Source organism: Antechinus flavipes, chromosome 2 (genome assembly GCF_016432865.1).
Source record: "Antechinus flavipes isolate AdamAnt ecotype Samford, QLD, Australia chromosome 2, AdamAnt_v2, whole genome shotgun sequence".
In the NCBI taxonomy this organism is placed as follows: Eukaryota; Metazoa; Chordata; class Mammalia; order Dasyuromorphia; family Dasyuridae; genus Antechinus; species Antechinus flavipes.
In genome coordinates this window covers 437210456-437324380 of record NC_067399.1, presented here as the reverse complement: position 1 = coordinate 437324380, position 113925 = coordinate 437210456, and the positions used below count along the sequence as shown (strand labels likewise).

The following is a 113925-nucleotide window of genomic DNA, read 5'->3' as shown; positions in this document are numbered from 1 at the left end:
GAGTTAAAATTAGTTATGCATTCTTCTCATTTGGCCAGTTTTGCAGGTCTAATCCTATCCACAACTTAGTAGAAGGAACCAATCATGAGTTCCCTTGGAGCTTTTATTTTAAATAGTTAATCTTAGGTAAATTTCCTGTCTTTTGAATGTAACAACTCTCTCCTCTCAATATTGTTGTAAGGGTAAAAATGAGAAAGAACTGATTACTTATAGATACATCATGCCAGTCTGAAAACTATTGATCAAATTCAGATCAATCCTCTGTTTTTGAGAAAATCAGTGATTTAGTAATTGTAAAAGTCTTATACTGCTTCTTGGTTTATTGCTGAATTAGTGCAGAGCTCCATTTCCTTTAAAAAATTTTTTTAAATTTGCTTTAATCAGTCAAGATTTACATTCTCACCCTTGGTACTGCCCTCTAAATTGAGAACATAAGAAAAATAAACCTATTATGAACATTAGTTATTGAAAACAAATTTTCACATTGGCTGTGTTCTCCCCCCCTCAGTCCCTAATTTATCTAATTCTTCATTTTGATTTTCACTTCTCTTTTATGAGATGGATAACATGTTTCCTAATTAGTCCCCTGAAATACACGTTGATCACTTGCTGATAAGAGTTCAGCACAATAGTATTCTACCACATTTATATGCAATAACTTGTTTATTCCCCAATTTATGGGCATCCCTTTAGATTTTCATTCTTTGCCACCTCAAAAAAGCTGCTATTTTGTAGATTTTCAGAGTTTGTTCTACTGCCCTTTTGTAATCTTATTTTCCTGTTTGAGTGAAATGTATTTCTGTACCGAGAGTGTGTTTGTGTGTATCTGTCTGTGTATTTATGTGTCCTTGCTACCAAAATAGGTCTTTATGGTGGGATTCTTTTTTTAATTATTCATTCTTCCAGTCTGCTTCCTGACTTTGGACTTGATGTTAGAGCTGGACTTTGCCACATTTCTGTATAGAAGATTGGTTTCTGCTCATTTGAATTATTGAGTACTGTATTGTTTCTCCAGAATTTCAGCGACAGCTGGGGATCAAAAGCTTTCATTACTTCCAAAGTAGTCTGATCTAGTACAAAGTCTGTTTACTGCCCCGCAATCTGAGCTCTGTAAATTTCTCACCTGGGTTTGGGTCTATGCAAGACTAGACTGACTGATTCTGCCTCCAGTAGCTAGCTGAAAAAGTCTTTTGGTTCAGTGGCAATTTTAGACTTCCTTTGATCTGGATGTCACTCGATGTTTATTCTTCTATAGATTATTAGATACTGGAAGTAAGACTGCTTCCAGCATGGGGTCTGAGGCCCACCACAACTGTTGCAGGATCTGTACTTTTTTCCATATGGAGTCTCCGGCCTTTCAACCTAGAAACATTACTCCTCTGATGCACTTCCCTGAGGAATTCTCTAAGGGAGAGATAACAAACAAATACATACAAACAAGCTGTATACAGTTTTTTTGAATATCTTGTGTAAAAGGTAAATAGGACAAAATTAAGAGAAGGCACTGGAGTTAGGAGGAGTGGGAAAAGGTTTTCTGTGGAAGATGGGATGTTGGTTGGAACTTAAAGCAGAAAGGAGAGCATTTCAAGCTTGGGGGACAATCAGAAAAAATGCCTGGAACCAAGAGATGAAGTGTCTCATTTGTGAAAGAGTATGTGGCAGAGGAATAAGAAGAATAATTTTAGTTTTAGTTGTGTTCTTTTTGTTATTACTATGTTATTATAGAATGACCTTTCTTTGTCAGTTCTTTATAGCATCTTTCATATAAATCAGTGTTGTAATTTGCAAAGAGTTTTTTCTGCATCTGTTTTATAACCATATTTTCTGGGCACTTGAAAACCATCCCTTTAATGATATATTTTTGCCTGAAATTGAAATTGAACTCACTATCTTATATTTTGAAAATTTACTTTTTCCTCTACTCTTTGAAAATTAGGGTACTATTTTCCCACTTCAAATTTTATAACATTTTCCCCTCCATGATTTTCCAAAGACCAAAGGCTCAACAATCATATATGTCAATTCTCTCAGTATCCTGGGATATAGGTTCTTGGGACCTTGGTATCATTGAGGACAGATAGGTAGAAGATAGTTCTACCTTCACCAAATCTCTACTATAATTCTTCTGTAGTTCCCAACATGAAAATCGGTCTTCTTGATAGAGAAAACAAGCAAGTGGAACTTTTGTCCATTCATCCAAATAATGGTCTTAGTTCTTTGTTCTTCTAGCCTCTAATGTAACTTGGGGGGGGGGGGAGGAGTTTAATTTAAAATCATAAGTGTGCTGGCCTTAAAAGGTGAAAAAACAGGATTCATCTTTGATTTTAAATTTTTAATGTTATCTGATTAGAGAGTTAAAGGGTGAGCTAATAAATTCTTCATTTATGCTTTAGTCAGAAATTATTTCCTTGGATTTCTTTCTTTCATCCTAAAAGAGAGAAAGCAGTTATACCACAACAAAAATCTGTGTAAAGATTTCTTTGCCTTCAGTAAACTCAGGTCCCTTACTGAGTAGTAGGCCTAGTTCAGTCCTTTATCATCTTTTGCTTGGACTACTGCAAGCCTTCTAAGTGAAACCCTTGCCCTCTTTTCTTCCGTGTCCAATCCATTTTCTATTGTGATATTCCTGAGTCACACATCTGACTATGTTACTCCCCTGCCAAGTAAGTTCCAGGAGCCATAGATCAAATACAAAGACTTCTGTATGGAATTTAAAACTTTACACAAACTCATCAACTTTCCAGGTTTACACATTTCATTCTATATTACCCCTCTGTCCATATCTTTGGAGAGGTTTACCTCTCCATGCCTGGAATGCATTCCTACTTAGCCCCACTTTTTATAATTTCTAACTTCCTTCAAGACTTAATTCAAGTGACACCTCCTCCATGAAGCCTCTCCTGGTTTCTTTCCTTCCCTTCCTGGAAGATGCCAATACTCCTCACTAAGAAAGTTGCTTTGTATTTAATTTGTATATTTTTTAAAATAAACTGATGTGTACGTACTGTTTCTCTCCTCTACTTTTTCCTGTAAGATGGTGCAAGTTGGGCACTTAATAAATGTTTTGTTAACTGATTAAGTCTCTTAAAGTTTATTTTTGATATGTAGAATTTTGCCAAGATTAAATATTCTCTTCCCAATCTGGGGCAGATAGTTTTTCACAAATCAAAATAATTATGTATTTTTAAAAAATATAAATTATTATATGAAATCTGAATGTTGCCCCTATATGTACATGTTGAACAGGAAGAGAGGTAGCAGAAGGTAACACAGGTAACAGTGTGGTGCAGAACTTCTAACTGTCTCAGTTCCTTCCTTTTTGTTTCCTTTGCTGAGGAATCATCAAGTGGCCCCTTCTGGCCCTGGCAATATCATAATCTATTTATAGTAATGTTATACAAAAAAATCATATCACTATAGTTAGTTTCCTCATTATTGAGTTCTGCTAACAAATAAGTTGTAGGTGGTCAACTAATTTGGGTACAGAATGAGTGCTTAGAGAGATACCTGCTTCCTGAGGCCTTCCTCCACCCTCCTTGTTTAGTTTGCTAAAAACCTTTTCATATATTTCTTAGATTTAGTGCTTTCTGAAAAATTCTTAAGATTTAAGGGGAAAAGTAGCCTTACATTGATACCATTGAAAGAGTACTATAGGTCCCAAGCCAGGCCCCAATTAATCATTTTTGGGGACCCAGTTGATTCAGAATAAATGTAAATATCAGTTATTTCTGTTTTGGCCCAAAACTGAGGGTTTTTCCTCCCAGACTGATTATTTTTTAAAAGTAGGTAAAAGAAGCCAATCTTTGCCTTGATTCTTGCTTAATCACCAAATGGGCCTTAACCCAGTCAAACTGTTAAAGACCTTAGCTTAAAAAGGCCAAGTTTTCCCATATCTATATTACCGCTGGATGCAAATGACTAAAGGAGAAGATAAGACTGGTGATCTTGCATAGTTCTCCTTCACTTAAATCCAACTCACTTGCATGTCATGGTCCACTTTGAGATCAAAGGAGAAAACAACAGAAAGAGTACTGTGCTGAGCAGTTAAAAGTACTTTCTTTTATAAATTATGTGATCAGCAGTTTGTCTTTCTGCCCTTCTCCCTCTTTCTCTCATCTTTCCATTCACTTTATTTGGATGGCCCAAGGTCTCTCTTGGGCAGTTTCTATCTTTCTTGCTTTCATTCCTAGCTCTATGCAGATAACTCTCAAACCTGTCTCATTCACAGTGACCTGTCACTAAATTTAAAAGTTGAAAAGAACCTCAAAGGCTACATTTCCAAACCCAGTTCACAAACATTAATTATTATAATAAGTATGAATAAACATTACCTATTGTGTGCCAGTCACTTGGGACATATAAAAGTGGAATAGTCTCTTTTCTCAGAAGAGGAATACGTTGTGTTCACCAATAAGAACAATATGAAATTTTTAAAAGTCAAAAGGAAAAGGGACTTTTTGAAGGAGACAGCATTTGCACTAGTCTTTGAAGAGAGTTAGGAATTCATCAAGTATCAGAAGTGAGGACTAGGAACACTCTATACCTGCGGTCATCTGTGTCAGGATTCTGAACCCTTTTGTGTCCTAGACCCCTTTGAGAGTCTGGGAACCACTATGAACTGATAATGTGGTTTGTTTTTTTTTTAATTTTTTTTTAATTTAATGATTACTTTATAATGACAACATTATTCCTTGCACTCGTTTCTTTTCCGATTTTTTTTCCCCCTCCCTCCCTCCACCCCCTCCCCTAGATGGCAAGCAGTCCTTTATATGTTGGATATGTTGCAGTATATCCTAGATACAATATATGTTTGCAGAACCGAACAGTTCTCTTGTTGCATAGGGAGAATTGGATTCAGAAGGTATAAATAACCCGGGAAGAAAAACTAAAATGCAGATAGTTCACATTTGTTTCCCAGTGTTCGTTCTTTGGGTGTAGCTGCTTATGTCCGTCATTTATCAATTGAAACTTAGGTCTCTTTGTCAAAGAAATCCACTTCCATCAAAATATGTCCTCATACAATATCGTTGTCGAAGTGTATAATGATCTCCTGGTTCTGCTCATTTCATTTAGCATCAGTTCATGTAAGTCTCGCCAGTCCTCTCTGTATTCATCCTGCTCGTCATTTCTTACAGAACAATAATATTCCATAACATTCATATACCACAATTTACCCAGCCATTCTCCAATTGATGGGCATCCATTCATTTTCCAGTTTCTAGCCACTACAAATAGGGCTGCTACAAACATTTTGGCACATGCAGGTCCCTTTCCCTTCTTTAGTGTTTCTTTGGGGTATAAGCCCAATAGAAACACTGCTGGATCAAAGGGTATGCACAATTTGATAATTTTTTGGGCATAATTCCAGATTGCTCTCCAGAATGGTTGGATTCGTTCACAACTCCACCAACAATGCATTAGTGTCCCAGTTTTCCCGCATCCCCTCCAACATTCATCATTATTTTTTCCTGTCATCTTAGCCAATCTGACAGGTGTGTAGTGGTATCTCAGAGTTGTCTTAATTTGCATTTCTCTGATCAATAATGATTTGGAACACTCTTTCATATGAGTGGTAATAGTTTCAATTTCATCCTCTGAAAATTGTCTGTTCATATCCTTTGACCATTCTGATAATGTGTTTTTAAACAGCATAAAATGACATGGATAGGATTACAAAGAAAATTCATTATACTGTTATCAGAATAGTAAGAAATGAAGAGCAAATTCCAGGACCCCAGGTTAAAGAACCCTGAACAAAAGCACAGTGATGGGACAGAGGATGTAGCATGAGAATTATGACAGGCAGATCAATTTGCCTTTATGTAGAACATTTAAGAAGAAATAAATGTATAATCAGCTTAATAGAACAGGCCAGAGCCAAACTATAATAATCTTAAGTGCTAGAGAAGTCTGTATTTTCTATAGGAATTGAGTTGCCACTGGAGCTAGCACAGTCAGATCTATGCTTTAGGAATATCAGTTTTTCAGGTATATAGAGAAATGGAGAAATTAGATGCAGGGAGAACATTCAGACAGATAGTTTGGTCTCTACTTGAAAACTTATAGTGGGAGGATATCTTCTAACCCAGGGTTAAATTGGGATAGAGTTGAGAGAATGGGAAATAATTACATCTTTATTTTCAGCCTTGAAATGAAATTAATTATTAATGCCTTGCTAAGCCCCAACCCTAGATTATTCCTCCTTTCTACTTTTGAACAGGCAGCTTGACTGCCTGGCCACAGATTTATGTGATCTAACTTCAGATGAGCTCTAACAATTGCTTCTCCCCAAATGATTTTCTTTCCCCTTCTCTGGAGATTATTGATACAAGCCTTCTCCTCTCTCAAGCTTCTCACACCACTCTCTTTCTTCCTTGTTATCTCATCTGAGGACCTTCCCTCATATTTTACTGGAAAAAAGTTAACATTTGATGATCTTCCTTTTTTCTATCTTTTCTACTCCTTAGAACCCTTTCCTCGAATCTCTCATGAAGTGGTAATTCCCTTTGTCAGGTCCAGCCCCTCTTATATGCATCCTTAGTCACACTTTCTCCCTGTTCCCTAGCAGATTGTTTCCACAGTCATTCACTACTCCTTCCTCTCTAATCTTCTGTTTCTTTGTAGCTGCTTCTTCCTTTCTAACAAACATGACCAAGTTTCCTCATCTGCATCTGTTAAAAAAAAATAACCAACAAGCCTCTCACTTGACCCTGTCTCCATTTAGACTAGTTTCTTTCACTCCAAGATGCCTTTAAAAAGGGGGAGGGGGGGCCTTATACACTTTGCCTTAGTCATTTCTTAGCTTTTTTGCTGATTCACATTCCCTCCGCTAACTGTGAATGTACCTTAAAGTTTTATCCTAAACTATCTCTTGTTTCTCTATACTCTCATTGTGTAATCTCATAAGTTTCTGTGGGCTTGATTATCATCTTTTATCTAGTCCCATTTTTTTCTCTAATATTCAGTTTTACATCTGCTTGTCAGAAATTTAAAATTAGTTATCTTTGTATAAAAGGATGCTGCTTTGCAGCAGTGAAGGGCCAGTTGAGGTTATGTAACATAAATTTGTAATGGCATCGTGTGAGTAACAAGATGATGAATTAGACATTTTTTTGAATTCTTCACAATCTTTCAGACTTCAAAACAGAAATTATGTGCCAAAGATAAACAACTTAGCTGATTTAGTGATCTGGGATACCAGAATGCAAAAGAAAGTTAAAACAAGAAACAAAAAAAAATCTTAACACACTGACTGTGAGCTCATTCAGCACCCCTCTTTTAACTTCCATGTTACTTCAATGAGACTTCACTAGCAGGACTTGACACAGACTTACATCAGAATGTTCTCTGGTCTTCCCTCCCTCTTTGTAATTCCTTAGAACACTAGAGTCCATAGTCCAGGGGTCCTCAAGTCATGGCTGTGGGCCAGATGCGACAGCTGAGGACAAGTATCCCCCTCACCCAGGGCTATGAAGTTTCTTTATTTAAAGGCCCACAAAACAACGTTTTTGTTTTTACTATAGTCCGGCCCTCCAACAATCTGAGGGACAGTGACCTGGCCCCCTATTTAAAACGTTTGAGGACCCCTGGTCCACACTGTAGAAGTTTGCTTGGGAGAACTGCTGATGCCCTGCCAAAGAACTAAGAAACAGAAGGAATGGGACAAATCACCAGAACACGACACTGAATATGTGTGATTATGCGGCACTCCACTAAGACTGAGGGAACGATCATGGCATCCCCCTGGAGATGTTCTGACTACTCAAAAGTCAATTGGAGCAGACACTAAGGCCAATGAACTGTAAAATATCCAGGGTGGAAGAAGACAAGATTCTTTGAGATCCAGCTCTCCAGGAAACCACAGTCAGAGGGGAAAGAGTCAGGAAGTGAGTGATAAGGAATCTAAGGAGGAAAAAAGACTAAAAGTACCAAAGATTTCAGGAAAAAGAAAACATACTTTGAACAGATGAGTCAACAGGGAAGATAGCAAAAATAGAAGAAAATAACACCTCCAGAGTTAGTAAACAAGGTATAAATGAATAAATGCTGCAAAATAAAGGAAAATGCTTGATGAGACAGAAAAGTCTGGAATTTGAGGAGAACATGGAACCACAGCACATTATTCCGGGGTGGTTTTAAATAGAACTTATGTCCTATACAGCAAGATAATACCTCATTAAAGAAACAAAAGAGAAAACGATAGATTGGAAATACAAATAGAGAAAAATGTAGGACATTCTAGAAGAAGAGAATAAAAAAAATAACATTAAAAGAAAATGTGGTCACTATGCAAGCAAAACATAATGAACTTCAAGGCAAGACATGCAGAAACACCTGAAGGAAACTAGTACTCTCAGAAGAACACAAAACTGTAATACTATAATGAAGGATATAACAGAAGAAAACTGCCTGGAACTTCAAAACTTATAAAATGAAATCCCAGTAGAAAAAAACTCACACATCATCTCCAGGGGGAGAAAAAAACTCAGGGCAGCAAGTTCCAAAACACAGTGGTTAAATTTAATGATTCCTTTCAGAAATAAGTTTTGCTAAACCATCAGGAGAAAGACCTTTTAATACAAAGGAAAAGAAATCCAAATAGTACAGGACTAGAAAAGGAGAGAATGAAATGTGTTCCAAAGAGCAGTGGGGTGTTCAATATATAATCTAATGTGACCTGTCCTGCAAATCTGAGATTAACCATGTAGGGGGGAAAATGGATATTCACTAATAAAGAAGAATTTGAAGCCATTTTAGAAAGAAAATCAGAACTGAAGGGATTATTTGCCTCTCAGACAATGGAAAAATATAAGAGACATGAATGAATGAATGCAGCAAGCAGATACAGTAATAGCAACAGTAACAACAGAGAGACTAGTAAGAGACTTCTTTCTAAATGTATATAAGTAGACAGGGGTGAAATTGGAAATCTTTCCACTGCAGAGATAGCAGTGGGTATTATGAACAGAACCTATCAACATCCAGCTTGTTTTTGTGGGACTATATTACAGCATATCAATAAAGTCAAGGAGGAGAGCAAGAGTTTAGAGAGGAGTGAGTGACATGCCAACGTTAAATCAAGGACTAGCAGTGAGAGGAAATTGTTCTCTGTGGTCAAAAAGAAAAGAGCCTACAAGAAGGTGGGTAAGAAGGATGGAGGAAAGATTGAAAAAGAAAGGGAAAGGAAAAAGGACTTAGAGGTAGGAAGAAGTTCCACTAATGAATGGTCTTTTAGGTAAAAAAGATAGTCATTGAAGGGAGATATAAAGAACTTTACAGTGGATTAGGCTTGAGGGATTTGGTGCTTGGAAAATCCCCTTTCAGGAAGGGGAGATGGGAAGGAAAGGAGAAGAGTTGAGATTCCTGTAGGCAACTGGCACCTGGAGGAGTGGGAGAACAGTCATAGAGAGGAGATTTCCAGGAAAATGTAGGAAGGGGGCAGGGAGAAAGTTAGTACAACAGGATATAGTTGTAAGTTGCATAATCAGAAACATTGAGGGGAGGCCATACTATAGGTATAAGTGACATTGTTCTAGAAGTGAAACATGATAGAAAAGGAGGGAATCAAAGGACAAGACCTACACAGCAGTGGGAGAAAGCACCTAGAATGAAGACCTTGGAAGTTTTGACTGCATGAAGAAAACAGAGAAAAGAAGTGAGACCAGATAATTATAAGGATCATCAATCAGAGAGTGAAGGTCTAGAGTAAACAAAAAGAAGATGGATAATGAAGAATGAAAGAAAACCTTTTTGAAAAGAGCCACAAAAAAATTAAATTTGAAAAACTAAGAAATAGATAGAACTATCTGAAATAGAGGAAAGGAAGGAGATTATTAAATGAAAAAAGGGGCTCAGGGATGAGGGGAAAAGGACATTTTTTAAAAAGAAAAAAGATTAAAGTAACTGAAGGAATATAATACGCTGTTTACCCCCAGAAAAGGGAACTTGAAACTGAAAAGTGTCTGTGCAGATGACATTAATATATCTGGGATAAGAATGGAAGTAGTTGAATGAGGAAAAGACTCTTTATCAGATTTCTCTGATAAAGGTTTAGTTTCAAAGACATATAAACAATAAATGCATATGAAAATGATAGCTATTCTTTAATAGTCAAAGGATATTAACAATTCTTCTATTATTATCATTCCCCATTTTATTTTTTAATAGCAATACCTTTTTATTTTTCAAAATACGTGAATAGATAGTTTTCAGCATTCACCCTTGTAAAGCCTTGTTGACCAAACAGTTCTCAAAAGAAGAACTGCAAAGTATACATAACCACTTGGGAAAAAATATTCCAAAACACCACTAATAAGAGAAATGCAAATCAAAACAATTCTGAGGTTTTGCTTCATATCTTGCAAATCAACAAAAATGGTACCAGTCAGTGTTGAAAAGCCATTGATAAGAAAAAAGTCCTCCTGTATTCCAAAGTACTTAAAGTAGCACTTTTTGTGATAACTAAGAATTAGAAACAAAATATATTCATTACTTGAGCAATGGCTGAACAAATCTTAGTATATAAATATAGTCGATTATTATGCTGTCAGAAATTGTGTGTATGGTGAATACAGAAAAGCATAGAAAGAATTATGCGAATTAATGAGAAGAGTAAAATAAGCAGAATCAAGAAAACAATATGAATAGTAAATACAACAATGTAAATGAAAAGAATGACATACCAAAATATCAGTATTAAATGTAACAAAATTATAAAGATCTCGTAGGATTAAAATGAAGAAATATGAAAAGACACTTCCAACTCACCTCTATGAAAGTAGGAGGCTATAAGTATAACACATTATACATGTTTTTGGACTTTTATGTATTGATCAGTTGTGCTTACTTTTTTTTTCCTCTACAAAAAAAAATTTGATGTATGAGATGACTCTGCAAGGAGGAGGGATACATGAGATACATGTTATAAGAAACAAAAAAGATATAAAAACTTATTTAAAAATTTTTTTAATATTCTCTCATAGATAATTCAAACTCAATAGAATTCATACCCAAAGAGAGTCTCAGGACTATTCCTCTTCCAATTTTCCTTATTTCTCCTGATACCCACCACCCTTCTTCCAGGCTTCCAGATTCATAGCCTAAAATAAACGTTGTTCAGGATTCTTTCTCACCCCATATATCCATTCACTTGCTACACATTATTAATACATCTACAACATTTTTTAAGTACATTTTTTTTATTAAAGTTTTTTATTTTCAAAATATGTATGAATTTCAACATTCACTCTTGTAAAACCTTATGTTCCAAATCTTTTCCCTCCCTTTCCTCTACCTCCTCTCCTAAATGGCAAGTAATTCAATATATGTTAAACATGTGCAATTCTTCTATGCATGTTTCCACATTTACGCTGCACAAGAAAAATCAGATCAAAAAGGAAAAAAAGTGAGAAAGAAAACAAAATGCAATCAAACAATAAAAAGAGTGAAAATACTATGTTGCAATCCACACTCAGTTCCCACAGTCCTCTCTCTGGGTACACATGGCTCTCTTCATCATAAAACCATTGGAACTGGCCTGCATCACCTCATTGTTGAAAAAAGCCATGTCCATCAGAGTTGATTATCATATAATCTTGCTGTTGCCTCTACAATATCTCTTATATTCAGCCCTTTCTATTTATTTGTAACCACCTTTTAGGTGTAGACTCTGATCACCTCTTATCTTGTGTATTATAGTAATTGATGCTTCACTATTTAAGTGTCTCCCCTTTCTATTCTATCCTCTATAGAAGTATAGCTTCCAAAGTGATTTTCCTAAAACACACATCTGACCATTTTTACTTCCCAATTCATAGATTATTATAACTTCTTTTTGTTCTAAAATATAAATTCAGTTTTCATTCAAAGCCTTTCCCCAAAGTCCAATCCCAGCCCATCTTTGCAGTCTTAAAATATTTTCTTTCCCTTCCCACATGCTACAATCCTGCCAAAATTGTCTTCTTGCTCTTTCTCATACACAGTTTTGCATTGGTTATTCCCTATGTCAGTAATGTACTACCAACTTAATTCTGCCATTAGAAATTTCCTTTTAAAAAAAAAAAGAAAGAAAAAAGAAATTTCCTTCAAGACTTCGCTCATGCATCATGACATGAAAGTGTCTTTCGATACTCTCCTTGTCTTGAGCCTCCTCCACTTCTAGTTCCATACTTCCCAAAATTACCTTGAAGTTTTCATATGTATATACACACATACATATATACATACCCTGTATTCTTATTTGTGTACATGTTGTCTCCTCTGATAAACTCCCTGATAATCAAGACTGTTTGATTCTTTGCATCCCTAGGACCTTTAGAATGCTTGGCATTTAGTAGTCATTTAAATGTTTACTGATCTGTTTCAGTTCTACTATTAGACTAAACACTCATAAGGCAAACCAAATTGTAAGGTGTTTGAATGCCAAAAAAGTTTGATTCTAGAGACAATGGGGAACCACTACAGTTTTTTTTCAGCAGGAAAGTGACATAATTAAACCTATGTTGTAGGAATAGGAATATCACTTAAGCTACTCTAAAGATGCATTGTAGAGGGAAGAAACAGAAAGCTGGAAGACCAATTAGGAGATTATGTGGTAGCCCAAGTAAAAAATGATAGATGGCCTGATATGGCATTAAGATCTTGTGAATAGAAAGAAAGGGAAGAATGAAGGAGATGATGTGAAATTAGAAACCACAGGACCCAGCCACTGACTGGATAATGGGGTCTGTGGGTTGAGGGAGAGTGAAAAATTAAGGCTATCTGGAAGGTGTAGACCAGGCTGCCTGAGGGAATGGTGATTGGTTAAGAAAAGGAGTGAGTTTGACAAGAAAAATAATGAGTTCTGTTTTAGACATGTTTGAGATGCACAGTTTTTACTACACATTAAAGTCTTTATAAATGCTGAATGCTTTATTTAGCTGCTTGTATATCAACTGAATATTCAATAAGAAATGTAGAGTAGGAGTATTGTTGAAGTAAGTCAGGAGAAAAACTAGAACTGGATAAATAGCGCTAGGATTTTTCTGTGAAAAGATAATTGAACACATGAGAGTTGATGAGATCACTGAAAGAGATGTAGAAAGAAAGAATTCAGGACAGTTCCTTGTACCTTAGAATACACCCATAAGAAAGAAGACTGATCAAAGGAAATTAAGGATTTTCCAGATAGGTAGAAGGTAACTGAGGAGAGAGCAGTTTAAGGAATTGCCCATAAAGAAGAATGTAATCAGGAAGATGGTAATGTTTTCATTACCCATTTAATAGGGCTATTAGGAAGAAAGTGTTCTATAAAGTGCTATATATATGTAATTGACTTATTTCCTTTTACAAATTAAAGGAAATAGAAAGTGCGGGTTGACAATAAAAGAACACAGATAAGAAAGCTAAAATGGATTGATATTGATAAATCCATTCTCAAAGGAAGGTTAATTGGTCTTAGTGTCTCTGTAGTTATCAAACTGAATGATAATTTATTTGGAACATCCTTTAGCAGTGGAAACCAGAACTTTGCCATTGTAATAAGGCAATTATTAAACATTCCTTTCATCCCGTAAAATTTTAGATTCTTCAAAATATCTAAATAATAGATCTGAATGGCCATTAATGATACCATTGATGTCAGAAATAAATGAGCATCTTCTTTTTTTTTTTTACTTACAAAACATATGCATGGGTAATTTTTCAACATTGACCCTTACAAAACTTTCTGTTCCAATTTTTTCCCTCCTTCTTCCCAACCCCTCCCCTAAATGACAGGTAATGCAATGCATGTTAAATATGTTCAAATATATGTTAAATCTAATAGCTGTATACATAATAAATTTCATTGATTCACTGTTTTATTGAGCTTTGTAGACATCTTTCCTACCTTCTTTTAATCTTTTGTGCCATTCACAAACATTTGGTCTTCTTATTTCATCTCCTTAAACTTCTTTTGCCTTATAAATGTTCTCACACAGGTTATATCACACAACATTTGATATCCTTTGCTCTGAAGATCTAATATTTATACCTTTATAAAATGGACTCTGATGTTCACTTAGTATTAGGCCTGAAAATACTGTTGCCACAAGTTCAGACATGTCTGTTTTTATTACTCTACCTTTGTTCTATTTACACAAAAAAGTCAGTTTCACTTTGTAGTTGTGTGTGGTGGTGATAATTTGACTCTGATTTTTACTTTTAACAACTTTGTTTTACTTTTTAACTGTTTTTTAGATATGTAATAAAATCAGAAAAATGTAATAATGGGGTACTTTACAAGGTTAGTGTTGTCAATGCCTCTCAAAGACAACACATCATCCCATTCTAAAGGAATTCAAATTTATTCGTTGTTGTCAGTTCAAACTTTTATTTAAGTGCCTCAATTATAAGGGGCACTGTGCTAGGCCAAAACTAAAATAGTCCTTTGCCTGGAGGGAAGGGGGTGTGAGCTAAGGAGTATACCATATATACTCAGACGAAAAATAAAAGGTAATTTGAGAAGGAATAGAGTGTTGATCCCAGCAAAAGGCTTCATGGAGAAAGTGATATCTGAGCTGAGCATTGAAAGAAGTGGTGGTGATGCAAGAAAAGGAAGACATCTAGTTTCAGACTTGTAGGATGGCTGTTATAAATGTTGGAGGTGGAAGGTGGAATGCTAAGTTTGGGGTACATAGCCAGTGATCTTGTCCAGTTAAAAAGTAGAATATTCCAAGGAGACTAATGTGAGATAAACTTGGAAAGTAGATTTGAGCCAGATTGTAAAGGACCTTAAATTCCAGCCTTAGGGGAGTTTGTGTTTTGTCAAGTAGTGACAAGTCAGTGAAGGCTTTTGAGCAGATGGAGTGACATCGTCAGACTTTGTGCCTATGAAAGATTACTTGATAGAATATGAATTGAAAGAGGAAGACTGAACACAAGGAGATCAGTATTTTTTAAATAATCCAGGGAAAATCCATTGACGGCCTAACAGTGTGCTAGCTATGTAAAGTACAGAGAAAGGAACATATGTGAGATGTTGTTGAGCTAACAAGACTTGACAATTAAATGTGGTGAGAAAGGGAAAGGTTAAGAGTCAAGGGTGATATTAAAAGGTTGTAAACTGGGGTGTCTTGTATGAGGAAAGTACCTGAAACAAAAACAAAAAATAGCGAAGTTTAGAGGAAGGGACAGGTTTAGGGTAGCGAATCCAGTTTTGAACATACTGAGTTTGTTATACCAATGAAATCTGAAGATGGAAATGTATAGAAGCAGTTGACACTGTGGGAATTAATTCAGAAGAGAAAAGATGTATATATATTTGGGAGTCATCTGTGCAAATGATCATTTAATCTATATGCTTCCACTGCTAATGAAATCACCAGCCAAAGAATGTAAAGACCCAAGATGGTACTTTACAGAGAGGTGCATACCTAAGGAATGAAAAATAGATTAGGTACCAACAAGAGTCTGAAAGAAAGTGGTCAGATAGGGAAGAGAACCAGGACATCTTATCCAAGAGAATGGAATGAAAGCAGCAATATTAAAAACTGCTGAAGAAAAGGGAATTGGATGGAACAAGCATTTAATAATTGCCTACTATATATTAGTTATCTCATTTACTGACACATCAAGGAAAATGAAAAATGAAAAAAAAATTTGGATTTCACAATTAAGATCATGGATAACCTTAAGAGACAACAATGTGTCAATAGTGGTAGTAAATTATTAAGAAAAGGACATATAAAATAAAAGCCACTTTTTCTGGGCTCTTGGCAATGAAAGTAAAGAGAACTTTACAGAGGAACACTAATTTTAAAGAATACTGGGGTCAGGTGAAGTTTGTTTGCTTGTTTGTTTAGTAAAAGATGAGGAAGACTATCTAGGCATGTTTGTAGACCAAAAAAATAAAATAAAATAACAACCTATAGAAAGGACCAGAAAACCTTTGGCACTTAAACCATGAAATTTATTTTGCTTTATATAGGGAATTTTAAACTAATGGGTCCATCAACTCGATTTTTAAAATATTTTGATATTTTTAAATAAAATTAATTTCATTAAATAAAATAAAATAAAATTCATAATCCTATGCATTTTACACATTTCAAAATAATGCTCTGAGAAAAAGTTAATAAATTTTACTACACTTACCAAAGGGGTCTATGACAACAAAAAGGGTTAAGAAATTCCTCCATTAAAGCAATAAACTGGGGGTGAAGGGTGGGGGATGATAAAGGGTTCTGATAAAGGCCTCATTTCTGAAATATATAGAGAATTGACTCAAATTTATAAGAATTCAAACCATTCTCCAATTGATAAATGGTCAAAGGATATGAACAGACAATTTTCAGATGAAGAAATTGAAACTATTTCTAGTCATATGAAGAGATGCTCCAAATCACTATTGATCAGAGAAATGCAAATTAAGACAACTCTGAGGTACCACTATATAACTCCAATTGGCTAAGATGACAGGAAAAGATAATGTCTGTTGGAGAGAATGTGGAAAAACTGGTACACTAATACGTTGTTGGTGGAGTTGTGAATTTGTGATCCAACCATTCTGGAGAGCAATATAGAATTATACCCAAAGGGCTATCAAACTATGTGTATCCTTTGATCCAGCAATCTCATTAATGGGTCTGAATCCCCAAGAGACCATAAAGGAGAGAAAGGATCCCATATGTGCAAAGATGTTTATAACAGCCCTTTTTGTAGTGGCAAGAAACTGGAAACTGAATTGGATGCCCACCAGTTGGGGAATGGCTGAATAAGTTATGGCATATGAATGGTATCGAATATTGTTGTTCTATAAGAAATGATCAGTAGGATGATTTCAGAGAAGCCTGGAGAGACTTACATGATCAGATGCTAAGTAAAATGAGCAGAACCAGGCGATCTTCTTGTGAGCAACAAGATTATCAATTCTGATGGACGTGGCTCTCTTTAACAATGAGATGATTCAGACCAATTCCAATGATCTTGTGATGAAGAGAGCCATCTACACCCAGAGAGAACTGTGGGAAATGAGTTTGGATCACTACATAACATTTTCAATCTTTTTGTTGTTTGCTTGCATTTTGTTTTCTTTCTCATTTTTTTTCCTTTTTGATCTGATTTTTCTTGTGCAGCATAATTGTATAAATATGTATACATAAATTGGATTTAATTATATATATATTTTAAATGTTTTACATATTTTGGATTACTTGCCATCTAGGGCAGAGGATGAGGAGAAAGGAGGGAAAATTTTGGAACACAAGGTTTTGCAAAGATAAATGTTGAAAAATTATCCATGCATATGTTTGGAAAATAAAAAAATGTAATTTTATAAATATAGTATTAAATAGTATAGCCTGTTTTCTTTATTCCTAAAGTGCCAAAGAAATGAATATATGATAATACTTCACTTATCTGACTACCTCCTTGAAGCCTTGCTGAGAGCTAGGAAGGCACTGAAATAGGACTCTTAGCTGACAAGTTTGGTGACATATAGTTCACATAATTAAATCTCATGTACTTTATTTCTAGGAGAGAGTCCAAATACATCACTAAGAGTTTAACACATAGCTGTCACATAATTGGTTATCCAACTTCTCATCCCATAGTCAATACCCACTTAGAAGAAGGCTACTACGAGCAGGCACTGAGCCGCAATGAGAAATAATAACTCATGGTAGAAAACAAATGTGACAGAGGTTCAGCTATATCTAGTATTCTTTAAGTGTATAGGGTAAAGTGCAAGGGATAATGTTGTAAAAAAAAAAAAAATTACCCAGGCATGGGCTCTGTCAATAAAAAGTTATAATAAAAATAAAGAGTGTACAGGGTAATATGTAATGTTTTAAAAAGAATTACATCCACAATGGTTAAAATAAAACAAGTTTTTGGCACTTGAGTAGGTTTGTTATTTGGGGAAATGAGCTATATAGAACCCTTCTTTCCTTCCTCAGTGAATACCAGGTACCAGTGAATAAACAGCTTTTAACAAATAATGTTCAATTCAAAATTAATTTTCTGATCAACGTGTCCAGATTTTATTCCATTAGTGGCTATTTTAGGAAGTATCTTACAAATTAGTGATATTTAATGATGAGTGGATGTGGATTTCACATGTTTCTTTTAACTTCACACTTGAGAATAAATTTGGAACATTTCTCAATCCTCTGTGGAGAGACCAAAGACTGAACTATATAACTTCTTCAGAAGAACACTTTTCCCTTTCAAGGGTAGCTGAGGGAGAAGGTGGTCTCTTCTAGCTGGAACTGACCTAAGTGCATTTTTCTCATTTTGGTTGAATCCAAAAGCCAGCCTATTTCACCAGATTCTTAACCATTCATAATTACAGATTTCTGTCTCTGGGGATCATTTATATTATGTATGATTGCTTCTAAGATTCCACATTCAGCACAGGAAAAAATGCAAATAATCCATTTGTCCATTGTGTGAGAATTTTTGTATTCTTAGTAATTATAATGAGCTCTTTTGAATTTGGTAAACCCCAAAATTCCTTTTTAAAATTTTCTGACAGACCAAAAAAATAGCTTGTCTTCTCACATCTTATAACTATTCAGGAAATGATTTTAGCTTAGAAAAAACTAGCTATCTATCTTGGAACAGAACTTTAAAAACCACATATAACACTTTAACATATTTTACATGTATTGGTCAACCTGACATCTGGCAGAGGGGGTGGGGGAAGGGATGGGAAAAGTTGGAACAAAAGGTTTTGTAATTGTCAATGCTAAAAATTTACCCATGCATATATTTTGTAAGTAAAAAGCAATAATTAAAAAAAAAGTACATATAACATTAATGGATTCTTGAAGACTTGTGACTTTATTTGGGGTTTTGTTGTTTTTAATCTTTGTTCTTCCGGTAATGCTTGACCTATTCAGACTTCATATCTCATTTGCTTTTCTTTTGCCAGCTACCATCTGGACATTTCCTTTTGGATGTTCTGCTTTTGCCTCAAATACAAGTTGTGCAAAACAGCTCTCCCTTTCACTGTGTCTCTGGCAGTGCTTTCACTATCATCCAGTTTCAAAACCCTGTAATCATCTTTTATTCCCTCATGGAGTCTCTCTCCTAGTTAGAAGGGACTTTAGAGGCCATTAAGTACCAATCCAGACTTTAATAAATATCTGTTCTGCAACATTTCTGAACTCAGGGAAATCTTTGGTTTTTACATCACCTATATTATCTCTGTATCCCTCTTCACTTTCTTAGAGAAACATCCCTTATAATTAAGAATTTTAAAAGAAAGAAAATTAATTCAGCACAACAAACACCACATCAAATCAGTCTGATATTATATGCAGTGTTCCATAACCATAGCCTCCATCTCTACAAAGAAGTGGCAAAAGTATTTTCTTATACTTGTTTTCTGGAGCCAAGCTTGGTTACTATAATTTTATAGGATTCCATTTCAGCTGTTTTATTATTTCCATTTATATTACTGCAGTCATTTTGTATATTGTTTTCCTGGTTATACTTGCTACTGCTGGCTTTCTACCAGTTGATATATCTTCCCATGGTACCATATCATTATATGTATAGCCAATGAATAGGTACACCATAGCCTTTTTCTATAAATTTATTGTTTATTAGCATACATTTTTAAATTTTGAGTTCTAAAACTCCTACCCATTCCAGCTCCTACCCATTGAGAAGGCAAGCAATATGATACAAATTATACATGTGAAACATACAAAACATTTCCATGTTAATCATAATCATGTTATACTTCCATCTGCTTTCAGAATCCATTATTTCTCTCTCTGTACAATGGATAACATATTTCATCAAGGATCCTTTGGAATTGTCTTGGATCATTATATTGATAAAATAGCCAAGTTTTTAACAAATTTATTGTTGTTACAAAATTGCTGTTACTTTGCATAAAAATTTCCTGCTTCTGTTCAGTTCACTTTGCACCAGTTCATGTGTCTTCCCAAGTTTGCATTTTTCCCCCTGTTGTTTTAGAATGGTCTATTTTAGGCTTGTCTTCTCAATTAGACTATGAACTTTTTTGAAAGCAAAGCCATTATTTTTGTTTTTATTTTCTTCTGTCTGCCTCCTCACATTTGTCAGTCATATTAGATAATTGATTTTAAAAAAAATTTGGGGAATAGCATTAGACTATGGAGGAATTGGCTTTTTTTTAAAACAAAAATTGTTTCTCACCTTTCCCATGACACTCTTCCTCCCAAATGAGGACAAAAAAAAAAAAAAACAAAACCCATTATAAATATGTAGAATCTGTCAAAACGATTTTCTACATTGACCATGTCCAAAAAAAAGTTGAAAGCATTTTTTTCCTGCTAGTAATTTATTAATTAATTGTGCAAAAAAAAAAGTGCATGTGACCTATTAGAAATCTGAGCAAGTTTTTCTTTTGCATTTGGGGAGGAGTAGTGATTATATAATGGACTATGTTTTTAGATAATCCTTCCCCCTAATGAGTTTAAAATCTGACACAGGATACTAATTTACAGTTGTGTTGTCCTGAAAGTTTATTTGGAACTTAAAATGTGTTGTCCATTAAAACAGTATTTTTAATATTTCCGGACAACTCTTAAAATCTGTTCTAAATCCTAATTCTATTGGCAATATTTTCTTAAGAAAATTGTTTAAAATTTCAATTTGCAACACAGGGACACTGCTTTTTTTTTTTTTTTCCCTCTTTCCACATGTGTGGGCATTTTAAAAATTCCTTACACTTCTTAGGTAACAATTCCAGTGATCTGCAGAAATGATGAGATGGCAATAAAGAGAGATAGACAGAGGGAATTGTGGCATAGGGTGGCAGAATGGATAGAGTTAATAAATTTAGAGTAAAGAGAACTGGGATCAAATCCTATCTCAGATATCTCACCTCAGAAATATCCTTTCAGTGTGATCATGAATAAGACAAACTCTTAGAATCTCAGTTTTCATATCTGTAAAATAGGGATAATATTTGCACTGCCTTTAGCATCAAAGGATTGTGACTAAGAAAGCTTTCTGCAAATCTTAAAGTGATATATAAATGTGAGTAGTTGTTTTGGAGGGAGATGAGGAGCAAGATTCAAGACTCTGAGAACAGAAGCTGATGGTGAGAAGTGAGAAGTCATGGGAGGTTTTCTGTTTAGCTATTACCTCTGGCAAATATTGCCCATCTATTGCAAATGGATAGAGAATTCGGGATGAGATAAGATTGACTTGGGCCATGCTTGGGACTACATCAATCTAGAATTAGAAGAGCTATTATGTTATTTATGTAAAGGCCACGTAATAAGTATTCCTAATAGTTGGCGATATTTTCATAGAAAATCATTCAATATATAGGAAGGCACAGAAATGGATGTCATTGTTTGAATGGTAGAAATTTTTTTAAAAGTAGAAGTTCAAAGTCAAATCATTCAAAATATAGGTAGCTACTTTAGGCAGCAAATAGCTTATATACCCATACTATCCAGTGCCTTCCTTATTTGTGCACAGTGTATTAATCTCCTCTTGTCATAACTTTAGTCTTTTGTGTATTGTGACATTGGAGGTCTTGGCACCCTTCATCCCCACCCCCAGTTCTATGCTACCTTCTCTTATGGCAAGGCTGATATTCTCCTAAACTACCTTGTCTATAACAAATACTCCATAAGCATTTGCAATTTGAAAGTTAGTACTTAAGGTTCAGTCATATCCATTTAATTTGACATTTCTGTGAATGCTGAGAAAATCGTTTGGAGATCGTGGGGCAGTGGATGAGCCATTCCTATTAGGAAGTAGTTGTTGCTTTGGAACTTTCCAAAGCCTATCTAAATCTGTTTGCTTGTGGTTATTGAGGGAGTGGTGTCTTATAATGGTTAGAGAAAAGGAGGATCCTGTTTCTAATCTGGGTCTAGCAGCTGACTCATTATGTTACTTCAGGCAAGTTCCTTATGTTTCAGTCATCTCTTGGAAAATGGAATACACAACTGCCAACTTGATGACAATAAGCAAGGTTTATTAAGCCAGGTTCTCTTAGGCAAATGTTTTACCAAAAAGAGGAGGGGAAGAGAAGGAACTTCAAAATAAGAAAGGTTTCGAAATAAGAAGATATGTTCTTGTATTTCCTTATAACCAATCAAATTGGTAAAGTTTTGCCTGTCCTTAGAATTCTAAGACAATGAGTTGAAAAAAGAAACTCCTAGTTTTGGAGCCCTTGGAAGGTGACTCTATTCAGAAAACTAGTCGTTCTGTCTCCTCCCCACTAGGTGGCAGTAGCTAACAAAAGAACCCAAGTTTGAAATAAGGCATTAAAATGAGGTATTCTGGAATTTTTACCAGAATTGTCTGACCTATAGTTGAAGAAAAATCAGCTCTGTAACACACCTGACTTCACTCACCCGGCCTTTGCTAAAAGATCTTTAGTGAGAAGCTAGTTCTACTTTTGGATAGCTCTAATTGTGTGACCCTGGGCAAGTTGCTTTACCCTTTCTGCCTCAGTTTCCTCATCTGTCAAGTGACTTAGAGAGGAAGGAAGTAACAAATCAAGAAAGTCCTAAGTGAGGTTACAAAGAGTCAGGCACAACTGAACAACAAATAGTTCTAATTACTAGGAAGTCTTTATTTAGCTCAAACATAACCTTTCCTCTTTGTGATTTCTATGCATTGGATAGGAGGCAAGTAATGGAACAAATCCTACTCCTCTTCCAAGATGCAGTTCTTCTGCTTTGTTCAGCTGATGGATTCTCATGTCGTGATCTCAGACAACTTATCATTGTGGTTCCATGAGCAGACTCTCCGCGTGGACATTTCTCTCTGGCTATTCCTTAAAGTCCCAGCTAAAATTCCACCCTCTGTAGGAAGCTTTCCCCAACCATTCTTTATTCTAGTGCTTTCCCTCTTCTAATCACTTCCTATTTATCCTATAGATAGTTTACTTTGTATGTTGTCTCCCCCAGTGCCTGGCACATTGTTGTGGTTTAATCATGTCCATGACTCTTTGGGACCCCATGGATCCTAACGAACCAGTGCTATCCAAGGGATTTTCTTGGCAAAGAGACTGGAGTGCGTTGCCATTTCCTTCTCTAGTGAATTAAGGCTAACAATAACATTAGATAACTTGGATCTTTGTGACTCCAGACCCCACCCTCTTATCACTGGGCCACCTAGCTACCCATCAGATACATAATAGATGCTTAATAAATGCATATTAAATGAATAAATGAATGGTTGCCCTGTTTAGGACATTTCCTGTATCACAGTGTTAAACACAGTACTCATAATATGATCTGATCCCAGAGTAGTTTGAGGCTTTCATTCTCTGATTTAGGCATACATACATCATATCTCTCAATTGGACTTAAGATTACCTTAGGTAGGGGCAGCTAATTGGTACAATGGATAGAGCATCATCCCTGAAGTCAGGAGGACCTGAGTTCAAATCTAGCCTCAGGCACTTAACACATCCTTGCTGTGTGACCCTGGGCAAGTCACTTAACCCTAATTGCCTCAGCAAAAAGAAAAGATTACCTTATGTATTTTTGACAGCTAGATCACACTGTTGATTCATGTTGAGCTTTTAGTTAAGTATGAATTCATCTGAAACAAACATATCTTTTTAAGTTGAATTACACTCAAGCCATGCTTCCCTTTGTCTTGAAATTGATTTTTTTTTAACTTACAGATTTTTTTTTAATGTAGGGTAATAAATCCAGTAGATATTAAGTGTTCATTATGCAATATATGGACTAGAGATACAAAGAATGGTAAAAGAGAGTCCCTGTCCTTCAGGAGCTTACAGTCTAATGAGGGAGATAACATACAAGCACCTATGTGCAACAAAGCGATATATAAATTTGAAATAATCAACAGATTGCAGGTACCAGAATTAAGGTAAATCAAGAAAGACTTCCTCTAGAGGGTGGAATTTTAGCTAAGATTTGAAAGCCAGGAGGTAGAGATAGTAGAGAGAGAGAAACCCTGTGGAATTTCAGAGTTCATAAACATGGAAGTGTGGTATCTGTGTGAGTGATAGAGGAGTAGGCCATGGGAAATGAGTTAACTATGGTATTAAGATGTTAAAGGAATATCAGCATCTTGAAGTCCAATAGTATGAGGACAGGAGTTGTGGAAGAGGTAAGCCAGTCAAGCATTGAATTCATTGAGCAGAGAAGGGAAGTGTCCTGGAGGTCAGTAAACAATAGTTAACAGAATTTTGAGGCATCTAATTTGAAGGTAGACTGTATAGAAGAGAATATGAAATAAAAAGGCAAACAGAAACACAAGTGTGAACTTTACTTAGTATTTTATTTCTTAGTTCAGATATGTGATTTCCTAAGGCTAGGAAAATCCTTCTAGCGATGCAGATTAGTTGTTCTTTTGTAACAAAAGCTCTTTAAAGTAAGGAAATTAGCTTTTGAAATTGGGGGAACCTGCAGTTGTTTCTTAATTATATCTTTTTATTTAATTCTTTATTATTCAATAGTTTTTTATTTATTCCAACTCTTCATGACCCTATTTGGCAGAGATACTGGAGTGGTTTGTGGATTTCTTCTCTAGTTCATTTGACAGATGAGGAAACTGAGGTAAATAGGGTTAAGTGACTTACCCAGGATCACATAGTTAGTATCAAATTTCAATTCAGGGAGATGAGTCATCCTGACTCCAGATCCAGCATTCTATCCACTGTGCCACCCAGCTGCCCCCAGAGTGATATTGTTACAGTTTGTTATGTCATTTCAGTCTTGTCCAAGTCTTCATGACCCTGTTTTCTTGGCAGAGATACTAAAGTAGTTTGGCCATTTGACAGATGAGAAAACAGGCTTTCCTGGGTCTGAGGCCATATTTGAATCCAGGTCTTCCTAACACCCAGCCTGGCACCCTATAAAAAAAAGATTATATTCAGTTTTGTTGAAAATGATGCTTGGTTGTTGTATTCCAAGCCCTCCAATGCTTTAATGTAGAAATCTTGTGTATTCCTAGTTCATATTTCAATGGTTTCTTTCTGGCTGCTTGCAATATTTTCTCCTTGAACTAGAAGCTGTGGAATTTGGCTATACTATTCCTAGGAGTTTTCATTTTGAGATATCTTTCAGGAGGTGATTGGTGCATTCTTACCATTTATAGTTTTTCCTCTGGTTCTAGAAAATAAAGCTAGTATTCTTTGATAATTTAATGAAATATGATTTCTAGGCTTTTTTTTTTTTTTTTTAAATCATGGCTTTCGGTATTTTCAAAAGTATTTTGCTTTTTTGTTACTTGTTTTCTCAATGAGATATTTTGCATTTTTTTAATATTTTCTTTTATTCTTTTGATTTTGTTTTTTGATGTCTCGTGGTTTCATTAGCTTTTACTTGTCCAATTTTGATTTTTAAGGAATTATTATTTTCTTCAGTGAATTTTTATACTTCTTTTTACCATTTGGCCTATTTTGTTTTTTAAGACATTGTTTTCTTCAGTATTTTTTTGGCTTCTTTTACCAAACTGTTGACTCTCTTTTCTTGCGCCACTCATTTCTTTTCCCATTTTTACCTCTGCCTCTCATTTTATTTTTAAAATCCTTTTTGTGTTTTTTTAGGAATTCTTTTGGTGGGAAGTAAGGAAAACCTGAGACCAATTTACATCTTTTCTTTGAAGCTTTGCATGTAACTATTTTGAATTTGTTATCTTTTGAGCTTCCCTGTCATCATAGTAACTTTCTAGTGTCAGGTTCCTTTTTTTGTTGTTTGCTCATTTTTGGAGTCTATTTCTTGATTTCTAAATTTTTTTTTAATGTTGACTGCTTTTTATTTTTCCAAATACTTGCAAAGACAGTTTTCAATATTCACCTTTCTAAAACCTTATTCCAAATTTTTCTTCCTCCCTTCCCCCCCTTCCTGTACAATAAACCAATATAGGTTAAAAATGTGCAAATAATTCTAAACATTTCCATATTTGTCATGCAGCACAAATCAGAAGAGAAAAGAGAAAGATTGTAGTTTATATCACGAGGTACCATAATATCTCACATTTTAATAGGGTTTTCATTAGCGTTATACACTTATATCCTATAGTACTTTTTTAAGATCTTTTGTATCTGTTCTTTTAATCTTTACAGCAACCTTGTAAATAAAGGTGGATTATTATTAAGACAAAGATTATTATTTCCACTTTTTTTTTTCTCCTATTTCTTTTCCTGAGTTCTAAAACACATGTTGTTCAGGTCAGTAAATGCCTTTCCCTGTGGAAATCAACTTCAAAGTTGAGCTGATATTCTACCTTTCATGAAACCTTCCCATGTCACTCCAATCTACATAGATCTCTTACTCCTCAGGTTTCTTTCCTAGTTAGTACATAGTTTACACTGTACTCACTTATGTGGCATTTAGCCTAAATTTGTTATTTGAACCCCATAGCTTCATAAGGCATAGCTGAGTCAGGAGGTGTGAACGGCAGATTAACTGACACATGACCATGTAGGTACTTCATCACAGAGGAAGAAACATATCTATCCCACTTCCATAAAAGGCTGAAGCTTTAAGAGATTATTTGAGTCAGACAAATATTTAAACCATATTTGTTATGTCTTGCCTCTTGATCTGACAGTCACTTCACCATTGAATTTCTATTTCTAGGCTGTCCATTGATCTATACTCACTTGAACCCACCTTCAGACCTCTTTCCTTGAGTGGGAATTAACCCAATTTGGATGGGATAGCTCTCCCTCTACTTAGGTGGAGCTCCATAAATAATTATTGTGAATTTTGTAGAGAACAACTAATTGGGGAAGCAACACATTTATTCAGGAAGCAGTTGAGTTATTACAACAGAACAATATGACTAAGTGTTAAGTTTATGGGGCAGACGTGGTATTTCAAAGGAAAGAAAGATTCTAATGGATCAGGAGAGTGATGGAGTGGGGTGAATGACTTAAAGAAGATACATGATTTGAACTAGGTTATAAAAGATAAGACTAGAATTTGAACAAGAGAAGAAACAAGTATGGAATGGGGGAAAGGAGATAATGAACATATTAACCTAATGGAGTACAAGGAAAGGGAAGGACTGGGATTAGGGTAATACAAAAATACCAATTTTGTTGGTTTGAAACTTAGGATCAGCACCTAGCAAGATTGTCATTAATATGCTGATGTTCATTGATGGGGAAAAAAATGTTGCCACTCCGCTGGATTACTAATAAAAGGAGGAGGGACTTAGCACTAGATATTAAATATGTAACTCAGTTATTTAAAATCTCTTTCAGCAACTCCATGAATCGGTGAAGCGGAATCGGGATAGTGCTGGCTCCCCTCAGAATGGAGAACAACAGAATGGGTATGGAGAAATGTTTTCTGTGCACAAGAAACCTCGCCATGATGATACTCTTGGGGTTAGTGTCTCTTCCAATGGGATACCTCCGTTGTCCCCACTGCCTCATCTTGACAAGTCATCTGGAGGAGATGCCTTACAGCCCAATGGAAAACATTCACTGGGTCTAGATTCCATCAATAAAAAATGTCTTCCAGATTCTAGCCTACATTCAAATGGCAGCAGTAATGCAAATGATTCATTTCAAATAAGTTTGAATAAAGAAATGAAACAAGAGCCTGTAGATGACCTCCCTTGTATGATCTCTGGAACAGGCGGCTCTATGTCTCAAAACAATTTAATGCCTGACCTAAACCTTAATGAGCAGGAGTGGAAGGAGCTCATTGATGAACTTAATAGATCAGTACCTGATGAAGATATGAAGGATCTATTTAATGAAGATTTTGAGGAGAAAAAGGATACAGAGACTTCAAGTTCAGCTACACAAACCCCATTACCACAAGACATCAATATTAAGACTGAATTTTCACCAGCAACCTTTGAGCAGGAGCAGTTAGGGTCTCCGCAAGTAAGATCCACATCTTCAGGGCAGACCTTTATTGGGTCCTCCTCTGTAGCTGTGAGTACAGCCTCCCCAGTTATAGGGACCTCTCAGACTGGGTTCCAAGCTTCTAGTCAGCCAGGGGCTGAAAATCCCAATCAGACCATGATGCAGGCAGCAAGCCAGTCTCAGAATGTACAGAGGCCTCTAGCCAATGTATTATTACCTGGTCAGGGCTCTGGAGGGAGCAAAGAAATGTCCTCTGCCCATCAGCTCCAGCAGATAGCTGCCAAACAGAAGAGAGATCAAATGCTTCAAAACCAACAGCAGACTCAGCAAGTTCACCAACCTGGACAAATGGCCAACTGGCCACCATCTGGTCCTTCTCATAGTCCATTAGCCGTCCCCTACTCTGTGGAGAACCCAACTAGCCCTTCAGTTTACCAGCAAGATTTCAATAACCAGAAACTCATGATGTCCACCATGACCAATAAGAGTTCTCCTAGAACTGGAGGTACTTACCTCCAACCAAGCCATGTAGGCCTGCTGACTCATCAGCCAAACACCTTGAACCAAAATTCTGTGGCTGGCCAAGGGTCTATGCTTGACTATGGCAACACCAAACCTCTTTCCCATTACAAAGCGGATTGTGGACAAGTATCTGGACAAAATAAGGCACCCATGTTAACTTATCTGCCACAGCAGCTGCCTCATATGAATGAAGAACAAAACGCATTGTATATGTTGAAACCGAAGCCTGGAAATATTCCCTACAGACCACTGGTTCCCCATAGCCAGGTAAACAGATTTGGATTTGTGTTCCTCTGTAATAGGATCAACTATTGAAGTTAATAGTGGGAAAATGTAGGCTTCTAGGGAAGCTGTGGGAATAAAAGGAAATTAGTAACTACTATTAGTTTATTACATACTGAAGGCATATGTAGTTAAAGGAAATCCAATATATAAAAATCCCAACTTGGGAAACAGATAAATTGGGGAATAATACCCTAACTTTTAAAAATGCAACTTCTTTAAATAGGAACCTTCTTCATTTATTTAAAATATGATTCAAATTGGCCATAATCATTTCAAAAATACAACTATTGTGTCACATCATTGGTGTTTCACATGTTGTGTGGTTTCCATTTCAGTAGTTGTGGCTGTGGCTCTTTATAGAAACTGGTAAATGCTAACTTGCCTTCTTCATTGCTTCAGTTTATCCTAGAGTTTCTTCATCTCTAGACATATGGTCCCTGATTTTTTAGTAAACACAAACAATTTCAATTTTTCATTATTTGAGAAGCCTTTCCTCTGGCACTCATGAATTGTGTGTGTGTTTGTATCATCCCTACCTTTCCTGTGACCTAGGGAAGAGAGAAACAAGCATCATGTGAACACTCGTAATTGAGCATTTTTATGACAGTAAGATTAATATATTAATTAAATTAATAGCCAAGACTCAATTGGACAATTGAGGCACATTAAAGAGAGTCTAGGCCTGGAAGAAGACCTGAATTCAGATCTAGCCTGAGAAACTACTCTGAGCAAGTCAATTGGCCACTCTTTGCTTCAAGTTCCTTAAAAAAAAGAAATCTAATAACAGCATCTTCCTAGCAGTGTTGTTGTAAGGATTGAGGATCAAATGAGATAATATTTGTAAAAAGCATAGTGCCAAGCACAAAGTAGGAACTGTGTGAGTGCTTGTTTTTTTCCCTGGACAGTTGAAAAACCTTTGAAAGCAAACTGACTAGGATATTTCACATTTTAAAAGTTGAACTTCCCCATCAGGCCTCACCTGCCACATTGTTTTACATCTATCCAGTAAATTTCTCACTAATTGATAAGGCATAATTAATTAAAATCATTAACAAGTTAATGAATGAAGGGACTTTTATCTTACCTACACTTTATTTCTCTGCAGTGTTTTGTACAAAGTGGGCCTTTAAGACTTAAAGATGTCCTTTGATTAAAGGCCTTTTAAAGTTTGTTCTAGTTATTTGTAGGACTCAGTTCATCTTGAATCAAGAATTTGGGTTTTTTTGGGAGGGAGTGGAACCATTGCTTGTATTGTTAACAGAAAATTGCCATTAAACAATATTCGATGCAAATCCACTACAAAGTGGCACTTTTATTGGCTTATTTATGGTCAACTTAATGAAAACTTACCATACATAAAAGTATCAGATATACAGCTGAATGCTTAATAACTTTGTTTTTAAAAAACAGCTTTTAAAATCAGTCTTTCTCTAAGTTGGGAACTAAGTCTTCCTTCATAATACCAAAGGTGCTTGTGTTTGATTAAAGGTTATCTGTTTTGAACAGAATTTCTAGATTCTGCAGTATCCCTGACTAACTTCTAAGCGCCATCTGTTTGGCAGGACCAGAACCCTTCTAATGTTCCTCGTGCCCCAGTCTCTGTGCCAGCATCAAGTGTTGGCACCCAGCCACCAGCTGTATCCATGGCAAATACCCATGGCACTGCTGCCTATCTCAACACCCAACAACAAGCAGCAGCAGCAGCAGCAGCAGCAATGAAGCAGCACCAGCTGTTGCTCGACCAGCAAAAGCAGCGGGAACAGCAGCAGAAGCAGTTGCAGCAGCAGCAACAGCAGCATTTCCTGATAGGACAGAGACAGCAGCAGCTTCTGGCTGAGCAGGTAAGTAAGAGGGACTGTGCTTTGACTCCCCGATATAGGTTCCCCAGCTTCACTTTCAAAACCAGGGCTAACTATCACTTAGGCAGTTTTATATTTCTGAGATAATGGTGTTTTGAATATAAGCTGCTATGGTCAAATCTGTTATTTCCTTAAATGAACTTCCTGCCCTTATTCACCAAGCCCATCACGTGGAATCTATGGAAGTGTTGGCTTGTGTCATACCACATACAATCAATCATTTTGTCCAGTGGTTTCTTTAGGCCTTTTACACTTTTGTAAGTCCCAGACATTCTGAATGATCTAAAAATAGGCCATTTGAACCTGAGGGTTAGTGTCCTCCCAACCCCACTATCTTGATAATCCTTGTGGTCATCTCCTATTCTCAGGCTATGTAAATGGGCATTTTTCAAAGTATTATATGTCACTAAGTGAACTAAATGTACTTGTTTTAGAAGAGTTCAACTTTTGTAATTATTCATTCAATTAGAATGATTTATTATTAGCACTGTGCTAGAGGAGAAAAGTACGAAGAATGAAACAATCCTGAGGTGGGGGGTGCACAGTGTAAATATATAAATATAATATGAAATGAATAAATACAAATATATAAAAGGAATTAAATTCAAAGTAGTTTGAGAGGGAGGACTCTAGCAGTTGGGCAGAATCAGGAAAGGTTTTTTGCAGAAAGAAAAAGAGGAGGAATGAGTATGAGGGGGAGCTGTTACAAAGGCAGAGAAACAAGAGACAGAGGTTTGAGTGTAAGGAACAGAGAGAAGGTCAGTTGGGCTAACAAAGAGTCCTGGCTGGGTGGCTGGTGACATCTGATGAGACAAAGTTAGGTTGGCATCAGGTTGTAGAGAACTTTAAAAAATAAACAAAGGAATTTATGTTTTAACTCAGAAGTGATAGGTAATCTATGGGAGTGATTTAGCAACCTATACTTACTGCAACAGTTCCAGATTTGGTTTTTCCAAGGTTTTAACTAGTGTATACACTGATATGATTTACCTTTATTGTTACAGTTCTGACTGCCTAACCTGTAGCTCACTGTTCCCCAAATATAACTTCCCTTCTAGAGCCAACATAAAAGTGAAAGGAATAAACTTTTGTCACATCAGCCAAAATGGCCCAGAGCTTCTAGTCTGGAAGAAGCCAGAGGATATTCACTTTTTGCTTTTTCCCCTGCCCAATTCTGTTTATTGTCATTTTTCTTTGTTCTTAGGAGAAGCAGCGTCAGGAACAGCAGTTTCAAAGACACCTGACCCGGCCACCCCCTCAGTACCAAGAGCAGAACCAGACCACTTACCAGCAGGTTGGACAGTTTACAGGTAAAAAGAGACTTACTGTTGTTAACAAAAACAAGTTCTGTGTTGTGTTTAGTAGAAACTGGAATTCTCTGGATATGTTTTTTTCCTCATAGTATCATAAATTCAGAGCTGGCTAAAACCTCAAGAGGCTTTATTTAGTCTATTTAGAAATTAGGAAATTGAGGTCCTTGGATGGTAGATGACTTGACCAAAATCGCAGTGATAGTAAGCATCAGAAGAGATTCCAGATGGGGTCATGGTCCAGTGGAAAGAGCACTGATTCTTAGATCCAAATCTTACCACTGATGTTTACTGCTCGTGTGACCTGTGATCCTCAGTTTCTCCATCTGTAAAATGAGGCAGATTAGATGCTCTCTGACATAGCTTCTGGCTCTAAAACTATAATCTTGGGGTCCTCTGACTTCTGAGCCAGCCCTTTTTCTTCTGTTGAGACCGTTTATAAATTTCCTAGGACACTACTGATCATTTCACTTGCCATAAAAACTTCCAGTGGCTCTCCACTGCTGATTAAATAAAGTATTGACTTCCTGGCATTTGAGCCTATCCACTGTCTGACTCTAGCCTACCTTTCTAAACTTGTTTTATACTATTCCTTTATAATTATTCAATAATAGAACAACATCTTGCATTCTCTTCCTGCTCTCTCTCCCTTTGCAGATGCTTATAAAGTGACGTCCATCCCCCTCAAGCCCTCCTTTTCCATCTTCCAAAAGCCTTCCCTTTCCTCAAGGCTCTCTTCATACCTCATTTCTGTAAAGCTTTCCTTGATAAGCATACTTCGTGAAAGCCATGGGCTCATCTCATATTCTTCATTCTACTTTTCTTGCCTTCTCTGTTCTATTTATCTCACTTTTCCCTATCCCTAGGACAACATTATAATCTCATTTGAGGAAGAATCTTTGCTATGTCTTTGTAAATCTTAGAATCTTGCACATAGTAGTTGCTTATTAATACATAGTAATTATTATGGAATGTCTAATCTCTAATAATATTTCCTGTATAAAGCTTATAATTCCAGAATTATAATATAATTCTGTCAATATAATTAACATTTTGAAGAGGCTATTATAATAAAAATGGGAGGAGATAGATATCTACATACACATAGAATTTTTAACAAATTTCTGGTACTTTCCTCAGAGTTCTTTCTTGCTAGAGTCTAGTGCCTTCCTGGTAACCAAAAGAAGCTGGAGCCTAAGGAAGTTGCTTTGCTTCTACAGCCACCTATTTCTGTTGCCGAGATAAGGAGAAACTTAAGAAAGTGTATTCCCCAATACATTTTGCTTATATCCTTTCTCTTAATTTAGGCAGGTAATTGTTGCTGTTCCTCACACACCCTTCCTTCTTCCTTCTGCCTCATAGAATAGTTTCCTTCAAAGTTCAACCCACACTTGATCTCTTATTAGCCTTTCCTCATCTTCTCCAGCTGCTATGCCACTCCTTGAAAATTATATTGAATTTATTTTATATATACCTATATGTATTTGTGTAGAACATGTCTCGCCTACGGAAATAAGCTCCCTGAAGGCAGGGATGTATTCCCTAGTATCCAGAAGTGTCTGGCACCTAGCAGAATTGGTAAATATTTGTTAATGATTTGATAGCCTCTCATCTCGACCAAGGTGTGACTTACATTGCCAATATTGAACTTATTAAACTTTACAATATGGGTGGCAGTTTATATTGATAGTTGTAGTATTTTTCCTACCTCTTTATATATGCTTTTTTTTGATAACTTCTTTGATCCACTAATCTATTTCTTTCATTGAATATCCATCATTGTAAAATGTCCCAGAGAAATTGGCTTTCTCTACTGACTTAATATAGAGCACCACTGGAGGAATTTGTGTGCTCAGCTCTTAATAATTGATACTAGTGGTTAAAGATGAATTCATAAACTGTAGCTACTTATGAAGCCTCAATTGAGGCTATATTTTCTTTTTAAAAGTTTATTAAAACTTTTCTCATAGGTGCCAAACAACAAAGTCAGTCAGTTTAGTTTTAGCTCCCCTCTGTCAACCAGTCAGGAAAGTTTTATTAAGTTCATTCTGTGTGCCAGGTATTACGCTAAGTTCTGAGAAGCCAAATCCAAATACTATGATTCCTTCCCTCACGGAACTTACAGTCACAATCTCTCTCTCTCTCTCTCTCTCTCTCTCTCTCTCTCTCTCTCTCTCACTCTCTCTCTCTCACACGCATACAGAATTATCTTTCTGTTCATCTGTCTATTTGTGTCATCTAGACACAAAAAGAAGCTGAAAATGGGAGAGAGGGAAAGAATCCCATGTGGTGGTGAAGTTCAGAAGAATCCAAACACATTGTGGCTTCTGAGAGATAGTAAAAAGATGGGCTGAGACTTCTTATAGAGGCCCCAGAGTGGCTGGCTTTGCTGTCAGGCAGATTCAGTCTTTTTTTTTTTTTTTTTCCAATTTCATGTAAAAACAGTTTTTAAGATTCTTTTTTTGTGATTCCGTTCTCTTTTCTCTTCCTCTCTTTCCCCCTCCCTGATTCAGCAAGCAGTTTGATATATGTGCAGTCATGCAAAACATATTTCCGTACTAGTCCAGTCTTGCAGGATAATGAAGATTTCTTAATGGTGAATTTTCTGGAGAAGGAATACATATTGGGAAGGTCCAGAGAGGTCCAGAAGCAGCATAGCTGGTGGGAAATTTTGGAAATTTGGTCTGTAGGAGAGAGGAGATAGAATCACAAATGATTTATATAATCAGTCCCCAAAGAATCATGGCATTATTTCCATCATCTGGAATGGTTCTCTGTGTCTTGGCTGCTCCCCCCCAGCACAGGAACCATTCTCTTCCTGCTTTAAGTGCGTAGGAGTCCATGGCCTCTGCACAAACCTGCTGTCTTGGGTTATTTTCTCTTTTCCCAACTAAATAAAGAGTAAGCTCCTGAAGTGCAGAGACCACGTATTAGACACTCAGTAAAGGATTGATCATTGATCGGAAGAATTAATTAAGAAAACCATGCATTTTGTCTTTCAGGGTCGTCAGCTGCCATGGCCGGAGTGAGTAGCTTGGGTCCATCCAACTCCGGTAGTCCCCGGATGTTTCCGCAGATGCAGATTGGACCCGGACACGGTTCTGTTTCCTCCATTCCTTCGAATCCCAGCCAACAGGATCGCAGTGTGGCTCAGTACAGTGGCACCCAGAACCTTCAGAGAGGAAACCTGTACAGCGTGGCCCCCGGCATGGCTCCAATGGTCCCCCAGCACGCACCCCAAGCCTCCAACGGGCACGCCCACATGCCACGGCAGCCCAGCGTTGGCCAGAGCAACGCCGTGTCTGCTAGCTACGGCCAGAACGCCCTGGGCAACGCCGGGCTTCCTCCACAGCATAGTAAAGGGGCCCTGAATCCCACTCTATCGAAGCCCTCGTTACCCAGAGTGCCGGCTGCTGTGGGACCCCAAAATCCATCCTGGCAGCACCAAGGCGTGCCCAGCATGAACAGCCAGCCACAGGCGGGCAGTGGGGGGGGCCCTTTTCCTGCCACCTCCACTTTTCACATGCAGCAGCCCCATCTTAAGATGCCCAGCCAGCAGTTCCCTCAGGGAGGGCCTCAGGTAAACCTGGGTACCAACCGGCCAATGACATCCATCAACTCTTCTGTGTCGGGACCCATGATGTCCTCCATGAGCACCCAGCAGAGGACAAATACATCTGCCCAGCCGCAGGTGCCCGCTCAGCAAGTCCTGCCTGGGATGAACTCAGCCGTCCCAGACCTGACTGCATTCAGCCAGAATCCGAGCCAGCAGCTGGCAAACCGAGCCAGCATGCATTGTGGCCAGGGCTACCAGGTGAGGACAGCAAATCAGGAGCTCCCTTTTACCTACAGCGCTCCCCCGAGCAACAGCGGCTTACAGAACATAACCGGCGACACTGATCTCATAGATTCTCTGCTGAAAAATAGGACTTCAGAAGAGTGGATAAATGACTTGGATGAATTGTTAGGAACACATTAACCTAGGGTTCAGGATATCCTGGTTCTGCTACAACCTACATATTGGTTCTTAACATCAAGAACCACTGGACCAAAAACCTGTGGCATTGAAGAGCTTTGAAAATATATTGGAAATAGCCAGGAAATGGACCCCTGCTGCTTCCCACTGAGCTTGATAGCCCTGTTCTGATGGCACCTGCAATCTGCATCTCATGGGATACATGTGGGATGAGGTTGTTCATCTAGACAGGTGGGGCCCATTGCAGTGATATCACAAGGTAGAGAGAAAACAGAAGGCTTTTAAATGTACATTTATATTGAAAAGACCAAAAATGTAGTATCAAATTGAAGGAAAAAATCAGTGCCATTTTGTTGACTAAACCCAATTTCCCCCTCCATTTTCCATATTTTAGATGCTTGGGTTTTTTTAATTGTTTTGTAGCCAGACTTTATGCAATTTGTTTCATAAGTTTGGTAAAAGATATTTTGTCAAATGTTAGGTTAAGTCACTTGTGGTTTTTACAAATCTGGAGACTTGTCATCCTATCATTAATGGCAAACCTTTATTTTCATTTTTAGAAAGGAGTGGGATGAGATGCATATGAGAGAAAATCATCATTTTAGTCCACCAACATCCCCAAATCCACCTCTTTTCTGGCTAAGAATGGTGCATTTGAGTGTCGGATGGTAGGAGGTTTCTGCTCATTGTTGAGATGAAAAGGAAGATTTAGCATCAACTCACTGGTGGGTTGCCCTTAGACTTCCTTGTGGCTACTGACTTAAGTAGCCAGATGTTGTTGCCAGTAATCACTCTTGAAGGACACCGAGTCCTTCAGGTCTCACTTGTTTAAAGAGAGACTTTATTTTGTTACTGCCATTGTTTTTTAAGACTTGTTCCACCGCCCTCCTAAAAGGGAGCTCCTGTGCTTCAGGTGTAGATAATGTGGTGAGATCCCGTTCTTGGGGCCGAACCCAGAAGAAGCTTCCCTTGCTATAACAAAAGCAAAGCAAAGTCCAAATAACAGCTGCCTGTGCTACGGAAATACATTTGGGGTTTGTTTTTTGGCTCTTCTCTTATCTTTAAAAGTCTCCCTTTAAACATTTCTTGGCTGGCGTGACTGAGGACTTAACTGTCCCCAAGAAAATGTAAATTCCTTTGCAACAAATGCTGCCAGTGTAGTAGCATAAGCATAGCAGAAATCATCAGTGTGATCAGTGAGGGTTTAGTTCATTTGGGGTAAAAGAAACAGTGATAGTATTGGGTGTTGAGGATTCCTAAGTTCTCTTGTGTTATCAAAACCTCCCTCCTTTAATCCTCTTGAAAATATTTCTCATTAAACATATAATCATTTTAGATTTCTCAAGACCTGTAAACTTCCAGCTCCAAAAGCAGAAAAATCTTTTAGTTAAATATTCAAATTGGAATAAAAACTCCTGAAGATGCTCCTGGCCCAGCTACACAACTCTGAATAGAGGAAGGCTGCCTCCCAGAGATGTGGGACCAGAGGAAAATACAAAGAAAGGCTGATTTGGGAGCTGTGTGGGGAAGGAATGGCACAGATTGATGATATAATTATATTTTATTGCTGTATCTACAGTTCCTTTTATCAGACAAGTTGCACTTTAAAAAAAAAACTGCTTTTTAACACTACTATTTTCTTTAACCCTTTCTAGATATGCATATGAATTTTTCTTTTAAGTCCCACAAACATGCATCAGATAGATCTCTATGACTTCAGATCCTTTTGACAAATTTTTGGTTGTTGCCTGATGGGGCTATACTTGTAAAATGAAGGTGAACGCTCACCTCCCACCACATCCAGTTGTTGACAGACCTTACAGACTGTTCTGTGTGCCCCCATTCATTTTCTTAGAAACCAGCAATGGAGTGCTGGTTATAGAATTAGGAGCCAAAGAAGGCATTTATAAAGGTCATCCGACATTAAGCCTAATCTTTGTTTCTCTGGGCTCTCTTAGTATTATTGTTTCTTTTTTTGTTTTTGTGGTTGAAGGTCACATTCAAAGGAAAACCTTAATATAAAAAATCTCCGTCTCTTTCCAGGACAGGGTTTAGAAGAAAAGATTGTAGCATGTAAATGTGGTGGAAATGGTTTCACACCAGCAGTGCCTTTGTCATTAGGGATGCTTGGGACCTCAGAAATTCAGCAATAGCCATGACCCTTCTATAGGGTGATATTCACCATATTCCCTTTTGAAATGCCCTAAGTGGGGAAGGAGTCGGAAGGTCCAGGTCCTTCTGGCTTTTCAGTTCCTCCTGAATTCTTCAGAAAGTATATTTGGCTCTCAAAATGCCAAGTCAGCCAGAACAGCCAAGCAGCTGCCCCCCAGTTTATTTCCATAAACTGAAAGGCTAGATGGGCTGCTTTGGCCCCCTTACTACCAAAAATAGAGCAGTCTGTGTCTGTACCTGGCACTGAGCAGAGTTGAGCAGCTTGTGCCCTCTCTCCTTCTGCCAAAGGGCCCCTGTCTGGGGCGCGGCGCTGCTGACCGGCCGGCTCGCTGCCCTCGGTTCTTAGACATGTGGCTGTCAAATATGCAGTCGGGCTTCCCGTTTGCTTTAGCTTCATAGCAATAAGATGCAACTCCTGGAACCCCCAGGGAACTACCCATGGCTTTATTTATGAACTCTCGTCAGGAGGTAGGAAGAGGTAACATCCTCACCTGCCAGAAACCAAGACTCGAATAAAACGGTGCTTAGACTTTTGTTATACACATTTCCTTTGTGTAAATAAATGTTTACAGTTTTATATTGAAGATGGAACAAGAGTTAGATCTTTTGACTGTATATTTTTTACTTTTTATAGATTTTAAAACTGTATAATTCTTTATATATGGGGGGGAGGTGGGAGTATGGTAAGTTTTATGCCTGTAAATGGAGAACAGTTGAAATTGATGCTAACCTTTATGCCCTGTTTTTTGTATAAAGATCCTATTAATCCCCGATTCTTCCACTTCACTTAACTCTGGCACACACCAAAAAGAGAACCTTCACTTTTCCTGTTTTATCATTATATGAAATAATAAAAGTATTTTACTAGTATGAAAACTGGCTGTGCTGTTGCCTGAACGTACCCCCCTCCCCCCCCCCCTCCCCCCCCCCCCCCCCCCCCCCCCCAAGGCTTTGGCCATGGCCTGGCCCGCAGGGCTGTGAGCCGAGCCGAGTTTTCTCTTGTGATCTAACATCGGGTTCCGAGTCAGAGTTAGGGGCCTAGAATTGGATCTGCAGGGCGCTTGCTGGCCATCTCAGAAGCGCCCCCAGCCAAGTTCATGGTTGAGGCAGATCTTACAGAAAACAAGGCAAACTAATAGACAAATGGAGACTGAGTCAGAAGCGACGATAAAGTAGATGGGGATGGGGGCTTTCAGCACTGGAAAGGCCTCTAGGTCAAAGAGAATTAGACGCGGTCCATTGGGCCCCAGGGAGCCCTGGGGTAGTCGGAGGGGCCAAGGCTCCACGCTAGGAAAAGCTCCCCAAACAAGCCATTTGCAAAGGGAGAGGCAGTGTCTCGGGATGTGGCAAGCTCCCCCTGCTGAGGATCTCCCAGCAGAGCCTGAATGGCCACGGAGCTAGAGGAGGGCTTCCCCAGGCTCAGGGCAGACCAAGAAGGCAGCTGCCCCGGCCCCCAGCTGGCACGCGAATCCCCGTGGCAACTTCTGCTTCGGGATCTGCAGCGAAAGACAAGAAAACCTTCCCTATAAAGCTGTCCCCAGTTACGGCTTGTTTGGTGCTCTGGGGACAAGCAGGACAGTTAGGTTCTTCAGGCAGCCTCAAGGAGACGACATGTAGGGCAGCCCTGCAGCTCCACTATGACGTCCTTCCTGAGTACGCCCGGTCTCTCCGCACAGGGAGAGAACACAAAGGGGATTGTCTGCCCCTTTTAATGCCTCCCTTAATGCACCAAAAATCCCTTTAGTTTTTTGTACAGTCACATCATGCTCTTGACAGCTAACAGTTCAATAGGACCTCCCAGATAATCTTTTATGTGAATTGATACAAGTTAGATCCATTCCCTCCTCCCCAATATATATTTTACTAATTTTTTTTTTTTTTTTTTGCACTCAAATGTAGGAATTTAGGCAGTGTGGTAAAATGAAAGGAACTCAGGACTTGAGTCAGATCAGACCTGGACAGTCCTTCCTCCATTGCTTACTTTGTTGTTCAGTCTTGTCCAATTCTTCATGACTCCATTTGAGGTTTTCCTGACAGAGATATTAGAGTAGTTTACTATTTCCTTTGCCAGGTAATTTTGCAGTTGGGGAAACTGAGGCAAACGGGGTTAATTGACTTGCCCAGGATCACAGCTAGCAAATGCCTGAGGTCAGATTTTAACTAAGGACTATGAGTCTTCCTGACTTCAGGCTTGACTCTGTACCCCAGGAGCCATTTAGCTGTTCCATGGTCACTTAATCCCTCTGGACTAGTTTACTTTCATCTGCAAAATAGAATAATATCTGTAGTAATCAAACTGAGAGAACTTTTAGGAGAAACAAATGAGAGAGTTTGCTTTAAAAAAAAAAAAAAAAAAGCCACTATCTGCACTAGAGAAATGTCAGCTATTATCTTCACTATTCAGTCTGTTAGTCCTTTTTGGAGCGTGATTTGGATAGCTGGTTCCAGCTTCAAGTTACCCACAGATCTGGAACATCTACCTTCTATTCAAAATAGTTATAAAATGCGGAAATGGGCACGTTGAGAAGAGATTCATTTTCTGAGACTAAATGAAAACTCCCTCCAGATTGACAATTGTTATTAATCATCCTTCTGTCAGGTGTTTGGAGCAGCTCTGGATCCACTCAATTGTACTATTATCCAACCCACATTTCATCCATCATATCCACAAAGCTGTAAGAGACTGCTGAGGTCAGCAGCTTTTAAAGAGTTCAAAATTTTGTGTTATTTTCAAATCCTGCCACTGTCCCCTTTTTTGAAAATTGGAATAAATATTTCTGCATTCAGTCTTCCATCATCTCTCCTTTCCACAATGTTAAGGGACAGATCAATTCTCTGAAAGCCTTCACAGCTGTGGATCATAACATCTGAAGGAGTTGCAGGGCAGCCTTTGCTGATACAGGTGTTGCGGACTGGGAATGAGATAAATTGGAGGCAGAGGGAAGAGGAGAGAGGTCAGAGAACAGCAACGGTCTCCTTGTGTTATCCTCTCACATTGGATCTCCAGCAGCCACTGTCAGGTGGCTCCCGTGTATTCCAACATCACAATTCCTCAGTTAACTGTTCAGTCACTTCGGACCTTTCTGGATTCTGGGATGAGATTATTCTGGCTCTAGAGATATAAATTAATTTAAAAGATTTTTGACTGCCTCCACACCTACTTTCATCATAAACTTCCTATGCTTATTCTCGCCTTTCCAATCTGAAAACCATGTTCCCTGGCACAAAGCCACCAAGCTTGTGACCTGCCAGACACTGCTACATACAGTCCCTGTCCTCAGTTCACAATACATCTAACAGAGACATGGAAGCAGCTATATACCCAAAAAACATGTACAGGACAAATCTGATGGAGATACTGACATTAAGGGGGACCAGGAAAGGCTTCTTGCCGAAAGTGGGATTTTAGTTGAGACCGGGGAGGGAGGCTAACCAGTGAAAATGCAGGGAACTCGAGACAAAAATGTCACGTTCAAGAAATAGCATGGAAGCCAATGTCCTAATTCTGAGTCCATGGGAATACGTTTAAGAAGACCAGAAAGGTAGGGAGAGAGCCAGGTTATGAAGGGCCTTGAAATCCAAACAAATTATTTTTAAAACTGATCCCAGAGATAATGGGGGTTTCCTAGATTAATAGTGAAGCAGAAGGCTGACATGACATGGTCTGATTTAAGAACGTTAGAAAAAACACATTGTTAATCAATTGGAAGATGAATCGGACCAAAAAGACAAAGCGGAGAACCCAGCAGCTGGCGATTGCCATAATCCAGGCTCTGTGAGATGGTGAGAGCCTATATCGAAGAAGAAAAGGAGACATATCTGAGAGATGTTATAGAGGTCAAGTCAGCAAGACTTGGCAACAGATCAGATATAAAGGGAGGAAGGGTATGACATCTAGGACTCGGGTAGGAGAACCAGGAGATCCAATACAGGCAATAGAGCAGCAGATACGAATAGGAGAACCAGGAGATCCAATACAGGGGACAGAACAGCAGACATGAGTAGGAGAACCAGGAGATCCTATACAGGGGACAGATGGGGAGCGGACCCGGGTAGGAGAACCAGGAGATCCAATACAAGGGACAGGGGGAGCGGACACGGGTAGGAGAACCAGGAGAAAGCAGTCGTCCCAAAAATCTAGAGAGAAAACAGTATCTAATAGGGTCAAAGCTGCAGAGAGGTCACAAAGGATGAGGATTAAGAAGCAATGATGAAGCTTACTCACTAACTTTGGCGACAGCATTTCCACTTGAATGAAGACAGAAACCAGATGTAGAGAATTAAAAAGAATGCAGTCATCGGTTTTAAGCAGCCTTCTCAAGAGAGTTTCGCTCTAACAGGGGGATGAGACATAGCACAATAGCTACCAAGAATGTGTGGATCTCACTTGGTTGAGGGGATGAGGGAGATGGGTGTCTCTAGGCACTAGGAATTAGGAGTCAAGGAGAGATTGAAAAGAAGTGATATAGTGGGAATGATAAATCTGCTGAAGGAAATAGGATCACTTGTGCCTAAATGCAGAGGGGTTTTCATAGCAAGGAGAAGGGCCACCTCTCCAGGTGAGACGGGGGAGGAGGAGATAGCCGGAGACAGGAAATGACAGGAGATGATGAAAGGAGAGATGGGGAGAAGACGGAGCTCTCAGGGAATGGCCTCATAATATTTTTTCAGTAAAACATCCTCCACTGAGAGCATGGTTAGAGGGGAAATCATGGGAAGGATGAAAAGATTTGAAAGAGCCATTGTGGGGAATGGGATAGTGAATTGATTAGGGAGATATAAAAGGCTTGCTTTGCTGCAATGAATGCCTAATTGAGATTATGTAGCATAAATTAGCTTCTTGATTTTTTCCAGTTTTGTTCAGCAGTACATGAATAAAGGGGAAGGCAGGTTACAGTAGGAGCAAGCCAAGGCTGAGACTTGGCAGGACAAGATCAGTGATAGAATAAGGGACAAGGGTATGGAGTTGAGCTGGTTCATGATAGGGTCAAGATAAGGAATAATGGAAAGTATAGCCAGCAGGGATGGAGGAATTGGAGGTCATGGTGACAATGAAAAATAAGATTAAGGGCTGGCTATAAGGCAGAGGGAAAGATGGAATCATGCTCAGATAGAGGACTTCCAAAGTTTATGAACATAGAAATGGAACACAAGGGTGGAGGAGGCAAGATCAAAGGTATGACCATTGCTATATGTAGCTGAGGTGGGAAGGAGAGGTAGGTCATGGGAAATAAATAAGTTGAAGAACAAAAAAGTTAGGGTGTTAGATGGAGTATCAATATGTACATTCAGGTACTTTGGCATGAGGGGAATAGTTGGAGAGAAGAGAAAGACTGGGCAGGCTAAAGTCATTTGAGGAAGGAAAGAGAGTTGTTAGATAACAGTTATCAATGTTGAGAGAGAAGGAAAAGACTTGAATAGTTCTGCTTCCTCTGTCATTTATTTAAAATTGCACCAAACAGCTGGCCTCTCCCTTCCTTATTTTTGCTCATAAGATATCCAAAAGAATTGTTTTTATTGTTCTTAGCATTTTTTGTGGATGTCAGCTAAATCTGGACTTTAATATTATTCATGGTATTTCTGCATTTTTATGCCACTTTTACATTTATGCTTTGGTATGGAAAGTACAGAGTATTTAGAGAAGATGGGCAGTAAAAAAATAAAAATAAAGTGAAAGGAGGAGGAGGAGGAAAAGGAGGAGGAGAAGGAAGAAAAAGAGGAGGAGGAGAAAGAAGAAAAAAGATGAAGAAGAAAGAAGGAAAGAAAGAAAGAAAGAAAGAAAGAAAGAAAGAAAGAAAGAAAGAAAGAAAGAAAGAAAAGAGGGAGGGAGGGAGGGAAGGAGGGAAGGAAGGAAGGAAGGAAGGAAGGAAGGAAGGAAAGAAGGAAAAAAGGAAGGAAAGAAGGAAGGAAGGAAAGAAGGAAGGAAAAAGAGAAGAGAGGATGACAGAGACAAAGAAAAGGATCTAAGGACAGAGTCTTGGGGAATACTCACTGTTAGTATAAAAAATTAATGAACCAGTAAAGAAGATGGATAAAGAGCAGATAGACAGGTAGGAGGAAAAAAGAGTCATGAAAATCCAGAAAAAAAGAGTATATTCAGTCTAAAGAGAGATTGGTCAATAGTGTTGACAACAATAGATAGGTCAAGAAGGATGAGAGCTGAGGATGATTCATCAAATTTATTAAGAGATCACTGATAATTTCAAAGAGCAGTTTCACTTAAGAGATGAGATCAGAAGCCAGATTGCAAAGAACTGAAGAATGAGTGGGAGGAGAGGAAAAGGGTACATTAAGTGTAGACAGCTTTTTCAAGGATTTGGGCTGAGAAAAGGAAGAGAAATCTAGGGCAATATTTTGAGCAGATAATAGAATCCAGTAAAAGGTTATTTTTTTTTCAAGATAGGGGAGAATTGGGCATCCTTGAAAGCAGTAGAGACAAGACCAGAGCAGAACTTAGTTTGTAGTATTTACAAGAAAGGGTTCAATACACTATAAGGGACTAGGTCAGAGCAGCTTTTAGGTAGCATACACCCAACCCAGAATCCAAGAAGCCCTAGAAAAACAGCATTGAAGCAGTTTGGGCTTAGCCACCAGGGAAGACAAAGCCAGGTTATTCCCAAAGAAGGCTAAGCCTACTATTAGCCACCAAACACAGGATCAGGCAAGGCCCAGACAGACCATTCAGATGTACTGAAGTGGAGTTTGTCACAAAAATAACCCTTCAATTCAGAAACTTAAGCTGGCAAGACGAGTAAACATGGGAGAACATGAACCATTATGAAGAAATACTTTGGACTGAGAGAAGCCCAAGAGAGAAATCCAGAAAAAAATATTAACTTCACCAGAGCTTCTGAGAAAGAAAGTGTCCTGATCATAAAGGTCACTAGAAAATCTAGAAAAAGTGAAACAAATACAAAACAGAATAGCTAGGAAGGAGAAAATATCAAGGACAATATCATATGTCATATGGAACAGTACTCAAACTTAGTAAACCTTACCCATACATTGGATTCCCAGAAATTTAGAATGGATCAAACAGAAAATAAAAATTCCATGAAACAATAAGAAATATGAAAACAAAATTAAAAGATTGGCACCATGACCACTACCACCTCCCAAAAATAAAAAGAAAAAAGAAAATACAATATCTACAGTTTTAAAAAAAACAATTCACTTGAAAAACAGGTTGAAGAAAAATAATTAGGACTTATTGTATTCCTTGAAAATCATGACTAGAAAAGACTTGGATCTCAAACTGACCAGATCTTAGAATCAGAGGATAAAATGAACGTAGAAAGAAACTATCTCCTGAAAGAAAGCCCCAAATGAACATTTTCAGCAATATCGTAGCCAAAACTCTCAAAAGGAATCCTAAAAAACTGGTACATCAATGAACAAATCACAGGAAATTTTATCAATTGAGACAACATGCCAAATATGTTTCATATTATGAAATATGACTAAATCAATTCTTAGGGAAAATGGGGAGAACTGTATCTCTATATGTGTTTTTATTGATGAAAAAACAGAACAAAACAATGAATTGTGTATATAACTTCTAAAAAAAAACTTAGAAAATCAACAAATCAAAATCTACAAATTAAACACTAAAGTAGAAATTCTGAAAAAATGAGAGATTAATAAAATAGAAAGTAAAAAAGTTCTACTGAATTGATAAATAAAACTAGCACTTATTTAAAACATTAAAAAAATTAGGTAATTGAATTTTTAAAAAGTAAAATCAAAGGATTCCAAATTCAAAAAGAAAAATTCACAACATCTAAAGAGGAAACAAAAAAACTACTAAAAATTATTATGCCAATAATATGCAGAAAAACCAATAACATCTATCAAGTAGATGGATAATTACAAAACTATAAAATACTCAGATTGACAGAAAAAGAAGTATACTATTTAAAGAACAAAAATCAGGGGAGAAAATGAACAAGCAATAAATGAATTCCCAGAAGGAAAGGGAAAAAACCCCACAAACTCTAGAACCAGAAGGATATGTAAGTGAATTCCATCAGCTATTCAAGGAATAAGTAATTCTAGCATTCTATATACTATTCATAACATTAAGAAAAGAATTGTTCCAGTCTCTTTTTGTGGTACAAATATGGTTTTGATACCTAAACTAGGGAGAGAGAAAAGAGAGAAAAGAAACTAGCCCAATATACTCAATGAATATCAGTACAAAAAAACTAAATAAAATAATAGCAAACAAGTTACAACAAACTATTAAAAACATTATCAACTATGAACAGGTTGGATTTATACCAAGAATGCAAGGTTGGTTCATCAGAAGAAAGAATATAAACATAACAGAATGTATTGACAAAAAATGCCCCAAACCTCTGATTTTTTCAGGTTGATTATTTTAGTTATTTTATTTTATTTGATTCTTGAAAAGCTTTTGATGAAATCCAACACTCTTTTCTGCTAAAACAGAAATAAATGGACTTTTTCCAAAAATGGTTAAAAAAAAAAGGAATCTATCTAAAACCAAATGTCAATATTTTATATAAATAAAACAAAACAAAATCCTAGAAACCTTTCCAATAAGATCTGGGGTAAAACATGGATGTTTATTATTACTGTTATTAATGCTAGCTATGGCATTAAAAAAAGCATCACTTTTTGCAAATGATATGATAATCTATTGAGTCAACTCCAAAGGGTCAACTAAAAACGACTTAAACTATTTTATGTGTTGCAAAGGTGCAAAATACAAAGAAGCCCATATAAATCACATATTGTTGTATATTACCAACAAAACCCAACAAGAAAAGATAGAAAGATATATTCCATTTAATATAACCACACAATGTATAAAATACTTGGGAGTCTTATCTACCAAATCACACAAAGGAATGAATATACTACCAAATGATTTTTACACAAACTGAGAGATCTAAATATTATAGAAACATTAATTGCTAAATGTTTGTAGCAGCTCTTTTTGTATTGGCAAGGAAATGGAAATTGAGTGGATGTCCCTCAGTGAGGAATGGCTGAATAAGTTATGATATATGAATGTAATGGAATATTATTATTTTATAAGAAATAATGAGCAGACAGATTTCAGAAAAGCCTGGAGAGACTTACATGAACTGATGCTCTATGAAGTGAGCAGAACCAAGAGAATACTGTACACAGGAACAAGAAAAATATGTGATGATCAACTATGATGGACTTGGCTTTTTTCAACAATGCAGTGATTCAAAGCAATTGCAAAAGACTTGTGATAGAAAGTACCACCTACATCCAGAGAGAGAACTATGGAGACTAAATGTAGATCAAAGCATAGTATTTTCTACTTTTGTTGTTGTTTATTTGCTTGTTTTTTCCTTTCTCTGTTTTTTTCCTTTTAATCTGATTTTTCTTGTGCAGCATGATGAATATGGAAATACGTTTAAAAGAATTGCCTATGTTTAACTTATATTGGATTGCTTGCTATCTTAGGAGGAGGAGAGAAAGGAAAAATATGGAACCCAAGATTTTGCAAAGGTGAATATTGAAAGCTATCTTTCCATGAATTGGAAAAATAATATATTATTTAAATTTTTAAAAGAAATATTAATTGCTCATGAATGGTCATAGCATTATAATAAAATTGACTATGCTACCTAAATTATTTTCTTTTCAGTGTCATATCAATCAATGTGCCAAAGGATTATTTTGTATCACTAGAAAAAATAATAATGAAATTCATCTGAAGGAATAAGAGATGAAGAATCTCAGAAAAATAATTTTAAAAAAATTTTAAAGCAGGGAAGTAATTCTAGCAGTTATCAGGTCTTGAAAAAGTAGTAGTTATCAAAATAATCTTATAATGGCTAAAAATAGAGAGGGCAATCAGTGGAACAAATTAGGTACATAACATACAAAAGTCAATGACTACAGCAGCATAATATTGAATAAATCCAAAGATCATACCTCCTGGGACTGGTATTCATTATTCAACAAAGACTGATGAGAAAATGAAAGCAGTTTGATAGAACTGGTTATAGACCAAGATTTTATATACTGTACCAAGATAAATTTCAAATGAATACATAAATTATACATAAACAAATTAATGGAGCAAGGAAGAAATTACCTTTCAGAAATGTGGATAGAGGAAAAGTGATAAAAAGGATAATACTGATTACATAAAATTCTTAATGCTTTTTCATAAACTTCTTATGCACTTAAAATGAAAAGGGCAATAGAAAAATATATTTGCAGAAAATTTCTCTCATTCAAATCTCATTTCCAAGATATATAAAGAACTATTTCATATTTATATGAACAAAGTCATTCCCCAATAGATAGATAATTAAGGTTATGATCAGTTTTCAAAGGAAAAAATCCAAGCTATCCATAGACATATAAAAATATTTCAAATCACTAATAATTAGAGAAATTCAAATTAAAGGACTGAGATTTCTCTTCACAGCCACCAGATTAACAAAAATGGCAAAAAATTAAAATGACAATTGTTGGAAGAGCTTCAGGTACACTAATATAGGGGTGATAGAACTGTGAATTGGTCCAGACATTCTAAAAAGCAATTTGGAATTATGTCCAGAAAGTCACTTTTGATGCAGCAGCTACTGGGTCTATTCCCCAAAAAAGATCAAACAAAGAAGGATTTATAAGTACAAAAATATTTATACCAACTCTTTCTGTAATGGCAAAGAACTGGAAACTAAGAGATGCCCATCGAATGGACAATGACTAAATAAATTGTTCTATAAATATAATGGAATATGGGGCAGCTAGGTGATGTAGAGTATCAGCCCCAAAGTCAGGAAGGCCTGAGTTCAAATCTGCCCTCAGACACTTAACACTTCCTGCTGTGTGACCCTGGGCAAGTCACTTAACCCCAATTGCCTTAGCAAAAAAATAATAATAATAATAATAATAATAATGGAATATTATTGTATCATAAGAAATAATTAAATAGTTTCAAAGAAAGTGAGAAGACTGAATGACTGATACAGAGGGAACTGAGTAAAACAGTAACAATAACATTGTAAGTGCAGGGGGTATGGCTCCTGTAGGTTACATGTGTTCACATGGGTCTATCTAGATGTGATCTAAACAGAGTCTCGAATAGACATCCCAAGAGTTTTCTCTTATCTCTCATCTCCAAGGTACATTTTGTTTCCAACCATGAAAGGAGCAGGAATTTGGGACTGGCCACTCTGCTCTCTTCAGAGAAGAGGTACTAGGCTAGAATTACATTTATTCACCTCCCTAAATACTGTTAGAAGAATAATTTTTAGGTTCAAACTTCACCCTTATTCACTATTTTTTAATGAAGGGAATGCCCCCAAAATATAAGGTTTGTCTCTTTTCCTAACTAAAAAATAAACCCACTTATCCAAGCCAATAACAAACAGAAATCAGAGAAGTTATATAGATAAGAATATATAGAAAATATATAGTGTGAATGAGCTTTCCCATCAGTAGGAATGAGAAATTTCAGCTCAACCAGGAGTAAAAGTCCCAACTCTCACCCAAAAAGAAATTTCCCAAGGTCTCTAGTGTAGCAAGCTGAGCATAGAAATTTAGCTCCTGTATATACTGGCTTTTTCCTATTCATTTTTTCCCTTCATTAACTTTTTTTTTTCATTATTATAGCTTTTTATTTATAAAATATATGCATGGGTAATTTTTCAACAATGACCCTTGCCAAATCTTCTGTTCCAAATTTTCCCTTCCTTACCCCCTTCCTTAGATGGCAGGTAGTCCAATACATGTTAAATATGTTAAAGTATATGTTAAATACAATATATGTATACGTGTTCATACAGTTATCTTGATGCATAAGGAAAATCGGATCTAGAAAGAAAGAAAAAAACTTGAGAAGGAAAACAAAAATGTAAACAAACAATAACAGAAAGAGTGAAAATGTTATGTTGGGTCCACACTCATTTCCCATAGTTCTCTCTCTGGATGTAGCTGATTCTCTTCTTTACTGAACTATTGGTACTGGTTTGAATCATCGCAGTGTTGAAGAGAGTCACGTCCATCAGAATTGATCGTGGTATAGTCGTTTTGTTGCCGTGTATAATGATCTCCTGGTTCTCCTGATTTCACTTAGCATCTGTTCATATAAGTCTCTCCAGACTTTTCTGAAATCATCCTGCTGCTTGTTTCTCATAAAATAATAGTATTTCATAACATTCATATATCATAACTTATTCAGCCATTCTCCAATTGATGGGCATTTACTCACTTTCCAGTTTCTAGCCATTACAAACAGGGCTGCCACAAACATTCATGCACATACAGGTCCCTTTCCCTTTTCTAAGATCTCTTTGGGATATAAGCCCAAAAGAAATATTGCTGGGTCAAAGGGTGTGCCCAATTTGATATCTTTTTGAGCATAGTTCCAAATTGCTCTCCAGAATGGCTGGATTCGTTCACAATTCCACCAACAATGTATCAGTGTCCCAGTTTTCCCACATTCCCTCTAATATTCATCATTATCTTTTCTTGTCATTTTAGCCAATCTGAGAGGTATATGGTGTATCTCGGAGTTGTCTTAATTTGCATTTCTCTGATATAGTGATTTAGAGCATCTTTTCATATGACTAGAAATAGTTTCAAGTTCTTCATCTGAAAATTATCTGTTCATATCCTTTGACCATTTATCAATTGGAGAATGGCTTGATTTCTTATAAATTAGAGTCAATTCTCTATATATTTTGGAAATGAGACCTTTACTAGAACCGTTGAATGTAAAAATGTTTTCCCAGTTTATTGTTTCCCTTCTAATCTTGTCTGCATTAGTTTTGTTTGTACAAAACCTTTTTAACTTAATATAATCAAAATTTTCTATTTTGTGATCAATAATGATTTCTAGTTCTTGTTTGGTCATAAATTCCTTCCTCCTCCACAGGTTTGAGAGAGAAACTATCCTATGTTCTTGTAGTTTATTTATAGTATCATCCTTTATATCTAGATCATGAACCCATTTTTTATCTCATTTTGGCATACAGTGTTAAGTGTGGGTCAATGCCTAGTTTCTGCCATACTAGTTTGCAATTTTCCCAGCAGTTTTTGTCAAATAGTGAATTCTTATCCGAAAAGCTGGGGTCTTAGGGTTTGTCAAACACTAGATTGCTATAGTTATTGACTATGTTGTCCTTTGAACCTAATCTATTTCACTGATCAACTATTCTATTTCTTAGCCAATACTAAATGGTTTTGATACTGGTGCTTTATTATATAATTTTAGATCAGGTACAGCTAGGCCACCTTCATTTGCTTTTTTTTCATTAGTTCCCTTGAAATTCTTGACCTTTTGGGTTCCAAATCGTTGTTGATCAGAGAAATGCAAATTAAGATAACTCTGAGATACCATACACCTGTCATATTGGCTAAGATGACAGCCAAAGATAATGATGAATATTGGAGGGGATGCAGGAAAACTGGGACACTGATGCATTGATGGTGGAACTGTGAAGGGATACAACCATTCTGGAGAATAATTGGAACTATGCTCAAAAAGCATACCCTTTGATCCAGCAGTGTTTCTACTGGGCTTATACCCCAAAGAGATCTTAAAGAAGGAAAAGAGACCTTTATGTGCAAAAATGTTTGTGGCAGCCCTTTTTGTAGTGGCTAGAAACTAGAAATTGAATGGATGCCCATCAATTGGAGAATGATTGGGTAAATTGTGGTATATAAATATTTTGGAAGGTTTTGCAAGGGTCAATGTTGAAAAATTACCCATGCATATGTTTTGTATATAAAAAGCTATAATAAAAAATAAAATAAAAAAAGAAATTCTTGACTTTTTGTTCTTCCAGATTGTTATTTTTTCTAGTTCAGTGAAAATAGTTTTTTGGGAGTTTGATTGGTATAGCACTAAATAAATAGATTAGTTTAGGTAGTATTGTCATCTTTATTATATTCACTCAACTTTTCCAAGAGCACTTAACATTTTTCCAATTGGTTAGATCTGACTTTATTTGTGTGGAAAGTTGTAATGGGCTGAAACTGAGCAGATGTGCTTGGACAGTCAAAGACTTAAGGCTAATTACTTATTGGACAATACTCTATTAGCATATGCTTGGAAAATGATCCACCCCATTATTCTGTGCTGGCTTGATGTGTTGGTGTATAGGAAGATTTGGAGGAGGGATTAGAGGGTGGACAAGCAAGTGTGACTCCTGGGGGAGTGAGGAAGAGGAGATTTCCGTGTCCATTCTTCTCATTTTGACCAAGAATAAAGACCAAGGATTTTTGCTTAGCCTGACTCTGGCTGATTCTAAAGTATCCAGGGTGTTAACTCGGTCCCCACAGAAAGTGTTTTGTAGTTTTGCTCATATAGTTCCTGACTTTCCCTTGGCAGATACATTCCCAAATATTTTATACCATCAATAGTTATTTTAAATGGAATTTTTCTTTATATATCTTGCTGTTGGATTTTTGTTAGTGATATAAAAATGCTAAGGATTTATGTGGATTTATTTTGTATCCTGCCAAAGTTATGAATTATTTCTAATAGCTTTTTAGTAGAATCTCTGGGGTTCTCTAAGTATACCAAAATATCATCTGCAAAGAGTGATAATTTGGTTTTCTCATTACCTGTTCTCCCTTTAATCTCTTTTTCATCTCTTATTTCCAAAGCTAGCATTTCTAATTCAATATTGAATAGTAATGGTGATAGTGGGCAACCTTGTTTCACTCCTGATCTTATTGAGAATGGTTCCAATTTGTTCCCATTACATATGATGCTTACTGATGGTGTTGAATCCTTCATGAACTTCTTGCAAAGCTCTTGTAATATGAAGAAATGTCTTCTCTCTCAAACAAGATGCCAGAAATCTAAGTCATCTCCCTGATCATTCACCAACCCAACCCAGAGGATCAAGAAATCAATTATCTCCACCAAGGAGGAGAAGCTTATGCAAATTAACTTGGACCTGTGGTTCCATAAGGAAAAACAACTTTGAAATGCTTAAGAAGTCTAAACAATGTCATGGCCAAGTATTACACCAAAAGACTCATGATAAAAACAGACTATTATCTCTTGACAGATCTTGGACTCTAGACAGAGAACAAAACATAATCTTGGGGAAAACAATGTGGAAATTTGTTTTGACTATGCATATTTATTTCAAGGGCTCTCTTTTTTCTTTTTCCAGTGTGTGGAGAGGAGTGCTAGTGGGAGGGAAAGGAAAGAAGAAAAGAAATGAAAAGGAAAAGAGGCATTTTATACAAAGAAGCACAGATAGGAAGGACAGCTTTGAAAACTATAGATGGAACTTCCTAAATAATTAAGAGAAAGCTGTGCATAATAGAAATGGGGTTCCATATGATGATCCTCTTTTTCTGTTTTACTATGTATATGGAAGTTTTCATTTTATTTGGTGGTTGTTAGGTTAAAAATAATTTTTTTTTTAAAGGGAAGTGGAAGGGATTGGGAGGAAAAGCACATGTTCAGAGAATGGCATTGGTAAAGAAAATTGGTTCCTCCATTGGAGGAAAGGAAGGTAGAGACAGAGAGAGAAGAGGTGAAAGAGACAGAGACTAGGAGAGAGGCAGACAGAAAAAGAGAGAAGGAGATAGGGAGAGGAAAAGAGGCAGAGAAGGAGAAAAGGGAGGGATGGAGAGAGAAGAAGCAAAAAGAGAGAAGGAGATACAGATAGACAGCAAGACAGAGAGTAAACAAGGAGAGAAGGGAAGGATAGAGAGAAGACAGTAAGAAAGAGAGAGAGAGAAAGAGAGAGAGAGTGAGTAGAGGAAACAGAGAGGGAAGGAAGGGAGAGATAAAGAGAAGAGAGAGACAGAGAGAGGAAGGGAGGGATTTGGGGAGACTTGAGGAACGTAAAGAATTGCAATAGCTTCTATAGGGGATTAACAGGGACCCAATTATTAGGGAGAAATAAACGGATTCATTGCTTCAAGGAAGACGCAATTGAAGTTGGATAAGATAAATTTATAATATACTCAATTGACCCAGTTATGTGACTTCTTCCAGAGCAGCCCAAAAGCAGAGGGATCAGATAGGAAGAGGAATTTTGGGCTGAAGTTTGACAAGGGATGATCAGTGCTAAGACAAATGAGGATTTGAGGCTGAATTGCTAAGGAGAAAAGTATAGTCAGAGGAGAGGTAATGGCCTGAGGATGTACTGAAGGAAGAGGTTTAAGAGTAAAACAGAGGGAGAAGTGGAATGATAGGACGTTACAATATAGTAGAGAAATGTCAGAATTTTGGATGAAAGAAATGGAACACTTGTGGTTAATGGTGAGGTCTAGGAAACTTTATGTGTGGCTGGGGTTAAATAAAAGAGAAGGCCTAAAAATTGGAAGGTTAGGGAGCTTGAAGTAACATCAATGTAGTGTGGAGGTCTCCTAGCATATGGGTAGGAACTAGATCAGGAGAGGGAGACTGTGAGCTAGACAGTGAACCTCTTGGGAAAAGGAGAAGAGGGCAGTACAGAACAGCCACCGGGATGTGAATTGGATGGAAAACTTTAATTTTTTGGTACTTCACAGGACAGACGGCTGAGTAAGGACAACCTGAAAGTGACCAAGGAGAGTATATTCTGATTCTCCCTCCAGGAATATGAATTGTGTAAAGGGGAAAAGAAGGTACCACAGTGCTGGAGAACATGGACACATGTACCGATTAATTATCTGAGGAAGCCAGACCTCGTTCTAGTAGAAGGAAAACTGAAAGACAAAAGAATGAAGGCAAGTTTGTACACAAAGGGCACAGCGGCCTGTGATTACATAATAGAGGGAAGAAGAGAAAGAGATGGGGGGAGCTTATTAATCAGAGGATTAACAGTGGGCAGCACACAAATAATGATGGAAGGGGTGTCCTCGCTGGGCAAGGGTGTTTTAAATTCCTCTGATCAGCTGTGATGGCCTTGGCTCTTTTCAGCAATGAGGTGATTCAGGCCAATTCCAATAGACTTGTGATGAAGAGCCAGGGAGAGTTATGGGGACCGAATGTGGATCACAACATAGTATTTTCATCTTTTTTATTTTTTTCTTTCTTTTTTTTTCCTTTTTGATCTGATTTTTCTTATGCTGCATGATAAATGTGGAAATATCTTTAGAAGAATTGCATGTGTTTAAACTATATTGGTCTACTTGTTGCCTAGAGGAGGGAGTGAGGAGAAAGAGAGAATTTGGAACTCAAGATTTTGCAAGGGTGAATGTTGGAAACTATCTCTGAAAGTATTTTGAAAATAAAATGAAGTTCATTTTTTTTTTAAAGATAAGGAATGACTGAGGGCAGCTAATGGCACAGTGGAAAAAGCACTAGACTTAGAGTTAGAGGAGGACCTGAGTTCAGATCTGGCTCCAGACTAGCTATGTGACCCTAGACAAGTCACTTGGCCTGGACGGCCTCCCGAATAATAATAATAAAGCACGCTTGGCTTGGGTTCACTGCACACCCAGCCCTAGCATATAACACAATGCCCAGCACTTGGATTGTAGTAATGGTTGACGGATTGATTGACAGCCCTCCCCCCAAGGAGTTTGACTATCACTTCTGCGGCAAATTTCCCAGGGCTGAGTGGGATGAGGGAATGGGGTGCTCTCCCCCCTCCCGATTTAGCAGCCTCCTAATTTGTGGTGGAGGCTGCCCCATCTCTCTGATGGGGACTTGGACCTTGCACATTCACTTCATAAAAGTCTCGAGTCTGAAGGTCCTTGCCTGTTTTGGGCCGTCCCCCAGAGGCAGTTCCAGGCAGAGGTCGGAGGTGGAGGGCCGGGGCTCTGGGAGGGGCACTCCTGGCTGCATGGGGAGCCGCCTCAGTCAGCCAGGTGGGGGGTGCGCCCCGGAAGCCCCGTGTAAGGGGCTTACTCTGTGGAGTTGTCTGCTGGGAGCCAGACCCAGGGGAGCTGGTCCCAACTTCTGTCCTCCCTCAAACTCTCCCCAGGATGGCAGCGGAGCGGGGGTTCTGAGGGAGATGGGAGGGGGAGGAAGGGACAGGAGTGGGTGGTTAGTTCCATGATGAAACGAGTGCTGGGGGTGGAGAGCAGAGGTGGCTGGGTGGAGCCCTGCTGGCCCTTAAGAACCAGCTGCCAGGAGGGCAGCAGAGAACCAGGCTCTCCCCCGCCGCCGCCATGCACGGGGTCTGTGAGGAAGTGGCCCTGCTGGCCACGGTCACCCTCTGTGGAGTCCTGCTCCAAGGTAAGGCCCCGGCCCCAAGGTCCAGCTCCGCTTCCCACGAGTGCCTGCCTGAGCCAGTTCCCCCCGCGCAGGGGCCAGGCCCGCCTTGGGGAAGGAGCCCCCAGAGCCTCCTGCAGGAGAGGAGGCTGCAGATCCTGGGAAGGGCTGCGGATGCTTCTGCAGCCGGGGAGGGGGCTCACAGCTGTCTGAGGCACAGGAACTTCATTCTGATTCAGTTCCCCTTTTAGCTTGAGCCCCATTCGGAGCCTCCAAAATCTGGTGCCATGGGTAGGGAGGAAGGATGGTCCCAAGATAGTGCTAAGGGCAAGAGCAGCCATTTCCTCCCCTGAATGGGGCTGGTCTTTCTGTGTTCTTGGGGCTGCTGGGAAGGGGCTGCTCCAGAGGCCCTGGTCCCAGGGCATTCTCGGGGAGGATGCTCTCTTGTGTAATTCTCCCGAGCCTGACTTGCCGCTGTATCAGAGGCAGGATTTGAATCCAGGCAGGTCTTCCTGCCTCCTATCCCTTTGCCATTCGCGATACCGAGGGTGTTGTAAATGCACCCGAAGGAGAGAAATCTTCAATTTCCCAAGGAGTTTCAGAACGGGGAGAGACCTTAGAGACTTCCTCACAGTGGAAGGAATCAGGAACCCCCTCCACACCCCAGGCTGGAATCCATATTGCCGAAGTATCTCCAAACCCTTCAGGTTGCAGGTGTTCTGGCTCAGCAAATATTTGCAAACCAAATGAAGGGCAAAGTGCAGACTTCTGAGCTCCCCTGTGGGGAGAGGAGGGGTGTGTCCAGTGTTTTAAACCTAGGTATCATCTGGAAAGGGCTTGTGGATCCTCCATTGTCTGCGGGCAGGGGCATGGGAGGGGAGACCCCAAGATTGCTTGATTACATTCGATAAGAGCAGCTCTTATCTGTACCGTTGCACAAGCTTTTCTCCAGAAAGCAGAAGTACCCTAGAGCCCACTTTACTCTGAGAGACGCTGAATGACATCTCCAGTACAGAAAGCCCGCTTCTCTCCCCGACAAGGCTGGGACACGGCCAGGTCCAGGGGGAGTGGAAAACTGACCGGTTCTCTTCCTCTCTCCCTCAGCCTATTTCTCCTGGCAGGTGATCTTAGCGAGGAGGAGATACAGGGTCTCGCCCCCCGCCACCACCGGCCCCCCCGAGTTTGAGAGAGTCTTCCGAGCTCAGTAAGACCCCAGGGCCTGGGACACAACCAGGAAGGTGTCCCTAGCCTTCATCTCCGTGCTCTGGGGGTCAGAGGGGAAGGGGGGCACGGAGCCCCGCCCCGGCACACCCGACCCTGCCCTAACCCGCTTATCTCACCGCTCAGGAAGTGGGAGGAAGCCTAGAGCTTGAGCCTTCCCCCACCCCCCTTCACAGCCCCAAGGACCACCAAGAGAAAAGCAAAGCTCCCTTGGCTCCCGGCCCAGAACCCTTCCCTTATACCCTGATAGACTGCGATCCCCACCCCCCACCCCCGCCAAGGAGTGACCGCTGCTTCCCAAGTCCCCTTCACTTCCCTAACAAAGACCTCGGGTGGGGAGAGGGGGTCTTGGGTGGGAGGTGGAAGGAGGGCTCAGTTCTGTCTCTTTCTCCCCCCCCCCCCAGGGCCAACTGCACAGAGTACTTCCCCCTCTTCCTGGCCATCCTCTGGGTCTCTGGAGTCTTCTTCCACCAAGGTACCGGGGCTATCACACACCCTCCTGGGGCACCAGCGGTAGCCAGAGCCCCTGGCACAGAACCCCCAGTGTGGGGCCGGAGGCTGCCCGCGGGCCCGGGCTCCTGCGCACCCCCCCCTCTGCCAGGGGCCTGAAAAGCTGTGGCCCTCTCTCTGGGCAGGTACGGCAGCCGCCTGCGGCCTCCTGTACTTGGGGGCCCGGTACAGATACTTCCACGGCTACGCTGTGTCGGCTCATGGCAGGTGAGCGAGGGCGAGGGGGAGGGGAGGAAAAGGCAGGGCCGAGGGCTCCCTCCACGGGCTGACCCCACCCCCTCCACCCCCAGACTGGGCCCCCTGTACTTCAGCGCCCGTGTGCTCTGGCTGCTGATAGCTCTCTCTGCGCTTGGCCTGGTCTCCCACTTCCTTCCGGTCTCCCTGAAGACCCCCGTCCTGAGGAGGCTGCAGTGGCTGGTGACGACGAGATAGGCGGGAGGGGGCGGTGGAGGATGCCGGCTTGGGGGGCCTGTCAGGGTGCAGGGTCCCAAGGGAGGGGAGGGGGATGCAGACTCCCCCCAAGGTTTGAAACAGAATTAAACTTTTATTACAATTCACGTTTTATATAATTATATATCGACATACGTGAAAAAATCAAATGTATCCAATAATAAAAAACACAGCACATTAGAGTAGTATGATGCATTCCAGTGTACGGCCGCCTGAGCCCGGGGAGGCCCCGATCCCGCCGGCACACAGCCAGGGACCAGGGCTGGGCGGCTCCTCAGCAAAGGCCCGTCCCCTGGAATCCCTGCCCCTCATCACGCCCCGCGGGCATCGGGCTGACCCCCGCTCCTTGGCCCCATGGTGAGGAGGGGATGAAGGGCAGGGCCCCACCCGTCTGGCCCAGCCAGGCCCGGCCCAGCCCAGGAGATAGCACCAGCTCCCTAGGACTGGAGACCCCGTGGGGCCCGCCCACATCAGGCTGGTGGGCACAATGATGGCCAAGGATGGCCTCAGGGCCACGGGGCTCGCCCCCCTCTCCAGGGCCCCTTACTCCCACCAGCCCCATGTGTGCCCTCCGTTCCACTTTACCACAGGCTTTGGAGAAAGGGAGGCCCCCAAGAGACCTCCCCAGTCCTCCCTCTGCCCCCAGGGCTGTCTTTGGTCCTGTCACCTCCAGATCTCGTGCCCGGCTGGGCTCTGGAGCAAGGGCGCAGGCTCCCCACAGGATGATGGGGGAGGCACCGGGGCACGGTGGGACGTGGCAGCCTGAAAGTTCTGCTCCCTCTGCCCTCCAGAGCTTAGTCAGCCTTCTTCAGGAAAATCTGGAAGGGGAGAGCAGGTCGGGGTGTCCCCACGGCCGCCGCTGCGTCGGGGACACCCTGGGACCCGTCCCTCCCAGACGTGCACGACAGAAGGAGAGGAAGGCCTCACCTCGCTCAGGATGACCCACACCGGGGAGTCGGTCTGGATGGACAGCCGGACAGCTTCCAGGGGCCCGAAGGCTGGGTCCACCTCACCCTCAGCCACGCCCTTGGAGAAGGAACCTGGAGGGGGGCACAGGCACGGCGTGCACATCCCTAAGGCCCCAACCCCACCTGGCTGCCTCAAAAAGGGCCCAGCGGAGGCAGGGAGAACCGGCCCCACAGGACCGACCGAGTCCTTCCCCAAAATCAAACGCGTAACAACAGCCGGCCTGTATCTATATAATGCGGCAAGCTCTGCAGAGCACGTTACAAAGAGCTCACTGACCCTCACCCCCTCAGGGGGTGGGCTGCTGTTATTAACTCCGTTTTACAGATGAGAAAACTGAGGCAGACAGCACCGAAGTGGTTTGGCCAGGACCCCTCAGCTAGCGAATATCTGGGGCTGGATTTGAATCCAGCTCTTCCTTATTTCACACCCAGTGCTCCAGGGCGCCACCTACTGCTGCCTAGGTGAAAGACACGGGGGGAGTTTCCCCTGCCCACGTTCACTGTCCTGCCCTGGGCCTACTCACCGATCTGGAGATAGCCGTCGGGGGTCCGGGGATACCTGAGCGTGGCCCCTCGGCCCTCCTGCAGGGCCTCCTTGTCCGACTGGGGGTTCTGGGGGCAAGAACGGGGAGGAGCAGGTCACGATGGAGGAGCCAGGGAGACAGGCCGGGGCACAAGGCCCCGAGGCAATCTCCCCGGGCCCCCCCAGTCATACAGAGTCCCCCCTCTCCGGGCTGGGAGGCCAAAGCACTCACATCAAAGGGCAGCACCTCCACCGTGGTGTTGAACAGCTTATCCTGCGGGTGCTCAATGTTCCCACTCCGGAAGAAAAACCTGTTTGACCGAGACTCGTGTTCTTTGTACAGTCAGAGGCAACAGAGAGACAGAGACAGAGAGACTGACACACAGTGAGAGAGACAGAGACAGAGAGAGACAGAGACAGATACTGACACACAGTGAGAGAGACAGAGACAGATACTGACACACAGTGAGAAGAGACAGAGACATTGAGAGAGACAGAGAAATACTGACACAGTGAGAAAAGAGAGAGACACAGAGACAGAGACAGAGAGATACTGACACACAGTGAGAAAAGAGAGACAGAGACAGACAGAAATAGAAAGACAGAGACAGAGAGAGATACTGACAGAGTGAGAAAAGAGAGAGACAGAGAGACATTGCGAGAGAGACAGAGACAGAGAGATACTGACACACAGTGAGAAAAGAGAGACAGAGAGACAGGAATAGAGAGAGACAGAGACAGAGAGATATTGACAGTGAGAAAAGACAGAGACAAATAGAGAGACCGAGATACTGACACACAGTGAGAAAAGAGACAGAGACAGAGAAATATTGAGAGAGAGAGAGAGAGAGACAGAGGGAAAGGAGGGAGAGAGGGAGAGACATGGACAGAGAGACAGACGAGGGGAAAGCCTCTATCTCTGGGGCCAGTTTCACTATGACAAAGTCCAGGGTTAGGTCCATGAGGGTCAGAGGCTCAGTAAAGGTGGCTGGAGATGATGATGGGGGATGCCCAGGAGGGGGTGGGGGGCACTGACCGCTCTAGGCGCAGAGGCTGGAAGAATCTGAAGCGGATGAAGTCCCCGGCTATGGGAGTGAAGGCCCAGAAGAAGTCTTCCCGCAGATAGGCCTTCTCCAAGGTGAAATGCTGGTACGTCTTGAGGCTGGTGCTGACCTCAGCAGGGGGGTTCATGTGCTCCTTCCTCAGGGCGTGTTTACCAAAATCCTTGTCCTGGACCCAAGCATAAGCATGGAGTTGGGGGAGTTGGGGGACCCGAGTTGCCCCAGATTGGAAAGAAGCCTCTGCACAGAGGGCCTCCCTGGGGAAGGGGTGGGGTGCCCCGGATATCTTGGCCACTCTGGCCTCCTTCTGCAACTGCTGACCTCTGCCCTCTTGGACGTCCCAGTACACTTAGCGGATGCAACCCCAACCTGAGAGGCGGTCCTTAAGGCTCAGCCAGACCTCAAAGGGTCTCCCTAATCAATCAACAAGCACCTAGTCACCGTTTATTCTGTGCTGGGCACTGCACTAAGTTCTGGGAGACAGAGACAAAAACAAGGCTTTTCTCTTGCCCCCCATCACATGTTCAGGTAAGAAAACAACAGGACAGTCACAAAATGTGAAGTCGTATGACGGGGGAGCACTAACCACTGGGGGAACCAGAAAAGCCTAAAAGAATGCCTGCCTGACATACCCAACATATAAAGGACTGCTTGCCATCTAGGGGAGGGGGTGGAGGGAGGGAGGGAAAAAAAAAATCGGAACAGAAACGAGTGTCAATATAAAGTAATTATTAAATAAAAATTAAAAAAAAAAAAAAGAATGCCTGCCTGCTCCCAGACTCCTTTGCAAAAGTGCAGAATATTGAATATTACTAAATTTCTGATGTTGTGATTGGTTTTGCTGGATCTCCTCTTTCTCTGTGTGCTTCTCTCCCTCTTCCTTCCCCACTGTGTGTGTATGGGGGCTCTGATTCTCTTTCTCCCTCGCTCCCTCCCCTGTTTGTGTCTCTGTATCTCTTTCTCTCTGTGTGTCTCTCCCCCCTCCCCACACTCACTCTCAGAGGGGTAAGTGACTTGCGCAGGGTCCCACAGCTAGGACGTGTTAAGTGTCTGGGGTCACATTTGAACTCAGGTCCTCCTGACTTCAGGGCTGGTGCTCTAATCACTGCACCTCCTAGCTACTTCAAAATTATCTTTATTTTGATTTAAATTCTTTGTTAGTAGAGATGACTTTCTTAGGAGGACAGAGAAGGAAAAACAGGAGGAGATGCAGATGGTGTAAAAATAAGAGACACCAATAATTTCTGTTTAAAGGAAAGAGTTCTTGAAGGAGGTGCTCTGAGCTGAGCCTGGAATAGGACTCAAGGCTAGAGTTCCAAGAAGGGAGAAGGGTGTCCCAAGTGTGGAGAGCAGACATGGGACCTTCTGCGAGGAGAACGCCAGGTGGGCCCGCTCTGAGGAAGAGTTTAGTATCTTCATTCTGGGCAGAGGCTCAACCTCACTGTGAAACCAGAGAAAACGACTCCGGCGGCAATAAGGGCGTCCCGGGCTTCCTGAGGCATGGCGCGGTCGGATGTGGTCACCAGCAATATCAGCGTAGCGACCGCGTGGAGGGCGGCTTGGCGAGGGAGGCCGGGCCGCGTCGTTCTGGCCAGGGCTGGCTTCGGGAGCACGGGCACTGACCACAACACAGTCCTCCTGGCCGGGGACCCGGGGGACCCACTCCCCTCAGGCTGGGCCCGTAATGGCGGCCCCGCCCGTGTCCCCCAGTACGGCGCAGTGGCTGCTCCTGCGCCAGGGAAACGGCGGGACTTGCAGCTCACACCGCAGATGAACAGAAACCAGAGCGGACGACAGCACTCGGCCCTAGGCTGCTGCTGAGCTCAGGAGATCAACATCCACGGAAGAAGGACTCAAGGATTCATGTAAAGGAACCTAAAGGAGCTTTTATTCACCCAAATGTCTCCCCAGTGAGCGCCCTGGCCAGCCGCCACTGCTTTATGCTCTCAAAAAGATATAGAATTCATCTTTGATCTATAAGCAGTTAGATGGGGCAGTGGATAGGGTGCTGGACATAGAGTCAGAATCACATGAATTCAAACCCTTCCTCAGAGTCATTTAGCTTGTTTGCCTCAGTTTCCTCATCTGTAAAATGAGGATAACAAGTTCTACCTCCCGAGGTTGTTAGAAGGATGAATTGAGGTACAGGTAATGTGCAAACCTGAAAGTGCTGATGTCATGTCATGGGGTCGTAGTTAAGAGGTAGAAGGAATATTAGAAGTTACCTCATCCAGTCCCAACTGGTGGGGAAACAAAGATACAGAGAGCTGAATGGCCGACCGCCTCCTATCTCCTCCCTTTCCTGGCGGAACTCCTTTCCTGGCACTCTGCGATCCGGCCAGGCTGGCCTACTGCAACTTCCCTGATCACGACTCGATCTTCCATCTCCCTTTCTGACTGTGGAAGCCCGGAGGTCCGAGAGACCTTGGAGAGGATCTAATCTGTGACTACCCAAATCCAGCACAGCCTGGAACCCAAATGACCATCCGCTGTAAATGCAGAGTCTTGGTAAGGAAAGGTCAACAAAGACCCTCGGGCCTCAGTGTTCCCATGAGCCAAGCGCTGCCAAGTCCCCCACCTCTGCTGGAGAATGGAGTCTTAATGCCTGGCACTACCAACTGAAGGCCTAGGTTCTGAGTGACCAAATGGCCCAGAAGCAGAACCACCACAAAGGACAGAAAACCTAGCCAGGGACCCAAAGCTGGGGCTCTTTTCTCGGTGATTTGGCTTTCATTACCAGCAGACTCCAGTCCCGGGACTGAAAAGTCAGAATTCTTGGTTATTTGCTGTGCTACCTCCAACTTCAGCAGGCTTTGCGTGGCACCCTAACCCTTGCCAGGCCCCTGCTGTGTTATCCACTCTGTCCTTCACACCCTTATCCCGGCCTCAGTTCTATGGTGACGCCATCATATGATTTACAAAAGCTACTAACAATTGCTGAGGACGTCTGACAGTCTCAGATATAAACCGTGAGTGTCTGGGATGAGAGAAGTGAATAGTTCTGCTGTTCTCAACTGTGGTTAGACCTCTCTATTCTAATATAGAATTCTAAGGGTCACATCTTAAGGCTCAAATCCAGAGGACAATGTCTAGAATACTGAATAAATTAGAGACTGTGTGATACAAGGCTCATTTGAAGAAAATAAGGATTTTTAGTCTGGAGAAGAAAAGATTTTAGCAAGAAGAGAAGATAGCTATTTTCAAGTATCTGAAGGGTTATTCATAGACTTGTTCAGTCTGGTTACAAAAGGCACAAAAAGTATTGCTGGGCAGAAGCTGCAAAGACAATTTTTAGTTCAATATTGAATAAAAAAGGCTACTCCTCTCCCAAAGTGGAATGCAATCCTATAATAGGTGATGAGTTTCCCAGAAACAGGAATCTTCCAAGGAAGCTGGACAGCTGCTTGGCAGGAGGTTGTAGTAGGATTCTTTGCTTAGAAATAAGTTGAATTAGAATTTAGAGGTATCAAACTCATCGCCTCAAAGTGTGCCCTAACCAAATTTAAACACAATTGAGAAATGTTGAACAAAATACATAAAATATAATGTTAATTTGTGTTTTTTTAAGTCAACATGAGTCCAGCAGGGATCCATTTCTCTTTGAGTTTGACACCGTTGGGACTGGATGACCTTCAAGGATAATGTACAAACATTCATGACCAATTGTGAAACCCATGTGAGAAACCCATGTGAGTGACTGAACCAGGAAGAGAGGAGGAGCGGTCACCCAGACTTCAACACCTCGCCGCCTTGCCCCAAGACCACAGCAAACTTCCTCAGCTAGTTAGAAAGTCTAGGGTTTGGGGCAGTGGGTGCTTTTTCCTCACTGGAAAGCCAATGTAATGCCAGAAGAAGGCTAGGTCCCTAGTGTTTCCCTTCTTGCGAAAGATCGGGGGAAGGAGGAAGGATGAATCCAGCCGCAGGGTCTGGGTGGCCTCCTTTGGGCAGTCTCGCAGGGGAGACGGGCACGCCAGTCTCAGTCCCTTTTTGTGCTTTAAAAAAACATTCTCGATACAATTTGTTGACACAACACACTTCCCAACAAACACGTGACCCAGAAGTCAGTTTATCAATTATTAACCCAAAGGAGCGCGGCACCCTTTAACCGAATGCGCTCCTGACCCTGCTCCTGACCTCTGACCCCGGCGCGGAGTCTGATCCGGAGTGTGCTGCCTCTGCACAGCAGCTTTTCCTATTCACGCGTCGCCGGGCACGCCCTTTAGTTCTTTCTTTGGGTATGTCCGTGACTTCCTACACGCCTTCCTCGGTTTCTCTGAATTCTTCATGTTGCTGCTTCTTCGTGGCATCACCATACTCCGTTACCCCCCACCATCCATTCTCTAAGCGCTCTGCAGCCGGGGCAGGCTGTGCACACGGCTCTTTTCTGCCATCAGTACTTTCCCTGGTGGCTGTCAGGGCTGGGAGTGGGCTCTCCGGGTCACAGGGCGTGACCTCTGCAGCCCAACAGGAAAGCCCATTCACGCCCCACGGCAGAGAGGAGCCTCCTGCCTCCCGCAGCCTCTCCCACGGGGGCCTCCCCGGTCCTGGCTAACCGGTGGGTGGGAGTGTGTGAGCCCAGCTGGGCCCAGCACAATTCCTGCCAACCTCTAAGTGCCAGCCAAGGGCTTACTGACAGGGAAACAAGCTGCCTAGGGCCACACAGCTCCCAGGACTGGACACAGGGTCTCCCCAACACTCCCACTCTCTTCCCCGGGAGCCTGCATTCAAAGTGGGCGGGAGCCTGTGCCAGACAAGGTAAATGCTGGTGGAACGGGTGGGCTTTCCGCTGTGACCACAGAGGGAGCCCAAGGTCTGCCCCCGACCTTCCGCACCATCCTCAGCCCGGGCTGCAAAAGCTCTCCCCTTCTCCCACCGGCGGGCTTTCAAATACACAGGTGTGGCCACAGCGACCTCCAGCCCCAAATCCTCGACTCGGGCAGGGCCCCGCCCCGAGGAGCCGTCGCACCCCACGCCCCGCCCAAACGGGACTCCTGTCCGGCCCCTCCACAGTCTGGGTTTTCCTGCCTCTGGGGCCGACCGGACGGAACGAAGGAGACGGAGGCAAGAGTTACCACGGAAGAAAGGCAAAGGCGTACCTTGAGTTTCTGGATCTTGCCAGCCAGAGAGGAATGGGTGCCCACATGCTGGAAAAGCGAGGGCTTGAAGCGGATGCGGAGATTGGCCTTCTGTCGATCACAGTGCTTCTGGACAGAGAGAGAGGGAAAGTCAACCCCAGCCAGGGGAGGGGATAGACGGGGGGGGGGGGGGGGGGAATGAACACAGAGCAGGCGGGCAGGAAGGGGGGGCTGGTGTCACGGAGGTGAGAGGGGAAGGGCGAGGGGAAGGGCCCCACGGAGGTGAGAGGGGAAGGGCGAGGGGAAGGGCGCCATGGAGGTGAGAGGGGAAGGGCGAGGGGAAGGGCCCCACGGAGGTGAGAGGGGAAGGGCGAGGGGAAGGGCCCCACGGAGGTGAGAGGGGAAGGGCGAGGGGAAGGGCGCCATGGAGGTGAGAGGGGAAGGGCGAGGGGAAGGGCCCCACGGAGGTGAGAGGGGAAGGGCGAGGGGAAGGGCGCCATGGAGGTGAGAGGGGAAGGGCGAGGGGAAGGGCGTCATGGAGGTGAGAGGGGAAGGGCGAGGGGAAGGGCCCCACGGAGGTGAGAGGGGAAGGGCGAGGGGAAGGGCCCCACGGAGGTGAGAGGGGAAGGGCGAGGGGAAGGGCGCCATGGAGGTGAGAGGGGAAGGGCGAGGGGAAGGGCCCCACGGAGGTGAGAGGGGAAGGGCGAGGGGAAGGGCCCCACGGAGGTGAGAGGGGAAGGGCGAGGGGAAGGGCCCCACGGAGGTGAGAGGGGAAGGGCGAGGGGAAGGGCGCCACGGAGGTGAGAGGGGAAGGGCGAGGGGAAGGGCGCCATGGAGGTGAGAGGGGAAGGGCGCCACGGAGGTGAGAGGGGAAGGGCGAGGGGAAGGGCGCCATGGAGGTGAGAGGGGAAGGGCGAGGGGAAGGGCGCCATGGAGGTGAGAGGGAAAGGGCGAGGGGAAGGGCCCCACGGAGGTGAGAGGGGAAGGGCGAGGGGAAGGGCGCCATGGAGGTGAGAGGGGAAGGGCGAGGGGAAGGGCCCCACGGAGGTGAGAGGGGAAGGGCGAGGGGAAGGGCGCCATGGAGGTGAGAGGGGAAGGGCGAGGGGAAGGCCCCACGGAGGTGAGAGGGGAAGGGCGAGGGGAAGGGCGCCATGGAGGTGAGAGGGGAAGGGCGAGGGGAAGGGCGCCATGGAGGTGAGAGGGGAAGGGCGAGGGGAAGGGCCCCACCGAGGTAAGAGGGGAAGGGCCTCACGGAGGTGAGAGGGGAAGGGCGCCACGGAGGTGAGAGGGGAAGGGCGCCACGGAGGTGAGAGGGGAAGGGCGCCACGGAGGTGAGAGGGGAAGGGCCTCACAGAGGTGAGAGGGGAAGGGCGCCACGGAGGTGAGAGGGGAAGGGCGCCACGGAGGTGAGAGGGGAATCCTGTCACGGAGGTGAGAGGGGAATCCTGTCACGGAGGTGAGAGGGGAAGGGCGCCACAGAGGTGAGAGGGGAATCCTGTCACGGAGGTGAGAGGGGAAGGGCCCCACGGAGGTGAGAGGGGAAGGGCCTCACGGAGGTGAGAGGGGAAGGGCCTCACGGAGGTGAGAGGGGAAGGGCGCCACGGAGATGAGGGCGCTGGTGTCATGGAGGTGGTGGTGATGGCTGCCGCAGCAGGAGCAGTAATAGTGACAGCAGTAGTAGTAACTGGCAATTCCACAGAGCTTTAAAGCTTATAAAACACCTCACACATATTATCTGGTTTGACCCTCACAACAGCTCTCTGAAGCAGATGTAACAGGTACTGTATTTTTAGGATGAGAAAACAAAGTCTCTGGTAGGCTCACACAGCTTGTCAACATCAAAGGCAGGACTGGAAACCCCTTATCTTTGGGGGGAACCCGGAGACCCCGTCCCCTTGGTCCACAGTTCTATCCATTAAGCCACAATGCCTCTTGAAAAAAAAGTGGGGGTGGGCTGGATATGCAGTTAAACAGAGCAAAGGGGTGGGTGACGGGGACAACAAGCGGCTGGACGAGAGAGGGAATGGGTGAGCAGACAGACAGACAGCGCCGACCTGGAGAGTGGGACAGAAGAGTGGCCGGGGAGGAGACAGACACAGGACAGGCGGACACAGGCAGGGGACAAACAGAAGGGACAGATCAGGAGGCAGGCCAGTCACACAGACAGACCGCGCAAACACATCGATGGAGGGGCTGGCAGAAAGCTGAGCAGGACGCAGGTGACCTCCCAGGCGGCTGTGTACGCTCCGTCCCCACAGTGGGGGTGAGCTCAGTATTTCCAGGTCAGTCCTTTGGGGAAACCTGACCCACCCCTGCTTCTGGGACGGCAAAGAGGCTGGGACAGCCCCAGCTTGCGCTTCTTCACCTTCCCACATGACCCTTTGGTCCAGGCACTGGGTACGCGTGTCTCGCAGGCTCCCTAGTCCGGGATCAGGGAGGAATTCTGGAGACCGCGAATGGCTCAGGTGCCTTGGCCCAGGGTGCACGTGGCAACTCTGTATGGCAGAGAGTAATTATCCCAGACCTTATGTTCCCTGTTACAGGTAGGAGGCCTGGGCTACATGAACTCATCTGTAAAATGGGCAGGACAGCAGCACCTATTTCCCAGGGATTGTTGTGAGAATCAAATGGGGCAATGTTTGCCAACTTTAAAGAGGGCTATAAATCCCAGCTATTATGAAATCATGCCCACAAACAAGAGGGCAGAGGCGGGTGCTTCCTGGCAGAGAAGAGTGGGTCCCTCGCCCTCTTACTCACCGCATCCTTCTCTGGGTTGCAGACCTTCACCCACAGGATGTGGTCCAGAAGCCAATCAATTGGCTTGTCCCGGTAGAACATAAGGATGAACTCCACGATCAGGCTCAGATCCAGGGATTTGAACATCTTCCCTAAAGAGACCACCAACAGTGCCTGAGCTGGGGTGAGGGACAGAAAGGAGGCCAAGGGACAACAGGAGGAGTTGCGGAAAGGCAAAAATCAAGCTTTATGTAAGGAAAAACTTCCTAAAATTGTAGTGACAGGTTCCCCCCCTCTCCCCCAGCTCCTCAGGCAGAGTCTGGCTGACCGCTGTGGGAGCGGCCTCTGGAACCCCTTCCAATTCTGCAACGCTGCGATCGGGAGGGCCCGGGGTGGAGCTGGGCCAAGCAAGGAAGCCAGCTCCTCCCGACCCTTCCTGGGGTTCTGTGGAAGGAGGGGGCAGGAAGGAATTCTAGCACTTACTATGTGCCTGGCACTGTGTTAAGTGCATACAAATATTATCTCATGGGATCCTCACAACAATGGTTGTTACCTCGTTACCCCTTACATCATATTGTTGTTCAGGCATCCAGTCGTGTTCTACTCTCTGTGACCCCTCGGACCGTAATGCGCCAGTGCTCCCCATGGGGATTTCTGGGAGATTCTGGCAAAGTTTGCCATTTTCCCTCTCCAGTGGACACCACACATTATATTCCCGTGTTTCAGGCCGGGACTCTGGGCCCAGCACTTTGTCCACCATGCCACCAGCTGCCTCTGCATTACTGCTAATGCATGTGGTCTCCCCTGGTAGAAAGTGAGCTCTCTGAGCCCAGACTGTTCCTTTTTTGTCCTTGTATCCCCAGCAGGTAGTACAATGTCCAGTGCATAGTAGGCAATTAACTCATTATTATCGTTAGAATCATTTTCAGTTGCCTGTGGCTTTTTGTGACCCTTTTTAGGACTTTCTTAGCTAAAATATTGTAAATTTCCTTCTCTAGCTCATGTGACAGATGAGGAAACTGAGGCAAACAGGGTTAAGTGACATGCCCAGAGTCACACAGCTAGTTGGTGTCTAAGGCTCTCCTGAGTCCAAGCCCGATGCTCTATCCACTGAGCTAACTGACTGCTCCAGTTAGTTAATGCTCAATGATTGACTGACTGATTGAGGAACTATAGGGCCTGTGGGTCACTGCTGTCCCTCTGTATTTTGTCATTTTACTAGGCCATGAGCTCCTGGACACGAGCTTATTGACCCTGGTTGGCCCGGAACAAGAGTATGGCACACAGTCATGTGCTGAATTTGTAGCATCTTCAAGGACAGGATTCATGTGTCACTCCCGGGGCTCTCTGTGACTAGCAGATCCAGGGACTTCGGGAGCAAAGCCGGGCACAAACCCCGAGCAAAGGTTCACAGAGCTAGTCTGGAAGGTCTCGGACACCCCCTAGACCAATTTCCTTCATTTAACAGAAAGGAAACTGAGGTCCAAAGATATCGCACAGGTACATTTGACAGCTGGGATCTGAATTCAGGACTTAGCCCTCTTTTTACTGAACTATGAAATCAGGAGGAAGAAGAGAAAAGATGGAAAAAGGAAAAAGAAGAAAAGGAAGAGACCTGGAAGAAAAGAAGAGGAGGAGGCCTCTGAGTGCTGATCAACAGCCTTGACCCAGGCAAATGGGAGAAGCTAGGGGCGGGGTGGGGCAGGAGTGCTGGGCAGAACAGGGCAGGGGGACATGCACCTATTACCAATGAAACCAAGCTGGGAGAACTCCAGGATCATCCACTCCTCCGAGGGTTGCTGTAGAGCAAAATTCTTCATGGTGCTCAGGTAGTTGGGTTTGGCCACAATGTCATCCTCCAGCTGCGGGAGGGGAGGGGGGGGCTGAGAAGCTGACTCCCTCCATTCCCTTTCACCATGAGCCAGAATGGTGTGGGGGGATGAGTGGGGGTGGGGTGCTTATTCCCTGACCCCTGGCTCAGCCCCTGGCCTGCCTAGGGGCCATTTTGGGGGTCCCCATCCTGCCTCCCTAGCGGCAGGCTCGATACAAGGTCACATTCCAACACTGACATCCCCAGAACCTGAACCCTTCTCCAGAGTCTCCCCAGAAATCCCCTCCCCACCACACTTAACCCCAAGTAGATATGAACAAGAAGTGAAAGTCCTCCCCTTCCCCTGCCCTCCACCCAGCTCCCCAGGGTGCTGACCTGGACATAGTACATGCCCTTGGCCTGTGCGTACATCATCAAGAAACAGTAGTCCAGGTTCTGCTTGGTTCTCCACCTGGGGGAGAGGGACGTGGCCAGAAAGTCAGGGGCCCAGACCCTCACTCCCAGCAGGGGCCAAACCTGTTCTGGGTAATCCCATGATGGAGGAACTGTGTCCTGGGTTGGTGGGAGGGAGAGGGTATCTGATCGGGCTCAGGGTCAGCTCAGCTCCCTGCTGGGATCCCCAGGATGTACTTCCTCCCCATGCTACAGATGGGACAAGCACATGCAGGGGAATGATGGTTGGCATGGGTTACCTGACTCTTTCCTTGGGGTCCCCAAAGGACTCTCGGAGTCGAGAGAAGTCAGGATAAAAGTGTGGAGAAGGAGAGATGACTTCTAGGAGGCCAGAATGGATTTCAGTGGGGAACCTGGGAAGTGAATGAGAGAGGGAGTGGATCACAGATCAGGAACAGAAAGGAGCCTCGGAGGCCCCCTATCCCAACCCCTTTATTCTACATGTAAGGGCAGGTGACTTCCTCAGTCACACAGGTAGTAAGTGATAACAGCAGCAGCTCCTCTGACTTCCTACTGTGCGCCACTGAGGTGGGGGATCCGGTGGTCAGGGAGTACCTCTGCTCTGCGCTCCCTCCCCACTTCCCATCTAGCCCAGGAGGGGAGTCCTGAAAGGAAGAAGAGGCAGAAACTAGGGGATGGAGCCTCCTGGAAGGACCTCTGGTTCAATGTAAGCAGAGAGATGGGAAGCCTGGCCGACACCTCGTTACCTCCTCTGCCCCTCAGAAAAGCTCTAGGAGCGGGAGTCCTGGGGTTCCCAGCCCCAAAGAGGAGGTGGTGGGCAGGTGCCCCCTGATGATGTCAGCTAAAACATAACACCCCTAATTTTATAAAAGGGAACTACCTGTCCTCTTCAGAAGCAACCCGAAACAATGGCTGACAAGGCATGAGGGGGATGGGAGGATGCCAGGGGGGTCATGAGGAGCTGAGCAGGAAACAACGGGACCCCTTACCTACATGAAATCAGAACCCCAGGTTCGGAGAGCAGGGTGAAGCCAGATAAGTGGGCACCACCGCACCAGGCCCTGAGGCTTTGGCGAAGCCCTGATCCTAAGGGAAAGCCCTGAAGAGTGACTGGGCTCTGCTCCCACTTCTGCCACATTTCTCACAGAAAGCCATTCTGTGAGCCAACCCTGTTACCTGTGAACACTTTAAACCTGGGGCTCGGCCACAGTCAGGCAAGAAAGCTGATGTGAAAAGCATTTTGGAAAGGAAAGAAGGCTGTGCTGTGATCAATGAATTATAAAGGATGGCTGGGGGAGAGGTGAGTAAGTGAGAGAGAGAGAGAGAGAGAGAGAGAGAAAGAGAGAGAGAACGAGAGAACACAGTTATGGACCATATGCAGTCAGATTTTTTTATATGTTAATTTTGGTGATATTTTTTCTTCTCATTTTCTTTTAAAAAATTATTTGTTATATAGGATAGATTTCTAGGAAGGGAAGAAATACAGGGAGAAATTTGGGCAATGTAAAAACAGAGGATATCCATAAAAATCTATTTTTTAAAAAAAGAAATGGAAGGAGAGAAGATGATGGGAAGCGAAGTCAAGAAAACACTGGTCCTTTCTCCTACATTGAACCCTGCCTGAGACCCAGCCTAAGGTACGTTACAGCAGGGACAGCTCTATTTTGGGAGGTCAACAAATCAACTTCAAGATCATTTTTGTGGCTGGGTCTTCCCTGACCCAAATGATTCTTTCTCAAGGTATTTTTGAAGATTTCCCTTTTTCAGTGGGGCAGACTTCGCTTCTTACAAATTCTTGTCACATACTAATATCTATTACCGTAACCTCAGGACAACTTGTGGGCTCTTGATCTCACCTCAAATTCTGCCCCCAAGCTTAGTTCTAGGCCAGTTCTAAATATAGTCCTAGAGCTGCAGCTGAAGGGGGCTGAATACTCAGAGATCTAGGAAGGAGATGGAAAATGAGAGGGTCCCAGCCAGAGATGCGCCCTGTGCCCCTCATTCCCATGAGTATCAAGGGGCTGTCACTACTTACAAGGCCTTGATGTTCTCCGTCACCCCCATCGTGTACTGGGTATCTGTCTGTGAACAAAGACCAAACAGTCTGAGTCCTATACCCTTTCCCCCTGAGTGGGGGACCCCCCCCAAAGTGCCTGAAAGACCAAGCCACACAGAATCACAGGCTGACTCATCCGGATAGACCTCCTTTCTTCAACACCCTTTCTCCCAAGTTGGCCACCCCATTGCCCCTCCTGCCAACACAGAAATATAGTTCAAAGGATGTAAAGTCTTAAATTTTATTTGGGAAAGAACTGAAAAGCCAGAAATAGTCAATACTACTTGTCACAGAATCAAAGATTTAGAGGTAAAAGGGATGTAAGAGGTATAAACCCCTAATTTTCATATAAACTAAGGCCCAATTTAAGTGATTTGCCCAAAGTCATAGAAGTTGCATGTCCCATGGCTGGGATTTGAAATTGGATTTTCTCCAAGTCTAGTGTTCTTCCTACTGTACCATGTCATCAGTCCACCTGAGGGGTGGCTAGAGAAGTCTTCTGGAATCATAAGCAAGAGCTCTTTTTTGTGGTGCAAACAATTGAAAATTGAGAGGATGCCCATAAACTGGGGAATGGCTAAACAAATTGTGGCATATAATTGTGATGGAATACTGTTGTTCTATAGGAAATGGTGAGCAAGATGATCTCAGAAAAACCCTGGAAAGACTTCACATGAATTGATGCTGAATAAAGTGAGCAAAACCAGCAGAACTTTGATCAGTGACAGCAACATTGCATGATGATCAACTATGATAGACTTAGCTATTCTTAGCAATACAGAGATCCAAGATAATTCCAAGGGACTCATTTTGGGAAATGCCATCCATATCCAGAGAGAAAGTATGGAGTCTAAAGGCAGATTGCAGCATGCTACTAATGTCATTTTTTTTCTTTCTCATGGTTTTTCCCTTTTGTTCTGATTCTTCTTTCACAAGATTACTAATATTTATCATGAATTTATCATGATTGTACATATATAACCTATATCAGATGTTATCTTGGGAAGGGGAAGGAAGAAAGAGGAGAAAAATTTGGAATTCAAAAGCTCACAAAAATGAACATTGAAAACTATCTTGACATGTAATTGGGAAAAATAAAATACTATTAAGGCAAAAATTTTAAATTTAAAAAAAATTTAAAGCAAAAGAAAAATAAAGTTACGAGCAAGAGGAAGGAAGGATAAAGAAGGGAGAAGTTCAATGCTTGCAAGCTTAGGGATAAATGCCAAAGAGGAAACACTGCTCAGCTGAAGATTTGCTCTATCCCCTCACAGCCAACAGGAAGGCTCTTCAAACATGAAAGAGTGGGACAAAGGCTATAAAGAAGGAACTATGGCCTGCAGGAAATGAGAATGAGGGTCTTGAAAGGGGATGTTTCATTTTCACCTTTGTATCCTTATTCCTGATATATGCCTTATAAATATCTCACACTTAACTAATTATAAGAGACTAAGCAAGTCACCCATTGGTTTGTCTCTGTTTCTTCAAATGTAAAATGAGAATAACAACACCTACCTCAAAATATTGTTGTGAGAGATGAAATGAGGGAAATAAAGAAATAACTATAAAAAAGCACAATGGCTGATACATAATGGGTGCTATATAAATGCTTATTCCTTTCTCTTCCCTCCCATCTAACTGGCTGACTGATTGGCTTACCCAGCTACTCTCGAGGAGATCAAGATTCAGAGATCAAAGAAACAATATCCAAGATCCTAAAAGAACTCAAAGATGACATCACTGAGTCCCTGTGACAAAGTCTTTGAGGAATCATGGGGAACAAGACTAGAGATGGACAACTACTGTGCTTTTTTTTTTTTAATTTTAAGTAGTATTTTATTTCTCCCAATATATAGATAGTTTTCAATATTCAGCTTTGCAAAACCTTGTGTCCCAAATTTTTCTCCTTCCCTTTTCTCCTTCCTCAAAACAGCAAGCAATCTTTTAATATGTAATTCTTTTAAACTTAATTCCACATTCATCATGCTATTGTTTATTTTTAAAAATAATAATAAATAAATATATATATGCATTTTTTTTAAGGACCTAGGGATTTTAGTAACTACAAGTTTGATATGACAACACTGTTATTTACAAATTTATTTATTTACCAAAAAAAAAAGCAAATTTAATTTTATCCTTTATTAATTGTAGCAATCTGGTAAACAGAAAAAGGGAAGTGCTAGCCTCCTTGTACTCTGTCCTGATCAGATCACATTTTGAGTTCTATAGTTCATTTTGGGGTACCATATTTCAAAAGAGACATTACAAATGGGGAGACCTCTGACCAAACCCTGAGCCCCCCCTCAGTGTCTGCTTCAGCCGCCTTGGGGGCCCCTAGAACAAACTCCACTCTTCACGTGCGTGGCAGGCCACCCCCTCACCGAGGAGCCCGAAGCCTGTCAGTCTCCCCTCTCAGACTGAACCAGTTTTACCGGGCTTCTCACAGCCACAGGTGAGAGCTGTGACCCGCAGGCACCGCGGGTGGGTTAAGCAGCCCTCACCCCCAGAAGGGCTGGTCCTCCCAAACCCCGGGCCCTGGACAGCACTGGGAGCAGGGGACAGAGGAGTTCAGAAGCTGCCTCTCAGACCGGCTGGCCGCGTGACCTGTCACGCACATCACTCAGGCCCTTATTAAAGGCTTGCTGACTGATTCTGTCTACTAGTCCTAGCTCGAAAGAAGAGCTCGGGGCCCAGAGCCTGTAGGAAGAAAAAGCCCTGGACGAGGAAGGTGAGGCTCCCCCAGCAGGGGGTCCCCGAGGGGGCCAAGGCCTCGGAGCCCCCAGACTCTGCCCCCTGGGCCTGCACACCCCGGGAACACTCACGCTCTCAGATACCTGCCCTCTCCCCAGGCCTGATAGCACCGTGTCCCCCTCACCTCAGCAATCAGCACCACAATGACCGTGTCCTCCTTCTCCTGGGCGCTGAGCTCCGAGATGAGCGAGTGCAGTGTGTCCGTCAGGTACGAGTGCACTTCCCGCCGAACACTCGGGATGCCCATCACAATGGACACTGCAGTGGCCCAGGAACCGGGGCTTAGGGCTCCCCTGGCCTCTGGCCCCCAGATGCTTTCCCTTCCCACCCCGGCCCTAGTCCCTGGGCCAGCATCCCTAGAATCCTGCTCTCCTTCTCCACCCAGTCTCCCTCAGATCGCCCAGCACCCACTACCTCCGGTGCGGCCCTGGCCCACGTGCAGGGCTGGCTGGAGGCTGCTCTCCTTGGACAGCAGGTGAGGCAGGTGGTGGAAGACAGTGGGCAGGTGCATCACATGCTTGTGGGTGACGTTCCACAGCTTCAGCCTAGTGTCCTCTGGGATGAAGGGCGGGAAGGAAGGTGGCTCAGACCCAGGCTCCCCTTCCTGCCTGGGCCTCTCAGCCCCTGCCCAGGAGCCCCTCACCCACTCACCAGACAGGTGTCCCCAGGTCCGGTTGCTGTCCACGTCCCGCAGGGCCTGCTTCTCTGACACGGCCCTCTTGATCTCATCCAACACCAGGTTCAGCTCCTTGGAGCGCTTGAGGCTCTCCTGCTCTGCAGCGTGTAGGCGGTCACGGAGGGCCAAGAACTCCCGCTGATACACCTCTGCCGAGTCACCTGCAGGGCACAGAGGACCCCACAGGTGTCAAGCAGTGCAGGCAGACCCACAGGCTGAGGGGCTTCCTGGCTGGCCTCTGGGCCAGCATCACCATGTTCACTCCCTCCCAACTGGAAACCTGGACCCCCCTCCCCGGTTAGACCTGGACTCAGACCCAGCTTTGGACTTTTTTTGCCCCGATCCAGGGTTCTACAATATTTCAGCGGTCTCTACGCATCTCAGCCAGACTGCTGTCCCTCTAGTAACCCTACACTTGCCACCCCTTTGAGCTTCCCCACTTAGAATATAAGCTGTTTGAGGGCAGGGACCTTATTTGTTTGTGTGTGTATTGCCAGGGCTTGACACAGTGCCTGGCACATAGCAAACACTTGATAAATGCTTATTATTCAAATCACTTAGATATGAACATCTGGCTTCCCTTCCCCTCTCCCCTTTAAATTTCAAGGTTCAAGTTCCTTAAGGGCAGAAATTGGATCATGTTGTTTTTTATCCCTAGCACATAGTCAGGTGCCTAATAAATGCTTGTTGATTGATTCCCTCCCCCAACTGTACTCTACAGTAACTTGACTTTGTATTTATGACTCATACTCTCAAAAAAAAGGCTCCAACAGATTTTCCTCTCTTCTCCACAAAGTGCCTCACATCTGTCCCTTGCTACCCCCTCCTACTCCACACCTTCACTGGCCCCTCCCCTGGTCTATTATAATAGCCTTCTAACTGGCACCTCAACCTCCAAACACTCCCCCAGCTTCCTACAGCTCATCTCTGGTCCCTTCACCAGCCACTCTGAAGCCCCAAGAGCTTCTTCTCTGCCTACAATCCCTTTTTCTGGCTAAGAAGGCCTCCCAGAGTCTGGCCCAACATACCTGCCCCACCTTATCTCAGTCTGCCCACGCACACAGGGACGTTTATAAAGCAAGTTACCTACATGACCTCATTAGAAGTACTTTTATTATCTGGCTCCAGATAGTATTATCTGGATTTTACAGTCTATGCTTCAGGAGAAGTGGGCTCTTCTGCATATCCCCTGCCTCTTCCTATATTGTGCCAGGAGTATGGGAGAGCCCCTGCCTCTCATTTATCCAAGTTGTCCCATCCCATCCTTCAAGACTCTCCCCAGTCACTAGGGTCCAGAAAGGCCCACTTCACAAGTCCCAGCCACTCCAGACCTCACGGATCTCTGCTTTCCCTCAACTTTTTCTGCATTTGACAATCATAGCAACCATGGTAATCCCGTTTGTACGGAGCATTTGACAAAGCTTATCTCATTTTATCCTCAAACTACCTGAAAAACAGGTGCTGTCATTATTCCCATCTTCCAGGTGAGTCACACAATGTGGCACTTGTCTTGGTTCTGTACTTTCCCTCTGTGACTTATCCAACCTACATGATGAGTTTCTGGAGGGCAGGAACCAGGTAGGCCTTACTCAACAACTAGTCTTAATCTCCCACATCAATTCAGGGACAGGTAAACAACTGAGTTCATTTCACTTCAATACAATAAATATTTGTTAAGCAACAGTCAAGTATTTCCAAGACCCACCTCTGACATATATTACCCATGTGACTCTAGAACAAGTAAGTCAGTTTCTTTGGGTCTCAGTTTCTTCATGTGTAAAATGAACTGGTTGGACTAGAAAGCTTCTGAAGGCCCTTCCAGCCTCAGACTTATAGCTTTTTTTTCTTCATGATTTAAAAAAAATGTTTATTAAAGCTTTTGATTTTCAAAATATATGGTTAGATAATTTTCAACATTCACCCTTGAAAAATCTTGTGTTCCAAAATTTTCCTTCCCTTCCCTCCACCTCCTCTCTTAGATGGTAAGTAATTCAACATATGTTAAACATGTGCAATTCTATACATATTTCCACAATTATTGTGCTGCACAAGAAATATCAGACCAAAAAGGAAAAAAATGAGAAAAAAAACAAAATGCAAGTAAACAATAACAGTAAAGTGAAAATACAATGTTGTGATCCACATTTAGCCCCCACAGTCCTCTCTATGGTTGAAGATGGCTCTATCACTGGAACTGTCCTCAATCATCTCATTGTTGAAAAGAGCCATATCCATCAGAGTTGATAATCTTGTTGCTGTGTACAATGACCTCCTGGTTGTGCTCATTTCACCTAGTCTCAGTTCATATAAGTCTCTCCAGACCTTTCTGAAATCATCCCACTGGTCATTTCTTACAGAACAATAATATTCATATATCACAATTTATTCAGCCATTCTCCAGTTGATGAGCATCCAATCCATTTCCAGTTTCTTGCCACTACAAACAGGGCTGCCACAAACATTTTTGCACATGTGGGTCCCTTTCCCTCCTTTAAGATCTCTTTGGGATATAAACCCAGTAGTAACACTGATGGATCAAAGGGTATGCACAGTTTGATAATGCTTGGAGCGTTGCTCTCCAGAATGGTTGGATCAGTTCACAACTCCACCAACAATGTATTAATGTCCCAGTTTTCCCACATCCATCCAGACCTACTACATCTTTGCTTTTTTGTGTGTGTCCCAATGCTTAGCTCCAGGCACAAAGCAGGTAATTATGAATGTTTATTGACTGACTATCCAAGCACCTACTAATCTGTTCTAGGTGCTAAGAGTATCAAGACAAGAATAAAACTCTTAAGTACTTGATAGTCTGCCCATAACGTACAGTTTTACCCAAATAAGTATAGGATAGGGAAAGTTGAAAGAGAAGAGGGAGAATTGACAATAGGGAGCTTCAGGGAAGGTTTTGGGGAAGCAATGGTACTGGCCTAGAGACTTAAGAAAAGCAAGAACTCTGACTAAAGGAATTTAGGGTTGAATAGAGCTCATTTTGGACTAGAACAAAATCAGGGAGGTGGAAGGTATGCTTACAAAGAAAGCCAATTGTAGTCAAGCTGGGCTGGGAAAGAGAATGTTTTAAAGGGAGGAGTGTGATAGGAAGATGGAGGTACACGGGGCTTAAGGGCCAGGCCAAGGAGATCTGGTTTCCTGCCGGAGCTGGTTTGTGAGTAGGGGAATGAAAGGCAGAACCTTGGCTTAAGAGGATTATTTGCCCTCCTGAGTGGAGGATGGAGAGTACTAAGCTAAGGCAAGGAGAACAGCTGGGAAGTTGTTGCAACAGTCCAGGAGAAAGCTGATGAGGGCTCAAACTGGAATCTTGGCCACATGAGCGGAGAGAAGGGGCTATAGATGAAAGATACATGGAGTTAGAACTAAAAATAACTTGGCAGCCAACTGGCTACGGGAGAGGGAAGGAGAAACAGGTCAAGGATAACTCTGAGGTTACAAAGTGAGATTACTAGTTCCCTCAACAGAAATGCTGAAGGTTGGAAGAGGGGTCCTTCATCTGAATCCTGCTCTGAACATGTTCACAGATTCTCACTAAGTATCTATTGGTTGATTTTCCAAAAATGTGACAAGCTCATGGCAGTCAATGACAATTTAATTCAGACAATAAACATTCATTAGTTTATTATGTAGACCACCTGATTTGAAGCTGGAAAGGGGCCCTCAGAACATAGGCTATTAAGAATTGAAAGAGACATTAGGATGCAGAATGACAGAGCTGGAAAGGCCTTTACAACATGGAATGCAAGAGCTAGAAGCCACCTTAGAATATACAATGTCAAGGCTGGAAGGGGCTTCAAACAGAGATCATTAGAGCTGAATGGAGGCTTGGATGTCACCTAGTCCAAGTCCATAATTTTATAAATAGGAAGCCAAGCTCAGAGAGAATTGATTTCCAAGATCCCACATTAAGTTTATGCAGAGCCAGGTCCCCTACTCCATATTCATTCTTCTTTCCATTGTACCACATGCTCTGATTTATTTTGGACTTTAAAAAATCATTTGTTTTTAACATTCATTTAAAAATTTTTTTTGAATTCCAAATTTTCTCCTTTCCTACTCCAATTAATTTTAAAAGCTGTTTGAAAAAAATCATTTTTTTAAAGGAATTCCAAGTTTCTCTGTGTAATCATAAAAAAAAAATACTAAACCCAACTGATGTCATGAAACGTCCTAGTAATCTACTAATCTACTTTAACAAAAGTTCCACCTGACAAGAGTGTTAACCTGGATATATGCACCCTGTAAGACCACAGAGCATAAGCCTGGGGATTACTGGAGTCTCTGAGCAGATTTTTGTAGGGGGGGATGCGTAGTATGGTATAATGAAAAACTATACCATACTACAGTGAAAAATTGATTTTAGATTCAGGAAGAATTCCATTCAAATCCTGGCTCAGAAACTTACTAGCTATGTGATCTTAGCAAGCTACTGAACATCTCTGAGCCTCAGTTTCCTCATCTATAAAATGAGGATGTTAGACTCAATGGCCTTCAAAGTCCCTTTAAGCTTTATTTAAGTCTGTGCTCCGATAATTCTTTGTTCTTGCCATCTCTACTGAGAAAAAAAATTCCTCCTTGCTTGTAGAAAAAAATCACTAGCTTTTCCAGCATTTCCTAAAGGCATTCCTCTATTCCTGGGGTCTCTACTGTATTGCAGCTTGGAGCCTTCTGTCCCCAGATCAAGGGGCATAAAGACCTAATGGCTCTGCCCCACTTAAGTTCCCCCTATGTCAAGGGCAGGATCTAAACACACCGATAATAATATTTGTCAAGCACATGGTAAACAAGAAGCATTTTAATTAGAAATGACAATTGTGAGTATTCTACTTAACACTACTAAATAGAGATGGCAAATTTGGGCTTGGATCAGGCTTCAAATCCTACCCCATATTTATTCTATGTCTGACTCATCCTTCCAACACTCAGCAGCCATGGAAGGCTGGCTGGCTGGCTTGCTGTAGAAGCTAATTTCCTGAACTGTATTAATACCTGCAGCTCTCAATTTCCTCATCAGTTAAGTAGGAGTATTAATACCTGCAGCTCAAACAAGATGATATAGGTCAAGTGTTTTAAGAACTTCACAATGCTAGGTTAATTTTCTTATTATTCCTATTTGGCTTTTAAAAAGCCCTTCACAATCTGGCTCCAGCCCATCTTTGCAGACTGACTTCACATTATTCCTCTTCATACACTATGATCCAGCCAAACCGGCCAGTTAGCTGTTCCCCATCTTCCAAACCCATGACTTTGCACAGACGGCCCCCCAGGTAATGAGTCAATAAACATTTACAAAGTGCCTACTATGTGCCAGGCACTGCGCTGAGCATGGGATCCGATGGCAGACAAAAGCCAATCCATCTCTCAAAAAGGAGACAATATGCCAACAACTATGGACAAACAAATTATATGGTATATAAGATGAACTGGAAATAGTCAACAGAGTTAGATCACTGGGCATTACAGGGCTCTGGACAGGCTTCCAGAAAGGGGATTTAGTTGAGACTTGAGGGAAACCAGAGGGTGGAGGACAAAGTCTGGCAGGAGGTGGGGTCCGGCCAGGAAAACTCCCCAGAGACAGGAGAGAAGTGTCTTGTTCAAGGAGGAGCAAGGAGGCCAGAGAACTTTATATTTGATTCTGGAGGTGATTGGAAACCATTGGAGTTACTAGCTGTGTGATCTTTAACATCTTATTTAACATCTCTGTGCCTCAGTTTCCTCATCTGTAAAATGAGGGGGTTGGATTCAGTGGTCTCCAAAGTCCCTTCAAGTTTTATTTCCCTTTAAAATCCCTTGTTCTCACTATCTCTACTAAAAGAAAAAAAAAATCCCCACCTTGGAAAGAAACCACTAGCTTTTCCAGCATTTCCTAAGGGCTCTCCTCTATTCTAAAAACCCTTAGCAGTCTCCAACGAGTTGCTCAAATAGGCCAGTTACACTGACATGAACTTTGGGAAGATCAGTCTGCCGGAGCGGAGGGTGGGCTGGAAGAGCGGGAGACCATGCAGGGGCAGCTGCCTGAAACACCCCCTCCTCAGCTCAAATATTCCATTCTCCAGAGAGTCCCCCTTACCCCCCAGCTGTGGGGCCTCCCTGTCCCCAGCACTGTTCTACATACATTTGTTTAACTTCCTTCACTTAAGTGGCTCCTCCATCAGCCTTGTGGTTCCTCCATCAGCCTTCGAGCTCCTCGGCGGCCAGGATGCTTTCTCTGAAGTACAGCTAGTCAGCACCCAGTGCCCACCGCGGCCCACCCAGGCCCACCAGGCTCCAGCCAGGCCTGCGGACCCTAAGCTCCTTGAGGGCAGGGACACTCATTTCTGTCTTCCTATCCCCAGTGCCCCAGGCCTGTTGCATTCATGTTCTCAGTGTTAGCCCACTGTGTTTGTGGTTACCCAACATGAGTCACCAGGCCAGAAGCGGGGGAAGGGGGTGCAGGGAGAAAGAGAGGGGGCCACTGCAAGAAAAAGTACGGCTGAGTGGTATGGTGGGTGAGGCTTCTGCACGGAACCAAATGGTGAAGCTTTACCTGGTTCAATTTTCTCCCCTTAGAATAGGAATAGGGGTGTGCATTGAGAAGCAAAGGTGGTCCTAATGAAGGAATTCTGAAAGGAGGGCTGGTAAGCAGGGTTGCCCTGGAAACCAGAAAGCTCCAGGTCAAATCCCACCTTTGACAGTCATTAACTATAAGCCCACAGGCAAGACACTTAACTCATTTTTCTCATCTTTAAAAGCGGGAACCAAAACCTGTAGTGCCCCCATGGCCCTGATTCTGTGGGGACCAGATGTTTGGGAAGCACTTTGGGGAACTTTTAAGCGTTTCTATGTTGCTGCTGTTGTCTCTGGGATAGGGCTGGGGTGGAGGAGTCTTCCAGATCAAGAAATTCACTTTTAAGTTACCCAATTTTGGTGGGGAAGGGAGCCACAGAGCAGATTCAGGGGGAGAATCATGCAACTCACAGGTATTCGCAAGGTCAAGCGGAACAATATCAAGTGCTACTGTGGAGGTGTTTCAGTCATGTCTATTTCCTTTGGGGGTTTTCTTGGCAAAGACATTGGGGGCTTACCATTTCCTTCTACAGCCCATTCTATACATCGGAAAGCTGAGGCAGACAGAATTAAGTGCCCTGGAGGGCACAGCTAGTAAGAGTATGAGGCCCGTTAGAACTCGGGTCTTCCCAACTCCTGCCTGCCATTCTATCCACTGTACCACTAGCCTTACTGATGCCAGCTCTTATCGTGATTACTGAAGTCAAACAGAAAGCTGACCTTTCCAAAGGGCAGTTCGGGGGTCCCCAAAGTTGCCCCCACACTGCTCCCTCTTCCCTGAGATCCTTCAACCCTGGGACCCAGAGTCTGCACTAGCCAGGCCCAAACGTCTAGAGAAGCAGTTTATTTTAACCTTAAACTAGGGTGAAATACAACTCCCCCTTTGCTGGAAAAATGGGGACTCTGGGTATGGGAGCTTCTACATACTGCCAGACAACTGAAGGATGGCAATGAGGTTTAAAGGAAAGAACACTGGAATTTAAATCAAAGAAGCTAGATTCAAATCCTGCCTCTGCCTTTTAATCAATAAGTGAATAAGGTCACATTTATGATCTTAGACCTCGATTTCTTCACTTGCAAAGTGAAAGGAGAGAATTAGATGGTTTCTCAGAGTCCTTTCCTCTGAGAGCCGATATACTATTTGTTTGGGTTTTTTTCTTTATTAAAAAGGAGACTACACAGGAGGGAAGAATATTCTAAGAAATGACTCTAGTTGTAAAAAATAAAAATAAATTAACATGCTATGTGGTAAATAGTAGAAGAGAGGGTGGAAAAAAGCTGCTGTAGATCCCTAGTCCCAAACACTAAGTTTTATAAGGGGGAGTGGAGGAGTAGATGAGGAAGGGGATTTTACAGGAAATAACACAGGGTCTTAAGGGAGAATTTGCTGATCCCAGCCAACCTCTCTGAACATCCTGTTTTGCTGCATCTGTTGCATGTTTTTATTCTTGTTTTAAGGGACTAAGTAATAAAAATTCCTTTTTTTAGCTTCAGCTTGGACAGGCAGATGGGAGGAACTTTTAAACAATAATAGCTGAAATTATTACACTTTAAGGCTTTAAAAAACAGATCTGTTTGATCTTCATAATACCTCTATGAAACAGGTGCTATTATTCCCACTGTATAGATGAGAAAATTGAGGTTGACTGAAGTTACATAACTTGCTAGGGTCACACAGCTAGTAAGTGCCTGAAGCAAGATGCAAATTCAGGTCCTCCTAAGTCCAAATTCAGTACCACTGGGCTACCTCCTTTTTTCTAGCACTGTGTCTGAGGTAAGGAGGGCTCATCTGTGTGCCTCAGACAATCTGGCCTCAGACACTTAAGAGCTGTGTGACTCTGAGGAAATCACTTCACCCTGCTTGCCTCAGTTTCCTCATCTGTAAAATAATATTCAGTAATTCTCATTGACCTCTATGGTCCTGGTCTTTTAGAGTTCTAAATCCAAGATCGTACGGCTTTGGCTATGAGCTGACCAGTGCTATATCCTGGGCTGGACGATGACTGTGGGCAAATCAACCAACCACTGTGAGCCTCAGTTTCCACCTCTGAAAAATGGAGATAACAATACCTATCTATCTAACCTCCTGTTAGCTGTTAGGCTGTTGTGAGGATTAAGTGGGATAAAAATATATAATGTGCCTTATAAACTTTGAGGCGTGATGCTAGTTGTTTTATTATTATTATAATCAACATCATCATCATCACTACTACAGATTAAGCACATTTTGGACCCTCTCAGACTGTGCCACACCCTTGGGAGCAGGGGAGGGAGGCAGACACTTCCCTCACACACACCAGGGCTTAGGAGGGATGAATCAGTACTTTGTTCCAATTAATGTTTGTTTTTCTTCTACTCCTTTCCGGCCCCCTTCCCTCTCTCAAGTAAACACAGCCCAGGCCATGGCCCTTCTCCAGAGCAGCTTTAGGAGATAACCATATACCAAAAGGGTTAGAATACATGTAGTTAACTTCTTCCCTCACAATAACCAATGAAGCAAATCATCAGTCTATTCAGAAGCATTAAATAGCACCTGCTTATGTAGGTAGGCAGTGCCAGTCCCGTCATCATTTTAGAGAAGAAAATAGGCTGAGAGGAACCATAAATTTATAGTCAGACGAGCTGATCCAACTCCTCCTTTTATGGAGAAGAAATGTAGGTTTACAAATTTCATAACCTGCTAGCTTACCTTCTGCTCTGTGATTCATCAACACAGGCCTCCCAGCTGTCCCTCTCACAGGACACTGCCCACTCTGGGCACTGCCCCAGGCCTCGTTCCTAGAATATTCTTCCTCCTCGGTTCCGCCTCCCAGCCTCCTCCAGGTCTTAGCTGAAATCCTCACTTCTGCAAGAAGCCCTCTCTGGCTCACTTAAAGCCAGGACCTTCGCTCCGGGACCACCTCCAATCTGCACATGTCTTGTTCTGACACACTTGTTTGCATGTTCTCTGGCTCATTAGAGCTCCCCATGGGTCAGGACTGGTTTTGCTTTTCCTTGCCTTTCTTTTTTAATATGTACTGTGGATTTTTTACTTTTTAAAATACACGTAAAGGGTTTTCAGCATTCATGTTTGCAAGATTTTGAGCTCCAATTTTTCTTCTCCCTCACTCCCCTATTTTCTCCCTCCCCAAGACAGCAAGCAATCTGCTACAGGTTAAACATGTACAATTCTCTTAAGCATGTTTCTATATTTGTCATGTTGCATAAGAAAAATCAGACCAAAAAAGAAAAAAACTATGAGAAAGAAAAAACAAACCAAAAAAGAAAAAAGTGAAAATACTACACTTTGATTCACAGTCTCCACGGTTCTCCCTTTGGATGCGGATGGCATTTTTCGTCCCAAATCTATTGGAATTGGAGTCTGATTCTTTTGTGACCCCGCTTAGAGAGTTTTCTTGGCAAAGATGCTGGAGTAGTTTGCCATTTCCTTTCCAGATCATTTCACAGATGAGGAAACTGAGGCAGACTTGCCCATCCTCACATAGCTAATAAGTGTCTGAAGCCAGGTGCTCTGTCCACTATATCTCTAGCTGTCCACTCAGTATATAGCTGGCACTTAATAAATGCTGACTTGACTTGGGAAATCACTTGCCCACGATCTCACAATTACTAAGCGTCTCACATTTTCCTGACTCCAAAGCCAGCGCTCTGGAGAAAGTGGATTGACAGGTCTGGGTTAAAGTGAACCCGGAAGCTGGTTTGGAGGCCTGTGACTCCCTGCCATTGCTAAGAGGGCCAAGCTACCAATCAGGAGGTGGCAATAACTGGGAAGTGAAGGGGCTCCGAGGAGCCCGTGGCAAGGGCAGGCTGAGCCCCAGAGGCTTCCCTGCAGGGGCAGGCCTGGCTCCCCGGAGCCACAGAAGAGGACGTCCAAGCTGCTTGACTGTGGAAGAGGTAAACCCAGAACCAAGTAAGGCAGGCACTGGCTCCAGTGCCATATAGCCTTCAGTCACACACACTGGCTCCCCCAGCACACAGAGCTAGCCCCTCGACCCTGTCCAGCCCCAAGCTACGTTAACAACGGGTCAATCGTAGATGCCCTGCCCGCCCTGCTTTGCAAAGCTGAGGAGCCATAGGTGCGGACGCACGGTATTCGGCTGCCGTGTGGGTTAGTCTTGCTTCCCAGCTGAGAAAACTGAGGCTTCCGGAGACAAAATGTCAAAGGTCACGCAGGTCAGGGCTCAAAGGCCTCCGGCATGTGGAAGGCTGGTGTCCTTCCCACTCTACCAGCCCTGACCAGCGGGGTTTGGGGAGGAGCATCACCTAAGATCACAAGGGAGGAAAATAGAAAGGCACCATCCCCAGGGAGAGGCTTCCCAAGCTCCCCGGGCAGGATCTGGTCTGAGAATCCCTCAATCTTTGGGCATTTACTAAGTACCTGTGTGCTGAGCAACATGCGGGGCATCGGGGGCACCAAAGCAAAAGGAAACAATTCCTACCCTCAAAGAGCTTACATTCTAACAAGGGAGACAACACAAACCTAAATAAGTGTACACAAGTAACAACAGCTAAGCTAACTATGTAGTACATACACAATAAACAAGGGATTTTTTTGTCCCCGTAAGAATATTAGCAGGTGAGGGACTCAGGAGAGGCTACTGGGGCCAGCTGGATAAAACTGCAAGAAACAAGGCATCGGAAGTAGGGGAGGTAAGGGAGGAGTGCGTTCCAGGCAGGAGGACAGATGGTACGAAGCATGGATGGGGAGGGGAGGCGGAGGTCAGTAGTACAGGAGAAACCATAAATCAGCAGAGAGCCAGCCAAAAGCCTGTGCCAGAAGCCAGGGAGCCCTCGATTATCACGAGGCTTCTGCAGAACAACAGCTGCAACCCCTGCCCCAGGGCATTCCCCAGCCTAACATCCGGCCTGGGCTGGGCCGCAGTCCGGAGGGACACATCTGGGAGTCAGCAGGAGCTGAAATTCCCTCTAAAATCCAGGCGCCCCCCCACCCCCAGGCCAACCTGGGGCAAGAGCAGGGGGTGAAGCCCATCCTCCCAGAACCCTTTTCCCCAGCCTATCCCTTCTTGCAGGCACTGTCTCCAGAGACCTTCTTCTCAGAGCTCCCGAGCCAGGCTCTGGGCCGAAGGCGCCTAATGAGCTCTGCACAGTCATGCTGCTTTCCTCGGGAGCCAATCCCCAGAGTCTGCTTCCTGAGGTGATTGGGTTTAGAAGCCAGGGAACAAGGGGATAGTTTAGCTAGCAGTAATCCCTGCTACATAACAGTCTCACAAGAGGCGGGGAACAAAGCACTAGAAATCAGAGGGCCTGGGCTGAAAGTCTGTTGGGCCCACCTACCCAGATGGCCCTCTGGGCCTTCAAAAAGGCTAACTCTTCCCGAGCCTCAGTTTTCTCATATGTAAAAGAAGTTGTGATTCAGTCCCGTCAGACTCCTGCAACCCCAGGGGATTTTCTCGGACAAAATAATAGGGGAGTTTGCCCTTGCTTTTCCAGCTCATTTCACAGATGAGGAACCTGAAGGAAGGAGGGTGAAATGGCTTGCCCAGGGTCACACAGCTAATGGGTGGCTGGATTTGAACTCAGAGACATGAGTCTCCCTGACTCCGCTGAGCCAAGGATAACCTAAAAAAGCTGGACTAAACAGCCTCTGAGCACTGAGGTCCTTCCGGCTCTAAACACTTTTGTCATATGAAAAAAGACCAGGGGCTTAAGGGACCACACGGAAGGTCCATCTGAGCCAGCAGTATGATGGCCCCCCAAAATACACTACTAATGAAGTCTGGGGCGGTACCGACAGAAGTCTAGCTCTAAAACAAGGGAAAGCCCATTCTGCTCTTCCTTCCCCAAGGGGTCAGGCCAGGCTGTGACAATGGACAGAACACCTGAATTTAGCTCAAAAGGCCTGAGACTCTTCTACCTGTGTGGTCTTAATCCATCCCTTCTTCCCAAGTACAGTTTCCTCATCTATAAAATTCAAGGATGGGGCTAGACAGTTCCTGAGGAGTCCCTTTCAATTCCAGGTGGACAGGATCTGGTTCTGGGCAGCCCATATTAGAAACAGCACTGACAGATTGGCTAGAATGACAGGGAAAGACAATGTGGAATGTTGGAGGGGATGTGGGAAAACAGGGACACCGATGCATTGTTGGTGGAATTGTGAACACATCCAGCCATTCTGGAGAGCAATTTGGAACTATGCTCAAAAAGTTATCAAACTGTGCATACCCTTTGACCCAGCAGTGTTTCTACTGGGCTTATACCCCAAAGAGATAGTAAAGAAGGGAAAGGGACCTGTATGTGCCAAAATGTTTGTGGCAGCCCTGTTTGTAGTGGCCAGAAACTGGAAAATGAATCCATCAATTGGAGAATGGTTGGATAAATTGTGGTATATGAACGTTATGGAATATTATTGTTCTATAAGAAATGACCAGCGGGATGAATAGGACTGGCGAGACTTACATGAACTGATGCTAAGTGAAATGAGCAGAACCAGGAGATCATTATATACCTCAACAATGATACTGTTTGAGGATGTATTCTGATGGAAGTGGATCTCTTCGATACAGAGAGCTAATTCAGTTTCAACTGATCAAAGATGGGCAGAAGCAGCTACACCCAAAGAAAGAACACTGGGAAATGAATATAAACTGCTTGCATTCTTGTTTTTCTTCCCGGGTTATTTATACCTTCTGAATCCAATTCTCCCTGTGCAACAAGAGAACTGTTCGGTTCTGCACACTTATATTGTATCTAGGATATTCTGTAACCTATTTAACCTATTTGTATAGGACTGCTTGCCATCTGGGGGAGGGGGTGGAGGGAGGGAGGGGAAAAATCGGAACAGAAGTGAGTGCAAGGGATAATGTTGTAAAAAATTACCCTGGCATGGGTTCTGTCAATAAAAAGTTATTTAAAAAAAGAAGAAGAAGAAGAAGAAGAAGAAGAAGAAGAAGAAGAAGAAGAAGAAGAAGAAGAAGAAGAAGAAGAAGAAGAAACAGCACTGACAGTGTGACCCACGAAGGAGGGAAAATCAGGATAGTGACAGCTTCAGAACCAAGCCGTCTGTTTGGCTCACTGGGTCAGGGCTCATTGAAAGAAGCAGAGATGCTTAGCCTGGAGAAGGTGAGACCTGAGAGTTGGAGGATGAGGGAATAGGGGAGAAAATGAAAAGAGGATTAGATTTGGAGTTTATAGAACTGAGTTTTTGTGAAAGTATTCGCAGCCCCCATCTCCAAGTGAGGTACTGGCAAAAATGGGTTTGTTTTCACTGAGCAATTCTCTCAGGGGGCTCCTGATTTGAAGGTAGCAAAGATTTGGGATACAGAGTTCAATTTTATTTAGCAGTCTATGGCCCAGGGCTAGGGGGCGATCTCCAGACAAATTGAGGGACTAATTTGCTGGTTAATAATGGATGGAGATTATTCCTGAAGCCAAGTGAAAGAGAGGAGAGGGGTTGTCCAGAGATTCAGGGTTTTAGGACCCAGGCCCTCCCCAACAAAGATCAGGGGACCAGATCCTTATTATATTAGGTTCAAATTTTTATTTATTTATTTTTTGAGGCAATCAGGATTAAATGACTTGCCAAGAGCCACACAGCCAGTAAATGTCTGAAGGTGAATTTGAACTCAGATCTTGACCCAAGCCTGGGGCTCTTCCACTGCACCTCCTAGCTGCTCCACTGGATTCACCTAATAGCTTATGAGACTATGGCCAAATCACCTACAGAACTTCTTAAGAGTAAAATGGATATAACACTCTTACCACACACCCTCACGAGAATCCTACAAGAATTTTGTGAACCTTAATTCACTGGAGAAACATGAATTTCTGTCTAAGGAAGCATCATGAAATATCAAGATTAGGGTTGTTATATATGAACCTCGAGGACAGAACTAGGACCAATAAAGAACAGGTGGGTGGAATAGACTGGGGATGGGGGAGAGTTCCTAACTCAATATGAGGGGGAAAAAACCTTTCTAACACTTAGAACTAACAATGGATTGAGTGGCTTCTAGAGATAGCTCCCTTAAAATGTAGATGTTAATAACAATAACTAAACTTATATAGCTCTTATTGATGCGGGTCATGGTCCCTTTAAGAAACTAGTCCTTTTAGATTGATTTATTCCTTTCTGACGTCCAACTCCTCCTGGCTGGTGCATTATCAATTCAGGAAACTAGGACCTTTGATTCACAAATCCTGGTCAAAAGCACCCCACAGTGCTTTCCAACAGGAATTCCGGGCTCTCCCAGCCCCCACAGGATCTGAGCCAATGGGGGCTCTCCCAGCCCCCATTCTAATAATCTGCTCATGTTTCCCAACCCCCACCAAGGAAATTCTAGTCCTATCTGAAACCTATCGAGGAGACAACTTGGGCCCCCTTTAGCTAAATCTCTCATTATAAAAGAGCCAAACTGGAGTCCTCTCTTTGCAGAGGATGGAAACATGTCAGCTCCATGCCTGGCACCATGGACTCTCTGCCCACTGGAACCCTGTTTTCTGTGCCTTCCTCTATCTACCCTCACCTATTTCCTTAACTAGACTTTAACCTTACTTCCAAACCCCATGATAAGCCTCTTTTATCAATCTAGGTTTTCCAGTCTGTAAATTCCTTTACAGGGGACTCTTGCGCTGCCACTAGACCTCATTTAACTCTGAATCCTTGCGCCAAATCCCCAAAGAGCAGGGGAGCTCTGTTTGACTCCCTGTACCTCGAACCTGCCACTAGACCTCAATTAAACCCTAATTTCATTTAGGTACCTCATATCTAGACCTCATCATTATTATGTGCCCTGCACTGTTATAAGTACTTGACAATTATTATCTCATTTGATCCTTGAAAAGGGCAACTAAGTGGTGCAGTAGGTAAAAGTGCCAAGCCTAGAGTCAGGACGATTCATTTTCCCAAGTTCAAACCCACCCTCGTACAGGTCGTGTCACCCTGGGCAAGTCTGTCAATGACCTACAGAAGGAAATGGCAAACCTCTATGGTATATTTAGCAAGGAAATCCCAAAGAGTGGAACATGAGTGAAAAAACAACTGAACAAGGAAGGTGCTGTTATTATCCTCATTTTACAAGTGAGGAAACTGAAGCAGCCAGAAGTTAAGTGACTTGCCTAGGATCAAGTGTCTGTGGTCACATTTGAACTCAGGTACTCTGTATTTGAAAGGCTCTTTCCCCTTCAGGGGAAGCTATACAAGGGAGTCTCAGATGGGGAACCAAGACTTCAGAATCTCTGGCTTTTCTCTGAATTCTGAGATCCCATAAATTGTCTGAAGCTGCAGATGCTGCTTGAAGGTGAGAGTCCTTCGTGAGTAAGGACTAAGAGGGTCAGGACTGAACAAAGGGTCTGTTTCTTGAACCAGAGGTTTTGCATTCTGGGAGGGCTGGGCAGGGTGGAAAGCCGAATGATTTGTTTCCCTCCTAGGATGAATGTCCATTAATTAGGTAGGTATCAGGAGCCCAGACTTAGAAGAGGAAACCTAAGACCTCTGGGAAAAAGGCCCTTTCTTAGCCCAGGCCCTGAGATGCTACCACAGATCTCAGGTAGGTGATTTTTCTGCTGTTTCTTTCTTCCAAAGCCCCCTTAAGATGGGCCCAGAAAAGCAATTTTCTCCTACACATCTCCTTTGGGTTACCCCTGGAGTCAGAGCTTTGAGAACCAGGTCCCAGACAATCCCTCCTGGACAGAGTCAAAAGAACCCACAGGGACAGGCAGACAGCTTTAATATTTCCCGCACAGGAAGGCCATGTCTAGGCTAGACCTGTATGTGGCTTGGGCCAGCTGAGCCGCTGAGATCATTATCTGGAGCCTTTTCCATCCCATTAGTGGGTTTCACTCATGGCCCAGATACCCTAAGCTGATTGCTAGGTATTGTCTGCTAGCTGTCTCTTGATCTCAATAAGAATTATCTTTATCCTCTGTCTCCTGGAAAGAAGATAGGAAAAAGGAGGCTTTTTTGGAGGCCAGCCAATGGCTTGCTCAGTCCTAGGGCAGCATCCTAGCTACGGAACAGAATTGAAACTTTGGTCCCAGCCTGGGCCCAAACTGTGAGCAGGCTGGGGAAGGCAAGAGAGTGTGAGAGCTTCAGTGCAGTCTGAACAACACAAGTCTGGCCTCCTAGCCCACCAGAGGCAAGTTCTACATTCTGAGAGACTAAACAAAAGCCACACACTTCCCCCCCTTCCCCGGGACACAGAAAATTCTCCAACCTCAGCCTCTGTCCCTGACATCCTTCTGGGCTTGTAGACCAGATTTCACTTGGCAGAAGTAATGACATAGTTCCTTCCTCTAGAACATACACTTCTAGAAGGCAGGGGCAGTTTCTTTTATGTCTTTATATCGCCAATGCCTGGAAGACAACTAGGTGATAAAGTGAATAAAGTGTTCCACCAGGAAATCAGGAAGACCCAAGTCCAAATTCAGCCTTTATTATCACTAGCGGTGTAAGCCTGAGTAAGTCACTGAATAACACTCTCCTCAGTTTCCCTGTCTGTAAAATAGAGTTGATAATAGCATCTACTTCCCACAGTCGTAGTAAGAATAAAATTTAGATAATATTTGTAAAGCATTTTGCAAAGTCTGAAAAGTGCTTTATAAATAAATGCCAGATTCCTGCTGTTGTTAGTTTTAAAGAGAAAATAGCAAGGACTTCACAAATGCCTGTGGATGGACTGAATCAGAATGGCCAGAGTGCTAAATGTGGGAAAAGGGAGATTTGGGGGGCGCCTATCTCAGACACAATTTTTGCAGTCCCAGAGAAGAGACTTAAACTCTTAGTCTACTCTTCTATAAAACAGGAATACTAGAACCTAGGTTAGGATGTTGGGACAACTGGATGAGAGAATATAAATAAAAAGCTTTTCAAACCTTAAAATGATATGTAAATATGAACTATGACTAATTATTACATATTTTGGGCCATGAGCTCTGTTTTCATAACTAAATACAGAGGAAACAGCATCAGGAGGGTGTGGTAGGTGGCCCTCTCCTGGGGGCTACCTAAATGAGCACAGGCCAGTCATTGTCCCTGGACATGGCCGGAGGATGGACGCAGCAGGGAGAAGAATGAATGCTAGAGTGTTTTTTATTTGGAGAGGGGAGGATGGAGGGAGAGAAGGAGAGGGTTGGTCCTCAGCACAAAATGCCTACCCACTCACAACTCAGCGAGCCTCCTACAGCCTCCAAAAGGCCCTGGGCATTAGTCATCGCATTCTTGGCTCAGACCCTTCTCCACCTCCCACACAGAGTGTACCAGGGAACTGGGCAAGGTTTTGCCGTAGGGTCTAATGCTGACTTGTGAATGAGGGCACAAAACACAGTCACACAAGGACAAACAAACAGTCCCATCTCCAAGCCTCCGGAGGCTGAGACTCCTCCGGCCAGGCAGACCAAAAGGCCCCACTTCCCTGGCCCCCTCAGACACTGGACACCGGGCTGGTGGACACCAGACACCACCTGTGGCCGGTGTCGGCGCTAGTCCGGCGGTGTCCTTTACAGCTATGAAACCCGACCAGCCCAGGCCGGCTGGGCGGTGGCGGTAGCTATCCACTCAACTCTGGGAGTTAGATGTCTTCTCCAAGGGAAGATCCTGTCTGGAGCCCTATGTCAGGGGCTGCTCTGCAACCCCGTCTGATGAGACTCACAGAGCCGGAAAGCAAGTTTTCATTTTGGTCCCTCTCAGGCTGAGGGGCCAATTACACAAGAAATCCACAACTCTGAGGGCCCCTGAGGTCAAGGTCGCGGCTCACCCTGCCCTCTCCCCAGGTCCTCTAAGAAAGGCCCCCGTTGGGGTCTTGCCTATAGGCTGCAGCGCGAGCTTCCCCCGCTGCGCCGTCCCAGGTTACTTTCCAAAAAGCAAGTTCTGAGCCTCAGAGTCTTGGGGATCTTCAAAGTCCGCCTGAGCACTGCAGCCTTTGGAGAAGGCCAAGGGAAGACAGCCGCGTCTGCTAGAAGCAAATGTGTTCTGTCAGCGGGGAGGCAGGGCCCGGCTCTCCGCTTCCCTGACTCATCCCAGAGGAGGAATGTTTGTAGACTGAAGCTTCCATCTCCTGGCACGCCCCCAGGCATCCGGGCAGCACCTGTCTGTCTAAGCTTGGGGGTGGTGCCTCGAACTTGAGCTTTTGGGGTGCTCCCAAACCCAAAGTCTTGAGTGAGTGACCCACAGTAAAACAAGCAGAACCCTCAGAACGAGAGACAAAATGACTTCAATAATATAAATAACACGAGGAGCAGCTGTACTCAGTCAACTGCAATAACCAAACTTGATCCCAGGGAACAGATGATGAAATAGCCACAGCTTCTCTAAGGAGAGAGATGGGGGGCACAAGAGTGGAATGGGGACAAGCAGCATCAGGCAGTTTTTTAGGCAGGTTTAGTTTAACTCTTTCCCTTTATTAGAAGGGAGAGTGTATGTTGGGAAATGAGTACGGCATAACTATGAGGGGCATCTGGACAACATTAAAATGCATGGGTTGAGTCACTTCAGTCATGTCCGAATCTTCATGACCCACTTTGGGGGTTTCCTAGCAGGCTCATTTTTACAGATATGGAATTAAGGCAGATGGGTTACCTGACCTGCCCAGGGCCACACAGCTAGTGAGTGTCTGAGGTCACATTTGAAGTCTCAAAGATGAGTCTTCTTGATTCCAAGTACAGTGCCATCCAAGTGTCCTACAACTGAAAAATAAGATGACCATAATCCCATAAACAAAAATTCTCTCCCAGTCAAGGAAACAGATTATCTTCCTGAAGCCTCAGCATCCAGAGAAAAGCATACCCCACCCCCTCCTCTAACCCTTCTTGGACCACAGTGGCTCATCAGCATCCTCATTAAAAATCACCCCTCCGGCTCCCCACTTGCTTTCAAAACAATCACTTTGCAATTAGTTCCCAAACAAAGTAGCAATTCTGGTTATGGTGATCAGAGTTCTTTATAAGGATGCAAATGAGCTTGACTCTGCAGGGGAAAAATCAAATTAGTTGGGGCCTGCAATGGGGAGATGGGAGCCATTAGAATTTTAATCCAACTCAGTCCACTTGTGTTCCACCTGGGTCACTGGAGTCTCCAGTCACCAGTTCCTCCCTTCTCTGCTTCCACCAAACAGATGTCAGCAGGAAGGATCCCTAACAAAACTCCAAGAGGTGGTCTCCAGATACCTTTAATGACTTAATAGCCCACAGAATAACAGAACCTGCTTAGCCCAGGATTTGAGGTAAGGGAGTAACAACCTATGTCATAATGTGGTCAGCCTTCCTCTACCCCTCACCTGTAATCTAGTATCTCTGAACAGCTCAGCATCCTCCCAGTGCTATACTTCCCACCTCCACACCTTTGCCTGTAATAATCCTTTTCACTCATGCTCACTCTACAAAGATCTTAAGATCACAGCCCTAGAACGGAAAAGGACCTCAAGAGCCCATCTATCCCAAAGCCCTTTTCTCAAGTGTCTTGATTAAGGTCACATAAAGTATCAGAAGCAGGATTTGACCCAGGTCCACTGATTTTTTCCCTGTGTAACACTAAGTCAGAGGGGTCCTCAAACTACGGCCCGTGGGCCAGTTGCAGCAGCCGAGGACATGTATCCCCCTCACCCAGGGCTATGAAGTTTCTTTATTTAAAAGCCCACAAAATAAAGTTTTTGTTTTTACTATGGTCCGGCCCTTCAACAGTCTGAGGGACAGTGAACTGACCCCCTATTTAAAAAGTTTGAGGACCCCTGCGGGCCTATACGACAATTTGACTAGCCAAATTCTACTCATATGGGATAGCTAAGTGGCCTTAGTGACTAGCTATGTGACTCCAGGTAAGTCACGCAACCCTCTTTGCCCCAGTTTCCTAATCTGTAAATGATCCAGAGAAGAAAATGGCAAACCATCCCAGGATCTTTGCCAAGAAAACCCCAAATGAGAACTGAAACAACTAAATAACAATACTCATACTTCAAAATTTAACTCAAATTTCACTTCCTCAAGAAGTCCTCCCTGCCCTGTATGTGCAAAATTGTTTGGGGCAGCCCTTTTCTTAGTAGCTAGAAACTGGAAATTGAAAGGATGCCCATCAACTGGAGAATGGCTGAATAAACTGTGGTTTATGAATGTTATGGAATATTATTGTTCTGTAAGAAATGACCAACAGGATGATTTCAGAAAGGCCTGGAGAGACTTACATGAACTGATGCTGAGTGAAATGAGCAGAACCAGGAGATCATTATACACTTCAATAACAATACTATATGATGATCAATTCTGATGGATGTGGCTCTCTTCAACAATGAGATGTTAGGTCAGTTCAAATGATCTCGTGATGAAGAGAGCCATCTGCAGCCAGAGAGAAGACTGCGGGAACTGAGTGTGGATCACAACATAACATTCTCACTCTTTTTGTTGTTGTTCACTTGCATTTTGTTTTTTAAATTCATTTTCTTTCCTTTTTGATCTGATTTTTCTTGTGTAGCAAGAAAATTGTATAAATATGTTTACAAATATTGGATTTAACATCTATTTTAACATGTACAACATGTATGGGACCACCTGCCATCTAGGGGAGGAGCCGGAACAGAAATTTTTGCAAGGGTCAATGTTGAAAAATTACCCATGTATATGTTGTGTCAATAAAAAGCTATAATAATTAAAAAAAAAGTCCTCCCTGACCATCCCAATCTCCCACATAGCAGCTTCTAAGGCTAATTCAAGGCCATCCTGATTACAGGAGGGTTGCCTTCAGGAGCCCTACAAACATGGGACACAGGGTCAATCCAAGGAATCACTACAAAACAGAATTCCCACTGATTTCATTCATTCTCTGCACATTAAGGACAGGAAAATGAGGATGGAGATACAGGGGCCTAACCTAGGACTGCTCACAAAAAAAAAAAAAAAATGGACAGTAACAGCTACCATTTATCACAGAGATTCATTCCTCTATTCATCTAACATTTATGGAGGGCCTACAACAAGCAAGACCTTATGTTGGAGATATTCAACACTGGATTAATCTCAAAGAATCTCCAGGTTGGAAAGCATCTCAAACTTGACAAACATTCCCTCTACAATACAGTCAAGTGGTTGTTGTCTAGAATAAACCTGGGGGAACTTTTTTCTGGCAAGAGCCATCTGGATATTTATAATATCATTTCTGGGCCATACAAAATTATCAACTTATACAAAACTTCAGCACTGGAAGGCTTTTGTACCTAGTTTTCAGCTCATCATTGTCTGTGGTTGCCTTAGCATTAAAATGATTTCATGGGCCTTATATGGCCAGTGGGCCCAATGTTCCCCACCCCTGGTCTATAATGTTCCTTTCCTCCAGAAACTTCCTGAGGCAGCCACTGACTACATATGAACCTTTCTTGATCTCCTAGTTAGAAAGTCTTTCCTTAAAATGAGCTTAAATCTGGTTTTCTTCTACTTCAACCCACTGTAATTGGCTGCCTTCAGAATCAAGCAGAATAAATCCAGTCCTTCCATGGAACAGCAATTTCAAATACTTCAACTTTTGTGAGATTAATGTTGTGGACATTCCCTTCCCCAGTACAAACTACACCCATCCCCACTTTATAATTCAGGTGTTTCTTTTAAAAAAAAAATCATTATTATCTTTTGTTTTTATATGGTCTTCATTAGGAGCCTACAGTCTAATGAGGGATACAACAAGCCAGCAGAGTATGTACAAACAAGATAGAGACAGAAAAAATTTAAGGTAAGTCTCAGAGAGAAAGCACCAAGACTAAAGAGGAACAAAGAATCACAAAAGGGGAAAAAAGCAGTTCGGCAAAACTAACACATCAGCTGAGTCTGACAGTACATACTTTTCACATTAATAGTCCTCCCAATCTCTGCCAAAAAAAAGTGCTCCTATGCATTGTCTCTTATCATCTTCTGGGCCATTGTTACTCATAAGTATCTTGAAATCATGGATTTAGAATACTGCCAGGATGATTTTTTAGCCTAAAGGCTGTGAATTTTTTTAAAAGATCTTTTTTAATAGTTGTTATTTCAACATAATTGGATTCCTTTGTAATCTTGGGTATTTTGTTTTATCCATTTAAAAACACTCCAGTCTGCTACAGGGATCTGTGACACAAAAAAGGTTAAGGACTCCTAATCAAGATCAACTCTCTCAATTTAAGCTCACAGAGGGACAGAGGTAGTTGATAATAGTTGATTGGAACTCAAAGCTCCTGCTCTTTCCACAGCCTCCTAAGGAGTCTCACTAAGTATTGTCCATATTCTTCCAGATTCTCTCCCAGCATGCCAGACTATTTTTTTAAACTTGGCATTTGCAGAGTACCAGAGCAGACCTAAGCCTATGACTGCCTGGCCTACCTACTTTTCTTTTTTAAAAAATAAAATTTTAATGATATTTCCTTTCATATCACCTACTTTTCCTAACATATCCTTTCATCACCTAGAGCAGTGGTCCTCAAAGTGTAGTCCAAAGAATTGTTGGGGTTTTTGAAACCCTTTCAGAGGGTCTACAAATTCAAAATCATTTTTTATTTCTAATATAGTAAATAGCTACAAATATAACCCACATGAACAAAAACTGTTTGAACAGATCCTCGATAGTTTTTTAACAACATGAAGATATTGAGAACAAAAGTTTGAGAACCACTGACCTAGAGAGTTATTCCCTATTATAAAGAATAAAAGTGGTGAAAAAATTCAACAAAACTCATCAATAAATTTTAAAAAATCTGAAATTATAAAAAGTAAGAGTTCTTTATGTGGGAGAGGGATCTATAAATTTGTTTTTTAAAGTATCTATTATACATATTGTACACGTATAACCTATATCTTCTTATAGTCTCAGAGAAAGGGGAGGAAAGAGATGGAAGGAGTGGAATTTAGAATATCAAACCTGAACAAAAATACAAAAAAACCCCACAATATATGTTTAACTATATTTCAATGTTTCCTTTGTAATCCATGTATTTTTTTGGTATGTATTTTAAAATGTTATTCAGAGTAAGGGTCCATAGATTTCTTCAGATTGTAGGAGTCCAGAGCACTAAAATTGTGTGTGTGTGTGTGTGTGTGTGTGTGTGTGTGTGTGTGTGAGAGAGAGAGAGAGAGAGAGAGAGAGAGAGAGAGAGAGAGAGAGAAAGGGAGAAAGAAAGATAGATAGAGGAGGGGAGAGACAGAGAGATCCTCACACCTCTAGATACCTACCTCTGAAAGTAGAGATCTTTCTTCTAATTAGGCATTTCCTGTTCTGTACATGATTTCTTTTGTAAAGGCCATGACCACAAACAGGACAAAGCCTACTCATGGGTCACCAGCAAATTGGATTATTAGGAAATGACAGTACCACACAAGTCCAATCATATAATACCAAGGAGGATAAATTGAATCCCTCTTCCACATAATGGCCCTCTGGATGCTAAAGATAATGTTTGTTAGATGGCTAGAATAATTATCCATAAGTGCCTATAAATCCCAGTTACATTTTCAGTCTGGAAGTAAGGTCCTCAAGTTTCCTTTAAATACAAAAGGGTATCTCCTGAGCCCAGGCTCCTGACATACTTTTCACTTCTCTCTCGATTCCCCCCAAGGGATCAAAGAGGAGCCTAAAGCTGCTAAGAAGTCCAGAAGTTTCAGTACCTTCAGTACCATATTTTCTATGGAGATCTGTGCCCTCAATGCTGCTCAACCCTTATTAAATTAATCTAAACCTTCCCCATTCTCCCCAAGCCCCTAACCACACTCCCACCCCCATGCTTGAAGCAGATGATTTAAGCATACTTCTGGGAGGACACTGAACCCATCCCACATGAGCTCTGTCATCCTCCTTCATTCCTCAAATACTCTCAGTCTTCACCCACTCTCTCCTCCTTCCTTTCTACTCAGAGAAAAGGGGTTCTCCTTGCCAAGGATGATCTTGCCTCCCAGACCCTGCCTGGGTAGGGATCCTATTCTCTTCTGCTTTCTTTAGGACCTTGCCCCAACAACTGGTTTTCTTTCTTCAATTTTTTTTTTTCCTATCTTATTCACATCTGCTTACAAAAACACTTGAGTCTCCAAAAGGCTTGTTGTGATTCTACTACTGGGTATCACTCCATCTCTCTATTCACTTTCATCTCCAATATTCTGGGAGAAGGCGCCTACAACCAAAAGACATCCCAGATTAGAAATAATCAAGTGGTTAATGATAGTGGAGTAAGAAATGTACACTGGGTTTAGAGCCAGGGGTCAGGCTTTGACTGATGGTTTTTCTATTTACTCCCTGTTAGATTCAGAACTAGCACTTAATGTCTTTGAGAATTCAATTTCTTCATCTGTAAAATGAGGGTGTTGGCCTCCATGTTGTTACTACTGTTGTTGTTCAGCCATTTTTCAGTCCTGTCAAACTCTTCATGAACCCATTTGGGATTTTCTTGGCAAAAATATTCAAGTGGTTTTCCATTTCCTTTTGCAGCTTATTTTACAGTAAGTGTCTGAGGCCACATTTGAACTCAGGTCTTTCAGACTTCAGGTCCAACACTATCCACTGTGTCGTCTAGCTGCTTCAATCTCCATGGCCTAGTTCTAAATTTATAATCCTATATTGGCTTTTAGATTTAATGCAGATTACTTAAACTTTGCTGTGCCTTAGTTTTTTATGGAATAGAGAGATAAGGTGAAGAACTTACAGGAATGCATGAATTATTTTTCTGTATATTATTTTCATTATTTCTGTGTTTCCCCTATGACCTGTATAATATGTACAGGCTCATATTTATTTGAGCCTTGGCCAACTATAAACATATTTACTTAACCTGAGCTGATGACATTTATCAGTATTTGACATTTATCGATATTTAGTCTATTAGCTTGACCACTATCTGCTTGATTAAACCTGAAGGCCTGATTTTCTATTTCTTAGAAATAAGGAGATTTCCCTGAAACCTTCCATTCCAATCTCTCCAAATAGCAACAACCAATTAGAAGCCTCCCCTTCCCCTTCTCAATGCTCTCTTACTTGTGATGTAATCTCTTGTATGAAAGCTGTATCTTTACTACTTCTTTAGCCCTCCTATCATGAGTTTTCTCTTTCTTATCTAGTGATGGGATGGCTCATCCATCCCATCCTCCGGAGGTTTTCAATAAACAACTTTTCTGCCTTCTACTGAATGATCTCTTGAGTAGTTATTTTGGGTAAGGGTCTTCTACATCCCTCACAGTTTCCTTAATTGTAAAATGGCAATAGTAGGATTGCCATGAGGATCAAATGAGAATACATTTATAAAAAGCACTTGGCAGAGTAGCACATAATAGGCACCTTCCCTTCCCTTAGAGACATTATAAAATGGTTGATTGCATGCTATAGTAGGAAACACAGAGTTTTAATCCTACCCCTCTCAGACATTCTGGGCAAGTCACTTATCCCACCCTAGGCCTTCATTTCCTCATCAGTAAAATGGGGATAATAATATCTGTAGTACCTACTCCAAAAAGTTATATAGTAAGGCTTAAATGAGATATGGAAGTAAAAGCTCTTTGCAAACCTATGCAAACTATATCAGCAGATTTTATTATTATGACAAACAAACTATTTTCAAAAATAAATGCAAACTTATAAAAACAAAAAGAGAAAACATTCCAGATCACCAGTAATAAGAGAAATGAAAGCTAAGACAACTCTAAAGGTTTCACATCTTCTCTGGCTGAGTGGGAAGATAGAAATAGTTAATGTGGGGAAGACTAGCACATTCAAACTCCATTGATGGAGCTGCAAAGTGGTCCAAGTGTTCTGGAAAACAATTTGGAACCATGCTAGAAAAGTGAATAAATTATTCAAATCCATTGACCCACGGATATCACTCTTGGCATATATCCCAAGTAGGTCAAAGATAGAGGCACAGCTCCCATACTTAGCAAAGTATTCCTAGCAGCCCTGACTGGGTATCCATCTTCTCCAGCCCACTGACCCCTCCCACATCCCAACTCTCACTAAACTTCAGTGGTTCCCAGTCTACTGACTGAGTCTCTACAGTCTACAAATATCCTCAAAAAACACTCACTCGACCATCTATCCTGCTAGCTAGTGACAGGTCCTCCCTTGTGGCTCAGCTCCTTGGGACCACCATCTACAATGGGGGCCTCCACTTCCTTTCCTCGAGCTCTCTTCTGAACTCTCTGCAGTCTGCTTTCCCATTATTCAACTAAACTGCTCCCTCCAGTTACTCTCTATCAAACCTAATGGTCTTCCTCATCCTTTTTGAGCCTTTCTACTCCCCCAGTTCTCTTTGATTTTTGATTTCCTCCAGGTTTCTGTTCTCTCCAGGGCCTGCCCTCCCCATCAGATACCTCCTTCTCAAGTCTTCTTTGCCAGATTGTATCCAGGTCCTTCGGGTGTCCCACAGGACTGTCCTGGCCCTCTTTTCTTCTTCCTCCATGCTCTTTCACTTGGTGATCTCATCAGCTCCCTTGGTTTCAATTATCATCGTTACACAGACAGTTCTGAGCCCGCCTTGAGCAGGCCTAAACTGTTTGGACCTGGTCTTGCACTTCCCACTGCCTACTGGCTCTCCCAAACTAGACTGACACCTTCCACAGACACCTTAAATTCTCTGCTCCTCCTCCCTGTAGAGTTGTCCCTATATCCTCCTTGACCTTCACTCTCTCACCGCTTATAGCCAATCAGATGCCAAGTCCCGACATTCCCACCTTTCTGTCTGTCCCATACGCCCCCTCCCCACCTCACACCCGGACTATTACAGTAGCCCACTGCTCAGTCTTGCTGCCTCAGCTCCAAATCCATCCTTACTCAGCTGTCAAATCAATCTTACTAAAAAGCAAGTATGACCACGGCATGCACCCTCATTCAAAAAAGTCCAATGCTTCCTTATTACCTCTAAGACAAACATAAAATCCTGCATGGCTTCCCAAATCTCCCATGACCTGCCCCTTTCTATCTTTCCAATTTCCTTTCCACATACTCCACAGACTCCTTGCTGTGCTTTGCTCAGGACACTCCATCTCCAGACTCCCATAGATTTTTCTGGCCTGGAATTCTCTCCCTTCTCATCTCCTCCTCCTGGCTTCCCTGGATTCCTTCTGCAAGAAGCCTTTTCTAGTATCTTAATCTCAATGCCTTTTCCCTTAAGTAATCCCCCATTTATACTGCACATGGCTTGTTTGTACAGAAATATTTGCATGTTGCCTCTCCCAGAGGACTGTGAGCTCCTGAAGAGCAGGGACTGTTGTTCTGCTTAATTGTATTTTGTTGCAGGGGAAGGTTCTTGGGAATGGACAGCAATATTTTTAAAAAGGAAAATATATCATTAAAACCTTTTTAAAGCTACCCATTGTGAGTTCTAAATACTCACTTTCTCCTCACCCTTTTATAATCTGGCTTCTGTCCCCAGCACTTTACAGAAATTGCTCTCAACAAGGGTCACTATTGACTAATGGCCAAATCCAGTGGCTTTTTTTTTTTTTGAATCCTCACTCTCCTTAGCCTTTCTGCATTCTCTGATATCCACCCCCTCCTACAGGTGATCCTCTCCTCCTTCAGCTTCAGGTGTCATATTTCCCGGGTTCTCTTCCTAGCTTCTAAACTGTTCTTTCTGCTTCATCTTCTCAAGCCTCTTAACCAACTTTAGGTCTCCAATATGGTCCTGGCTTCTAACAACCTCTTACTCATTCCTACAACCAGCTCCTCTATGGAGGTATCTCCGAAACTTAGTCCTGATCTCTCTTCTGTGCTTCACCCAGATCTAAGTCCCACTTCACAACCTACACTGGCACCTGAACCTGGACCAGCAAGGCAGAGCTCATCCAAACTTGTTCTTCCTCTTGATTTCATTACCAGTCTAACTAGCCTAGAGCAACTGCAGCTTAGTCTCAGGAAGCTGACATAGGGAGGGCTCACTTTCTCCCTGCAGTGAGCATTATGCTCACCTTAGCTCTTCAACCAATCCATATCACTCATAAAGCACCCCAAGCCACTGCATTCCAAGGTGTTATCGTCACTGGCTTCTAGGACAATGCTTTTCCTCTGGCCATCTGTCTACCATAGCCCCATTACATTAACTTTATAGCAGTGGGGTCTGTAAGCTTGATTTTTATTTTTAATATTTAACCATTTCAATGTAAAGTTGCTTCATTGAAAGGTCTGGTAGAAGCCTTCATTATCACCCAAATGGATTATTTCAATAACCTCTAAAAAAGAAGCCTTTTTATACCTACTCTTTCTCTATATATACTCCATTCTTCATAGTACCATCACACCAATCTTCTATATGCATGGATTTGTTTGAGCTGCTTGTGGGAACTAAATATCATTCCTTCATTCAAAAATCTTCAATAGCTTCCTATTAGCCACCAACTAAAATTCCAATTTCTTTGACTAGCATTCTAGGGCCTTCACAGTCTGATTTATCTTTTCAACCTTATTTAATAAGTATTATGCCCTTCAGCAAAACTGGACAAGTCTCAGTCCCAGAGATACACAAAATCTTCATTTCCCCTTGGCTAACATATAAACTCTGCCTTTATACACTGCAAGAACTTAATAAATGTTGGTTGAATTGAAATAATTTCATCCTTGCTTTCATGTCTTTATCACTGAACAGAACTGAAGGACAGGGTCTTTGCCCTATCTTGAGGAACCCAGATTTTTTTCACTCCTCTCACTGTCCCTTTTAGTTCCCTCCTGCTAAAGAGTAGTCAAATAGCAGAGGGTACTTGGGGCTATGCCCTGGTGGTACATCCTCAAAACTAAGGATGGGCCCCTGTATGAAGGAAATTATTCCAAATGGTCTCCTCCTTGGATTAGACTGGGCAGGAAGAGAAGTCAGCTTTCTATAAACTACTTAAACCAAAACAAAATTAAACCTCCCCCTCCCAAAAAAAAAAAAAAAACTGAAAACAAAATAAAAAGCTTTTCCTTGGGACATGAGGAATCACGTGGAAAAGCCACCTATAGCTTGGAGATCCCAACCCTGGCAGTTCCACAGTAGAGACATTCTTCTGTCTAAGCAAGTAGTCTGGGAAACTTTCAGTCTGGTTTCTAACCAGATGCTTTCCTTCCTCAAACCCACCAGCAAATGGCAGAGAATAAGGCACCTCCCACCCCACCCTGGCCCCCCCAATCTGTAAAGGCTCTGAGCTACCTCAGGGGACTAATTGAAGAATCTTCCAGACCTTAAAGTATCTCTGTCTTTTACTTGATGTTTTTCACACTAGGATTCAAAGACCTCTGTAGGCTTTAGGGGCTAGAAAGAAATTATCTGGTTTTGTCCCATCTTTGGAGAGGGCCTACCCAAATCAATCTATGGGGTGCCTAAGGGAAAAGAAGATAAACAAGCCTCAACTTTTGGGGGGAAATGGAATCTAAAAACTTCAGAATTCATTTCTTGCCAGACCATTATGTGGGAGCAACTGGCAAAAGGGGGGGAAATCATTAGCTTTTCTGGGCTTTGAATTCTCTTTTTGAATTTAAAGAGACTGAATTTATGCTTCCCTGGCTTAGACAGTAAAATGTCACTTCCTGCAGGAAGGAAGGGAGGGAGGGTGGAAAGGGGCCCTAGTCCAAGTCTGGGGGATACACACAGCCTGTGGTTTCCTCACCCACCCTAGAATCCACCCCAGGCTGGAGTTGTCCAAAGCAAGGACCGACCAGGCCTGGCTGAGAGAAGTCCCTGCCTGCAGCTAAGTGGGAGGGAGGCTGTGTATGTAAAAGCAACAAGTGAGGGGAGGGGACTCCGATCCAGCCTGGATGCCCTTTTACAGATGAGGAAGCTGAGGCCCAGACAGGGGTTATGGCTTACTTGCTCCCCTTAATGGTACTTCCTCATCTCCTCGGCCCCTAGATGCTGATGGTTTCCTGTGATACGGATGACCCACAGACTGTGGTAGAATAAAGCAAGCTCCAGAAGGGCCAGGACTTAAAAGCTTTAAGTTGGGCCCTGGAACGGGCTGAAAGCCCTATCATTCATTCAACAAGCATTTATTAGGCTCTTACTGTGTACTGGCCAGTGCCTGTGCTTGTCACCGGAGAGACTAAAACAAAAATGACACAGCCTCCTTCATTCAAGTGATTTACATTCTTTTAGCTTTGCTAAATTTGGAAACGTTCACGGGGTGGCTGAAGGGTGATGACAGCTAAAATCCCAGCTTCTCCAAGGTTTTCCCAAACTTCCTCAATGCTAATGCCTTTCTCCAGTGATGGCTGCCAGCTTATCCTGTATATAATGTTTGTTCACAGTTGTTTTGTCTCCCTCAGCAGACCACAAAATTGACTTCTGCTTTTCTTTGTATTCCTAGGGCTTAGCATAGTCCTCAGGAAACGGTGGGGCTTAATAAGTAATTTTAGGGCAGAAGGTAAAAGAGAATCCAAGTCACCTCCTAAAAGGAGCCCCAAAATTAAAACTCCCAGGAATCCCCATTCAGAGAATAAATACTTGCAGACCAAATTCCACTCCTCTGGTCATATTATTTTACTAGGAATCAACAGAGTCAGGACCCCTATGGAGAAGGAGGAATGCCCCCGCGGATGAAATCTGGAGTATTTGGCCTGTCCTCCCAGGGAAAGGCATTCTGGCAGTCCCGGGTACAGACTGGCAACGGACTCAACAACACTTGGGTTCAAGTCCTACTTAACCACTCTGGCTCTGCGCCCCGACTCCCGCGCTGGAAGAGCAGGCGGCGCAGAGCAGATGCTGTCCTGCCGGGGAGAGGGAGGTGCCTGGCCAAAGAAATCCCAGGTGCAGTCCCCTCTCCATTTCCTGTAACAAAGTAGGACGGGGATTTCGGGCAAAGGCCTCGTTCTCTGGAGTCATAAGTGCTCAGGAAGTATGTTTGTGAAGCCACACAGCCAGTCGATGACAGACCGGGGTAAAACCAGTGCTCCTGACTCCTAGATTCCAGAGTGCTCTTTCCCGAGCTGCCTCTGCTGCCGTTAGTGGCGGGAGTGAAAGGCCCTTCAGCTTCCTCTGTGGGGTGGTGGGCTGGCGTGGGAGATGCCCTCCTCCCCGAAGTCTTTCCCTCATCCCCCAATTCCACGGCCCCAGCCCCAACCAGGAGAGGGCTGAGGAAGCTTTCCTTGGCTCGCCTTTCCTGCCCCCCTCCCACCCTAGGCCCCAGCTGAAAACCAGAGCCAACCCCAAACCCCCCCCCTCCCTGGCAGGGGTCCCTTTCTCTTGGACACCCGGCTGGCCCACGCATGACACTGGCTCACTTGAGCTCATGCACAGCAGAGCCAGGAGTAGAAAGCTGCCCTCCACTGTCCCAGGAGCTGGGCTTGTCTTTTCCCCTGCTCTCCTGGGACAGTCCCTGAGAGGCAGAATGGGAGGGGGGAGTACTGGGGAAGGGGAAAGGGGGGAGGGATGTGGAAGATCTGATTAGGGATCAAGTGTTGTTTTACATAACACAGCAGAGCCTGTTGGGGTGAAGCCAGGCCAGGCTGAGCTCTGGGCGGGGTCAGAGAATAAAAGGGAAACTCTACATGGAAATTCATTCATTGGACAAAGTTACTGGGCTGGGAGCTGGTAAAATGCAACTTCTGCAGCGGTACCCAGCTCTCCCCTACCTGAGAGGAGGGTGGCTGCCCGGCCCGGGCCGAGGAGCAAGGAACGGGAGGGGGCCTCTCACAGAGAGCTCAGCCCCTCCCAAGTCAAGTCAATAAATAAAGCCAATTGAGTGGAAAATCCAGGAGTAAGAACACTATATTTAGAGTCTGAAGAGCTTTGGTTCACACCTTCTCTGGGCCAGGTAATATTGCAGCCATTGTGGGCAAGTCGCTTTCCCAAGCATAAAACCAGGGGGGCGAGGGGGGGGAGCTGGAATGGGAGGCGGCTTCCACTCCCATGGCCCGTGACCTGTGATTACATAAGGGACACTGTGCTAGGCACCAGAGACAAAGCTGTTCCCGAGAAGGGTGTGCACCCAAATAATGACACTCAGCTCAAAAAGGGTCAGACAAAGTGTTTGCAGGCACACGAGGAGAGAGAGTTCCTTCTGGGGGGGAAGAGCCGAGGGAGGGTTCTTGGAGGGGGTGGCCCCAGAGTTTAGCCCCTCACAAGGGCCTCTCTGAGGCTGGCACAGAGATGCAGAAAACAACTCCATCCCAGGCCTCTCCTCCAAGCTGTCTTCTGACCCGGTAGAAATCAGCACAGACCAAGCCAAGACCTGAGAGGGGAGAAAAACCTGGGGCCTCAGAAGGACCCAAGCAGCTTCCTCCTGGCTCAAGGGAAATGAGAAAATATGCCCTACAAGTTACTGCCAGGGAGATCTTATAGACTGAAAAGGAGGCGAGTTCACCACCAAAATCCAACAGCCACCCACTAAATGCCCCCCCCCAAAAAACCCTGGCTACAGCCCCGAGTCCAGGCAGTGCTCCAATTCCTGCCAGTATCTACAAAGAGGAAAGGGTAAGCATGTGGATCACTCAGTACACTGGGGGATGGGGAGGACGGAGGCGGTATTTCTGAACCAACACCTTATCCGAGGGTTTGGAAATACATTTCTATATCCGTCTGGGGAGAATCCGTGTCAATGGTGGGAGATTCAGGCTGGGCCTTCCCTCTGGCAAGGCTGCTCTGCCACTCATCTCTGACTTTATAACCTTAAGAGAGGGAGGGAGGAAGATGCTGTAAAGTTCAGCAACTTGCTTGTGGTCCCCACCCACAGCATGGGTCAGGGGCCCAGTGGGAGTCCAGGTGCTACCGACTTCAGGAGCCCTCTCTCCCCTCTGCCACAGTCTCTCTGATTCTAAATATCACCACACAAGGGTCCCAGGACCAGGTCACAGCATCTCAGGACCCTGAAGTTCATCCTCCTCCTTTTACAGAAAGGCAACAGAGACCCGGCGAAGCGAAATGACTTGCCTAGGATCACCCTAGTAAAATGGGATGTAAACCCAGAGCAGAGGCCACCCCACTCTAGTCAGGCCTAAGAGGCCCAAGGCCAGAGGAGATAGCCCAGAATCATCATAGCTGAGGGACAGCTAAGAAGAAAAGGGGCAGGTAAGCAGACCAGAGGGTCAGAGATGCTGTGGGATCCTCCCTAAGGGGGTCAATGAATGGACACGGTTAAGGGATAATCTTTGCCAAGTGAGGCCCTAGTAAATTGCCATGTCTTGATGGTCTGATAACTTAGAAGACATTTCTATAAACTTATCTCCAGGTTTCGGAATCAGGTTAGTGGATCAGGGACAGAAGAAACAAAAGTCCCTGCCCCCAGAAGAAACAACCTCAGGCTGACCAAAGGGAAAAGACTGTGTTTAGGAAAAGAGAAAGTGGGTCCTGGGATCCCTTTGAAGCTCCACCCAGGATGGATGGCCCAATGGCCCCTAGCAGGAACTGGCCAGATGGAAGAACTTAACCCTTGAATCATCGGCCATGTGGATCCCAAAGGGCCCCCTACATGCCCTCTGGCAGACATTTCCCACACCCCCTCAGGGGAGGGATGAGACAGAAAGACATAAACAAGGAGAAGGGGGTGGGGAAGAAGGGAATGGGGCTGGGTAGTCAGTCCCACAGACTCTTCTCCATCCAGCCCTAGCCTTGAGAAAGTGCGGAATAGGCAGAGGGAAGTTGACTGGGATGGAAGCATTGAGCTGGGGGAACCCTGGACTCAGGTCAAGTCCCAAGAATATCCTGGAATAACAAGGAATAAAGACAGAACTCGTAGATAGAATCCTTTCTATTATGTCAGGGCTGGTCCCAAAGATCCAGCTTTCCAGGCGCTGGCTCTCTACACCCCTAGGACCACAACTGGTCCCCAGGGGCCGGCCTCAAGGAAGGGCAGGGAGACAAAGAGGTGCCCTCCAAGTACCCTTGAAATAAGGGGAGGAAGCCCAGGGCGCAGTCTGAAAGAAGCCTGGCTAGCTCCGGGGATCACCTGGAAGACCAGGAGGGGGTTGGGGAGTTCTGGGGAAAGGGGGGCTGAAAATGTGGAGGGCGGGTGGCCCACCTTCCTGATCCTGGTCTTTGGGGTGAGGGGGGAGACAAGTAGAACAATCAAGCAAGAGGCATCCCACCTCTTCCCATCCAGGTGAGCAGAGGTTCCGGGGAGCCAAGGATGATTGGGAGAAGGCTAACCCGAGAAGGGTTGCCTACGGGCACTTACCGGCAGCTTGGATAGGGATGAGCTCTGCTCCGAGCCACCTCCCTCTTCTCTTCTCAGCCTCCCCCAGCCCCAGCCTCAAGCCTGGCCAGGGCCCGTACAGACCCTCAAGAAACAAGGGTTTGCCTTAAGGAGAGAGCTGGGGTAGAGGAAGAGGATCGGGGAGCCTCCCGGGGGCCGTGCCAAGCCGAGAGATGTAGAGGCTAAGCCCGGCCGGAGGGCGCGGGGCCGGGCTGGGCTTCCTGAGCCAACCAGGTAGCCCTCGATCTGGCAGCCCCTTTCGGGCAATACCTCTCCTACGGCCTTGTGGAGGGTGGGGATGGGCCAGCCCGAGGGCGCTCCAGGCCCCCTACCCGGGCAAATCTCCGAGTGCCCCGGGAAAAGAAACGACCCCTTCTACCTTCGCCCGGATGCAGTGGGGAAGGTGCGGAGCGGCAGAGAGGGTCCCCGGCGCAGGCTCGTCTCCCGCCCTCCGCCTGGGGTAGGGGCTCCGGGACCCCAGGGGCGCGCGCCGTGCGCGCAGCGGCGGGGTGCCCGCGGGCAGAGCCCGGGCAGCGGAGCCGGGCAACAAGGGCCGCCCCCGCGGGCGGACACGGCTGGGCGGCAGGTGGGTGCCTGCCTCGTCCCTTACCTTTCTGGCCGCTGAGCGCCGCGTACCAGGAGAGCGAAAGGAAGGCGCACAGGCAGCCGAGCAGCAGCGTCAGGAAGGTGCCATGGCGGAGCCTCATCTCCCCCGGCTCGGGCTCCTCGGCGGCGGCGGTGGCGGCGGTGGCGGCGGGGGTAGGCGAGGCCGCATGTCCCGGGCCCGGCGCGAAGGGGGAGGACGACGAGGAGGACTAGGCAGGAGACGGCTCTCTGGGCCGGGGGCCGGGGCCCGGGGCGCGCGCGGCGGCGGCGGAGGGCGGGTAGTGGTTGCAGCTGGCCCCGGGCCGGGCGCCGCCGCTGGGGCGGGGGCTGGAGGGGAGGGCGGGGGAGCACCGCTGGCTCGAGCCCGCGCGCGCGCCTCCCTCCGAGCCCGGGGAGGGAGAAAAGGAAGGGGGAGGGGGCAGGGAAGGGGGCGCGGGACCGGGGCCGCCTTGGGCCCTGCCGAGCCAACGCCAGTGCGGGAGCTCGGGACCTGGGGCCGGGGCCGCGGCCGGGGCGGTGGGCCCAGGGGCGGGCATGGCAGGCACTTAAAGGGACCGTGCTCCCCGCCCCGGAGGTGGGCTCTGTCATACCTCCGAACTGGGCAGAGGGAACAAGGAGCAAGCTCTGGAGAGCCTAAAACGTGTCTCTCTACCTGGGAGGCTGGCAGAGCCGCTCCCCTGCTCCTTATTACTGTATCTTCGGAAAAGTCCGGAGGTCCCGAACCTCAGACGAGGGGACGCTTGGGTGTAAGGAGCTACATTCCCAGGCCGAGTCAACACTTTGGATCGAGGCGATCACAAACTAATTATGGAGCCCCTACGCTCTGCTGGGCACTGAGGGGGAGACAAGCTTTACACCTTGTTTCCATGGTGCTCCCAGACTTCGGAGGTGGGCAGTGATCAAATATAAGCAAAGATAAATATAATGGAGAACTGAACACGACAAGTGCGTTAGAGATATACCAACAGTACTTTGGAGACTAAAATGGGAGGTATAGCGTTCAGCAAGAAGGCTTCGTGAAGGAAGTGAAGGCTAAGTGAACTGAGCCTTAAGGGCAGGGAAGACTTCCCTTAGGATCAGAGTCGTGAACTAGGTGGTCATCTACATCTAACTTGCTTTCTGTATCTTTCTTTTTTAAGCAGATGAGAAATTGAAACCTACTGAAGGGAAAGTACTTGTCCACTGTCTCTCAGGTCAGAAACATGAGAGTCAAAATTCCAACTTAAATCTCTAATTTCTGCCTTCTTCCATCAGCAATGCTGTCTCTGAGGGGGCCTTCCATGGACAGGGCATGACAGAGAGTCAGGGGAAAGAGCGCAAAGAGCAGAGGCGATGGGAAGCCGGTGAAGATTGCCCAGTGAGAAAAATTTAGAACCAAAATAACATCCCTAACCATAGCTGACATTTTAGAGCACACAAGCTACATTTGGGAAGAAGAAGAAGAATACATATCTCCAGCAAGGATAAGAGCAAGCATTATTATTTTCCTCATTTTATAGATAGGGAAACTGAGACTCAAAGGGATGACAACCCTTACCCATGGTCACACTAACTAGTAAATATCAGAGGCAGGATTTCAACCCAGTTTTCCTCATTCAGCTTCCAAGGTCCTTCCCAGGGAATCTTTGATGTCACTTAGTGACATTAGGAAGACTATACAGGCACGGGGTGACATAATGGATGGAATAGACAGGGAGATCTGCTAGGAAGCTTACAGTTGTAAGTGAGGGGCCATCAGAGGCAGAAGGAAGGTGGTAGCAGTGTGGATTTGCAAGGCAGAGCCAAAGTCAACGGTGCATGTATGGAATCCGCAGCATTTGTACTGGGTAAATGAATGAAAACTTGTAAAGGCATCAAGTTTTAAGCCCATGTGGTTGTGCCATCAGCAGAAATAGGGAATTTGGGAGGAAGGGCAGGTTTGGGCGGGGGGAGAAGATGATGAGTTCCACATGGGACCTGTTGGGTTGGAGATGCCCACAGGACATCCGCGTACTCTGCTAAGAGATGGAGAGCAAAGATGGGTGAATGCCCTCATACCAACCTTCCCCTCTCTCCCTTCCCCCGCTCCAGGACGGATATTCCAGGCATGGACCCTACTCCCCTGCTTTCCAAAGCTCAGTACTTGCCCCGAGTCACCCCTGCCCCACATGTGTTGTCTCCCCCTTGAGGACAGTAACTGTCTTCACTTTTCCACCTGTCTCCCTGGGGTTAGCACATAGCGAGCATGTTACATCTCATCGATGTTCTTTCACTCCTTTACCCATCCCCTTACGCCAGAATAAATAGGGTTGACATAAGAGAAAGGGTATGAGCTTAAGAATCAGTCCTTGACCAGAACCTTAGGCGCCCGGGCGCTCACGGGGCTGCAAAGGGTGCCAAGTCACAGCCAGGAAATGACTCTGCATTT

At 43.3% G+C, this 113925-nt stretch overlaps 3 protein-coding genes and 1 long non-coding RNA gene across 45 annotated transcripts; 3 read left to right on the top strand and 1 right to left on the bottom strand.

Moving 5' to 3' along the window:
• The first annotated feature begins 22557 nt into the window (after positions 1-22557).
• MAML1 (mastermind like transcriptional coactivator 1) lies at positions 22558-38784 on the top strand. The gene is made up of 4 exons (XM_051979103.1): positions 22558-28573; positions 30154-30432; positions 31655-31760; positions 34763-38784. Exons 1-4 carry the CDS (start codon positions 27251-27253, stop codon positions 35737-35739), a joined length of 2685 nt encoding a protein of 894 aa, XP_051835063.1. The 5' UTR covers positions 22558-27250; the 3' UTR covers positions 35740-38784.
• A 17076-nt stretch (positions 38785-55860) lies between these two features.
• Positions 55861-58329, top strand: LTC4S (leukotriene C4 synthase). The gene is made up of 5 exons (XM_051979119.1): positions 55861-56065; positions 57146-57245; positions 57667-57737; positions 57898-57979; positions 58063-58329. The coding sequence occupies exons 1-5, from the start codon at positions 55999-56001 to the stop codon at positions 58202-58204; spliced, it is 462 nt and encodes a 153-aa protein (XP_051835079.1). The 5' UTR covers positions 55861-55998; the 3' UTR covers positions 58205-58329.
• Positions 58297-111993, bottom strand: MGAT4B (alpha-1,3-mannosyl-glycoprotein 4-beta-N-acetylglucosaminyltransferase B). 2 transcript variants are annotated; one of them, XM_051979106.1, is made up of 15 exons: positions 111523-111993; positions 76292-76477; positions 76055-76195; positions 75765-75898; positions 72866-72912; positions 71109-71222; positions 70792-70867; positions 70333-70447; positions 68607-68737; positions 65871-65975; positions 60750-60943; positions 59946-60024; positions 59715-59802; positions 59150-59262; positions 58297-59040 (listed from the first exon to the last, which is right to left on the bottom strand). In XM_051979106.1, exons 1-15 carry the CDS (start codon positions 111617-111619, stop codon positions 59017-59019), a joined length of 1644 nt encoding a protein of 547 aa, XP_051835066.1. In that variant the 5' UTR covers positions 111620-111993; the 3' UTR covers positions 58297-59016. The 2 variants fall into 2 exon arrangements, with proteins under 2 accessions (XP_051835066.1, XP_051835065.1); XM_051979105.1 differs by having other exon boundaries at positions 65871-65978; positions 111523-111849.
• Positions 66016-68600, top strand: LOC127550318 (uncharacterized). 41 transcript variants are annotated; one of them, XR_007950852.1, is made up of 7 exons: positions 66027-66094; positions 66132-66168; positions 66243-66353; positions 66428-66785; positions 66823-66933; positions 66970-67155; positions 67356-68600. It is a non-coding gene; the product is annotated as an uncharacterized LOC127550318 (long non-coding RNA). The 41 variants fall into 41 exon arrangements; XR_007950850.1 differs by having other exon boundaries at positions 66016-66242; positions 66280-66353; XR_007950854.1 differs by having other exon boundaries at positions 66016-66353; positions 66428-66464; positions 66502-66785.
• Positions 111994-113925: the final 1932 nt, after the last annotated feature.

Excerpts from the sequence above, each read along its gene's own strand:
- LTC4S (XM_051979119.1), top strand. The coding sequence starts at position 55,999 with ATGCACGGGGTCTGTGAGGAAGTGGCCCTGCTGGCCACGGTCACCCTC. Across the intron at positions 57,246-57,666 it reads GAGAGAGTCTTCCGAGCTCA|GGCCAACTGCACAGAGTACT; the intron begins GTAAGACCCCAG and ends CCCCCCCCCCAG. Across the intron at positions 57,738-57,897 it reads TGGAGTCTTCTTCCACCAAG|GTACGGCAGCCGCCTGCGGC; the intron begins GTACCGGGGCTA and ends CTCTCTGGGCAG.
- MAML1 (XM_051979103.1), top strand. The coding sequence starts at position 27,251 with ATGTTTTCTGTGCACAAGAAACCTCGCCATGATGATACTCTTGGGGTT. Across the intron at positions 28,574-30,153 it reads CACTGGTTCCCCATAGCCAG|GACCAGAACCCTTCTAATGT; the intron begins GTAAACAGATTT and ends TCTGTTTGGCAG. Across the intron at positions 31,761-34,762 it reads GCAGGTTGGACAGTTTACAG|GGTCGTCAGCTGCCATGGCC; the intron begins GTAAAAAGAGAC and ends TTTGTCTTTCAG.
- MGAT4B (XM_051979105.1), bottom strand. The coding sequence starts at position 111,619 with ATGAGGCTCCGCCATGGCACCTTCCTGACGCTGCTGCTCGGCTGCCTG. Across the intron at positions 75,899-76,054 it reads GGGCCAGGGCCGCACCGGAG|TGTCCATTGTGATGGGCATC; the intron begins GTAGTGGGTGCT and ends GGGCCACTGCAG. Across the intron at positions 60,025-60,749 it reads CAGCCTCTGCGCCTAGAGCG|GTTTTTCTTCCGGAGTGGGA; the intron begins GTCAGTGCCCCC and ends TCGGTCAAACAG.